Source organism: Nyctereutes procyonoides, unplaced genomic scaffold (assembly GCF_905146905.1).
Source record: "Nyctereutes procyonoides isolate TBG_1078 unplaced genomic scaffold, NYPRO_anot_genome, whole genome shotgun sequence".
Taxonomy (NCBI): Eukaryota; Metazoa; Chordata; class Mammalia; order Carnivora; family Canidae; genus Nyctereutes; species Nyctereutes procyonoides.
Genome location: NW_026575051.1, coordinates 26,306,260 through 26,450,438, shown reverse-complemented (window position 1 = coordinate 26,450,438; position 144,179 = coordinate 26,306,260). Strand labels below are relative to the sequence as shown.

The 144,179-nt window shown below is 35.8% G+C and overlaps 1 pseudogene; it reads right to left on the bottom strand.

Annotated features, from left to right (window-relative positions):
- Nucleotides 1-46,524: 46,524 nt before the first annotated feature.
- Nucleotides 46,525-47,048, bottom strand: LOC129513015 (translationally-controlled tumor protein-like; annotated as a pseudogene).
- Nucleotides 47,049-144,179: the final 97,131 nt, after the last annotated feature.

Genomic DNA, 144,179 nt, shown 5'->3' with positions numbered 1-144,179 from the left:
AAAAAATGATAAAAATGTTAAAATATTGCCAACAATGACACAGGCAGTGTCCAGACTGCACCAGATGGTTTCTGAAAAGTCCAGAAATGGTATTATTATGTTTGCAAACAAAAGTAATTACTAATAGAATCCCATAATTGTAGGTTTTATGTGAGGAAATCATTAACAATGGACACTTGAGTACTGAAACCAGAGAAATCACCTAAAAATCTGAGTACTAATGAATAAAATGTTATTTGTCCAAATCTGAGACTATCCAACATAACTAAATATGAACTGGTACTTATTAGGCCTGAGAATCACTGCAATAAGGCAAAGTCTTCAAAGTATGTTACATCATTAAATGCTTATTTTCATTAGTTGGTTTGTGTTGAGCATTAGTCGCTGAGGTGTCATTAGTAAATTTATAAGAATGTTCCTCTGAGGTAATTTTTTAGTGGTAAACTATAAAGCATAGTGAAGACATAAAGAATCATTCTTAAAATTAAATCTGTCAGAGAATGATCTACTTTGTAGACTCCAAATAGGAAAAAATTAGCATCCATGGAACTATCTGTATGGAGAAACATGATCAGGGTGTAATGGCGAAGAAATGCTAATTGGATCCAAAAGGATGGCTTAGAGGGCCAAAATGGGAAGGTTACCCTAAGGAGAGGCAAATTTGAAAATGGAAATAATTGGGATGCCTGGGTCGCTCAGCGGTTGAGGGTCTGTCTTCAGCTTAGGGTATGATCCCATGGTCCTCGGATTGAGTCTCACATCAGGTTCCCTGTAGGGAGCCTGCTTCTCCATCTGCCTGTGTCTCTGTCTCTCTTTCTGTGTCCCTCATGAATAAATAAATAAAATCTTTTTAAAAAGGGAATAATTACCGATAGCTGAATAATGCAATTTACATCCAAAATACTTTCAGAAGTAATATCTCACTTAATCCTAATGAATACCCTGTCAAAAAAAAGGATTTATTTTTATTACCTTGCTGCATATAAAGCTCAGAAATGTTATTGAACTTGTTCGAAGACACAGGGCTAAAAAGAGCTAGAATTGAAATTTGATCAGCAATACTCAAAGGCCACATTCTCGATTTCTGATGACATGAGGCAGTTTTTGTTTATTTTTTTTTAAAGATTTTATTTATTTATTCGAGAGAAAGAGAGTGTGCGAAAGAGAGAGCGTGAGCACGGGGGAGGGGTAGAGGGAGAGGAAGAAGAAGACTCCCTGCTGAACCAGGAGCCCTGCATGGGGCTCAATTATTGGGCTCCAGGATCATGACCTGAGCCGAAGGCAGATGCTTAACCGATGGAGCCACCCAGGCACCCCACCAGGAGATAGTTTTTTAAAGAGAATTCTTCCAGCTAAAACTGAGATGAATCACTTCATTATGGGAGTGGGCACAGTGGAATGTACCTCTGATTGTCTGAGCAATTGTCTTGTATAGCATGGGGATGGTGGTAGTGGGGTATTCTGACTCATTCAGAGTCTATCCTAGGACACTAGGACAGAATACAGGGCCCCTTGTTGATATCCAATCACAAATTCCATTCCTCTCTTTTGAAATACAAAGAGAAATCTGATAAATTTTCTTCCTAAAATTTTTGCGGGGAAGTAAAAGGCAAGTAGGTTTCTACAGCAAAAATCTTTAAGCACGTAATTTTATAGATGCTAAACTTCCTTCTTTTATAGTACTGGTATGGTGGACAATTTGTAAGTATAGAGGAGGAAATCTTTCTGTGACAAAGAAAATGTACTACCTGGTAATGACTGGGAAATTTCCTTGAGGATATTTAAGAATATCAATCTTATATAATGTAATTACTTTGTTTCCTGGTAGTTTTGAGTGAGGTCTGGCTTTTGAAAAATATATGCTAAACTGCAGGAAGTACGAGACTTAATTTCATTTAATTTACTGAGGACTGTTTATGTCTAAAGTGTTAGAATAGACAGAAGAGAACACAACCAGGTATCTACAGTGAGAGACCAGGAGAAAGAAAGAATGTTTTCACTGGGAAAGATATATGGAAGAGGTAGTATAGAAGTAAGATAAGAAATGGACAATTGGCAAAAATAGTGGTAGAGGTAACCTAAAGAAAGACATGCCTTGAGAGAGGTTTGGGATGGATTGATGAGACCAGCATAGAAGGATCCTGCCAAGAAGACTGAAACATGGAAATCTAAAAGACACGATGTTAATATAGAAGCCAAGACAAACAAGAGAGAAACTGTCTCTAAAGGAATTCAGATCTTTAAAGTGGCCATTGGTTTTGGCACATCAAAATCATATGTTCATATCCACAATAGTTCTGCAGTGAAAAGTGGTGGAAAAAGGTAATCTCAATGGATTGAAGAATGAATGGAAGTTATAGTGATGATGGGAGGTGGGGTGAGTAGGTAATATTTCTTTTTTTTAAAGATTTTTTTTATTTATTCGTGAGAGACACACAGAGAGAGGCAGACACATAGGCAGAGGGAGAAGCAGGTTCCCAGCCAGGAGCCTGATGTGGGACTCGATTCCAGGACCCTGGGATCACAACCTGAGCCAAAGGCAGCAGCTCAACAACTGAGCCACCCAGGATCCCCAAGTAGGCAATATTTCTTAATGAAAATCTGCTGTTATAGGATGGAGATGCTTAGGTGAGTAGCAAAGAATCTTGAAAGAGCAAGTTTATAGGCTGAAGGGAAGGAGCCAAAAGAGAGGGCTGGAAGAAAAGAAGAAATATGTAGGGGCATTGCCCCGGAGGAGACTGAATTCATCACTGTATCCTGGTGAAAATGGAGAAACTAGTCCTGAATAGGAGGGACTTCTTTAGCTGAGACTAGAAAAAAGAAGGAAAATATGGATAAGGGTATGTTAATAAGTAAAAGAGATGGGGAATTGATAAAGTACTGTCTTAATTACTTTGGTTTTCTACTTGAAGTCCAGTTACCAAAAGATTATGTGGCAAGATAAAGCTTGAAAAATGGAACCCTCAGTGAGGGTCCATGGAAGATAGAACTAAGAACAAATAGACATATTATTAGATAGATTTGAGGGTCCTGCTCTGTCTGAAAAACATTATTATTATTTTTTTTGTATCATTAATTGACATGGTTGCTTAGAGCTTAAGCAGAGTTTAGGAAACTGCCTAGGTTAAAAAAAAAAAAACTGTCTAGGTGAGAAAGGACGATGGGATTGAGTGACAATTGCAGTGTTGCCTGCCTTACAGTTGCAGTGAAAAGACAGGACTGCATTAATGGAAAGCATTAGTGAGCAGTATTTCAGAGCAGTAGGCAGAGCACACACAAAACAGGTAAGATCAGAACCATTTTACATATTAGGTGAAATGGAGGGATGGAGAGACTAGAGTTATGAAATGGAAAGGAGCCACAAGGGAAGTGATGTCAGAGAGACACAGGTGTGCACATTAGTTTGACTTTTCAAAGTTTTTCCCAGTTCTGAATCTTACCTTTTGTGTAATAATTCTAATTATTTTCAAAATACATATTGTATGATTTCATGTTTAACTTATAGATTCAAAGTTTTTCCTCTTAAAATAAAAATAAAAAAATCATATCATAGTATCAGTGTCCCTACCACGGTACTGATCTGCGGGGACGTGTTTGGCAAGCAGCAGTTGCCTCGGATAGCTGATTCAGCTCGGGTGATAAGGGTCGGTTCTCCTACACAATGTAGCTATAGGAAGACAAAGTGAGCTTATCAGCCAAACTGTAGACAATTGGACATTCTCAGCAGGTGAGCTTTCCAAGTTTGGCCCCACAGATTTCTAACTACTGGAGGCTGCTTGATAGTCACTAATGTACTAATTGGAGTTGATTTATTATTGGACCAGCTACTGTACATGCATTAAGTCATAGATTTTTCTAACTGCTAAATTGAGGTCACTGTGTACGATGTAAGGGCTTTTGTTAGGTAATACTGCTTCTAAGTGGAAGAAAATATTTAACAAAAACAAAATGTAAGTTTGTATACAATTAAAGTATAACACCCATAGGGTCTGAAACTGGTAAAAGGATATTTTAATATTAACATTGATTTAATATTGCATGAAATTATTTTAATTCTGGATGGAATACTGACATAAGATTTTGTTAGTGTAGAAAGCTCCCTTTAGCACTTCCTTAGTTTTCTGTTGGCCAGGTCACCTTTGTCTTCCTTGCATTTTAAGATATCTGGAATTATCCATGTCTAGTGTTTAAATACAGATAGAATATTACTGAGGGGAGATGGTAGTAAATGAAACCTGGTTTTTAATTCTTCATTTTAATAAGAAAAACATTTTCCAGAAACTCTCATAACCAAACAGTGAGCTTGCTCTCTTTTTGGTAAATTCATAGTCTCTTTCACTTCTATTCTTTTTCACTTCTAAGACTTTAATAATATATCAAAATCTGTATATATATTGAATTCTTTCCATATTGCTTAGCACTGTTCTAGATATTTTGGAGCACAAAGAGATAAAATCCAGGCCACGACCTTAAATTCTGACAGTCTAATTGGGGCAGATTAGTATCGTGCAGGGAATAATAAGGATCAGGAAAACAAGATGAAATATGAAGTGTTAAATCATGCTCCTGATACTCATTTATTCAGCAAACAGCAATGGAGCACCTCATTTGCTGTATTCCTCTAGATATTTAGCATACAGTATTGACCAAAACTGATTAAAAAAAAAAACTGTTCTCGAGTGGCTTACAGTGCAGTAGAGCAGACGATAAGCAAGATAAATAAGTAAATATACTGGGATCCCTGGGTGGCGCAGTGGTTTGGCGCCTGCCTTTGGCCCAGGGGATGATCCTGGAGTCCCGGGATCAAATCCCACGTCGGGCTCCCGGTGCATGGAGCCTGCTTCTCCCTCTGCCTGTGTCTCTGCCTCTCTCTCTCTCTCTCTCTCTCTCTCTCTGTGACTATCATAAATAAATTAAAAAAATAATAAATAAAATAAAAGTAACTTTTAAATAAAAAATAAGTAAATATACTAAAGAGTAAATCATGCTAAAGTGGAAATAATGAGGAGGAAAGGGGTATGTGAAATGTCAACAGGATGGGGTGAGGAGTTTTGATAATGTATCCAGTGAAGGGTTCACTGGATTGAAATCTAAAGGAAGTGAAGGAGCTGAACTGACTGGCCATGCAGATGACTGGAAAAGCATATGTCAGGCAGAGGGGAGGTCAGTCAAGTACAAAGATCCATGGCAGGAGTGTGTGTGATGGAGGGGGCAGAGGAGTGGGAGTAGTGTGATGGAGAGAGAACATTGGATAATAAAGTAAGTGAGATAATGGGGAACAGATCATTAAACATACGTAGATTTTTAAAATATTTTTATTTGTTTATTAATGAGACAGAGAGAGAGGCAGAGACATAGGCAGAGGGAGAAGCAGGCTCCCTGTGGAGAGCTCAGTGTGGGACTTGATCCCAGGACCCCAAGATCACACCCAAAGGCAGATGCTCAACCAGTGAGCCACCCAGATGCCCCAAACATATGTAGATTCATTGTAAGAATGTTGGCTTTACCTTGGAGTAAAAGAATTTTGGGATGAGAACAAAGAAAAATCAAGAAGCAGGTAGAGAGAAAGGATGACTCCAGGATTTCAGATTTGAACTGGGTTTCAATGGGTAGATAGAATTTGAATTATTGTACCATTACTGATAAATAGTTCCATATTAGCAAAGATACAGTAAAAATTACTTTAGAGGATACGATGCCTAGTGTGCCTTGAGTAGAGAAAACATTCTGGGACTCGCTAATTGTGGTGGAACTAAATCATTAATGGCCTTGAAAGACATGAAAGGAATTTTGTACATGATAAAATAGAAAATACATAATCTTGGAAGTTTTTGACTATCAGAGTTCGAGTACATTGAAGAAAGACCAGAAAAGGATAAAAGGAAAACAGAAAGAGAAAAAGAAAATTGACTTCTCTAGCAGTTTAAACAATCAAACTCCCATTCCTAACTGCCAGCAGACTTTGAATTTCCTCCCATGGTTTGTAAGCATGGATCATTTTGAATGCACTTGTGAACAGAACCACTGATAATGTAAGAAATGTAATTTGAGATTGTAGAAGAGACTAAGAAGTAAAAAAGTTAAAGGAAGATAGGAGAGGTATGAATAGGAAAAAAGCGAAAACATATATGAGTAAGCCAGACAAGCTGGAGTTTAATTAATAATTTTTATTGATTTGACATTATGAATGTGTTAATGTATTAACATTTATTGAAGTATAGTAACCTACTCTTTAGGTTACCTCTCCCTGGTCCTCCAGCTGTCAACATTCTGAGATAGATAGTGCTTTGAAGCCTATTTTTCTGAGAGTAAAATAAAAAGGTACTTTAATGTTTGCCTCCTACTGCCTCTCTGACATGGAAAAATTTTCGCACAGGTTGATACAGGAAGTAAAAATAAAAATTGCTTTTACTGAGCCACTGAACTGTGAAATGCAGTAAATTTCTAAATAGCACTAGAATGGTGTTTATGACTGTGGGGGATTTGCTTACTACAGGGTATGCTTTTAGGTGGGTTGGGAATTTGTGAAATTCTATTTTCTATATGTGACCTTTTGCAAGTACAGAAGATGGGAGAAAAATTCTTTTCGATCTTCACTGGCTCACAAAGTAATCTCCAATAATTGGGTTGTTGCTGCCTATGCATGTTTAAACTAACTGAAAACCAAATCAGCCTAAATATGTGAACTGAAGGTTCATGTTTCTGAACTAAAATCAAAAAGGGATATGGGAGAGTTTTGTGAACACTGATAAAGAGCAACAGCATCTCTAGTATGTTTAATGAATTTTCAGTGATCTATTCATAGCAACACTTTGTTGTTCTTATTGTCTTACACAGACAACCCTGGTATGGAAACATAAAATGGTCTAATTACCTAACATGTTTTATTAGTGCTGGCAAAGGAACAGGAAACAATGTTCTAAGACAGGGGTTCTCATATGAGCCTGTGGACTAAATCAATGCACTCAAGCCTCTCTTTCTAAATAAAGTTTTATTGAAACATAGTCGTATGCTTGATTTAGGCATGGCATATGGCTGTTTTTTGGATACAGTGACAGAGTTTAGTTGCTATAGAGATTGCTTGACCCCGAAAGTCAAATATATTTACTCTGTGGCCTTTTATAGAACAATATTGGGTCGCCTGGGTTGCTCAGTCGATTAAGAGTCTGCCTTAGGCTCAGGTCATGATCCCAGGGTCCTGAGATCAAGCCCCACAGGGGCTCCCTGCTCAGTGGGGAGTCTGCTCCTCCCTTTTCCCATACCCCATCCCATTTGTGCTCTCATTCTCTCAAATAAATAAATACAGTATTTAAAAAAACAACAACAACTAAAAGATTGTCATTCCTATTCTTGAGAATCACTGCTTATGAGAATCACAACTTAGTGGAAGGTAATATAAATATTCCCTTAATGGAAGGCAAAGGAAACTGCAGAGGAAGTGAGTGATAAAGAACTCACAGCAGTAAAAGAACTCATGGGCCTCATGAAACACCTTTCGAGTGCTACTGTCTATGTGCAGCTTATTTAAACCCCCCACATCATCCAACCTTTTTATTTTTTTTTTAAATAGGAAGTTTTTTCCTCCAAATTCTGTAACACTATATTTTTCATTGCCTTAAGAGGGGGTGTTTGTTTTCCTTGTACCAAACTATTACAAACACAGCTAGGATGCAACATAACAAACAATCGTTAACAATTACGCTCCTTTACCAATAGGCCATAATAGGCTGTTGTCATTTTGTCATTCTCTGGCCCTTTCGGGGTAGAAGCAGTCAGCAGTCGTGTTGTGTTGAGGCTGCATGGATGAAAATTGCAACTTGCTGAGATAAAAATGTAAAGGCAACACAGATGAGAAATGCAGATCTACTACATGCCACATGGACTGCTATTTATTTAAAGACTAAAATTTGTTTTGTTTATTGAGGGGAATATCCATATTCTCTTTCTGAGAAGAGCTTGATAGCACATCTACCCTATCCACAGAAACTCAAGGGGCCGTGCACTTTATGAACATATGAGAAAAATGTTCCCTGTACAACCGGATGATGGAAACCGATTTCAGGGGCTCTGTGAGCCAGCTACTTTTTGCTCCTGCTGTCATGGCTGATGAGGCCTGCGTTGAAAACAGTGAATTGATAAATAATATTTTTATTTGTTTCAAGACAATTATCGTCAAATTTTTCTGAAGGAACTACGCCACTTTTCATTTTTATTATTACTTTTTAAAGATTTTATTTATTTATTCATGAGAGATGCACAGAGAGAGGCAGAGACACAGGCAGAGGGAGAAGCAGGCTCCATGCAGGGAGCCCAATACAGAACTCAATTCCAGGACCCCAGAATCACATGCTGAGCCAAAGGCAGACTCTCAACCGCTGAGCCACCCAGGTGTCCCTCTTTTGATTTTTACAATAGACTTTAAAGATTTTATTTATTTATTTATTGTTTATTTATTTATGAGCACTAGTCAGGGGAGGACCAGGAGGAGAGGGAGAGAGAGAATCCTAAGTCAACCCACCACTGAGTGTGGAGCCAGCCTAGGGCCGTATCTCATGACCCTGAGATCGTGACCTGAACTGAAATCAAAAGTTGGAAGCTAAAACAACTAAGCCACACAAATGTCCCTTATGATAGATTTTAATTCTAACTTAATAATAGGCTAACATAGCAAGGATGTTTAAAACAGCATTTCTCAGAACACTTTCCTACTCAAAAATTTGTGAGGATTTTAAGAAGTTTTTTGTTTATGCAGGTTATATTTCTTATTGAAATGTATACTATCAGAAATTAAAACTGAATACTGTCAAAAATATTTATTAATTCATTTTTAATTTTGAATCATGGTAAAATACACTTAACATAAAATTATCATTTTAACCATTTTTAAGTGTACAGTTTAGTATTGCTAAGTATATTCACCTTATTTGTATCATTATTTTTACATGACAGTAATAAACACTATATTCATGGTCACATAAATAATATATTTTTAATTCAAAATAGCTACTTATTTTTAACAAGAAAATTTGATTTTCCCCAAATTCTGTAAAAGTAAAAGTGGCATAGTTTTACATTTTTATAAACCTCTTTAATATCTGGCTTAATAGAAGATGTCAGATTCCTAGATCTACTTCTGCATTCATGTTAGGATGTATGTTGTTTGGTGGAAGTATATGAAGAAATTCTGGCCTTGTATAGATATGTGGATGAAAAAATAATATTTTAATAGCCTTTACATATAATTGTGGATTCATCATGTAGCCTGCACTGTGCATGTGAAACAGAATAGCTATTAAGAAGGCAAATGACATTTTTGTATACTTGAAAATCATTTTGACCTTACACAGACCTCTGGAAAAGGACTCTGGCAAGTCCCCAGGCAGGACTTTTAGAATTGCAAGTCTAGATACAGTACCATGCAAATCATGATATGACTTCTTAGATTTCAAACACTGTAATTATCACAAAATCACATTTAAGTTTTTTTTAGTTGTGGTAAAAAACGCATAACATAAAATTTACCATCCTAACCATTTTTAAGTGTATAAATCAGGAGCATTAACTATATTCACATTGTTGTGCAACAAACCTCTAGAACTTTTATTATTTTGCAAAACTGAACCTCTATACTCACTGAACAATAATCCCTATTTCCTCCTCCTCTAGCCCCTAGCAACCACCATTCTACTTTCTATTTCTATGAGCAAGACTACTTTAGATACCTTATTTGAATGAAATCATACAGTATTTTTCTATTGGTGACTGCCTTATTTTACTTAACACAATGTACCTAGGATTCATCAATGTAGGAGCATATGGCAGGATTTCTTTTTTTTTAAGGCTGAATAATACTATATTTTATGTATATCCCACATTTTGTCTATGCATTCATCCTTTGATGGACATTTGCATTGTTTCTACTTCTTGGCTATTGTGAATAATGCTGCAATGAACACAAGCATGCAGATATCTCTTATAGACTCAGCTTTCAATTATTTTGGAAACATATCTAGAGGTGAGATTGTTGGATCATAAGGTTATTCTATTTTTAGTTTCTTGAGGAACCTCAGTACTGTTTTCCCAAGTAGCTATACCATTTTACATTTGCAACTGGAGTACACAAAGGTTCTAATTTCCCCCATTCTCCCAACACTTGCTATTTTGTGTATTTTTGATAGTAGCCATCCTAATAGGTGTGAAGCAATATCTCACTGTTGTTTTAATTTGCATTTCTCTAATAATTAGTGATTTTGAGCATCTTTTCAAATTTTGAGGGGAAATTGTACATCTTCTTTGTTGAAATATCTATTCAAGTCTCTGTTTTTTTTTTTAACTAGGTTGTTTTTGATTGTTGAGTTATTGGAGTTATTTATACATTCTGGATATTATCATCAGACATACGATTTGTAAATATTTTCTCCTACTCTATAGGTTGCCTTTTCATTTTCACTTTGCTGATTGTTTTCTTTAATGCAAAGAAGTTTTTTTGTTTCATGTAATCCTGTTTGTTCAATTTTGCTTCCTTGCCTGTGTTTTTGGTGTCAGAGTAGTTCTGGTTTCATAAAATAAGTTCTGGTTTTTTTTAATGTTTGGTAGAATTCTCCAGTGAAGCCATTTAGTTCTGGGTTTTTGTTTTTGTTGTTGTTGTTGTTGAAAGGTTTTTGATTACTGCTTCAATATCCTTAGTAGTTACAGGTCTGTTCAAGACTTTTTATTCCTTCATGATATTGATATTAGGTACATAAATATTAGGTACATAAATATTTGTAAAAGCTGTATTTTTCTGTTAAACTGACTTTTTATCATTATGTAAAGTCTTTCTTAATATTGTGACAGTTTTTGACTTACAGTCTATTTCATCTAAGTATGGCCACCTCTCCTCTCTTGATTACCTTTTGCATGGCATATCTTTACCCTTCATTTCATTTTCAGCCTATGTGTATCTTTAGATTTAAAGTGAGTCTCTTTTAGATAGCGTATAATTGGATCTTTTGGTTGTTTATTTAGTCAATCTATGTTTTTGATTAGGAGGTTTAATCCATTCACATGTAAAGTAATTACTGACTGAGAAGGACTTATCATTGCTATTTTCTTTTTGCTTTTTGTCTAGTAGCTATTTTGTCCTTCCTCTCTTACTGCACTTTTTTTGTGCTTCATTGATATTTTGTAGTCATATGCTTTCTTTCTCATTTCCTTTTGTATGTTCTATAAGTATTTTCTTGCAGTTACCATGAGGATTATAAAATTTTAATTATATAATCTATTTTAAATTGATAACAACTTCAATTGCATAAAAACTCTATTCCATTCCATTTCTACCTTTCCCACTTTATGTTTCTGATTCACAAATTACATCTTTTTATGCTGTATATCGTTGTCATAAATTTAAGTTATTTTTGTACTTTTATCTGTTAAATTCTACATCAGAATTAAAAGTGATTTAACCATCAGTGGCATAATACTAAAGGATTATTATTTCTCAGGTTATCTGGCTGGCTCAGTGGTTGAGCGTCTGCCTTTGGCTCAGGCCCTGATCCCAGGGTCCTGGGATTGAGTCCCACATCAGACTCCCTTTGGGGAACTTGCTTCTCCTTCTGCCTATGTCTTTGCTCCTCTCTCTGTGTCTCTCATGAATAAATAAATTAAATATTTTTAAAAATTAAAAAATTAATGGATTATTTCTCTGTCTATATATTTACCTTTACCAGAGAGCTTTATATTTTTATATGCTTCTATGTTGCTGTCTAGCATTCTTTTGTTATCTGGGGAACTTTCGATGTCTCCATGTCTCCATTTTTACCCTCAGCCTTATTTCAGTTTTCCTCAGTTTATTTCATAACTGACCCAAAAAAAGGTATATATTAAAGGTGTACAAATTGATGTTTAATATGAATATACATTGTGAGATAGCGAGCACATTCAAGTTTATGAACATATCCATCTCCTCACATTATTAACATTGTGCATGTATGTGTGTGTGTATGTGTGCATGTGGTGATAATACTTAAGATTTGCCCTCTTAGCAAATTTCCAACATACAATGAAGTATTATTAACTATAATCAAATTGTTATACATTAGATCCCCAGAATAAATATCCTACATAACTGAAACTCTGTGTCTTTTGATCAACATCTGCCTATTGCTCTATCCCTCTAGCCTTTGGCAACCATCATTCTGCTCTCTGCTTCTGAGTTTGACTATTTTAAATTCCATATATGGGAGAGATCCTGCAGTATTTGTTTGTCTGGCTTATTTCACTTTGCATTATGTCCTACAGGTTCATCATTCTGTTGCAAATGACAAGATTCCCTCCTACTCCTTATTTTTTAGAGACTCAATAACATTCATTTATATGTAAACATTAACACTTGTTATCCTTTGTCTTTTTGATAATAGCCATCAACAAAGTTGCCCAAAGTATAATGGGGAAAGGACAGTCTTTTCAGCAAATGGTATTGACAAAACTGGACATTCACAAGCACAAGAATTAAATTGAACCCTTACCTTTCATCATTACAAAAATCAACTTAAAACAGTTTAAAAATTTAAATGTAAAAAAATGTGAAGCCACAAAATTAAGGGGGGGGGGAACACTATGTAAAATCTTCTTGACATTGGTCTGAGAAATGATTTTTTAAAATACGTCCCCAAAACCACAGGCAACAAAAGCAAAAATAAACAACTCGGGCTTCATCAAATTAAAAGCCTTCTACACAGCAAAAGGGATAATTAACAACATGAAAAGTCAACTTATCGAATAAGAGAATATATTTGCCTAAAACTGTTCTAAAAAATAAAGTCTTAAAAAATTAAAGCAACACCATCAACAAAATCCATACCTCTCAGTATTTACTAACTGTCTTCATACCGAGGAAAATCTTGGCTAATAAGCCTGGCCAGAGATTTTTGGGGGTATCTAAAACCTTTTCTGGCTTAAACACCGAATTTTCCAGTTAGAGGTTTGCCCCTTCTCTGTATCCTATAATCTCCTACGCCCCCTGGTGACTACCGGCAGTAAAACAGTCTCTCTAGTGCCTCAAGAAAGGGTGCGCATTGCCTTTGCTCAGAGGCCCTTGGTCTGGCACTAAACTGCCAATTATGTCAGTACTCTGCATCAGTCAAGATACAAACTTGAGTAGGCTTTGAAAAAGCAGATCATTAGATTCGCAGTCCACGCTTCTCTTTCTTTCCTGAATGGAGAGTTTGTGGTGTTTTCTGTAGATCATGCTGTGCCAGGGAGTGGGGTAAACTATGGTGGGTAAATGCAAGGAACCTTCTTACTGGCTTCTATCCAGCTCTTTCTGGCTTTGTACTTACCTGAGGTGCTGCATCTTCTTAATTGGTTTCTGGAGTTCTCAGAGAGGTAATTTGGGCCATATGTTATTGCTAAGTCAGGGTTTCTACAAGGGAACGTGAACCTGGAGCTTCCTATTTCACCAGGGCTAGAATCACTTCGGTAGGTCACTTTTGAAATAGAAATTTTTATAAAATTAAACCTAATGTTATAATTGGGAACAAAGTTTTTAGGAGACGTTTTGTTAATTTAAACTTTCTAAAATACCCTTTCCTTGGAAAATATTTTGGCTCATTTTATCTCTTTTTTAAACCCTTAGTACACTTGACTAAATTTAAAAATCAGCAGACATTCTTTTATAAAATTTCACATGAGTTAATATGAGCATAACATAATAAATATCTCTTTTCAGTGGCTATGATTGGCTTTTTATTCTTTCTTTGCCTATTTTACTGGTTAATATATCATCATGAAAGGAGGCAGTTTTCAGAAGCTAATAAATTGTGTTAAGCTTCAAGTGGCTAAAGTTTAAAAAGTAAAACTATTTCCTAATATGACTTTGTTTCAGGTATGCAGGTAAAAAAGAAGACAGCATACCGAAAACTCAGTCAATATTAATTCTCAATAGAATTGCACTCAATAGAATTTGTCCTGCTTTATGCATAAAAAGGTAATGTAAACAAAATTAAGAAATGATGTATTTTTAAAAGAATTACAAACAAGAATTAAATAACTGCTTTTCTTCAAAAGAAGCATATCCTATTGGGAAATTCAGGGCTTTGATAATAGTTGATGAACATTGTGTTTCTTTGCCCAATTATAAAAATATCAACAGTAACGTATTTATTTATTTATGGACAAGGTGTTTGTGCCTGCTGGACACTGTTTTCCTATTTCTCCATTGCAATGACCAGAGAATAGCAAAACTGCTAAAAACTTAAAAATTTCTTGATAAATAAGGCATATGAAGCTATTATTTCTAAGCATGACAAAGCACACAAATATTTTTGTACTTAGAGTAAAATATTTCAAGAAGAAAACATCTATTTTTCAATAGTAATATTTATTTTTGAGCCAAAGAATGAGTCTCTCAAATGCATTTGCATTAGATACACTCAGAGCGCCACTTACCGCCTGTAGGGCTGAATCCATTGATTAAGTGTCTAGTAGGATAAAGATAACAGATCAATATCTACTCTTGATTAATTACATATAAGGAAAAGTATATTTAGAAACCTAACAGGTTTTGCACATTTTTAGAAATTTTCTAATTCAAGATGGTTTCTCCAGAAGTATCAGCAATAATGGGCATAGATTTCTTTTCTCTGGACTCTTCCAAGGTATTATATCCTTTATGCTTCCTCACTTTACCTATCTATGTGTGTATCTATATGTCTGTGTGTTTATGTGTCTTTCAGTGGTCTATTCACTTCCAAAATATTTTTCAGAAAATTGAGAGCAAACATTTCAGTCAAGACACATAACTGCAACAGTAAGCAGTGTGAGATATTTACCAGGTTGGAAGCCCTGATGGAAATAACATTTTAAATTCTCATGAACAGAATCCCTGCAATCTCCATATTCATTTTCCAAAAGCTAGAGCAAGTCTGACATACACTAGATGAAAACGTTATTTGGAGAACTTAACTTGGGGTAAAGAATAAGAGATTTGAGGTGCCTGTTTGGCTGGCTGTTAAGTGTCTGCCTTCGGCTCAGGTCATAATCCCCGGGTCCTGAGATGGAGCCCCAAATTGGGCTCTCTGCTCAGTGGGGAGTCTGCTTCTCCCTCTGCCTCTGTCCTTCCTTCTGCTTATTCTCTCTCTTTCTCTCACTTGTTCTCCCTCAAATTAATAAAATCTTTAAAAAAATGAGAGATTTATTTATATCTAACTATTTCCTATGATTTTTGTCAAAGATCAAAGAAGAATGACAGATAGTTGAACTCTTCCTTCTAATGTTTTAAGGCACTCTGGATATCAAATATTATGTAAATTAATCACAGATTAAAATGAAATAATATAGGTAGAACACAGGAAGACTTTGAAAACAGTCCATTTCTCCAAACTGTTCCTCCTCCTGGCTTATGAACTAATGTAAATGATATCTAAAACAGGATCAGCCTGATAACCATCCCCCTAAAGTGTCGGCTTAGCTCTTAGAATTTGCTCTGCTTGATTTTCCTTCTTCCTGCCCAGATGTTATTTCATTGATCTTCACCAATCCCTTTCACCTCATGTCCTCTTGACTCATCTTAGGCTAAGTGAAGTATCACAAGACCCATCAGGATGAAATGTCATAATAACATTTACACTGTGAAATGGCATTACAAGACAACCTTCAACAATTGAAATGAATATCAAAGCAGTGATCTTACTGAACATCTTGATGGCTCATACTCTTCTAGTTTATTGTGGAATATCACCTAACTCTTCCTGTTATAGCAATTTTGTCAGGCCGCCTGATAAGCCGTGTACTATTGCATATCTATACACCTCTTATGGGTGTACTTGTTTAAACATTTAAAAAACACACAGAAATAACTTCCATAGCAGTCAAGAGTTTATGCTAATTTATTAAAAAATACAGCTAGTCAGTGCTGTGAAAATTGGTAACTCTTTGAACTGCTTTATGATAAAGTAAAACAAAAACAAACCTGTCATTTTAAAGAAATATGGCTTGTCAAATGTATACGAGTTTGCTTTAATGATGGAATAATCAACATTGCCTGTCCAAAGTAATGACACATTTTAGGTTAAATCTTTAGTCTTTTGGCGATCTGCTTCTGAAGAAAGACTAAGCTTTTTCAAAAACTGTCTGAGTCATAAATAGTGAGGTAGATGCAGTGGGAAGGTAACTTGCAAGAAGTTACTGTAACTGAAAAAATAGATCACTAGCCCCTGTCCTTTAGGCTATAGCATATAGTTATTTCTAGTCCTTAGTTTACAAAGATTTTGTTATGTAGTTGAGATTAATAGATCAATACTGCAAAGAAAACAAAACCAAAACCAAGACAATTAAAATCACATTATTTTCTTGAATACTAGTAAAAGTCCTACATATACAAAAGCCATGTAAAATAGACATACTTGCATATATAACTAAAAACACACTATAGACTTAGAAAGGACAATTATTTTTCTAGACAAGTTTATTGACTGACTACTGATGTTTCTTTTCTTTATAGTTCCTTTTTGAGCAAAGGAATATTATATTGGAAAATCCTAATTAATAAATAAGGCATTAAAATATTTGCAGTTGGAGTCATGAGCAAATTAAAATGCAGTGTTTTATACTCTGAACTTAAAAGATTATCACTTTTATCACATTATCAAATTAATTATCCTCAAAATTAAAATGACACTTTTATCCATCTATTACAGCATTACTCAAAATTGATAAAGACCTTTCAACTAAATTTGAAATATTTGGGATAGTTTGGTTTAATTAAAAAAAAAAAAAACTATATGGTACCTATGAAACTCACCTGAATGGTCATTAGGGGACATTTAAAAATATAGTCATTCTGTAGAAAAGAAAAAAACTAAACATGAATTGTTTCATTTCCGAAGATATGATTATGTAGTCTAATGATATATAGGCTATATGGCATTAAAACTCATCCATTTATATGCTAAATAACACACTACATGTTACATTCATATGTTTGAATGCCTAGAATAAAACAAGTTATACATTAAAAAAATAGGTTTTATATACATGTATATAAATAGGTGATATATATATTTACATATACACACTACTATTCTTTTTATGGCCATTTAAATTATTATTATTTCAAATATGTTTTCTCACATGTAGTTTACATATTATATACTATTGTACATATATTATGCATATATATGTAATGTATATATATATATATAATATGATATCTTCTATCTTTCAAATTATATCAACATCCAGATCTCTCTGATGAGGCCCAACTTGAGCTTAAACTAACCAAAGAACTCAGAACTCTTCAGTTAAAAAGGGTCAGTTGGAGGATCAGTTTCACTGTATTTGCCTCTGCCAACGTTTTCTTGGAGAACTGCTGAAAACTCTCCCTTCAATCATTTTTCACAGATTTCAGCGTCTTTCACACATTTTAGTTCCCTGGGTTATAGCTTTTTAATCAAGACCCCTGCAGCCATTGTTCTTTGATCACAGCACTATAACAACGTTGATCCAAAAAATGGCACATTTTTTACCCTTTCCTAATCCAACCCCATTTGTTATGTGGATTTGCAACTCCTTCCATCAAAAATGAGGTTATTCTATCCTTTGAATCTGGGATGGTCTTGTCTCTTGCTTTGACCAATGGAATATGCTGGAAGTGATGCTACACCAGTTCCAAACCAAGGCCTCAGAAAGCCTTGTACCCTTCTTCTCATCCTAGAACCCTGTTGCTGCCCTTTGAACAAGCTCAGGCTTGCCAACTGAATGAAGAGTGACATGTCATCCTCCTTCACCAGATCCTATCGTGAGTGAGGACTCCATGATGAAATGGTCCCCACTCTACCTATCAGAGAAACTTGAGCAAGCCTAGGTTAAGATTAGCCAGGCTTGCCCCATATAAGCAGAATCACCTAGATGAACCACATATTTATGAGCAATAAAATGATTGTTGTCTTAAGCCTCTTAGTTTTAAGATGGTTTGTTATTTGGGAAGCTAATCAATGTACTACTTATCACCTCAAAACTTTAGAACTCTTCTATAGTATTCAGGGCACAAGGCCAAACTAACACTAGTTTTCTACATTTTGAGTTTTCCTTTCTTTTCTTGCCAGTGGACAGTAATCTATCAAAAAAGTTTTGCTAATATTGAACTACAAAAGTGAAAAGGTTGAAGTCTGGACTCACTCCTCCCAGTAGACTCTTTTTTTCCCTCTGCAAATTTACTGACTTCCTCAATAGGAACTATTATTCCATGACAACAGGTATGACACAAAAGAACACAGGAAAACTTTTGGAGTTAATGGATATTAGTGCCTTGATTATGGCAATGGTATTATTTCAGGATACTCAATAGCTTCTAAGTCCTTCACCTGCATAATCTCATTTTAGAAATATCATTTCCCACATTTTCAGTAAAGAGAAAACTAAGTTGTAAAAATGAAATAATTTGCCAAATAAATTGAGTAAATGTCAGATTCAGGATTTAATCCATGGTCCTTAGACCCAAGGCTCCACATTCTTTTCACACTATAATATTTCCCTTCATAATCAGCAAAATTAACATTTTGAAAGCATGTTGATATTTCAAATTCTGCATTCACTGGCAATTTAACAGCCTAAAAATGTCATTAAAAGTAATATGAGAAATTATACTTGTAACAAGTAGAATGCACTAATTAGTCCAGTTGAAATCTAGTGCAATATGCTAGTTATTAATGAATAAGAGTTGACTAGTATCACAACAATTTAAATTTTATTTATGCGTAAAAGAGATGACACTTTTTCTTTTTGCTGACTACTTTTTCTTTCCTACTTTCTCAGCAGGTGAGTTGAAATGGTTTGCATATTAATATGTTGGTATAACCAGAGTGGTAAGGTACAGTTTTTTTTTAAATATTTTATTTATTTACTCATGAGAGACAGAGAGAGAGAGAGAGAGGCAGAGACACAGGCAGAGGGAGAAACAGGCTCCATGAAGGGAGCCCAATGTGAGACTCGATCTTGGGTCTCCAGGATCACCCCCAGGACCCAAGGCGGCACTATACCGCTGAGCCACCCAGGCTGCCTGGCATAGTTTTTAATATGACTAAGGATTCTCTGCCTGTGTTTGTATCTCTGCCTCTCTCTCTCTCTGTGTGTGTGTCTCTCATGAATAAATAAATGAAATCTTTAAAAAAAAATATGACCAAGGACCAAGAACTGGAAGTATCTATTCATTCATCCAACCTCTTGTTCATCTATTAATGTGTGACTTAATATAAAATTACCAGTGGGCCATTGTATGAATGTGGCACACACTTGTATCTAGAGAATGCTACATCTTTTTATGGATTTCCCCGCTTAGAAACTAAGTCATGACTTCAAAATATTTGAGCTCTCAGGTGTAGATTGGAAAAGTTAGCACAATATAGTGGAAAAAGATTTTAGCATCAGACAAACTTAAATGTGAAAACTAGATCTGCCACCAACAAGATGGTCTTGGATAAATCATTTAACTTTTCTTAGCTCAATTTGACCATGCGTAAAATGAGAGTATTAGTTTATACATTCCACAATTGCAGATATGTGTAGCAAAGGTATATGCATAGAATCTGATACATAATTTCGGCACTTTATGCATGTCATTATGATCATCATCTGTTGTGTCTAGATCTCTCCTGGGGTGCCTGTGTGGCTCAGTCAGTTAAGAGTGCCTTTAGCTCAGGTCATGACCCCAGTGTCCTGGGATCAAACCCTGAGTCAGGCTCCCTCAAGCTTCCTGCTTAGAGTCTGCTTCTCTTCTTCCCCTTCCCCCATTCATGCTCTCTCTCTCTCTCTCTCTCTCTCTCTCTCTTTCTCTCTTTCTAATAAGTATAATCTTTTTTTAAAAAAAGACTAGATATCTCCCTTTCATTGTTATGGAAGTAAGAATTGAGTTGCATTTTTAATTTAATTAAATCATTTTCTTAACTGAACTCAGAACGTTTCAAATTTAGGTACTAAAAATATTTTCTTATGAGTAGGTATATAAACCAATATTTTTGAGTACTTATTATGTGTCAGGCATTACATCAAGAGCTCCATGCTTACTGTGCTATTTAGAAGTGATGTTGCAAAAAATAAATAAATAAAAGCAATGTTGCTAAAAATTATATAGTAGCTGTTGCAATCTTTTATATTACTTTTTCAATATAATAGAATTTAGGTTAATTTGTTGAGGGTTTTGTACCCAGTAAAAGAAAAATCCAGTACTCACATTCAAGACTGATTGACTCATCATTTTCTGACCATATTTTATATTTAAGTATCTATGAGGTTGTATCTATATGAAATTAAAACACAGAAAGTAAAACACATAATAAAGTCTCGACACATTTGAATTAATTTGCTGATAATTTTAAAGCATATAAGAAATAAAGAAAAGCATTACTTTGAAATTCAATTTTACTAATAATGAAAATATGTGTTTATAGAAATAATGGTTACCCACAGAAAAAAGAATACTGTCTTAATATTTGCAAAATCAAGGTAAAGGAATATTGGGCTATAATCCCATAGAGCCAAAGACTTTAAGAAAGAGCGTTTAAGGGATCCCTGGGTGGCGCAGCGGTTTGGCTCTTGCCTTTGGCCCAGGGCGCGATCCTGGAGACTCGGGATCGAGTCCCGCATGGGCTCCTGGTGCATGGAGCCTGCTTCTCCCTCTGCCTGTGTCTCTTCCTCTCTCTCTCTCTCTCTCTCTCTCTCTCCCTCTCTCTCTCTCTCTCCGTGACTATCACAAATAAGTAAATTAAAAAAATATATTAAAAAAAGAGTGTTTAAATATTTCAGGAGAAGGGAGCCATGACCTAATAGCATATGTATATATAAATTTTGCTTTTCCATAGTTTGTATTTATTCTACAATAAAAATATATTACTCTTACTATTGACAGCAAAAACAGCATATAACATCCAAATTGAAGTGGTTCATATAGAAACAGAATTAGTTAGCCAGCATTACAAAGATTTTAAGACATGATTGTGACCTGGTTATAGTTGGATTCAAAAGTTAGCCCAAATTTTCAGTTCCCTTTTCCCTCTGACTTCCTATATCCATGAGTTGGTTTTATGCTATCCTAATCCCAACAGATTTCCATCTTCATACTAAATAAAAAGGTCACATTTTCCCAGTTTTTGTGATGTGACCTCAATGGCAAGTAAGTGTGTTCTACATTTGACTTAGTGTAAAACTCTTGCAGAGCATTCTGACTGGCCCAGGATGGGTAATGGGCTCATCCACACACCAAACACTGCAGCCTTGAAATAGAGTATTCAGATTGACCAGTATAGAACATGTTTTCTCCAGTGCAGGAGAAGTGTTTTGCTAAACTTCCCAGTTCTACAGAAGAGATGATTCCTTAAAGAAAGGTACATTGGGAAGTAAATAATATATGTCTACTGTAATAGTGACAAGAAGGTGCAAGGTAAATTGGTAGAGAGGGGAATACAAGGCCTAAGGAATTCACATGAAATAAAATGTTACCTATGATATTTGTAAATTACCTAAAGCTAACAGGAACTATAAATAGAGTAGATAGGAAGACTGGCTTCAAAATGATCTGAATTGACAGAAATGAGAAACATAAGACAAGATGTAATTTCAAAGGAACAAATATAAATTCCTACATTTAGGTTCAAACAGTTGGCTTTATATAAATAAAAAGTAGAAAAACAGGATTTATAGCAGTTCTACTGAAAAGAAAAACATGAAGTTTTATTTAGCTTCAAGTTCAATAGGAACTGACAGCATGACACTGTTGCTAAAAACAGTAATCCAATCTTAGGTTGTAGTATGGTTCAGGACAAAGAAGATTATAGTCTCCTAGGGCTCTGTCCTGATCTTATTAAATCCAAATTACTGCTTCCAGTTTTGGATTCCATACTTTAAGAGTGACACTAACAAACTCAAGGGACTCCTGAGTGAGATGAATAGGGTCAAATAATATCTTAAAACAACAGAATAAACTGGGTATATTTTTATCATGGAAGGGACAGCTTCAGAAGTATACAACAGAGCCTCCTTCAACTATTTTCAGATATATCTATGGGAAAGGAAGATCATTAATTCTGAGGCCTAGAAGGACAGAACTACACTGATAGAATTCAAAATAAAATGAATTCTGGTTTACTACGGGGTTGACATTTCTGACTGTGAAATGACTGCATCTCAAAGAAGTGTGTCTCTTTTACTGGAGGTGCTAAGCTATAAATTAGCATGGTGGAGTGAGAGAGGAGAAATCACTAAAGAAATGAATAAGAGCAAGAAATTCTGGACACTAGTCCCTGCTAAAACACTATACACAAGTTTTTAAATATATATATAGCATTTGTATTCTAAATTTTATTTGCCTTCTGCAATTTTACTTCATGCTACCTTTATAGGTTTTTTAAATTTTATTCTTAACAGCTTTATTGAGGCGTACATGACATACAACAAAATGCACATAAAGTGTATAATTTGCTGTTTTGACATATGTATGGATCTGGGAAACCATCATCACAATCAATAAAGAGAACATGTCAGTCAGTTCTAAAAGTTTTCTCATGCCCGTTTGGAATTCCTCTCTCCTAAAGCTTTCCTCACTCCAGCTGCTAGCATTCCTAGGCAAACACTGATCTGTTTGTTTGCAATTTTTAGAATTTTATATCTGCCACTCTTTTTTTTTCTGTCTTGTGTTATGCAGAATAATTTTTTGTGTTTATCCATGTTAATGTGTATATCAATAGTTTAATCACTTTATTGCTCAGGAGTATTCCACTGTATAGATAGTCCATAATTTGTTCATATATTCACCTATGCATGGACATTTGGACTGCTTTCAGTGAGGCTATTACAAATTTTGACATAGACATACTTTCACATCTATTGTGTAAATATCTAGAAGTCAAAAGGCTGAACTGTATGGTAGGTATATGTTTAACATTTTCAGACTTTTTTGCCAAACTTCTTTTTTTCCCCAAAGGATTGCAGCATTTTACATTTCTATAAGAACTGCATGAGAGTTCCATTATTTCCATATCCTGGTAAATCTATTCAACTGTAGACGTTTTAATGGGTGTATAGTGGTATCATATTGTGGTTTTAGCTTGCATTTTCCTAATCACTAATATCGTTTAGCATTTTTTCATGGGTCTATTTGCCATCCATTTGTCTTCTTTGAAGTGTCTAAGTCTGCCTATTTAAACAAATTTGTTTTATTTCCTACTATTTCACATGATAAACACGTTTATATCAGCTATATGAGTGCAAATATTTCCTCTCCCATCTGTAGCTTTCCTTTCATTCTCTTAATATTTTCAAAGAGCAGAATTTTTAATTTTAATGAACTCAATTTATCAATTTGTCTTATGAATTATACAATGTGCTAAAAATAAATATAAAGATTTTCTAAAAAATTTTATTTTAGAAACTATTGTTTTCAGATCTTACATTAGGTCTGTTATCTCTTTTTATATGATATTTTATATAATTATTTTATATAATACACAGGATGGAACCAAATCCATTGTTTTCACATATGGATAAGTGATTATTTTAGCATCATTTACTGAAAGGACAATTCCTTCTCTCATGAAATAACTTTACATATGCCTTATAGGAAATTACTTTTCCTTACATTCCTTTACAGTAAAGAAATATATTGCATGTTGTCTGAGAATAGCCTATGGAAATGTCATCGCTTTAATGGATAATATCCCTCGATCCACTCAGTGTTTGGGAGTTCTATCTCAAGAAAATGTCACAAATGCCAAATTTTGAAAAGAATAACTAAAACGAAAATTATAGCTCTTCCTCTGTGCTGCCTGAAGTTGTGGCAGCCATCTTCTACTTAGCATCACAGCCACCCTCAGACCTCTGGTGAAGCCTAAGATGGTTAAAAAGAGGACCAAGAGGTTCATCCAGTATCAGTCAGACCCATATGTCAAAATTAAGTGCACCTGGTGGAAATCCAGAGGTGTTGACAATAGGTGTGTAGAAGATTCAAGGGCCAGATGCCGATGCCCAACGTTGGTTACCAGAGCAACAAGAAAGCAAAGCACTTGCTGCCCAGTGGCTTCTAGAAGTTCCTAGTTCATAATGTCAAGGAACTTGAAGTTCTGCTGATGTGCAACACATCTTACTGTGCAGAGATTGCCCACAAGGTCTTTCCCCAGAACCACAAAGCCATTGGAAAAAGCAGGCCCGCTGGCCATCAGGATCACCAATCCCAAAGCCAGGCTGCACAGTGAAGAAAATGAAAAGATAGCTTACGTGCATGTAGTATTTGTGTTAATAAAATAATAAAACTACAAAAATAACATGAAATACAAGAAAAATAAAAATTCTAAATTGAATGACTTTTAAATTCAAAACAACTGATTCATAAGAAAATAATAGACAAAAAAGAAAATAAAAGAAGATGCAAACTACTCAACAACCATTAAAATGAGGATTTAGACATCCTACATTTTGATGTTCTACTGTAAATACAATTTTACTTTCCACTGAATGTGCAAACCCCCAATTCTAAAGTTTACACAAAATTTATGGAGAAAGGGATAAAAGATAATTTCCAACAAGAAAAATGTTAGAATAAAAGTATTATATTAAGTTTCTTAGTAGGATAAAATGTGCAAATATATAACAAAGATATTATTCTATAAGCAAATGATGATCCATTCTGCATCAAAAAATCCATGACCTGATTAAGAGAAAACCCCTTTGAATAAATAAAAAGGTGGTTTTAGAAGAATGAACAAAAGCAAATGAATTTTGTTATTCTTACTCTCTCTTTAGTATGTAGCCCAAATAATTATTTTCTAACAAGGTTAAATAATATTGCTTCCAAATTTTATGTATTCCTACTTTTTTCTATTTTTAAAATCTTTATGGAACCCTGTTACCTCTTTTGCATTTAAAACTCTTAACCATTTATTTGTATTTATCAACTCACCTCTTGATCTTTTATTCTTCCTTGTAAACTTCCCCAGTTGGATGTACTGGGATCATTAGTGTATATATTGATAACTATACAGTTAAAAATGAAACAGACATGAACTCATATAGATATTTGATAGTGCAAAGAGTTACCTCTTACATTTACTTACATGGTCTATAAAAAAAATCACATTTGTCTTTCAGTCCTAAGAAGGGCATATAATTTAATTTTACATACTATAGGTACAGAAATCCAAGTTGTAACTCGCAACCCTTTTTCTTAAGTAAATGCAACTAATCTCAACATTTTCTTTGAATAGCTTTAGCTGTGATATTCTCCAGCACTGATCATATGGTCTTTGCGGCCAAAGAACATATCTTACAGTTGGTTGGATCCTACTCCAATGCTTAACACCTTCATGGGAGGTGCTGGGTCTGTATTTGTTAATTGATAATGTTGGATTGTATGGTACAATCACATGAACTGAGTAAATAGTGCAGATGAGTGTGAAACTATGGGGCTCACTTAGTTCATTAAGTCTTTGTATGTAAAGTGATTTAAAAAAGAGAAATCAAATAGTCTGATGTTCTTTGGATATCAAGTAAAAAATGGCAAAGTCTGACTTCAAAAGAAATGACTATACATCAACTACTTTTCTGTCTGACTTATCTGGAAAGTTAGTTTTACTATCTAATAGCTGTAACAATTGTATGGGCTATGCTTCCTTACTTTAAAAAATGTCTCCATTTATAACATACGTTAGGTTGTAAACCTAAATCTTGAACATGCCACAAGGCCATCTAACAAAAAAAAAATTATTATCTCAAGGTTTGATATCATAAAAGTTAATATTTACATAATAATCTATCAATATGCCAATTGATTTATTAACTTGAATTAACCTTCATCTCAGAAAATTTGCTTGACACTCTGGTTATACAGCTCATTGAGTTACAGTTGGAAATATAATAACAAACATTCTATTTTATTGCTCAAAAATATAAAAATATTTCTTCTTGGTGAAGTTCTTCAAAGATAAATTACAAAAAAGGGCTACATGTGAGCTAAAGAATTGAAAATATATATATTTAGCTTAATTCTTTACATAGTTTTGTAGCTGTTTTCGTGCTAGTTTAATTATTTGGTCAACTTCTTTTCTACATAAAAGTCTAAGTGTATTTTCTATAGGTAGAGAATTAGGAGAAAAGGTGCAGAAAAAAAAAACTAATCCTGCCAACAAAGAAACAAAGGAAGAGTTAATTAAATGGGCAGAAAGGCATTCTCACAGTACTAAAAAAAAACTTAGGCAAGGAATTAAGTGACCCGGATTATATCCTGGCCTTTGTTCAGAAAAAGACAGTGTTTAAAAATTAGATTCTAAGCCAATGTGTACACTTTTTATATACATTTTATGTACCTTGCTGTGTTTACAAAATTAACTCTAGGGTACACTTTTTATACATTTTTAGCAGTACTTGTTTGGTTACAAAATTATCTTCAAAGTAAATATTATTTTCTTCTTTAAATATGAAAAAATCGGATTAGGGAGGGTAAGTAATTTGGGAAAGGTCACACAGCAAGTAAGTTCTGGGCTGACATCAGAGTTAGAGGATCCAATTCCAAATCCAAGTTCTTTCCATTTGTCATTAACTTATTTCAGACTCAGTAGCCTCAAATGTTAAAGGAAGGACCAGATAATCCTTTAAACTATGTCACTTTGTAGACACTACAAAAAAAAATAAAAGTTTAGTTTTAAAAAGTATGTGCATGTGACACAGAACAATGACTAAAATAGGAAAACAGACTGTCCACCTGTCTCTATGGAAGCATCCAACTTCCTAGAATCTCCAACACCAAAATATTTTATCTGCACAGGTTTCACTGATTTGAGTAAAAAAAATGAAAACAGTTATTATAGCCTGAAAAATTACAGCATTCATTTCTAATTCTAAAAAAATGATGCTGGTACACTCTTTCACTAAACCAGAAAATATACCTTCCTCTCTCATGAGTCTGATTCATATTTATTAATTCAATATGAGGTTTATAGAACAATGCATTTTATGACTATTAATTCACAACCCGTCTTCTCAATTTTCAAGTGGAACTCCCCTAACTGTGAAAAGAGTTTCGTATTAAATCTATAGTAGGATTCGACCCATGGTTTTGTGCCTCGAGATTTCATCAGTGGAATTATAACTCCATAATTCATGGTTAACTGTTTGTAACTTCCATACTTGAATAGTGTATATTTAAAGTATGTTTACAAAGCGTGGAGATGCAAACATTTCTGAATTAATTTTTGTGTTGGTATTATAGGCTGTTCCCTTGATCTGATGCTGTTTTACTACAATTTAATAAATTAAAAGTGAAGCAAACTGGAAAATGAAAATGATGGAAAATACAAGTATAATGTCTTTGGGTACTTTTACGGATAAGTTTAGAGGGAATGACTTATATTTTTTTATATTTCAGTGTGAATACACTCTTGATACTTTTGAGAGGTTTCATCAAATAAACTTTATTGCATCAATCAATCAATCAATCAATGTTTAATGAATAATAACTAGATGCCAGACACCATCTTAAGCAATGAGCTACACAGACAGGTGTCTTCATTTATGGGGGATGTAGAATGAAACTGTGGTTAGCAAAGGTAGATCAGGCCAAGATTCTTTGGGATGGGGGAAATCAGACTGAAATAGAATGTGAGAAGTTCCAGGAGGAAGGAACAATAAGTACAAAGGTACAGAGATAGCGATAAGCTTGAGATGATTAAGGAACAGAAAGAAATCCAGTGTGGCTTGAAGATGGAAAGAAGAGGAGGTTTGAAAGAAAATATAAATAGATAGGCAAGAACTAGGTGTGTAGAATATTGTGGGCCATGGTAGGGAGTCTAGATTTGATTCTGAGTATAAGACAATGTCTTAAAAAAAAAAGACAATGTCTTGAAGAAAAAGAATAATTTGATTCAACTTATCTTTAAAAATTATTTTGTCTTTTCTTTGAAGAATGGATTATCAAAGGTGGCAATTTTCAGATTTATTTACTTTTTATTTGTTTATTTATTAATGAATGATGGAACATGAGATTGACAATGGGGATAGAGAGAAACTTAAGGTTATTTTGGAAATCAAGTCAACAGGAATCACCAATTAATTAATTGGATTCAGGGAAGAAGGAAGAGTTAAATCAAGGGAACACTCTTGGATTTTTAACCTAATCTTACGGTTACTTCCATTTAACATGATGGAGAAGACCAGGAATAGGGTACAGTTATGGGTTTGGGATACCTAATGGGATGAAGTAAGAGTCCTATGTTCAATATGGTAAATGAAGTCACTATTATTTGCATAATGTTATGTGTAGAAGGCAGCTGGATATTTGAGTCTGGAACTAAAGGGAGGCATAGAGATGGATGCAGAAAATTATGAGTCAGGTAAATACAGATGATATTAAAGCCATAATTACAAGAAAATGACATAAGAAAAGGTTAAAAACCAAACTGTGGCTTAATCTAACATCTAAAGTCACCCATAAGAGGAGGATTCAAGAAAGGCAACTGTTGAGGAAGTAACAACAATTCAAGGAAAATCAGGGACATGTTTTGTGAAATCCAAAATGGAAAATGTTTCAGGGAAACAGTGGCATCTGTGCTGAGAGATGGAATAATATGAGGGCAACCAAGTGACCATTGACTTTGGCAAAATGAAGGCTAATGATGGGGTTGAAAACACATTTTCAAAGAATATATTTGATAGAAAGAGAGGGAGTGTAATGTTATAAAAAACTGAATATTCAAAGGCACAGAGTGGCTGTGAGGCTAAGTTTGCCAGAGACGAATTCCTGGTACTTCACACGTTAGTGACAATAGAACAGGTAAAAAGCATGTCCTATTCTACATGGCTGGCTTACTTTGACATTTTCTTTTCATTATATTCCAATGATGTTTATGACTCACTAATTAATTTGGCAGCATAGTTGGTTTTTTTTTAAGATTTATTTATTTGAGAGAGAGAGAGAGAGAGTGCACGAGTGTGCAAGTGGTGGGGAGGGGCAGAGGAAGAGAATCTTCAAGCAGACTTCCCACTGAGTGCGGAGCCCAAAACAGGGCTCTATCTCATCACCCATGAGATCATGACAGGAGCCAGACCAAGACTGGCTGCATAACGAAACCACCCAGGTACCCCGAAATGATTACTTTTTCTTCATTGTCTTGGTACCCTGGTCAAAACCCAGTTGACCATAAGTGTAAGGTTTATTTCTGGACTCTCAATTCTATTCCATCTATCTATATGTCTATTCTTATGCTGATACTATCCTCTTTTGATTACTGAACTTTGTAGTAAGTTTTGAAATTAGAAAATGTGAGTCTTCCAAATTTGATTTCTTTTAAAGATTGTTTTGGTTATTCTGGTTCTTTTATATTTCAAAGCGATGCAAAGAAAGTCATTTGGGATGTTGATAGGAATTGCCTTGAATCTGTAGATCAAATTTTGGGAAGCAGTGTATTTCTGTGCACTAGCGATGAAGAAATAGAAAATGAAAATAAGAAAACAATTTAATTTATAAAAGCATTTAAAAAGATAAAATACTCAGGGATAAATTTAAGAAGCAAAATGTAAAACATTCTGAAAACTGCAAATAATTTTAAAAAGAAATTAAAGAAAACTTTAACAAGAGAGAGAGAGTAACAGCAAGTAGGAGGAGGGACAGAGGGAGAGAATCTTCAAGCAGACTCCCTGCTGAGTGCGGAACCTGATGTGAGGCTCAATCCCATGACCCATGAAATCATGATCTGAGCTGAAACCAGGAGTCCAGCAGTCAACTGATTGAGCTACCCAAGTATGCCTTGGCAACCTAATTCTTAAAAAAGAATAAAAGTTTTCCAGTACTGTTTACCTACTGAGTGCTTGCTACCTTAGTTACAAAGGCTTCTTTTCTAATTTTGTCTTTAGATGAACTAATTTTGATTCTCCTTTGTTTTTATTTTTTACTTTAAGAAAACATAAAAGGTAAGGAACAAATGACAGAATAATATTAAAATTTTAAAAATTAATCAGCAGTTACGCTATTATTACGTTATACTCCTTGATGGGGGAGTTATGTCAAATATTGGAAAGAATTCCTAATTACCACTTAATATCTACTCATGCCAAAACTGAGCACAAAAGAACACATTACATATAATAAGGTATTAGTGTGTAATTCAAGTTATGCATATTATAACTTAAAATTTTTCTCTTGTGGGAAAACAAGTAATCAATTAGCTTCCTAATTGTCATTCTTAAAAATTCATAGGTAAAACGGAATACAAAGAATATCCTTTTGGTTTTTAGTAGAAAGAAAGTTAAATTTCTTCAAATTCTTTATAAATTTTAAATGTTTATACCGCATCTTAATATAGAACAAGTGACAAAAAAGATCACCTATTTCGTGGATATACATGTAAGCATATATGTACATAGTAAAGGCAAACTATAAGAACTTTATATAGACTGATAAGGTAAGATAAAGTTATCTTGCAATCTTATCAAATATCACAGTTGTATTATTTTCAATTTTAAAAGTTATATATAATAAAGTTATCCATTCACAGCTGTGAATATTTTATAATTAAATCTATGTGAAAAGATAAAATTGAGCTAGGGATTCTAAAAAATAATCCTCATTTAAAAAGTTAGCAAAAACTATACAATAGGTCACTTTAATTTCTTCAGACTGACCTAATATGGATGAAAAATATTTCATTTATAGGCAAAAGAATATAACTCAAGAAGTACAACTTGAGCAATTGTATGTGTTTAATGTAATGACAGTATTTTAAGAATTTAATTCATTTAGTAGTTTGAAAATAGTATTGAAAGGGAAAATTATCAATTAACATAATGCTCACCTAAGATGAATAGTATCAATGTACTATTTGCAAAAGAAATGACTAAAAAAACAAAGTTTAATAATTAATGTAAAAATACAAGTTTTCATGCTATTATATTTTTTGGACAATTTTATGCTTATTTTCTGGTATTCAGTCTTTATTCTGCATATTCATGAACATTCTATACGATTTCATAATGAAAAATCTGTACTTCTAGTGCAGTCTGCTCTGCTCACCTTTCTGATAGGTTCTTCTTAAAAAAAAAAAGATTTCATTTATTTATTCTTGAGAGAGACAGAGAGAGAAAGAGAGAAAGAGAGGCAGAGACACAGGCAGAGACACAAGCAGAGGGAGAAGCAGACTCCATGCTGGGAGCCTGACGTGAGACTTGATCCCGGGTCTCCAGGATCATGCCCCAGGACGAAGGTGGCACTAAACTGCTGAGCCACCCGGGCTGCCCTCTGATAGGTCCTTTTAATACAAAAATTTAAATCCTTGTGAAAAGTATTTAATACTTTTATTTTTTGAAGTACTAAAAAATTTTAACATTTTTATTACAAATGGCTATTATAGATGGCTGTCTGAAAAGAATAAGAAAAAAATTAAAAATGTAAATATCACCATTAATATAATATAGTCTACACAGTAAATAAAATTATGCTAATGAAGAAAAATCTGACTAAATGATCAAAAGTACATCTTGAGAATTAATGTTTAAAACTTGAAATTTGTGTGTCTTGAGGCACCTGGATGGCTCAGTCAGTTCAGTGTCAGACTCTTGGTTTCAGGTCAGGTCATTCATGATCTCAGGGTTGTGGGATTGAGCCCAATGAGATCAGCATGGAGTCTACCTGAGAGTCTCTCTCTCTTTCCTTTTCCCTCCCCCACCTCAAATGAATAAATATAATCTTTAGGAAAAAGTAAAATAAAATTCATATGTCTAACTTAATTCATAAATATTTTAAAAAATATATCTTAAATGATTGCTAGCATGATAATTCTTTTTAACAAAATTATGAGCTTCTAAAAATATGTATCAAGAGATTTTAGTCTATTTTTATCAAAGGAAATATCTGTTGCTTTTAACTTCAATTAAATACATTTATTAAATAGATATCACATCCTGATTTGAAAGGATGAAGAACTAAATGTGATTTGTGAGTTAAATGATGCAACATTTGTTATTTATTCTGAAAAGATTACCTAGTAAGTCCATTACTTCTTGTCTGCTTTCTTAAATTGTTTCAAGACGTTACTATCATTTGCTTACATACTACCTACCTAAATAGTTTCAGACTCTACAAAAATGGTAGTGGGCACATATCTGTGCTGAAAATGTTATGCCAGAAGCTCTTATCTCCTACACTTGGAAGTCACATAGTGGGTTAGTGATTTTATTAGCTATCTAGCTAGTATCAACCATTTTTGGCCCATTTTCCCAGGTTACTTATAAGGACACTGACTTTATTTGGTAAGCACTTTCATTTGAGATAGAAAATATTTTTTCAATCTTTAGGCATCTATATGTGGAGTGCATTAAATTAATGCCTTCCGTGTTGAATATCTACGGTATTATTGACTCAGGAAACCTAATTTTCCTAAATTAGGAAATACCAGCCCCTAAATTACAATACCAGCGTGGTAATTACTCTATCTTCACAGAAAAAAAAAAAGAAAAGAAAAGAAAACTAGAAAACTAGGAAACAAGACCGGATTGTTTTGGTGGTTCAGTTGGTTAAGCATCTCTTTCAGCTCAGGTTATGATCCCAGGGTCCTGGGATCGAGCCACGCATGGGGTTCCTGCTCATCGGGGAGCCTGCTTCTTCTTCTCTCTCTGCCATACCACCTGCTTGTGCTCTCTCTTTCAAATAAATAAATAAATAAATAAATAAATAAATAAATAAATAAATAAAATCTCTTTTAAAAAGATAGGACTGTTCTACTAGAGTTAGAAATAACAAACTTGTTCAGGAAGTCTTTCTAGAAAGTCATAGTTTTCTTTTAGAGAAAATGTTTTGTTCATCTTTTTTGAAAAAAAAATCATTGCATATTGATGTATTTAATTTCACCCTAAAAATTAGAACACATTATCAGCAGAATTTCCAATTTTTACTAGAAGAGGTTATTTCTAAGTCATGTGTTAAGCTAGTAACCTAGCTCCAATTAGAACTAAAGCTTGCTGATCATTTTCCCACAGCCCATCATGCCATACTCTGCAATTGTTCCTGAAGTGTCTCCTTTATATAATCACAACAGGAAAAACAAATCCTACCAAAGATATTTGTCTTTTGGCCAGAAATACCTACAATTATAAAAGCCCCTTACTCTCCAACCACAATGGCTGTGAGATTTATGAGATTCATTGGGAAAGGGGTTGCATTTTAGAATATTGCAATACTCTGTCAGCACTAAAAAATTAATGATACAAAAAACCGTCTGTAAGACAAAAAGTAATGGAAACACTCTATCGTTCAGTAATCACTCCAGTATTTAGTATTTCAAGATGGGTAAGATGGTCTCCAATGTATCATTCTGCTGAAATGAGGTGTTTCTTAACAAGAAATTGAAAAAAAGACCTTAATACTGTTTAAGCAGATGAAGCAACAGTAACCAGTTTTCCCTTAAACTGATATACTGTGAGATGTATTATAAGCAACAGCTTTCTATAATAGTATTCAAAAAGGCTAATTATTTAATATGTGTCACCCTTTTAAGAGACTTGGAAAAATAGAATTCAAATTAATACCTCATTTCCTTAAATTATAGGGTTTTCTACTAATGTTACAAATAATGTTACATAAATTTTAAAAAATGCTACTATGCTATTAAATGTTTCATTTTTGTTTCATACACTTTAGAAATAGGGGACTAATTTACTATTGAGTATTTATGAGTTAAGGAGCCTTAGGAAAATAAAAGAACTCTCGAAAGCTTAGGAAATATAAAATATTTTTCTCATTATCAAAGAGAAAGATATATGTTCTGTGGGCAAGAGATCTAAAAGAAAGTAAAGAAAATAAATATCTTGCCTGGACTCTGAGATACAACTAATTACAAGATACGCATTCACCGTGAAAGATAAGATGTGGACAATGTACTTTCTGTAATGACCAATGAATGGCTCTTGTAAAAAAAAATTGAAAAATAGTCCATGTATAATCAAGCTTCATAGATGATTGTGTAATTAATAAAAAAAACTCATATGCCTTCAATAATTTGAAAGGGCATGATTTCATAAGAATTCTTAGCATAAATGTCATTTTATTTCATTTTTTCTGCAAATATTTTATTCATCACCTACTATATTCTAGTTACTAGGCAATAGCTATCCAGATAAACAGGACAGATGAGGTCCTTTGTGGAGCACATACTTAGTGGGAGTGTAGAGAAGAGACGATGTCTAAGTAAAATGTATATAGATAATTTCAGACAGTGCTATAAAGACCATTGGTATCTGGCTGAGGTAAAGAGTGATGCATGGTGAGAGGGGGGCTTTTTTACTCAGGCATATCAGTGAAGAGCTCTCTAAGTGACAGTATTGGAGCTGAGTTCTGAATGCTGTATTAGAACCAAATATGCAAGGCTATGAAAGAACAGTGTTACTGGCTGGAGATCAAGTCTAAAGATCCTGGGATCCTGGGGTAGAAAATAGTTAAGGTTCTCTAAGTGTTATCTGATATTTTGTTTGCAAACTGTGACTGTCATAGGTGCTCACACTGAAGAAAAGGCAAGGTTAATATTGTAAGTGTGAAAATTCACAGATTCTTTCAGCTACTGTACTCTTAAGTCATTAACTTCTCTATTCTTATTTCAGTAATTTCTATTAAAAATATGATCCAAATGTATTTTCGATTACAAATATTTTCACTTCAAGGACAAAATTAAGTGATGCTGTTGTCTTCAGAAGATCTTTAGTAATAAAGCACAGACTATACTTGTATCATTTTTGCTTAAATTCATCTAATCTAACCTAACTTCCTAATTCCAATAGTGGAATAGAAACACCATGGCTCTAGTTAGCTTTAAACTTGAATTTAAAATATTTTTTTCCACTTTAAAGAAAGTTTCATAAACATGTTTTATGAAAAAAGGAACTTTTGTACATCAGAAGACACTACCAACAGAGTGAAAAGGCAGCCTATATGTATTCATGAGAGACACACAGAGAGAGGCAGAGATGTAGGCAGAGGGAGAAGCAGGCTCCCTGCAGGGAGGCTGAGGTGGGACTCAATCCCAGGACCCTGGATCACACCCTGAGTCAAAGGCAGATGCTCAGACACTGAGCCACCCAGGTGTCCCAAAGGCAGCTATAAAAATGTGAGAAAAAAATGTTTGCAAATGAGTTAATATCCAGGTTATATAAAGAACTCCAATTCAACAACAAATTCCTATTTTTGGAATAGTAAAAATTCCTATTTTTGGTTTAGAAATAGGCAAAGAGGGTGACTCAGCGGTTTAGCGCCTGCCTTTGGCCCAGGGCGTGACCCTGGAGTCCCGGGATCGAGTCCCGCATCGGGCTCCCGGCGTTAAGCCTGCTTCTCCTTCTGCCTGTGTCTCTGCCGCTCTTTCTATGTCTATCATGAATAAATAAATAAAATCTTTAAAAAAAATAGGCAAAGAACTTGGCTAGCCAAAAAAATATACAAATGACCAATAAGCACATGAGAGATACTTAACATCACTAATCATTAAGAGAAAAGCAATTAGAAACCACAATAAGGTCCTACTAACACGGACTATTATGAAACATGAACATACACCCAGAATAACAAGTGTTGCTGAGGATGTGGAGAAATTGGAACCCTAGGCAGTGGTGGTCAGAATATGAACTGGTCCAGTTGCTATAGAGCGTTTTGCCAGTTCCTCAAGAAATTAAACATAGAATTACCATACGATCCAGCAATTCTCCTTGTGGGTATATACCCCAAAGAATTTAAAGCAGGGACTTGAACAGACATTTGTGCTCCCATGTTCATAACAATAGTATTTACAATAACCCAGGAGTGGATGCAATCCAAGTGCCTGTCGAGAGATGAATGGACAAATAATATATGTATATACGTAGTGGAATGTTGTTCAGCCTTAAAAAGGAAGGAATTCTGACACGTGCTACGATGTCGATGGGACTTGAAGACATCATGCTAAATGAAATAAGCCAACCACAAAATGTTAGATACTATGTAATCTCATTTATATGAGGTACCTAGAGTAGTCAGATTCATAGAGACAAAAAACAGAATGGTAGTTGCCAGGGGTTGGGAGGAGTGGAGAAAATGAGGAGTGGTACAGAATTTCAGTTTCAGAAGATGAAAAAGGTTTTGGAGACAGATGGTGGTGATGATTGCACAAGTGGATGTATTTAATACCATTGAACTGTATACTTAAAATGGTTAAAATGCGAAATTTCATTATATTATATATATATTATATATATTATATATATTATATATATAGATAGATAGATATCTATATCTATTATATATCTATATATATATCTATATATCTATATCTATCTATTATATATCTATATATATATATTATCTATCTATCTATCCATCTATCATCTATCTATTTCTACCAAAATTTTTAAAACAGAAAGAAAAGAGATGTAGTTTTATTATATGTTGTGGTGATGTGTTTTCCCTTTGTGATGGAGACTCCTTGCTTAATATAGAATTCTCAAATAAAGAAGCTACTTTTTTGTTGCTTTGATTATGTTACATATTTCAAAACCTCTGGCATTGTCTCTTGTTAGAACAAAGTAACTTGAAACTTATTTAACAAAAAAATTCTACATATAAAGTTTTCCTCAAATTTTCTTGATTGTAAATGATAATGAGTGGCGTGATGAAATGTGAGAAATCCAAAAAATTTTAATGTTATGTGCTGGCTGAAACTTATTTGCTATATATACTATATATAGTACACTATATGAAGAGACAAAAGTAGAAGCTACTATAACATATACTTCAAGTAAGTCTGTCGGCTGTAACATGTAATACATTTCATCACAATTTAAAGTGAATGCAAACTTCGACCAATTGTGCTGGAACCTTATCCTACTGGGTTATTAAGAAAGTGATTTTTCTCTGGAGTCAAGCAATTTATAAGAAAGACTGCACATTGTACACGATGCCATTTTATATAATAAACATTTGTTTCTATTAATGCCATGGTGAATTCCCAAAGCATTGCTTTAATTAAATGTTTTATTAATTAACGTAAACCTCATGTAGTGAGGATAAAATAAACTGCTTTCTTCCATCTCACTGAGCTACAAAAGCATAAAGACAAAAGGTACCTTTACAATAGGGATATATAGAGAGATGAAAACCACAGTGCAGTTCTTATATTATGAAGTTGTCTTCCAGACGGAAGTTAGCCTCAAAATCATTTATATTTAGTCAAAAACTGCAAAAGAGCATAACACAACCCCCAGCCTCTTAGAAGGCATTCCTGAACAAAAGGAACTCACAGACACTTGGCAGCTGTTACTCTAGGGAGTGGCACCTCTCATCATTTCCGCTACGTATGTAATATAATAGAAGGTAGGGGGAACTAACAATAAAAAGACAATAGAGGGATCCCTGGGTGGCGCAGCGGTTTGGCGCCTGCCTTTGGCCCAGGGCGCGATCCTGGAGACCCGGGATCGAATCCCACATCGGGCTACCGGTGTATGGAGCCTGCTTCTCCCTCTGCCTCTGTCTCTGCACCTCCCCCCCTCTGTGACTATCATAAATAAATTAAAAAAAATAAAAAATAAATTTAAAAAAAGTTTAAAAAAAATAAAAAGACAATAGAAATGTGGTTGCTGAACTCTGTAATTGAGTACAAAAGCCTATATTTTAGCACATTCTCTGGTGTATTTGCATAACCTATTCCAACCTCTTTGTCTAGACCCACTCAGATGACTATGGCTAGAAACACAAACTCATCTTGATTCTAGACTCATGCTAAAACATAATCAGAAGTCTTCACGTTGAACACTGCTCAGCAATCCTTTCTTGTTCCCACAACTTACTCTCTCTCTCTCTTCCAGATTCTGTATTTCCTTCTACCCCCTCAAAATTCCATCTCCCTTTTCACTTTCCTAACTCTTGAATGATGGCCTTTCTATTTCACTGAGAAAACAGAATACAGTTGACCCTTGACCCGCACGGCTTTGAACTACATGGTCCACTTACATGAGGATTTTTTTGGTAAATACAGTACAGTACTATAAATGTATTTTCTCTCCTTGATTTTATTAATAACATTTTATTTTCTCTAGCTTACTTTATTGTAAGAATGTAGTATATAATACATAGAACATGCAAAATATGTGTTAATTGACTGTTTATGTTACAAGTAAGGCTTCCCGTCAACATTCGGCTACTAGTAGTTAAATTTTAGGGGAATCAAAGGCTGTACATGGATTTTCGACTGCATGGAAATTTAGCATCCCTAACTCTCATGTTGTTTAGGGAGCAACTGCCAATCATACCAATGCATGTGCCTCTGTGCCTCCACTCTCTTCCTTCTCTCCTGGCTATGCTCTTGTCAAGGCCAGCACCTGTTTTTCTAGATCCCGTACCCTGACTTCCTGAAAGAATTTCCTTTGTACTTCTCATCCCCTATCATTTCATCAATATTCCACCTCATCAAGATCATCCTTATGAGAATATAAAATAATTTATCATTTTAATAATTTAATAATGCTCTTCTTTAAATCCATCTCCCTCTAATTGCATTACATTTCAACTGTATAGAAAAATTACTCAAAAGAGTAGACTATGCTTATTGTTTTCAATTTCTTACCTCTCATTTTCTTTTCAGATCACTCTAATCATGCCTTTGTACCCATCTGAAACACTCCTTCAAATGACAGTCTTGTAAAATTCCATGATAGAGGCTTAGTTTTTATTGTATAAAAATTATCAGCAGCATGGTGAAATTATTTTTATTTTTTTAAAATTCTGTTTCTTTTTCTTCTTTCTTTCTTTCTAAGATTTTGTTTATTTATTCATGGGAGACACGGGGGGGGAGAGAGAGAGAGAGAAAAGAAAGAAGAAAGAAAGAAAAGAAAGAAAGAAAGAAAGAAAGGAAAGAAGAAAGAAAGAAAGAAGAAAGAAAGAAAGAAAGAAAGAAAGAAAGAAAGAAAGAAAGAAAGAAAGAAAGAAAGAAAGAAATAGAGAGGCAAATGGAGAAGCAGGCTCATGCAGGGAGCCCGATGCAGGACTCGATCCCGGGTCTCCAGGATCACACCCTGGGCTGAAGGCGGCGCTAAACCGCTGAGCCACCCAGGGCTACCCTCTTTTTCTTTTTTCTTTTTTCTTTTTTCTTTTCTCTTTTCTCTTTTCTCTTTCTTTCTTTCTTTCTTTCTTTTTTTCTTCTTTTTTCTTCTTTCTCTCTTCCTTCTTTCCTCCCTTCCTTCCTCCCTCCCTCTCTCTTTCTTTCTTCACCAGAGAAATAAATTCAAAGATTAATACTGGGTGTTATTCTGTAAGTTGGTAAATTGAACACCAATAAAAAATAAATTTATTATTTAAAAAAAAGAGTTACTTGTGGGATGCCTGGGTAGCTCAACGGTTGGGTGTCTGTCTTCAGTTCAGGGTGTGATCTGGGAGTCCTAGGATCAAGTCCCACATCTGGCTCCCTGAATGGAGCCTGCTTCTCCCCCTGCCTATGTCTCTGCTTCTCTCTGTGTCTTTCATGAATAAATAAATAAAATCTTTAAAAAATTAGTTACTGGTCTCCCTCATTATATCTCGAGATAACTAATGTTAAAAACCTATAGTCTAATCTTCTTCATGGTTCTCCATTACCATACAATCTTACATAATTTTTATACAATTCCATTTTCTAAATGGAATCATACTATATATGTTTATCCATATATAGAGTTTATATAGTATACTCTTTATATATGATTTCATATATATAGTATGGAATCATACTATATAGGTTTCTCCATAGTTTATATATACTTTTTGATTTATGTAGATTTAACTTAGTCTTTTTAATAGTTGAATAACATTTCATAGTAAGGATATCCAAAATTTTATTCAATTATTCCTCTTTTGCTAATTGTTTCAATTTCTCATACAAATAAGAATGCTGATACAATTTATATCTTTGTTCATATATGTCTGTGTCTGGGTTCACCAGAAATCAGAGCATTAATTAAATGGTTAAGTGCAAGCACTTTCCTAAGGTCTATCATTTAATGAGCAGGAGTGAGAGAGGAGAGCAAAGCAGGAAAGACTGAGAGTTAATACAAATAGAAATGGTATTCTAAATATTACCTCTTCACCTCTTATTCTAAGTTACCCTCATCTTCAGCCAGTACTTCAACTGGTTTGAGCCATTAGTTGCCTTGATCTTACTGGACTGTGGTTATGCCACCATTATCACTGGACACAGATGCACCCAGTAAATCCTATGTGTTCCTTGCATACTCATTCCTAACCCCAATTTATAAAAGCAATGCTAGTTCTTCATGATAATCTAAACAGATTACCCCTCTCCCCTTCCCCCACTCATGTAGCAATTCCTTTCTTTTGGTCCATGAGCATGAGTAACCCAAAGTGAGTAAGTAATCCCAGCTTCAAGTTCAGGAGAAAATTATCTGTTTATCCTTATAAGAACCACGAATGAGGACTTCAAATGTGGGAGATCCTAATTTTGGGGAGATAAGAGTACTATTATTAGTGGGTCTATGAGAGTAACCAGTTCTGTGTTCCTCCAATTCTGCATTCTATCCATTAGGAACACAGCAACCATCATATATTGGTTGTGTATTCAGCACCTCTGCTACATATAACTGTTCATTGTATCATTTTATTAGGATTTATTTGGCTGTTCTGGATAATAGTATGCATGATAAGATATGGGGCCTTGTGACTTTGTTTCCCTCTTTTAACTTATCCCCCCTAAAATGGGCCTGTTATCTCAGGCAATATTGTAGGGGATGTCATGGCTGAAATTCACCACAGAAGTCATACTGTCCACCTAGTTGGTGGATATCTTCTGAAGGAGTACAACAACCTACTGCTTCTGTGGACAGTCTCACAGGCCCATCTACATATCTCTTCCCCATGTTGCCTTATCCTAGATCTTTGAATCCCACCAGGAGCTCTTTATCAAAATATAGAGCATGAAATATCTATAGAATTCTAAGGACCAATATTTCTATTATCCTATTGAGGTTTTCCAGAAATCTATGGTATTTTACTGTTATTCACAGATAACTCTAATTCCATTAAACCTTCTGCATCATATAGTCAGAAGGTTAAGGCAGCTTGTCCTATAGACTTGACTTACTCTCTTGCTCTGTGTTGACTGAAAACTGGACATCTCCTCAGTCCCCTAATGAATGAGGAAAGGAGTAGTATTCCCAACTGTGGTATATGCTGCCTTAAAATTCAAAGACTCTCATGAAGCTCTGTGCCTCTTTCTTAATGGGAGACAGTGGCAGAGTTAATAACCACCAGAATGCTCTACAAATTCAATCCCAAAGTACTTTGGAAGTGGCAAGTCCTTAATTTTCCTAAGTGTAATTTCTAACCTTTAACATTCACGTATTTAACTAGAAAGTTCAACATTCTTGCCACTTATTACCAGCTCAACTTTGCATACTACCTGCAATATAAAGAAAAAGCATGATGTTCTAAGGAATGTTAAGTGATCAAGATTTTTTTGGGCTATAAGAAAAATTAAGAGGCATTATAGCTCTGAGACATTGCTGTGAATATATGCCACTGTACTTTCCATGCAATTCAAAACTGCACTTGATTCTTCCTATGGATGGATATTAAAACACATTTGCTAGCTCCATAACCTGAGCTCCTTTACCTCTTGGTTGGTGATTTGGCAATAATTTTAGTAAAACAGGGATTTTTTTTAATTATTTATTTATGATAGTCATACAGAGAGAGAGAGAGAGAGGCAGAGACAAGGCAGAGACTTAGGCAGAGGGAGAAGCAGGCTCCATGCACCGGGAGCCTGACGTGGGATTCGATCCCAGGTCTCCAGGATCGCGCCCTGGGCCAAAGGCAGGCGCCAAACCGCTGCGCCACCCAGGGATCCCCTAAAACAGGGATTTTATATTCAGCCAAAGACTTTATATTTAGCCAAGCAGTCCATCAAGTAAAAAATTAAAAGCAAATAATATTGAATATGTAAGAACATAAATATTAGAGCTGTGTTGTACAAAGTACCATGGCCGCTAGCTGCATGTAGCTATAAACATTAAAATTAAATAAAATTTAAAATTCAATCCCTCAGTCACAGTAGCCAGACTTCAAGGCACATTCACTTGTGCTACTTACTGAACAGCATACATATAGAATATATCTATCATGGCAGAAAGTTCTGTTGAACAGCACTCTACTAGAAGATAAGCTTGATGGAACAGAAGTGGTTAGGAAACCCCTGCAATGCTGGAGAAAATTGAATATATTTAATAAGTAGAATACATTGTATTCAACATTGAAATTATTATTCATATTTGGAAATAAAACTAAACAAAGGAAAGAATCAAGATGAAATGTTGCTCTGTAAATGGCATGCACTTTATAAGGATTACATAATATCTTTTTCAATAGAAAGAATACAGAGAACAATAATAGAAAATAGAATAGAAATAATTGACTTCTATAGCTTAGGAGCAATAGGTGGGAGATAATATATGTCATTTAAATCTGATAACTCAAAAAAATAAATCTGATAACTCAAATAGTGGAATATCTAGTATATAAAAGGTAAACATTAAGGTAATCTCACTGAATCAAGTTGGGTGAGAAGGAGAAGTAGAGATAAAGAGTTAACGAGTTTAGTTTGTTTTGGGATCCCTGGGTGGCTCAGCAGTTTGGTACCTGCCTTCAGCCCCAGGCCTGATCCTGGAGTCCTGGGATCGAGTCCCACGTTGGGCTCCCTGCATGGAACCTGCTTCTCCCTCTGCCTGTGTCTCTGCCTCTCTCTCTATCTGTGTCTCTCATGAATAAATAAATAAAATCTTTAAAAAAAAACAAATTTAGGGGAGGGGCAAGATGGCGGAAGAGCAGGGTCCCCAGGTCACCTGTCCCCACCAAATTACCTAGATAACCTTCAAACCATCCTGAAAATCTACGAATTCGGCCTGAGATGTAAAGAGAGACCAGCTGGAACGCCACAGTGAGAAGAGTCCGCGCTTCCATCGAGGTAGGAAGACGGGGAAAAAGAAATAAAGGAACAAAAGGCCTCCGAGGGGGAGGGGCCCCGCGAGGAGCCGGGCTGAGGCCGGGGCGAGTGTCCCCAGGACAGGAGAGCCCCGTCCCGGAGGAGCAGGAGCTGCACCAACCTTCCCGGGCGGAAAGGGGCCCGCAGGGAGGTGGAGCAGGACCCAGGAGGGCGGGGATGCCCTCGGGCTCCCGGGGACACTAACAGACACCTGCGCCCCGGGAGAGCCCCACACCCCGCGGCCGAGCTCCCTAAGGGCTGCAGCGCGCACGGAGGGACTGACCGGAGCAGCTCGGAGGGGCTCGGGAGCGGCTCCAGGGAGGGGGCTGCGGGGCGGGAGCGCGAATCCCACAGCGCAGGCCCCGGAGCACAGGGCGCCGGGACACAGCCCAGGATCCGGCCTCCCCCGGGACACGCAGAGGCCGGGAGGGCCCAGGACAGCGAGGACGCTCCTGCCCCGAGCTGAGCACATCAGCGGCCCCGCCCCGGAGCCTCCAGGCCCCGCAGACGGAGAGCCGAGAGCCCCGAGCCCCGTAGTTCCTGCGGAGGCTGAATCCAGGCTTCCAGAGTTGCCATAGCAACTGCGACTGTTCCTCCTGGGGCCCCACGGGGTAAACAACCCCCGCTGAGCCCTGCAGCAGGCAGGGGCAGAGCAGCTCCCCCAAGTGCTAACACCTGAAAATTAGCGCAACAGGCCCCTCCCCCAGAAGACCAGCCAGAGGGACCAGTGATACTCCCCCGTGTTCCAATACAACTTGTTTTTGGCCACTCTGCACTGAGCAAAATGACTAGAAGGAAAACCTCACTTCAAAAGAAAGAATCAGACACAGCCCTCTCTCCCACAGAGTTACAAAATCTGGATTACACTTCAATGTCAGAAAGCCAATTCAGAAGCACCATTATACAGCTACTGGTGGCTCTAGAATAAAGCATTAAGGCCTCACGAGACTTCATGACTGCAGAATTTAGATCCAATCAGGCAGAAATTAAAAATCAATTGAATGAGATGCAATCCAAACTAGAAGTCCTAACGACGAGGGTTAACGAGGTGGAAGAACGAGTGAGTGACATAGAAGACAAGTTAATGGCAAAGAGGGAAACTGAGGAAAAAAGAGACGATCAATTAAGGGACCATGAAGACAGATTAAGGCAAATAAATGACACTCTAAGGAAGAAAAACCTACGTTTAATTGGGGTTCCCGAGGGCGCCGAAAGGGCCAGAGGGCCAGAATATGTATTTGAACAAATCCTAGCTGAAAACTTTCCCAATCTAGGAAGGGAAACAGGCATTCAGATCCAGGAAATAGAGAGATCCCCCCCTAAAATCAATACAAACCGTTCAACACCTCGACATCTAATAGTGAAGCTTGCAAATTCCAAAGATAAAGAGAAGATCCTTAAAGCAGCAAGAGACAAGAAGTCCCTGACTTTCATGGGGAGGAATATTAGGGTAACAGCAGACCTCTCCACAGAGACGTGGCAGGCCAGAAAGGGCTGGCAGGATATATTCAGGGTCCTAAATGAGAAGAACATGCAACCAAGAATACTTTATCCAGCAAGGCTCTCATTCAAAATGGAAGGAGAGATAAAGAGCTTCCAAGACAGGCAGGAACTGAAAGAATATGTGACCTCCAAACCAGCTCTGCAAGAAATTTTAAGGGGGACTCTTAAAACTCCCCTTTAAGAAGAAGTTCAAGTAACTCTGAACGTGAATGGGCTTAATGACCCCATCAAAAGGCGCAGAGTTTCAGACTGGATAAAAAAACAGGACCCATCTATTTGCTGTCTACAAGAGACTCATTTTAGACAGAAGGACACCTACAACCTGAAAATAAAAGGTTGGAGAACCATTTACCATTCAAATGGTTCTCAAAATATACCCTAAAAACTACAGAACACTTCTGAAAGAAATTGAGGAAGACACAAAGAGATGGAAAAATATTCCATGCTCATGGATTGGCAGAATTAATATTGTGAAAATGTCAATGTTACCCAGGGCAATTTACACGTTTAATGCAATCCCTATCAAAATACCATGGACTTTCTTCAGAGACTTAGAACAAATTATTTTAAGATTTGTGTGGAATCAGAAAAGACCCCAAACAGCCAGGGGCATTTTAAAAAAAAGAAAACCATATCTGGGGGCATCACAATGCCAGATTTCAGGTTGTACTACAAAGCTGTGTTCATCAAGACAGTGTGGTACTGGCACAAAAACAGACATATAGATCAATGGAACAGAACAGAGAACCCAGAAGTGGACCCTGAACTTTATGCTCAACTAATATACGATAAAGGAGGAAAGACGATCCACTAGAAGAAAGACAGTCTCTTCAATAAATGGTGCTGGGAAAATTGGACATCCACATGCAGAAGAATGAAACTGGACCACTCTCTTGCACCATACACAAAGATAAACTCAAAATAGATGAAAGATCTAAATGTGAGACAAGATTCCATCAAAATCCCAGAGAAGAACTCAGGCAACACCCTTTTTGAACTTGGCCACAGTAACCGGAGAAGGACAAACAGTGTATGTTCTCATTCATTTGGGGAATATGAATAATAGCGAAAGGGAATATAAGGGAAGGGAGAAGAAATGTGTGAGAAATATCAGAAAGGGAGACAGAACATAAAGACTTCTAACTCTGGGAAATGAACTAGGGGTGGTGGAGGGGGAGGAGGGTGGGGGGTGGGGGTGAATGGGTGACGGGCACTGAGGGGTACACTTGACGGGATGAGCACTGGGTGTTATTCTGTATGTTGGTAAATTGAACACAAATAAAAATTAATTTATAAAAAAAAAACAAACAAATTTAGTTTGTTTTGCTTATACTATGGAATTAATAGACAGTATCTTAAAAAGAGGCAAAATAAATTACATTACAGTATAAATGTAATCTCTGGAATAAAAATGGGAAATTTAGTTAGTTAGTTAGTTAGTTAGTTAGTTAGTTAGTTAGTTATTAGTCTCATTTTATTCTTTTGGTAATCTCTTCCAGAGTTAACTACTTCCATCTGTAGGTGATGAAACATAAGGAATCCACTTCATGTTGGTCCCACTATGAGCATGGTCTTTCCCTTTACTTGAACTTAGAATTAAGACTTCTGGTTCTTGTTTTTTATATTCTAGTCCCATAAATAGCTTTCACTGTACAAGTTATCTGCAGGCGGTCTTATGCTTTCTAGCAGTAGTCTACAATAAGGCTCTAGCTTCTTCAGGACACTACACAAGATGGATTTAAAAATGTATAAAACTAAAAATAAATAAATAAATAAATTTAATTTAAAAATAAAAAAATAAAAATGTGTAAAACTAACAGGCATTCTCTCAAATGAGTTTAAATGCATTTCATTTTTAGACAACCTATGTGACATGGTTTTTTTTTCCCTTAAAAACAATGCCTCCACTCCAAATAAATCAAGGTCAAAATAAATAAAGAGCTCATGATGACATCAGTCCCAAGTCCTGGTGTTGTGTGGATGAAGAGCAGCAGCCATAGGACATCAGGTGATACATCCAAAGTAACAGTCAAGTTCATTAACATTTTTTCATTTCTAAACCATCCTTAAAGAAAACCATATATGGGGTCACACCATCCTCACAGTAGTCCAGTAGTGCAACCATGACGTCTGGATTCATGTTTTCACCAATAAAGAACTCGTAGTTTTTGAAATTAGCAAGGATGTGCTTGATTTGTTCTGCAGCCCCTCTCATAAAGGGCTTTACTCTTTCTGGCCTCTGTTCTTCAAGTTTGCCTTTGATTGATTTCATATCATCTTTGATGCACTTCTTGTTGGCTTCTTTTGTGAAGCTGGTTTCCTGCAAGTGATGGTTCCTGACAATATCAACACCAGTGATTACTGTGCTTTTGGTACCTTCGCCCTCCCGGCCTTCAGCAGAGGCATTTCCACCAATGAACAAGTCATCAATGTTACCCCCTGTCCTACTGACCATCTTCTCCTCCACCTCCAAGGAGAGCCTGTCCGCGATCTCTCGGATCTTGTAGATGTCGGAGAACACCTCATCTCATCATGGCTGATGAGGCCCGGGTAGATGATCATGACCATGGCTAGAGGGAGACGAGGGCGGCGCTGGCTTAGGAGCCAGGAGCTCTGAGCTAGCGCGCAGCAGCAGAGCGGCACTTGGGGGGGGGGGGGCGGGTAGGAAGCTCGGAAACTTATTAAAGATTAGAACTCACATCATCATAACGAAAAACAAACACATAAAATTTAAAAATTTAGAGAAAGTGAGAGTAATATTTACATATATGCTGATTATATCAATGATGTAAATAAGAATGGCTCACCTATTAGAATTATTTCCAGGTTGTCTTCCAAAGCAAAAACCAATTCTATGCTATAGTCATAGCTGATTAGGAAATATTGAGTATAAACAAGTGACCAAAAGTACATAGGTGACTCCAAACAAAAGGAAAGTGGAGTTTTCTCTTATCAGGCTAGATTTCAGGGCAAAACACTGAATGGAACAAGCTACCATTCACAAAAATGTTATAACACGCGTGCACGTGTTTGTATACCAAATAGAATGTAATCTTTAAAGAGTGAATGATCTCAGTGCTAATTAAAATGTTCAAAATACATAAAAAAGTAAGAAAACTTCAAAGTGATTTCTATGAAATGAGTATAATTGATACCAAGACTTTTTAATTATTGGAAGCAATTGTTACTTTGGTGATTACATTGCAAGGATGGCAAAGAGATTTCTCTCATTGGAGCACCTTCAATATATTGGCAATGGTGATGGAAATTTTGTGTTGAGAAGGATTCTGAGAGTATATCTAGGCATAGTGAATATCTTCATCAAGTGATATTTTCATCAGGAAAAAAGTAAGCTATCTTTGGTCAGATAATTATAATTCCCTACTTATAAAAAAACAAAAAACAAAAAACAAAAACAAAAACAAAAACCTGGAGCAGCGCGGGTGGCTCAGTGGTTTAGCGCTGTCTTCAGCCCAGGGCCTGATCCTGGGGACTGGGGATTGAGTCCCACGTCTGGCTTCCTGCATGGAGCCTGCTTCTCCCTCTCCCTGTGTCTCTGCCTCTCTGTGTCTCTCATGAGTAAATAAATAAAATCTTAAAAAAAAAAGATTTACCTACTTTAATTTTACTGAATTCTAGTCCTGAATTAGGAATTGATACAGTTTAATGAATAAGCAAGTCATGTATAGCACATTTAGCAAAACTACCAAATTTGGATTTCAGTGTGGGTTTATATACATACTGGACTAACTGCTTTTAAAAGTTCTATTCCGTTATAATCACTTGGACATACTACCAGAGTTTAAAAAGATGAAACATTTGATACTGGTTAAGAATACAAAATCTGAAATACAAGCCCTGCTATTTAAGCCTCCCTTTACTGGCTATGGAACCTTGGACACGTTACCACTCTGCCTCAGTTTCCTCACTGCACAGTAGGGATTATAATAATATTTATATCACAGAGTTGTAGGAAGATTAAAATGAGTTAATATTTATTATGTTCCTAAAATAATGCCTGATATACTAAATACTATATAAATGTCTGTGAATAAGATGTGGGGCACAAAACTGAATCCTTACCCTCACAAAGATAGCTATTTTGTCTCACACTTCATTACATCAACATTTTCTGTGTCAAACAATCACAGGTAACTATCATAGAGAAAGGTAAAGGTATTTATAAATTAAACAATTTGAGAAAAGTATTATTTTTGTTATTGATTACACATAGAAACATAATGCAGGTTCATTTGTTCAATAACAAAGTTATTTGATGAAATACTTCTACAAAACATAATTTATCAATGAGGGTTACTGAAGTCCTGGAAGCCTTTCACAATACATTTTAGCCTACGCATATTATATCTGTTAAAATTTTAATCCTGGCATAAAATTAGCCCTATATGTGGACAAATGCCTTTAGCAAGATTGAATAAATTAATTTTAGAATAATATTATTTTCCCAGCTGTTTAAGAGCCACACATATTGCCTATGGAATATCATTTTCCAATGCATTTTACAAGACTGTAGATACACACATAATTTTAGTTGAAATTTAGTTTTACTAATTTTCCTTACTGTTCAATGACAAAGTATGAGGTGTTATTAATATATTCTAATACTCTATCACAGTGATCAAAATATAAGGAAGTAATTTATAAAACTTATCCCTATTGTCTGAGATAAAGGAAATTATCAGGAAAAAGTACACATAATAACAACCTAGAGATGTTGACTTAAGTTGTCCTTTCAATAAAAGGATCTCTTAATTTTTTTGTATTTTATTATAGTTCATGAAAAATATCTGTATTACTGCTTTTAAAAAAGTGTGAATGAATACCTAGCATTATTTCATCCCCTTCTCATGACTAGAAATTAATTCAAAATTATTTTTGTATGACCATCCCTCATTTCCCAGTGAAGTTACTGAACCTAGATTCCTTGGTTCATCCTTAGCTATACAGCTTTCACTTAAACTTCTTTTATTATTATCCAATTGACAACCAGAATCTCTCGTTTCCTATAGGGTTTCTCCTGTTTAATTAAGTGATTTAATAGTCCACACTGAAAAGCTTCTGCCTCACTCTGTTTTCATTAAAGAAACATTTCCTGATTGTCAATTGTATCAAGGAATATGAGGAAGGCATTTTTAAAAAGCCCCATAGTGATATCGGGAAGAGAAATACACATCAGTGAAACACTAGAGACCAATTAAAAGGCAACAAATCAGTAAGCCCATGATTATGTGGTATAATCAATATGCATGAGTATCAGGAGAATGAAAAATTAGGGAAAATAAGTCTGGGATGTAATTAGGCCTAATTACATTCTCTGATAATAAGCCTGATTGTCCGGTGGTGATTTTACATTTATTGTTTGAGGTCGTGAGGATATGGTTTACCCATTATTCATTCCATGCAGTAAAGACATTGCTGCAAAGGATTGCCTTAGTCACCTAGAGAGTGCTCTTGATATTATTTCTCTCCCTGTGGCTAGTAATTGATATATTTTTGAGTTTTGAGTAAATGCTTTTGTATGTCCCTGTTATACATTTTTTAATTACAAATAGAGATCATGTACACATAAGATCATTATGAGCATTATAGATTTAAATAGTTAGCCATTTTTATCTTTTCATTTTAACTTTGAACTAGAACAACACAGATTAAAATGTATTTTTCTCATTAAATACAAACAGTAATGGAGGACCAAGAACTGATTCTCATACATAAAGAAGAAAATCAATAAAATCTCATTACCTTTAGTACCTTTTAATTTTTGTCAAATAAGTAATATACTTAGATTATAATAAACAAAAAAAAGTTTAAAGTAAGCCAAAATTTCCAGTCTTGTCTTCCCCTTCAAAAAATAGGATTCCATGTGAATCTAACTTTCCAGAGTAAGGGCATTATTAACATGTAGTAACAATCCACAGGTGAAAACATGCACAAATCATAGATGTACTTTCATATTACATGTATTGCACATACAGATTTGCAACTTTTGAAAAACTGCATATGAATATGTATAAGATGATCTGATTTTAAAAGCTCTGTCCCATTTTATTTAATGAAACTACCACCATTAATTGAACAAATTGAATAAATTTGCTATTTACGAACACTGGTTGTTCCATGGTCTTTTTGATTATGACAAAGAGCTACTTGTTAACATTTTTATCCTATATCCTTCAATATTTATTTAGGTGTATTTATTAACAAAATATATGTAAATATATCTGTATCTCTATCTGCCCTGAAGTAAACGTGTTTGGTTAATGAGAAAGCAAAGTTAGGTGTTCTTTTGTTTGTATTTTCCCAAATATTTCTTTGAAAAAAGAATATAATTTTGTACTTCTGCCAATAATGTCTAGTGGCTTGTTTTGTCTTATTATATATTTTAAGTTATTTTAACATTTTATTTAGGTGAAGAATAATACCTCTTTGTTATTTTATTTTGCATTATTTAATTACGATGAGATTCAAAACCTTTCAAATTCATTGTCCATTTATATTTTGCTTTTTCTTAACCCATTTATATATTGAGTTTCAGTCCTTATTGATTTATAAGCACTTTTTGTATGTTAAACAAATTTAGCCACTTAGCTTTCATATTTTTCTCAGGTTCTTATTTGTCTTAAACTTTTCTGTTAATTATTTTATTTGAAAAAATTTAACTTGTATAATCAAATTTGGAAGCAGTTCATTTTTAGAAATAACATTTTCCCTTACAAGCTATACTATAGCTTCATTATAGCCTTAAGCTGTACCATAAACAATTCCTTTACTAATTCATGACAAAAATAACAAAAGACTACTCAATAGATATACAATTGCTTATAGTTACATTTTGTATATTGGAAACACACACAAAATTGTAGGCTTGTTAGTGTTTTAAAGTTACAAAAGTCCAGGGCAAATTGACACACATGACAGAAAACTGCCAATTACTGAATTTTGTAAATTAGTGAACAAGCCAGCAAAACAGGATTAAAAATGAAGGAGACCATATCATAAAATGTACTTTAAATGTACTTTGTTCCTTTATCCTGGCAAATGTATTTCAGTACCAATTCTTTGATAATGCTTCAGGGTAGACTAGTAAATTTCTTCTAACACATTTTGTGAAAATAGTTTAGTGTGAGTGATAATGAGGTCTCACTCCAGTTCTTAGCTAATGATTTGTTGCTGAGAAATGGAGGAAGATGGCTGGATATGCAACGAGAATGATGGGGTTTGCAAGCTATGGAAATGATATTTAACAAGTTTCCCTTAATGGGGGAACTATTTTATCTTTTTGGAGTAGGATGCAATTTCAAGGCTGTCTGTAATTTTAAAAGCCTATAGTGAAACTGGAGTGTCACTATAACTGAAAATGAAATATTAATGAATGAAACATACTTAGTTGCAATAACTAAATATATCTATGACTGCAGAGAAAAAAAGTAACACAGCAGATGAAGGAAGTATATTTACAAGGGCTAGCTCACAACTTGATATTCAACACCTTTTCTTGGTTTTTCTATAAATTGAACTTTGTCTCTCTAGTTCCATTTATATGATTTACATAAGAGTACCTGCGTGAGGTTTGATACAATATGTTAGAAGTTCATAAGGAAAATAACTAAACAAACTTAATTTTGATCCAAGTTAGAGTTTTAGGGAAAACAGTTTATAAGGTGCTCTAGGGTATGTATCACCACATGATTTTGTATATGATTTTGCAAAACCATAGTTCGGTCATAAAAAATTTCTGATGAGGGCAGAGTTAGGAGGGATGCTAACAAAAACCAGACTGACTAATAGTATGCTACACCGGCAAATTATGTGATGTGGGAGCCGTGGTTTCCATCCATTCCCTGTTTCCTGTTACACTCATATTTAGAATATATCAATCAGTTCCTTAATGGAAACAGGGTTATATGGGAATATCAATTTCCTTAAATTTCTAGTCCTTCTCCAAATACCAGTATCTCAGACTTCATCTTTTGAATAAGTAGTACATGGATTCTTAAACTTTCCCCTTCCCCTCCTTTTTCCTCTCTTTTTTCTTCCTTTTCTTTGCTCTGCTTCCCCCCCCCCCATTTTCTTTATATTTTACTGTATTTTAATGCAGTAAATACTTGAAAGGTGTTAGGAGTCAAAAATTCAAAGATCTATGAATCCAAGATGGATGAATGCATGATCCCTTGTGAGCATATCATTTAGAGGAGGGATTTACATTCAGGTGTGCCAGGACAAGGACATTCATAGTTCATTCTTACTTAGTCAATGTAATTATAATAGAACTTTCTTTGGCTCTCAAAAATTTCCCAATAGGAAAGATAAGTTATATGTTCACTCTGGGTGTTGAAAATACCAGAGTCTGAATCTTTCTCTACTTGGTATCCTTTCAACCAGTGCTTTTACTTCTTTCCCCTCCATTACTACAACCTCAAGAGACTTATCCACAATTTAGTTCAAGCAAGAGAATTCATAGATATTAAATTTTCAGCAATAAATGGGAAATTTCCAACTCAATAAGAATTCACTTAAAATTTTAAGAATTCAGCAATCCCTAAATATAAAAGTAATTGTTCCATTAGAAATGTTGAGATTTACTTATATTTAACTCAGAAAAAAATCAATAAATTATATAAAGAAAAACATTTATTTCATGGTTAGAGTTCTAAAGGTTGTCTTCTAATTCTCTTTAATATGTTAATTGCCTGTGGAAGCATAACATCTTTTTGTTTGTTTTATATTTTGTTTTGGTTTCTTTTCACAATTTGATGGAAACCAGATGAGAGAAAACCAGAAGGGACCACTGAACCAATTTTCACTAGTTTTTTGTCTAACAAGTTCAGATTGATAAATATAAAAAGTAAGGATAAATATCGAGTTCTTATTTTTGTAAAAGATTTTATTTATTTGATAGAAAGAGAGCACAAGCAGGGAGAGCAGCAGGGAGAGGGAGAAGCTGGGCAGAGAGCCCATCAAGGGGCTTGATTCCAGGGCCCTGGGATCATGACCTGAGCCTAAGGCAGACACTTAACTGATAAGACACCGAGGTGCCCAAATATAGAGTTTTTAAGGAAGATTCTGTTAGGCTTACACAAGGATTAATTCCTTTTATTTGAGCAATACTAGATATTTGAATTGAAAAAATATTTTGGATACATTTCTGATTAGTTAGACATGTGCTTCAAAAATATATATAGTTAACTCTTGAACAATAGGGGTTCAAACTGTGTGGGTCCACTTCTATATGGATTTTTTTACAGTACAATACTTTAAATGTATTTTCTTTTCCTTATGATTTCCTTAATAACACTTCCTTTTCTTTAGCTTACTTTATTATAAGAATACAATATATAATACATATAACGTACAAAATGTGTGTCAATCAAATGTTTATATTATTAGTAAGGCTTCAAGTCAACAGTAGGTTATTAGTTAATTTGGGGAGAAGTCAAAGTTATACACAGATTTTCAATTGTGCAGGGGTCAATGTTCACAACCTCCATGTTATTCAAGGGTCATCCATATACTTCAAGGAAGTTATGATGAATAAAATATCAAGTGATGTTAGGTAGTGCCCAGGGCACAGTACTCACTTTCAAAAGTATGACTGCCTGCTAATTATCCATAAACACTGAAGACAGATTTTTTTTAATTTAATTGCTTATGAGATACACAGAGGGAGAGAGAGAGGCAGAGACACAGGCAGAGAGAGAAGCAGGCTCCAGCAGGGAGCCCACCATGGGACTCGATCCTAGGTCTCCAGGATCAGCCCTGGGCTGAAGGCGGCACTAAACAGCTGAGCCACCCAGGCTGCCCTGAAGATAGATTTTACTTTACTGATGTAGAATGCTTCAGACTGCATCTTATTTAACATGAAATGCTGTCTCTATACACCTGTCTATTATACACAAAATCAAGTATTATTTACATTCCTCTTAGGAGAAAGATTTCATTTACCATAGTGTTGTGGTTTCTTGGATTTATGTTTCATTACTTTTCATTTGTCTGATTTTGCTGGTTAGATATTGTCATTTATAATTTTCAAAGTGGGGTGCATAAGGACAATAAAATCTCAGCCTCAGTTTCTTATCTTTAGAGAAGCAAGAAATGCATATTAATCACTAAGCCAAAAGTGTTGTAGTGTGAGAATAAACACATCTAGACCACTATTGATTTATACAATGGATTAGACAGGAGAATCATAAAACTTAACTGAGCTTGGAGAAAGCAAAAGTGGAGTCAAAGACACAAATGGATTCTCTCAGACCTAGGTGGCATTTATTTCCTAGAAAAACTCAGAAGGAAAAAATACAGAAAGAAGAGCTGTTCAACCTACATCCCAAGGAGTAAAGAAGGCACATAAACCTGATCTTTGTTTTCTTCCCTGGGAAATATATAAAGGAAAAAAATTAGTTTCACTGTGTCTATTGTGGTTCTATCAAATCTTGTTAGTTTCATAACATGAATGTAATGATAGACTTTATGAGTCTATAATTTTATATAAAGATGAAAGATTGCATTTCCTAATTTTAGTAAATCAAATGCATTTTTATTGGATATGTTATATATATTCATTCATTCATTCATTCTTAAGTGCATTTATTCATAATAAGAATCTACCACACATGTACAATTAGGTTCTGGTGAGAATTGCCGAGTGACTTATGGTTACTGACTTCAAGGAATTCACTGTTTGTTCATTACTTAGCAAACTATTTGTCATTCCAGGTCCTTTGGCTTGGAAAAAGTCAAACCATACTTGTTTCAATTATATTATCTGGAAAATTGTCTTCAATACTTAGTGAAGTTATTTAACTTTAGCAACAACATGACAGTTTTCACTTTGGATGGTTCAATAAGCAACCCCAACAACACAATTCAAATTTCAATTACTACAGTATATTAATTGTAATTACAGAAAGTATTAGCTTTACTTCTAGCTTTTCAGTCTATAAACTATTGCATAAATAACAAATGTGCATTACAATCAGGGACCAATCACATGATTTCTTTCAAAGACTATCAGGAATAGATCATTGCACAACTGTTATCAGCTCATACACAGACAACAAAGTGTGTAGTTGTGTTGCTTCATTTCCTACAGGTGGAGAAATACTACAGGGAAATTAAAATTATAATTATAAAACTTTTCAAGCACCACTTTTGTTGAGTACTGCTCCAGGTCATCCTGATTCTCTGGGTTTTGAATAAAAATATGAAAATTTGATTTTTACCATCAAATGCAACTTCATCAATTCAGCTAGTGAACCAAGGAGTTAATTCAACATTTGAAGCCTATTGTCATGGACAGGTTAATGATGCTACACTACAATGAAAGATCATAAAATCTCTTTAGATGAATTGTGGAAAAAATATAGCTTAAAGCATACAGTGGAAAACATTCAAGCATGATGGCAGGAAGTAACAAAATAAAATACATGCAGTATGGCAGAAACTTGCTACACTGTGCCAATACTTTCACAGAATTCAAATAAAACATAAATGGGGGTGTGGAAGAAATAGCTGATCATGGGAATGTCAACATTGCAGCTGTTTGAGAGACACTAGGTATGCATCCAGAGGAACTTAGTGAAGGCACATTTATTGAAATAAATGATGACTGGAAATGTGATGAAAAAGATGAAGATATCTCAGAAGTGATGTGGGCAAAAACTTAATATTAAAGCAATTCTCAGAGGCATTTCATGACTTTGAAAGAACAAAGGATAAAATGTTAGAAGTGGATCCAGACTTAGAAAGTAGTATGTCAACTTCATAAGACATTGAAAGGATGCTCACTCCATACTGTAAGTTCTAATGACAAGGAGTCACTTTTCAAACTATCACTGACATATTTTTTACCAAGATATAAAACATCTCAATCCTCAATGTTCTTAATGTTTTAAATTACAAAATATAAAATAAAATGTGATTTTACTATTTTAAAAACTTCTATATATATTTATAACTGACATTTTAAATTTTTGCCAAAAATTGCTGAAGGTTATGGGAAAATCATAAATTTCCCGTTTGCTATTAATATTAAGATCACTTTGCACTCTTTCAGCTTGTACAGTAATTTATAACATGATAACACTACTGAGCAAGGCAAGGACTACACACATTTACATTATTTAAAGTAAAATAGAAAAGTAGATGTAATCAATACATTTTAATTTTTATTATATTTATTTATAATATGTAATATATTTATATTTACCTTTTATTCTTTCTTTTTTCTTTCTTTCTTTCCTTTCTTCTTTCTTCTTTCTTTTTGGAGAACAGGGCAGAGTGGGGGAAGCGGCAGCAGATGAGGAAAAGGGAGGGAGGGAATCTCAAGCAGGCTCGATGTCCAGCATGGAGCCCATCGCCAGGCTCCATTTCAAGACCTTAAGATCATGACATGAACTGAAATCAAGAGTCAGATGCTTAACCAACTAAGCCACCCAGACTACCCAACTTATATTTAATTGTAAAGATCTTTTCTCCTCATTCTTCTTTAAGATTCTGTTTTTGACAGAGAATAGGCTACATATGTTAATTACATAAAGCAAATAATAATATAAATTGAAATTGCATTTTTAAAATTCTAATCTAAAACAGTTTTTGAGAAACAAATAGCCAGTGACCTAATGTGTTTTTTGAGATTCCAGAGAAATAAAAGAAATAGGCAAGCTGTTGTTCTAATATTTTATTACAGTGGAGTCTGGCATAGATTTTTACATTTTGGTAAAGATTAGCCACCTCAAATGAAGGGGAAATCTAGACTAAGTACTATAAAAATGTGCCAAAATGAAGCTACCTAGGGATACAATTCAAATATTTAAAATATATTTTAAAGAAGGTAATATGCATGTTAAATTGCTGCTTTTCACTTGTTAGATGTAAATTTTTTTTTAATTTTATCTTATCTTTTTTTTAAATTTTTATTTATTTACGATAGTCACAGAGAGAGAGAGAGAGAGAGAGAGAGAGAGAGAGAGAGGCAGAGACACAGGCAGAGGGAGAAGCAGGCTCCATGCCGGGAGCCGGACGTGGGATTCGATCCCGGGTCTCCAGGATCGCGCCCTGGGCCAAAGGCAGGCGCTAAACCGCTGCGCCACCCAGGGATCCCATAGATGTAAAATTTCATTGAATTTGTGTATGTATTTAATGTACACACCTCAATTTATATCTATATATGTAAATATTAAGCCAAAATGTAAATTTTTTATTTCTAAGCTCCTCAGACCAAGTACATCTAATTTTACCAATGATTAGATTTTATTCCAAAACTTGCACAATGGAAATATTAGTTTGAAGAAGAATATTTGACAACCATATGCCTCCTAATTGTCTAAGTAGTGTAAGCTCCAGTGCTTGCAATTCCTGTAATTATAGATTCCAAACAAATATTTAGGCCTACCTAATGATACTGCAACATTTATACATTTCCTGGACCATTACTATAGCTATAAGTCATGAAAAGAATATCCTTATCCTTCAGGTAAAAGAACTAATTTCAGTAAATATCACAACTGAAGATTAATTAGGTATAGGGTCATGCTGTTCATTCATCAATTCACTGTATTAGGTGCCAGAGATTATTTCCCATAATTTTCTACACATAGTCTTTCCATTTATTCCCTCAGATTTTTCTGAACTTCCTCTGATATTTTTCTTCCTTTCTTCTCTTCTAACTCTTCAATTTTCCTCTTATTCATTCACTCCCCTTATGAGTACATCATTAGAGTAAGATAATAGCTCTATGTGTCTCCAATGTCAGTTTGAATTGCATTCCTTAAAATAGCACAACTTTTTTTTTTAGATTTATATTTTTAGAGAGAGAGAGAGCAAAAACAGGAGAGATAGAAGGAGAGGGATTCTCCAGTAGATTTTTTTAAAGATTTTATTTATTTATTCATGAGACACACACAGAGAGAGAGAGAGAGAGAGGCAGAGACACAGGCAGAGGGAGAAGCAGGCTTCATGCAGGGAGCCTGACGTGGGACTCGATTCCGGGTCTCCAGGATCACACACTGGGCCAAAGGTGGCACTAAACCGCTGAGCAACCCGGGCTGCCGTCTCCAGCAGATTTTGCACTGAGTGCAGAACCTAACTCGGAATTCAATCTCATGACTCTGAGATAATGACCTGAGCAGAAACCAAAAGTGGGACACTTTGTGCCACCTAGGTGTCCCAAAATAGCATAACCTCTTAAAATATAGAATACTGCAGAGACAATGATTTATAGTATTTTTCAACTTCTAGTATGATAATCATCACATAATATAAAGTGTTGCTGTAGATGAGATCCTGAGAGCCATTCAAAGAAACCAGAAATCCAAAGTGACCAGAAGTTAGCACAATAAAGGAGAGTTTAGAGGCTCCTGGGTAGCTCAATTGGTTGAGTATCTGACTCTTGATTTCGGCTCAGGCATGATCTCAGGGTTGCGAGACAAGCCTGCGTTGAGCTCTGTGCTCAGTGTGGAGTCTGCTTGTCCCTTTCCAGCTCCTCCCCTGCTCTCGCTCTCTCAAATAAATAAATAAAATCCTTTTTAAAATTTAAAAATAAAGGATAGTTTACTCTACAAATGGTAATTGGCTTATATCTTTTTACCCGTGTTCCACAACTCTGTTCTCTTTGGTCTCCCTCTTCTCATAAACACACAAAACATACTGTAAAGATTGGTTTCTGATTGTTAATTCACAAAATTGTTTACATGATTTAGAATCTCTGGGGACAAGGGTTAAATTCTGCAGTGGCTTTGGGACTTAAAAGTTGGAAATCCTAAAGGCTGGTTTTGAAAGAGCTAGCAGGGCTCCTGGTGTTCATAAAAGATTGTTAATTTATTATTCTGTCAAGTGCTTATGCCCATGGACATTTATAAAGCCCCATGTAGATATTTTGAAATATGAAATTTTGGTTGATATGTTTCTATATTTGTTTTATTTTTGTACAAGTATTTGAATCCTTTGTTATCCTAAAGAACAATGAGTTACAAATTTCAGGTAGCTCAAAGAAAATTTATTTCCTTTGGGTGAAAATATATAAGAAAACCCCTATCCCCCAAAAAGATAGATTGAATAGCAGTTAGAGGCTGCATTCAAGATGTTTTTCTTTTGTGTCAGTTACTGGGAAAACATAAAGAAACATATGCAGCCAAGTTACACTGGAGACACATTGCAAAGGAAATGCCACAGCTGATAAAAATGCCAGGGAATAGGTGACTCCCAAAGGAAAGAAGGGAATTGGTACTTAAATGCAAGTTGACAAAGATCTGCAGGCTAAACCTTTAACTGATCATGATCAAGTGGAATCCTGACTTCAATTATGGGAATCTTGACTTTAATTATGAAGTAGGAAAAAATAATGGTGGATTTAAACCATCTAAGTATAACATAGTGAGTGAAGCATAGAAAATACAACCATGAAATTCTGTTTTACCAGCTTATACTAGATATAGATGTTTGAGAAATCTCTATGACAATTCTAAGTACAGTATAATGAAATAGATCAGAAATACATGTGTGTTTCCCCTAAAGAAATCATAATGTCGGGATCCCTGGGTGGCGCAGCGGTTTAGCGCCTGCCTTTGGCCCAGGGCGCGATCCTGGAGACCCCGGATCGAATCCCACATTGGGCTCCCGGTGCATGGAGCCTGCTTCTCCCTCTGCCTGTGTCTCTGCCTCTCTCTCTCTGTGTGTGTGACTATCATAAATAAATAAAAATTAAAAATAAAATAAAATAAATTTATATAAAAAAAGAAATCATAATGTGGAAATTGTTCATTGCCTATTTAAATCCACCTATTTCCATTACCCTTATGTTTTGTGGTACTTAGCACTCAAATATTAGTGTGGAAAGGTGAAAACATTGAGGATTAGGTGGAGTATGTGTACATTCATTCAAAAAACAGACATTGAATTCTTACTATGTTTTATCTGGTTTTCTGTAATTCATTATAATAGTAGAAAAACAATAGTACCATGGATCTTACATGGAAAAAGGGGATATGTGAATATAATAGAGGAAATACCAGACTTTTGATCAGTATCCTAGATGTCTGCATTTTAACCACACCAGGATGAAGCCAGCTTTACAGTGCTACTGCCTAGCACAGGAGAGTCGTCGTGTCTGAGCCTGAACAGAGTTTACCATCTCATTAGCACTTTTAACGACATCATAAATCCCCTTTCTTTGGTGTTTCTCTTCACACTAATATGGTAAATGCTCATTGTTGGCTAACCCAACTATCTAATTTCCCTGTACCCGCACCCCCAGCAATCAAACACTGCTAGAGAAAGTAAATGAGTTCAATGATAAACCTAAGATCAATAATGTTAAATGGAATCAAATTGGCAATTCTACTCTATTCTTTTCCTTTACCTTGTCCTCCTAATTGGCACATATGTACACACACATACACACACACACACAATTCTGCAGTTCTCTTAAATCTCAAGTCTTTCTTCTATCATATCCTCAAGTCTTTATAGAAGATATATAATAAATAGCATAGGAATTTTGCAATGCAACCATACAAAATTATCTATATTTGTGAACGCTCTGTCCTTTCTCCTTCCTATTATAAGAGAAGAAAGACCCTTACTACTGAATGTACTCTAAATCCAATGTACTTTTCCCATTTTATATTCAACCTCTACCTGGATTCTTCTCATTGGATTTTAGTCTTATTCAGGATTTTCATATTCATATCATTGGAAACAAAAACACCTCACCATGGTTGCTCTTTCCTTATTCTTTTCCAGCTACTTTGGTAGCTTTCCCTCTTCTTCCTTTTTGTTAAGAAAAAAAGTTTTCTATATAAGCTGTCTCCACTTTTGCATCTTCTCATTTCATATTTGCTGTGTGCTAGTATGGGTATAAGCCCAGCATCTACAACAAAGATCCAAAATTAGCAAAAGACTAAGCAAAAGTGAATAATCTTCCTCTTATAAAAGTTGGAGCAGTTGTGGCATCACCCTTCTGATAAGTTTCAAAATCCATTTTCCTTCTCTCTCATTGCTCTGATATATATAAGTGTTGCTTTTATCTGCATGGACAAAGCTTGCCATCATATCCACATTTCAGTAACTGAGTGAAAGAAAAGGAGAAAGAAAGAGCATTATTAGTTAGTTGTGTTATGTTATCTATAAATAAAAAAATATGACCATATTTAGCCATGATAGTAATTGAGAAATGTTGGCTTAATTTTAGAGGTCAGGTGCACAGATAAATTGGACGTTCTATTACTCTGCAGGAGAAGAGAAGAAGGGATATTGGGGAACATACAGAAGAATCTACCAAATACTCAAATTTTATATTTCCTCCTCCAAAAAACTTCCACCAAGATTGATGATCATGTCCATGATTTTAAATCCAATAGGTCTGAGAAGCTAATATGGCAAAATAGTAGTAAGACTCCAGGCTTGACTCATCCCTCAAACAGAGCTAAATATGAAATCATTCTGAATACCCAAGAAATCAACTGAAGACTGACAGAACAAACTGGACCACAAGAGAGAGAGAGGAGACCACATCATGGAAGGTAGGAGGTGTGGAGATGTGGTTTGGGGGAGAAATGGATCAGGGATGCGGAAAGGGAGGAAAAGGAGCTCAGGTCATGGAGACAGGGGAGGAGGGAAAAGAAGAGGGAGAAGGAGAGAGAGAGAGAGAGAGAGAGAGAGAGAGAGAAAAGAGCACACAGGGGATCACACAAAGAAAACACTTCTCCAAAGCCATTGTCTAGGAAAATGAGGGGGGGCTGATTTTCATAAGTTTTTGCAACCAATGGGACTCAAAGACTCAAAGGGCATGGCTGGTATGGAGCTGTGAAGACACTGAAGTGCTTCTGTGGAGAAGGAAGGCAAAGAGTAAGGGAACAAGTGGCCTGATCTGAGGATCCCCTGGGACACACTGGGAGAGGTGGCATTTGCTTCTCCAAGGACAGAAGAGCCGGTGGGCTCCATTTCCCCCCCTGCCCCTCAGCATAGGTGCAAAAACACCTGCTGTGTTGGTTAAATTGGACTTTGGCTCCTTTCTGTGCTTTACTCAACTCCAAACTTCTGTACTTTGGTGCAAATGCCCTACTGGGATAAACCTGCATGAGTCTCAGCACAGCAAGATCCTCCCCCAGATTAGAGTCTGTGCCACCTGTAGTCTCTAAATTTTGGAGTTTTAAAACTCAGCTGGCCTACCTGGGATAGACCTGAAGGTGCTCTGTGTTGCTAGGTGGACAGACTGCCCTGTCACAGATAAGACTGATTTATATGCTACCTACAAGAGACTCATTCTAGACCTAAAGGCACCTGCAGACTGAAAATGAAGGGATAGAGGACAATTTGTCATGCAAATAGACATCAAAAGAAAGCTGGAATAGCAAAACTTGTATCAGACAAACTAGGTTTTAAACTAAAGACTGTAATAAGAGGTAAAGGAAGGCATTATATCATAATTAAGAGGTCTATTCAACAATAAGATCTAACAATGGTAAATATTTACGCCCCCAACTTGGCATCACCCAAATATATAAAATAATGAATAACAAACATAAAGGAACTCATTGATAATAATACTATAATAGTAGGGACTTTAATACCCCACTCACAGATAGACAGGTCATCTAAGCAGAAAATCAACAAGGACACAATGGCTTTGAATGACACACTGGACCAGATGAACTTAACAGATATATTTAGAACATTTCATCCTAACACAGGATGAACACATTCTTTTTCAGAGCATGTGGGATATTCTCCAGAATAGATCAAATCAGGCTTCAACAAGGATAAAAAGATTGAGATCATACTATATATATCTTCTGATTACAAAGCTATGAAATAAAGTCAACAAGAAAATATTTGGAAAGACCACAAATACATGGAGGTTAAAGAACATCCTACTAAAGAATGAATGGGTCAATCAGGAAATTAAAGAAGGAATAAAAACATAAATGGAAGCAAATAAAAATAAAAACATGACAGTCCAAAACCTTTGGGTTGCAGCAAAGGTGGTCCTAAGAGGGAAGTGTATAGCAATAGAGGTATACCTCAAGAAGCAAGAAAAATCTCAAATATGCAACCTAACATACCTAAAGAAGATAGAAAAAAACAACAATTGAAGGCTAAAGACAGGAGACAAAGGAAAATAATAAATAAATAAATAAGTAAAAACCCCAAGAGAACAGATTGATGAAACCAGGAGCTGTTTTGTTGAAAAAAAAAATGATAAAATTGATAAACCCCTAGCCAAGACTTAGCAAAAAGAAATAGAAAGGACCCAAATAAATAAAATCGTGAACAGAGGAGAGATCACAACCAATACCACAGAAATACAAACATTTCTGAGAATATTATGAAAACGTATATGCCAATAAATTGGGCAATCTAGAAGAAATGGATAAGTTCCTAGAAACATATAAACTGTCAAAACTGAAAAAGGAAGAAATAGAAAACTTAGACTAATAACCAGCAAAGAAATTGAATCAGTAATCAAATCTCCCAACAAACAAAAGTCCAGGACCAGTTGGCTCCCGGGGCAATTTTACCAAACATTTAAAGAAGAGTTAATTCCTATTCTCAAAATATTCCAAAAAATAGAAAAGGAAGGAAAACTTCCAAACTCATTCTACAATGCCAGCATTGCCTTGACTCCAAAAGCAGACAAAGACACCACTAAAAAAGAGATCTACAGTCCAATATCCCTAATGAACATGGATACAAAAATTGTCAACAAAATATTAGCAAATTAAACCCAACGGTACATTAAAAGAATCATTCAGCACAATCAAGTGAGATTTTTCCTGAGTTGCAAGAGTGGTTCAATATTTGCAAATCAATCAATGTAATATGCTACATTAATAAAAGAAAGGATAAAAACCATATGACACTCTCAATAGATGCAGAAAAAGCGTTTGGCAAAGTACAGCATCTATTCTTGATAAAAAAAAAAAAACCTTAACAAAGTAGGTATAGAGGGAGTATACCTCAACATCATAAGGGGCATATACAAAAGACCTACATCTAATATCATCCTCAATGTAGAAAAACTGAAAGCTTTTCCTCTATGGCCATGAATAAGACAGGGGTGTCCACACTCACCACTGTTATTTAACAGTACAGGAAATCCTAGTCTCTGCAATCAGACAACAAAAATAAATAAAAGGCATCCAAATCATCTAAGAAGATGTCAAACTTTCACTATTTATAGATGACATACACTCCATGTAGAAAATCTAAAAGATTCCACCAAAAAATTACTAGAACTGATACATGAATTCAGTAAAGTCACAGGATACAAAATTAACATATAGTTCTGTTGTATTTCTATACACCAATAACTAAGAAGCAGAAAGACAAATCAAGGAATTGATCCCATTTATAATTGCACCAAAAACTATAAGATACCCAGGAATAAACCTAACCAAAGAGGTAAAAGATCTGTAGTCTGTAAACTACAGAACATTTATGAGATTGAAGATGACACAAAGAAATGGAAACCATTCCATGCCCATGGATTGGAAGAACAACTATTGTTAAAATGTTCTTATTTCCCAAAGCAATTTGCACATTTAATGCAATTCCTATAAAAATACCACCAGCATTTTTCATAGAGCTAGAACAAACAATCCTAAAATTTTTATGGAACTACAAAAGATCCTGAATAGCCAAAGAAATCTTGAAAATGAAAAGAAAAACTGGAAGCATCACAATTCTGGGCTTCAGGTTATATTATAAAGCTATGGTGATCAAGCTAGTATGGCACAGGGACATAGATCAATGGAACAAGATACAAAACTCAGAAATGGACTCTCAACTCTATGGTGTACTAATCTTTGACAAAGCAGGAAAGAATATCCAATGGAAAAAAGACAGTCTCGGGCAGCCTGGGTAGCTCAGCAGTTTAGCGCTGCCTTCAGCCCAAGGCATGATCCTGGAGACCCGGGATCGAGTCCCACATTGGGCTCCCTGCAAGGAGCCTACTTCTCCTTCTGCCTGTGTCTCTGCCTCTCTCATGAATAAATAAATAAAATCTTTAAAAAAAAGAAAAGAAAAGAAAAAAGACAGTCTCTTCAGCAAATGGTGTTGGGAAAACCAGAGAGCCACATGCAAAAGAAAGAAACTGGAACACTTTCTTACACCATACACAAAAATAAATTCAAAATGGATGGAAGACCTAAATGTGAGGCTGGAAACCATCAAAATCCTAGAGGAGAACATGGCAGCAACCTCTTTGACCTTGGCTGCAGTAACTTCTTACTAGATACGTCTCTGGAGACAAAGTAAACAAAAGCAAAAATGAACTGTTGGCATTTCACCTAGATAAAAAGTTTCTGCATGTCTAAGGAAACAATCCACAAAACTAAAAGGCAGCATATGGAATGGGAGAAGATATTTGCAAATGACATATCTGATAAAGTTCTAGTCATCCAAAATCTAAAAGAACCTATCAAACTCAACAACCAAAAACAAAACAAAACTAAAAACAAAAAAAATACAAATACAAATAACCCAGTTAAAAAATGGGCAGAAGACATTAACTGTCATTTTTTCCAGAGAAGATATCCAGATGGCTAATAAACACATGAAAAGGTGGTCAATATCACTCATCATTAGGGAAATACAAATCAAAACTACAATGAGATTTCATCTCACACCTGTCAGAATGGCTAAAATCAACAACACAGAAAACAACAGGTGTTGGTGAGCATGTATAGAAAAAGGAATCCAAAAAAAAAAAAAAAAGAAAAAAGAAAAAGGAATCCTCTTGCACTGTTGGTGGTATTGCAAACTAGTGTAGCCACTCTAGAAAACAGTATGGAGTTTCCTCAAAAATTTAGCCAAACTATGGAAAGGGTCCAAATGTCCATGGACTGAGGAATGGATAAAGAAGAGGTGGTATATTGTTGCCATCCTCAATGATATGGATGGACCACTATGTATTATCCTAAGCTAAATAAGTCAGAGAAAGAGAAATTGCATATAATTTCATTCATATGTGGAATTTAAGAAATGAAACAGATGAACAAAGGGGAAAAAGAGAGAAAACAGACTATTAACTATAGAGAACAAATTGAAGGTTGCTGGAAGGGAAGTGGGTGGGGGATGGGTTAAAGGGGTGATGGGGATTAATGAGGGCACTTGTGATGAGCCCTGGGTGCTCTATGTAAGTGATGAATCACTGAATTCTACTCCTGAAACCAATGTTACACTCTATGTTCAGTAACTGGAATTTAAACAAAAACAGAAACAACAACAATCCAATACACCTTTTTTTTCATATTACTCTTATGCCACCTCTTAGCATCAATTGACACAATTTATTTATTTCCTTCTTGAAATATTCTCTTAGCTTGATTTTTATGACACAATAATCTCCTTTTTCCTTGATTTTCCTGCCATCTACTTTGTGGATTCAATTTCTCTACCTATGAAATTCGGGGATTCATATAATTAACAGTACACCATTCTCTTTCTCTTTCTCTCTCTCTCTCTCTTTCTGAATTTGACCTCTTGTAGGCAAATATCTTATAAGTTGATTTCTTCTCTGTGCTTCCTTGATTTATGCCAGCACCAATCTAGGTTATCTTCTAATGCTCCCCATTCCAGTTAATGAAACCAATATGTTCCCAGGTGGAACACTTCCAGTGCATAACATAATTTCTGGTTTATAGTAGGCACTTGATATTTTTGAAAAATAAATAAAAAATAAATGAACCCATAGACTGATGAGATGATAGCACATCTATCCAGGAGAATCATTTTTAATATTATGCTATACTTTGTACTTATTAAAGATGATAAAATTGAGGCCTAGAAAGAAGATATTATTTTATTAGAATCATATAACAGAGAGAGGGAAATGGGCTCCAAAGAAGGTTTTTCTGTCTGCAATGTATGGTCTTCCTACAATATTATGTTGCTTATTCTTGACAAAATCTGGGGGGAAAAACATTGCAGGAGGAACAGAAAGAAAAAAAGAATATTAAAATTAATTTTGCCAGATATTATATATAGGAAACAAAGGAGAAGAATGTGGAATTGTGAATTTGAGTCATTGAGAAGACTGGCACCATGAAAAGAAAGGAGACACAATGAATTGAGCTTTTAATAGAATAAATTTTAAACTGCTGAGAATCTATGTAGGATTTCCAAAAAGTTATTTGGAAGTGTAAATGTACGTTCTAAAAGTGAGTACTGAAACCTAAATATAGGGTAAGAATACCAGCAAAGGAAGTATTAAGATGGAAAACACAATAACTGTCTGAGAATTTTTCTTTGTGATGCTTCTAGCTTCTTTGAGTATGCTGGCTAAAAGTCACACTGCTCAGTTTGTCATGAAGTTACTACCAGCCATTTTATGGAAAACTTTGATCAATTCTGACCTCAATAGCCTTATGAATCTCTTTTGACTGGTTTTTCCCAATGTTAATTATCCTGTTCTCCTCATTATCTATAGAGGTAGAGAATTCCTTCTCTGTAGTATCAGATCATTTTATCTTTACATGTTCAGCTATGATAGATACATTCATTTTATATGGTTCTTCTGAGTTTTTGAAGTAAATATTCAGTTTAATAAAGCAGGATAACTAAAATGCATGTTATCCTCACTTGACGTATACACTGGTCATTCTCATACTTTTTTCCACTTTGATCTATATTCAGATCTAAAAATTGTCCTTGAATACCATTAAGTCTTGACAGTCCTACTGCAAAACTATAACACAGACTGTTAGAATAGAGAGTAGATAATGTCTGAATTCATTCATAAGCGTTGCTGTCAAAAGATTAAGAAAACCATGTGATCATATTGAATTCACTTTCTAGATTTGAAATTCCTTGAGAACTGGGAATATGTCATGTTTACTTTTGTTTCTTCAACATTTAGGCCATTTTCTGGCACACAGAAGGCACTAAACATTTTTGGTGATTGGGAATGAACTTAGATAGTCAACCATTTTATGTATGACTAAGAAGTAAATATAATTCAAAGTTCAATTTTTACCAAAATAGGGAACTAGTTATCTATTGCCTTACCTGATCCATGGTTTAAAACTCAAAATGTTTTGGCTACAATTTTTAAAGGCCACAGAATAAAATGTTTGTTATCTGCATTTGCAAAGTTAAATCCTGGTGTCAGTATTTTCTTTGGATAACATAATTAAAAAGCTAAACAAAGCACACAAAAAACCAGCATGGATAACCCGCCTCAAATGGTTGCAAAATTGGGGGGAAATCTCTTGCTGTTGAACAGAGCACCACACAATTTGTCACGATTGTTGTAGTAATTGTGTCTGCCTTCAGGAAAAATCCAAAGCAGAACTGGGTATTATACTACCTCAGCGTGATCTCTGCAGGCAAATATATCACCATGTGGCAGAGTGCCATACTGAAACAAACTGCCCTGTGCAAGTCTGAAAAATGATAACTTTTAATCCCTGTATGATATATGGTGGTATAACACTTAAACTGTTTTCCATTCCCTGGTTTTTAAAGCAATTATACTGTAGGCTGCAGGGCACATTGTTAGATGCATTTTTTTCTGTCCTCAAAACTTTCATTTCCCTATTGAATATTTTTCCAACATGAACATTTCCTAAATTGCTATGGAAACTGAGTATGAAACACAGAAGTTGTAAAAGCAAATAGAAAGTCCAGGTTTTGAACCAAAGCAAGAAAGAATAGCTCAATCTGGGATTTGGTTGTGAAGAAATCATCCTCTCTCTTATTGACCTAAGTACTCCCCTAATGATGTTTCCTTGCATGTTATTTTAATGTATCTTTAAAAACTTGAATTTTGAAATCATTCAGATCATTGGCATTTATGAAGGATAGGTATTAATTAGGAATTCTCAAATTGCTTAATACCACTGTAGCAAAAATTTTTTTCTCACAAAGTAAAATTAATTGAGAGGTATTTGTGGATTTACATTAAAATTTTTAATTATTAGAAAGTCACTTATAAATATATTTCAATGCATTCCACTTGAATCATCTTTTATAGAGTTCTGTTTTCCTTATACTTCTCTTATAAAATGGACACAAATAGTATGAAAGTTAGAGTGTTCACACTAATGAGTAAGGAAAACCAACCTGCATTGTAGTTTAGACAGGAGGTGCCTGGTCTATGGTGAAAGTTAAAAGAAAATCTTGTTCCCTCTCTTCAGCTCCTCCAAATCTGTTACTCAGCAGAAGTGAAATTTAAGTACATGCCATGGGCCTTTAAGTCTATTATAAGTTGACATGGAAAAATTCCTGCTCCAGAGGAAAGCTTGAATTAAATGAGGCCATCAATTTGAAAGTAGATAAATATGTTAACCCTTAATCTCCCCTGGTAGGTCCATTTGTAAACTCATCCATGCCTCCTTCAGGCTCATTAAATTTCTATGGCTGTGCTCATAGGCACTCTTCATTATTCACTCACTCATTCGCTCAAAACAAACTGTTGAGAACTTCTAAATGTTCTGTACCAGGTGAACCACAGTGGTGTACAGATGTATTCAATACCTAAGTCCCAAAACTACATTCTTTTTTAAAAAATATTTTATTTATTTACTCATGAGAGACAGAGAGAGAGGAAGAGACATAGGCAGAGGGAGAGGCAGGCTTTCTGCAGGGATCCCGATGTGGGACTCAATCCCAGGACCTCGGGATCACGACCTGAGCCAAAGGCAGATGCTCAACCACTGAGCCATCCAAGTGCCCCCCTCAAAACTACATTCTAAAGATTGTGATATGTCCTTTGAATGAAACCTCAGGGTAAGAGCAGAAAGAATGATGAAAGGGGGAAATATTTAGATTGGGTGGTTTTGAAAAACTTCTATCTGACACAAGTGTTGAAATGTTCCTGTTAATAGCTTATAAGTTGTTATTTTCGTCAGAATACAAGCATGTTTTCTCTAATTGCCAAGTCAGGATATTTTACTTTCAAAGATTGTCCAATTTGTTACTTTAGTCACACTAGCTATTTTCCTTTTTTTAGTTCTTAGATTGCACCAGGATCAAGTTCCTTTTTTTTTTTTTAAGATTTCATTTATTCATGAGAGAGAGAGAGGCAGATGCACAGGCAGAGGGAGAAGCAGGCTCCATGGAGGGAGCCTGAGGTGGGACTTGATCCCAGGTCTCCAGGATCAGGCCCTGGACTGAAGGCAGAGCTAAACCTCTGGGCCACCAGGGCTGCCCCCAGGACCAAGTTCTTAAACCACATCAGGGCCAATCCTAAATTTGGGGGATTATCAATTATATACAGATAGCTATTCTGTTCAACAGAATAAAGCCTTTACTATATTATACGTGCTACAACCACATTCCTCCCCTTCTCCCTCGACAGATGCCTAAAATCCAAGATCGACATTGCTGGCATTATTGCCTGTAAGATTTCAGAGATAAGATTTATTTGAGATATTACATGCCCAAGTCAGTAAGTTTTCAAACCATGAAGAATAGTCAGACAGAACTATCACTCCTGTCACTTTTCACCTGATTAAAAACTGACTACTGATCTCTTGTAAGATTTTGTTGGAAAAAAAAAAATTTCTGGGTTCTATAGAAGCATAAAATCACTAATTTACCTCACTATTTCACTATAAGTTTAAATAATTTAAGGAACTGAAATGAAGACTCTGAGGCCTATATAGCATGAGTGGCTCCTCTTACCACATACCTACTAATTTTCACTTTGCCAACATAAGTTATTATTTATAGTCAGTACATTTAAAAAAATGACCCACACGAAAATGATAGAAGCAGGAAATAAAAAATGTTGTGTCTACAATTGGATTCCTGGGACACCTGGGTGAGACTCCGTGGGTTAAGCGTCTGCCTTCAACTCGGGTCATGATCTCAGGATCCTGGAACAAGCCCTGCATCAGGCTCCCTGCTCAGCGGGGAGCCTGCTTCTCTCTCTCCCTCTGCGTCCCGCCCCCACTCGTCTCTAGCTCTCTATGTCTCTCCCTCCCTCTCTCTCTCTCTTTCAAATAAATAAATAAAATCTTCAAAGAAATAAAATTGGATTTCTTTTCCTTGGAGGCTAACATTTTTTACTTTGTGCTGCCTCTCAGAATTGTCCCTGAATAAAATGCTTACAATGAGGCACAATCTCATTGGATATTTAAGGAAAAAACATCTATAGAAAAGCATTATGAAGTCAAATATACTTCTACTACCAGCCCAAAGACAGAACTATGGAGAACAAAAAAGACAGTGGAGCTCGATGCAGCCATCAACTTACTTCACTGTGCTTTTACTCTTCCCAAGGACTCAAACTAATTAAGAGTGCTCAGCACGTGTCAGAGACTTAAAAAAAGAGTAAAAGGTCTAGTTAGAATGTTGGAGCCTAGAAATCTTAGGCGAATGCCTTAGACTGACACCAGAAATACTGCTGGGCAATTCAAGAGAAGACAGCCTATTGACCAAAGTCGATAAAATCGCCAAACTTGTGACAGTTTAGCAAAGGTAAAGAATTTACCTTTGATAACCTCTAACAGCTATTTGTTCTGTTACAATCAGGGAATGATAATAGATGGAGACATGGTCACTGCTATTTAGACCTGAGAGCATAGGAGACTTCGAATCTGTTTCTGGTCAGTGGTTTGTCAGAGGATTGGGGAAATCAAATATCAAGAAATGAATTTTTAATAAGCTTATGAGAATTTTTTTATATTGAATTGAACATAGAATTCAAAACAATTTGAATACACACTTTTTCTAATGATGCCTTTATTTTTAAAGATATTTCCAATTCATGTTATGTTTATTTTCATTGCTCATATTATAAAAATTGGTAATTGCTATCTTAATTGCAGGGCAAAATTTCCTTTATTTTTCATTTTTGCTATGTTCTACCTATATAGTCTTGCTGCTTTTCTCAGTGCAATTATTAATCTACACCAAAGTCAATTTCCAAAATCCCAAATCTTCTTCAACAGGTCTTCATTGCAGTGTAACTTTCCTCCCCAATGTAAATATTTAAAATCTCATAGCCTTGTCTTCAGTTTTATTCAAAGCATTTTGTCACTTTTTCTGTCTTGAAGTTGTTTGCCCTTTGCCTCCTATTCCATAGCTCTAGAATGTTCTTTTTACCTCTCTGGTATATTTCACTAGTTCCTTAGCACCTTCCAGTCCTCATATAGGTACTCCAAAATGATCAATTCCACTCACTGCTGGAATTTGAAAATCAAATAAATTCCATCACCAAGGATATCCATCATCTTTTTAAGCCTCGCTTTTTCTCAACAGTGGAATAAGTAAAATAATAACAGCTGGCTATAGTCAAAGAATTGTTGGAATCAAATAGGATAATGGGTGTAAAATTAAATAATAAATTTTAATAATTTATAAAGCTGTGTTGATCAGTGGCTAACCAATTAGAATCACATTGACAAAGGCGTGCCTGTGATGCAAATGGCCAATCAGAGACTTTGGTGGGACTTTTTTCCTGAGTCATCAGGGAAGACAATCTTTTTTCTGTGATTGATAAACTGGAAGATATGGTCTAATTAAGTCCACCATACAATGAAAGATTGTCTGAGAAACAGGGAATGACAGAGCCCAATGATACTGCCTGAGTTTCTCGATCCAAACACACCTCTGGAGGAACCAATCAATTATTTTTTCCTTATACCTGTTATTTTAATCTGTCAAATGACCATATTTTTTCCTTTTGTCCAAATCATAGTGGACATGAGAATTCACTCTTATCAGGGTAGAGTGATAACCTATTTGCATAAATACATTTATATGATTCATTAAAAAGCTATCAAGGACAGTACAGTCATAAAGCCTTCTTGAATTAAATTGAACTTGAGACCTCAAACATCCCCAATTCCCTACCTTCTTGTTTGCTTACACTTACATATCCATCTTAAATGCCATCCCTCTTCCTAACACTTTGCCCTCTGTTGAAATAGTACTAAACACACTATGCACACAGCAAATGTCATTTCACTTTTAAAAATCCTGTCTTACCACTGTAAAGCTGTGTATCCTCTCTTCCTTCTCTCTTTTATGGTAGCCCTCTACTTTGGTTAACCAGATGCCTTTTAAATATGTCTTACTAAAGTATACACTCTTTGAAGGCAGGGACTTTGTGTTCACCTTCGTAGTTCCTACAGTACCCACAAAGTATAGATAGTTGATTCTGTTATTATTGGTTTGATGGAGTTAAATCAAGTTCTTAAAGAAATGGAAAGAAAATTTCGAGTTTTAAAACATTTAAAATTCCCTTTAGTTACCCACATGAAAACAATGGGGATGATCATAAGATTAGTGTGTCATTTAGAAGGTATCAGAGCACTTTCTGCCTTTCAGATTGTTAATTGAATTACATATACAATAAATTGAGAGAGTCTCTTGGGAAGAAACTGCCCGCTCTTCCTAAATAGTTTACTTTTTAGATATTCTCCCCTTAGTATGATCACCTAAACCTAATATACCTTCTGCAATAACCTTTAGTTATTCCCAAATCTTGTGTTGACATCAGGAGAACCTAAGTACTTCAAACTTTTTTTTTTTATAAATTAATTTTTATTGGTGTTCAATTTACCAACATACAGAATAACACCCAGTGCTCATCCCGTCAAGTGTCCCCCTCCGTGCCCGTCACCCATTCACCCCCACCCCCCGCCCTCCTCCCCTTCCACCACCCCTAGTTCATTTCCCAGAGTTAGAAGTCTTTATGTTCTGTGTCCCTTTCTGATATCTCCCACACATTTCTTCTCCCTTCCCTTATATTCCCCTTCACTATTATTCATATTCCCCAAATGAGTGAGAACATACACTGTTTGTCCTTCTCCGATTGACTTACTTCACTCAGCATAATACCCTCCAGTTCCATCCACGTTGAAGCAAATGGTGGGTATTTGTCGTTTCTAATGGCTGAGTAATATTCCATTGTATACATAAACCACATCTTCTTTATCCATTCATCTTTCGATGGGCACCGAGGCTCCTTCCACAGTTTGGCTATTGTGGACATGGCTGCTAGAAACATCGGGGTGCAGGTGCCCCGGCGTTTCATTGCATCTGAATCTTCGGGGTAAATCCCTAACAGTGCAATTGCTGGGTCGTAGGGCAGGTCTATTTTTAATTCTTTGAGGAACCTCCACACAGTTTTCCAGAGTGGCTGCACCAGTTCACATTCCCACCAGCAAGAGAAAAACCAAGAACCATATGATCCTCTCTTTAGATGCAGAGAAAGCATTTGACAAAATACAGCATCCATTCCTGATCAAAACTCTTCAGAGTGTAGGGATAGAGGGAACTTTCCTCGATATCTTAAAAGCCATCTACGAAAAGCCCACAGCAAATATCATTCTCAATGGGGAAGCACTGGGAGCCTTTCCCCTAAGATCAGGAACCAGACAGGGATGTCCACTCTCACCACTGCTATTCAACATAGTATTGGAAGTCCTAGCCTCAGCAATCAGACAACAAAAAGACATTAAAGGCATTCAAATTGGCAAAGAAGAAGTCAAACTCTCCCTCTTCGCCGATGACATGATACTCTACATAGAAAACCCAAAAGCCTCCACCCCAAGATTGCTAGAACTCATACAGCAATTTGGTAGCGTGGCAGGATACAAAATCAATGCCCAGAAATCAATGGCATTCCTATACACTAACAATGAGACTGAAGAAAGAGAAATTAAGGAGTCAATCCCATTTACAATTGCACCCCAAAGCATAACATACCTAGGAATAAACCTAACCAAAGAGGTAAAGGATCTATACCCTAAACACTATAGAACACTTCTGAAAGAAATTGAGGAAGACACAAAGAGATGGAAAAATATTCCATGCTCATGGATTGGCAGAATTAATATTGTGAAAATGTCAATGCTACCCAGGGCAATTTACACGTTCAATGCAATCCCTATCAAAATACCATGGACTTTTTTCAGAGACTTAGAACAAATTATTTTAAGATTTGTGTGGAATCAGAAAAGACCCCGAATAGCCAGGGGCATTTTAAAAAAGAAAACCATAGCTGGGGGCATCACAATGCCAGATTTCAGGTTGTACTACAAAGCTGTGGTCATCAAGACAGTGTGGTACTGGCACAAAAACAGACACATAGACCAATGGAACAGAATAGAGAATCCAGAAATGGACCCTGAACTTTATGGTCAACTTATATTCGACAAAGGAGGAAAGACGATCCACTGGAAGAAAGACAGTCTCTTCAATAAATGGTGCTGGGAAAATTGGTCATCCACATGCAGAAGAATGAAACTAGACCACTCTCTTGCACCATACACAAAGATAAACTCAAAATGGATGAAAGATTTAAATGTGAGACAAGACTCCATCAAAATCCTAGAGGAGAACACAGGCAACACCCTTTTTGAACTTCAAACTTTTTCAATGTATTTATGACATCCCTGAAATTATTAGATGGATATGAGGGTTCTCTTTAAAGTTAAAGCATTATGTAATTCTTTTAATACTTGATTCATAGCTTGGCACAATTTAATTTAAAAAACTCCAGTTGAACCAGGCTAGAAGCATTTAGCTTTCTATCCAAGCATGGGCTTTCTAGAGAGCTCCTCTTCTACCCAAAATAACTTCCTGCTACACTAGAGTAAAGCCTAGCATGATTCTTTACATTCCTCTCTCATACCATGTACTTTTTACTTTTTATTGGTCCCAGGACTACGATGCAGAAGCATTATTTATGGTTGTTTTCCTAGGCATTTTAAGTATCATCACCATTTATTCTATTACTAATGTATTATAGTCATTAAGAGAACTAACTTTAAGATTCATATAAACTTGGAATCAAATGGAGACTAGTACCCACTAGTTTTCTGATATACTGTCCATTAGTTTACTTCACCACTCTGAGTTTGATTTCTTACCTGTAAAATGGATTAATATGATGATACCTAGCACAAAGTACATATTACATATAAGTTTAAAATTATGTTGTTAATAACAAGATAAAAAATCTGGCAATGAATTTGCCATGAAGCTATGTATAAATATTCAATTTTAAAATGTTGGAGCTGGGGCACTGGGCTGATTCAGTTGGTAGAGCATGAGACTCAATCCTAGGTTGTGAGTTCAAGCCCCACATTGGGCATAGAGCCTACAAAAATAATAATAAAAAAGTAAATAAAATGTTGGAGCAAACCTAAAAAACATAAGCAACTTTGTTGAAAACTCCTGCCTTGTCATTTATAACAGAAGTAAAAGGACCCTCATAAGAAAAAAATCTCTGTGGCTTGAATTTACATGCTGTTCATTTTTTTAGGCTTTACTGATGAATAATTGATAAAATTGCACTTGAAGTGTCAAAATGATGTTTTGATGTGCATATACGTTGTGAAAGGATTCTCACAATCAAATAATTAATATACCCATCATTCTACATATTTATCTTTTTTTTTAGATGAGAACGCTTAAATTCTATTCTGTTAGCATAATTCAACTATATAATACAGTGTTTTCCATAGTGGTTGTACCAGTTTACATTCCCACCATGAGTGAAAAAGTGGTTCCATTTTCTTTACATCCTCACCAGCATTTGTTATCTCTCTCTCTCTCTCTCTCTCTCTCTCTCTCTTTTGATAATAGACATCCTAACACGTATGAGGTGATATCTGACTGTGGTTTTGATTCACATTTTCCTGATCATTAGTGATGGTGAACATGAATTCATATATCTTTTGATTAGTCATATGATTTCCTTGGAAAAATGTTTATTCGGGTCCTTTGCCCATTTTTATTTTTTAAGATTTATTCATTAATTTATAGAGGGAAGAGGAGCAGAGAGACAGAGGGAGAGAGAGAATCTCAAAGAGACTCCCCACTGAGCACAGAGTCCATCGTGGGGCTTATTCTCAGGACACTGAGATCACAACCAGAGTGGAAATCAACTGTTGATTAAACAGCTGAGTCACCCAGGAGCACCTCCTTTGCCCATTTTTAAATTGGGTTTTTGTTTTGTTTTGTTATTGAGTTGTATGAGTTTTGCACAAGCTCTTTCCAGGAAGATATTGGTGATTTGCAGAAAGCTCCTTTGAGAAGCCCAGGTATATTCTTCAGTTTCCAAATCTCTGGGGCAAAATTGCAGTCATTTAGGCAGCCCGGGTGGCTCAACGGTTTAGCGCTGCCTTCAGCCCAGGGTGTGATCCTGGAGACCTGGGATCGAGTCCCACATTGGGCTCCCTGCATGGAGCCTGCTTCTCCCTCTGCCTGTGTCTCTGCCAATCTCTCTCTCTCTCTCTCTCTCTCTCTCTGTGTGTGTGTGTCTCTCATGAATAAATAAAATCTTTTTAAAAAATTGCAGTCATTTCCTAAATGTGTGCTAAATTAGAAGCCTGATCATTAGGCAGCAGCTTTTAAAGTATGCAGATGGCCTCTTCAGAGCAAGATTGGAAGATGAGCATGTTTTTTTCTTTTTTGCACCCTCTGCATTGAACCCTGGAGGAATAGCCATAGCGAGTTCTTATAAGTCCATTAAGAATCCTTTCAGGGTGCCTGGGTCAGTTAGTTGAGCAATGGGCTTTGGTTCCAGCTCAAGTCATGATCCTGGGGTCTTGGGATGGAGCCCAGGATGTTTATTTAGGTCCTTTGCATGTGGGCTCTGTGCTCAGGATGGAGTTTGCTTGTTCCTCCCTTCTGCTCCTCCTCTCATTCTCTGTCAAATAAATAAAATCTTTAAAATAATTATTTGTTAACAATATTTTGTAGCCCCATTGGCTTTCAAAACTAGGTGTTTTGGGCACCTTTCCCTCAGGTGGGAGTCTTAAAAGTTGGGGTGCTAGGTGTAGGGTTCCAACTCTTTACTCCTCAGGGAGAAGCTGAGAGTTAAATGTTCCCTCCAGATTGCATGGCACAATGCTGGTGGTGGAGTTTATGCTGTGAGGGTGTCTCAGCCTTTCCTACCCATTTTAATGTGGGTGATGTGGGTATTTTCTTATTTGCCTGATGTATAAGAGCTGCTTAGCTAGTTTCTGAATTTCTTGCAGAGGGAATTGCTTTGAATGTCAGTGTAGATTCATTGTGTTCATGGGAGGAGGAGTTCAAAAGGCTCCTACATTCCAAACTTGGGTTAGACAAGTAGGCAGTTTTTTTATGGGATTAATTCTCCCTAACGTAGTAAGAGTGACATCTGAAGATACGAAATATTCAATAACTGGGACCCTAAGAGTTCATCCCAGAGAAGCTTGTTGGGAATTAGAACTATCTCTTTGTAGTCAGTAGCTTAAACTATGATCATTAGTCATAGGTCATCTCAAAAAAATATTTCTAAGCTTATCTTAAAGAGTATCACTGGGCCATCCTCAACTGAGTGCCAACAATTTTGTTTCTAAGTTGCAGAAAAAGGGTGAGTAATAACGGAGGTGAACCCAATATTCAAAGATGAGGAACAAAATAAATCCAAGATTGAGAGCACTGAAATTATCCTTGACATTTAGGTCACACTTACACATTTGGGAAAGAGCAAGTTGATAGGACTCTGAAAGCTTAACTGAAAGATAAAGATACAAATAAAACTGCTTACCAGATTCATGGGATAAAGGGCAGTAGCGGCTCTGGGTGGGGATTAGCTGGACTTGCTATAATAAGCAGAATTTGTATACGTGTGTCAAGAGGGCTTATATATGCATTATTAGTAATAAAAAAGTTGGTAAGAACAACTGATATTTGGTTTATAGCAAAATACATTTTTAAGAAAGACAGTTTACTATTTTCAGAAGGTAATGAAAAAGGATATACCACAGCAATAAAATATCATTACCTATAGCTAATGTCCTGGGGTCTTTACCCTACAATATGCAGAACAAGGGAAGATAAAGTTTTAGAAGTCCAACAATGTATTATGTGATAACTGTTTGCATTAATCTACATATATTATTAATACAAAAAAATCACATGCTGATATATAAAGTTTTATGCAGTTTTTAGTCTTGAATACAGAAAAACAAAATGTTCAAGCATGTTGTATAGAGAGGCCTGACTGAATTAGGCCACTGGGAATGGAAACAGAAGGAAAGGAAAGAGGAGAAAAGAGAGGAAGCTGGCAGTAATATAGCCACTTACAGCAAGAATAGGTACTATTCATTACCAGACCATTAGTATCACCGCCTATGGCATATAAAACTATTGGCCTCCTAATGAATGCTGAAAGCTCCCCTCATATATCTTACATATATATAATATTTTTGAAGTTAATTTACATTGACATCTTTTAACTCCATTTTTTTGCAAATGATTTCATGGGAAATTAAATAGGAAAGCCATAATTAATGCTTGAGCAAACTGAATAGTAAATATCTCCCAGCTGCAATGCTTCCACAGGGGAATGGCTCAATTTCATTGTTTTCATGGGAATTATAGTGGTTCAATGTTTAAATCAAACAAGGTATGCATTTTTCCTCAACTATAATTGGTGTCAGTTATTGTTGTTGAAAGGACTAGATTTGAGAATGTATTTTACACACCCTTAGAAGCACAAATTCTTACATTATGCTATGCAGATTGAGTGTTCATATTTGCCTCATATTTAAGAAGGGGAAATTATTCTTAAACTGAGTTGTTTTGAAACATTCTTTGATGTTGGCAAAAATCAAAAGTTCAATTAAACGCGGAGAAACTCAGCTAAGAAAACTAAGATAGTTCTAATATAGTTCTTGGGTTCTTGAAGAATCTTGGATTTGTGCCATTAGATTAGCCATTATTAGCTCACCTAACTTTATTCTGTCTGAATGTATATTATCCAGGTGCCTTCTAGTTCTGATCTGTGTAGGCTTATATTAGAATATATATGAATGTGGCCAGATCTCCCTCCTGTTTCTTTTGTCTTATCATAGACACAGGGACCCTTCCTCCATGGCTTCACATATATTCTCTGTTCCTTCCTCTCTCTCTCTCTCTCTCTCTGATGATAAGACCTGTACTTGTGCCTAGTCATGAATTTATTCTCTCTTCTTAAATTCTAATACATACTTTTTCATTCTGGCCAACAAACTATTTTTTCTCTAATCTTTGATCACTTTCTGTCCAGTTCTTGTGCACATGTAATTTAGACACATTTTAAATTATCTTTAATTATTAATAATTTTTAAAAGTTTAGGGCAATTTTTAATTCATGGCAAAATAGAGAGGAAGGCACAGACATTTCCCAAGTACTCCCTGCCCTCATATATTCATACCCTCCCCAATTATCAGTATCCCCCACCAGAATGATACATTTGTTACAACTGATGAACTTACACTGATGTATGCAACTGATGAACTTACATAGACGTATTATTTTTATTATTTGAAGTCAAGAGTTTACATTAGGTTTCACTGTTAGTGTTATATTTGGACAAACATATAACATATGTATTCTTAAGGTATCATACAGAATGTTTTCACTAACCCGAAAATCCTAATCATGCTTCTCCCTGCTCTCCCAGTTCCTGGAAACCACTGATTCATTCACTGTCTCCGTATTTTTGCCTTCTCAATAATATCATGTTGTCTGAATGTATAGTATTCAGACTTTTCAAATTGGTTTCTTCTACTTAGTAACATGCACTTAAGGTTCCTTCATGTCTTTTCATGGCTTATAGCTCATTTATTTTTAGTAATAAATAATCTTCAATTTTCTGAAGGTACCTTGGTTTACTTGTCTATTCATCTACTGACAGATATTTGGATTTCTTCCAAGTTTGGGAAATTATGAACAAAGTAGCTACAAACATCATGTGCAGGTTTTTGTGTGAACGTAAGTTTTCAATTCCTTTGGGTAAATACCAAGAAGTACAATTTCTGAATTATATGGTAAGAACATATTCAGTTTTTTTTTTTTTTAAGAAATGCCAAACTGTCACCATAAGTGGCTGTAGCATTTTGCAATCTCATCAGTAGTGATTGAGAGCTCCTGTTCCACATCTTTGGCAGCTTTGCTGTTGTCAGTATTCCAGATTTTGGCCATTCTAATAGGTGTGCCGTGCTAACTTGCCATCTGTCCATCCTTTGGTGAAGTGTCTATTAAGATAGCCACTATTTTTTAATTGAACTATTTATATTCCTATTGTTGAGTTTCTGTATATTTTGGACAACAATCTTTTATCAGACGTGTCTTCTGCAAATATTTTCTTCCAGTCTGTGGCTTCCTTCTCACTCTCTTCATATTGTCTTTCACAGAGCAAAAGTTTTTAATTTTAATGAAGTCCAGCTTATCAATTATTTCTTCTATGAATCAGGATTTGGTGTTGTATCTGAAGAGCCATCATCATACTCAAGGTCACCTAAGTTTTCTCCTACGTTATCCTTTAGGAGTTTTATAGTTTTGCATCTTACATGTAGTTCTGTGATGCATCCTGAGTTACATTTTGTGAATAATGTAGGATCTATGTGCAAATTCATTTTTTTGAATGTGGATGTCCAGTTTTTCCAACACAATTTATGGAAAAGACTATCTTATCTCCATTTATTGACTTGGCTCCTTTGTCAAAGATCAGTTGACTATATTTATGGCAATCTATTTCTGGGCTCTTTATTCTATTCCACTGATTACTTTTTTTTATTGTCTCACCAACACCACACTATCTTAATTATTGTAACTTTATAATAAGGCTTAATGTTTGGTAGTTGTCAGTCCTCCAACTTGCTTCTTCTCCTTCAATATTATTTTGGCTATTCTGAGTCTTCCGCCTCTCTGTACAAAATTTAGAATCAATTTGTCAATCTCTACAAAATAATTTACTAGGATTTTATTGGGATTGCATTGAATCTATAAACCAAGTTGAAAAGAACTTACATTTTGACAAAATTGAGTCTTCTTACTCTTATCCACAAACATGGAATATCTCTCCATTTATTAAGTTCTTTTTTGATTTCTTTCTTTAGCATTTAAAATTTTCTGCAAATAGATCTTGTGCATATTTTAGATTTATAATTAAATATTTCAATTTTGGGGTGCTAATGTAAATAATATTGTTTTTAATTTCAAATTCTACTTGCTCATTGATGATATATAGTAAAGTAATTGACTTTTTTATATGAATGTTGCATACCACAACTCAGCTAAAACCCCTTTTAGTTCCTATTTTTATATTATTCCATACATATTTATATATGTTTATAAAAAGGTATATATAATAGTTTTACCTCTTCTTGGATATCATCTGAATGTAATCACTTAATACGCACTTTTAGGGGCTTTGATTAGCAAAATGTTTGTGAGATTAGTCATATTGTTTCACGTTTCATACTTAATCCATTTTTTACTACTGAGTAATATTCAGTTGTATGAATATATCCAATGTATTTATTCACTTATTAATGGACATTTGAGTTTTTACCAGTTTGGGGTAATTAGGAAAGCAACTATAAATATTTCTTTACACATCTTTTTGTGGACATATGTTTTCACTTATTTTGAGTAAATATCTACAAGCAGAATTGCTTTGTCTTCACTCTAAAGCAAAGTCAAAGAATTATCCAAAATGCATCTACCCTTATTCTTCTCCTTCCAGTAATGTATGAGAATTCCAGTGGTTCCATATCCTTGCCAGAATTTGATGCTGTCAGTCATTTTTATTTTACTCATTTTAGAGGGTATCTGACATTCTCTGTAGCTCTTCCTTGTCTTTTTGTACATCATCCTCCTAGTGACTAATTTCCATTCATTCTACTTCTGAAATATATCTCTAACACTCTACAGTTATTCCAAGTGTATCTTTGCTAACTTTAACTTTTTAAAGGCAATAACATTATTATTTCTTTGGTAGTGTGATTTCTGAACCTCCACACAAAAATTAGCACAATGTTAGACATCATCAGAGATCAAATGTACATTAAATTCTTAAATCACAGGATACTTGAGATAAAGGAGACATTTTCTTGGTGACTGCTTTACTTTACAGGTACCATAAAGTATTCAGACTGTACCTTTATAATGCAATGCTCAAACTACACAATAGCTGAGTTCAGATGAGAAAACAAATCTAAAAAGAGTTTTAAAAGAGATTCTTTACTATTTTATTATTGTATCTCTTATTGTAACAGGTCTTAAAAAAAAGTACATCTCATTCCTTGGAAATTGTGGCAACCACTACATGTTGTGAAGCTCATCTTGTAATGCAAAGGTAAAACAAAGGTAATACCAAGTTTTATAAATACTCAAAAAATCTAGACAAATCAGATGTGGACCAACTCAATGTGAATTTCAGAGTCTTAAATTACCAGATCAACATACACTGCTATTCATATTTTTTCTAACTGCTTATTCATATCTTTTCACATATGATAAATGGCACATAAATAATGCACTAAAGAAAATTTCGGATATCTACATTTTAAAATTGGGAATTAGGAGCATTTTCTTATATTTCTATGAATTCTCTTCCTTTATAATTATTATGAGGAATTCAGAGCATGTCAGAAATTATGGCAGTGATTATCAGAAGCCTGGAATATGGGTAAAAGTTGCTTATTGCCATGCCTTGTTTTTTGAAAATCTATTAACTATTGCCTTGATTTATCTGTCCCATAAATCTTAGAGAAGATATTTTATAAATATATTTTTTATAATTAGTGTATAAATACATGTCTTAAAATTTGGCAGAATATTTCATGACAACTAACCTCAGACATGTAACTCTTTTCCCCCCTAAATTATAAAGTAGGATCTGGCTATTCTTAAATACTGACAGTAGTTTCATTGCCTTACCTGTTGATGCCTCTGATGTAGTGAACATAAGATCTTGCAGTATTGTCATTGATTCTTACAAGTGTTGATCCTCTCGCAACAAAACAAAGGTGTTACAGACTATTGTGTTGATAAAATTTTCTACATTTAGAGCCCTTGAAATTTTACTGAAGTCCTTTCTAGGAGATTCTAGAAGGCTGAAATATACTTAGCAGCACATTATGCTGAAAGTTCCATGGTAAAGGTAACATTTTTACCCATTATATAAAATATTTTCTCATTGTGTCAAATGACCTATACGAAAGCATATGGCAAGATATTGCTTGGTTTCCACTTAATCACCTGCTGTGGCACTGGACTCCTTGGGAATTACAATACTGTCCTGGAGTCATAAAGGCAAGATATGTTTTGTGGTTGGGAATCAAAGGCCAAATGCTTATAATATCCTTTATGTACAATTGTAGAATAATAGCAAACCCTCAAGGTGAATTTTTCTGCTGATGTTGAAGAACAGAATTTTTGTAAAGCAAAATAAACACGGAGAAAGAAACCAGTAAATTCATTTCATTACCAATGGCTTGACAGTTAAGGTTATAACAGGATGTTGGTGTGTTCATAGCACTGTGATTGCATATTGTGGATTCTCTTTTGATTCTTACTGTATTTTTCACAATATTTGAGAGTAAAAAAATTACAGGATTTAATGTTCAGTTTTTATTCATACTGTGGTATCCCAGAGGAATCATGGATAATCTTTCTCCTGTAACCACTAGTTTCTGTTACTTCTCTGCATTAGTGAAAAAGATAGACATTATAAAACAGTAATTTATTATCTTAAATGCTACAAACAACTATAAAGTTATTCTATATGATATAACTATATTATTAAAAATGACTACATGCTCAATTAATTACAAAATAGTACTTAGTCTGAAGTATAGTTTTATTTTAAGGCTTCAGGGACTTAGGATAGATATGGGCCATTTATTTCTTGCGTTTTACAACTAATTACTGATGTGGATTTTAACCAGTCTATAGGTGGAAAATAATTACACTTGTAACCTGTGAGAAGTATTTATCAATATATCTTTTAAAAAAGAAACAACAAAACCTTTAAATTTCCAATGTCATATAGGTATGTACTGAAAAACTATTTTTAAATAAAAGCCATTTAGAGATTTCACTGATGCATTTTTGAAATATTTTACTGAGATTTAGCATACATAAAATATACAAACACTGAGTGTACAACTCAATGAAGTTTTATGCATAGACACCTATAGAGGTGTATTTAATACCAAAATTTTAGCCCTTTGTTAAATAACACCATCAACAAAAATCTGGCTCTTTTCTAGCAGGAGAAATGGGTTAGCTAAGCAAATTTATTACTCATGTTATTATTATTTATTATGTTATTGCTTTGGGGGGTAGCTAGAGACCAGGTATGATGGTCAGTTTTATGTTCATCTTGGCTAGGCAACAGTACCCAGTTATTCACTCAAACACTAATCTATATGTTGCCCGTGAAGGTATTTTTTAAAGATTTTATTTATTTATTAATGAGTGACATACAGAAAGAGGAAGAGACATAGGCAGAGGGAGAAGCAGGGCCTCTGTGGGGCTCCCCAGGACCCCGGGATCACGCCCTCAATAAAAGGAAGATACTCAACTACTGAGCCACCCAGGCATCTCCCCATGAAGGTATTTTAGATATGATTAACATCTATAGTCAGTTGACTTTTAAAAAAGGAGATTACTTGATAATCTGGGTGGGCCTCATCCAATCAGTTGTTAGGCTTGGAGAGAAGAATTGAGGTTACCCTCAGGAAAAAGATTCAGCCTATGAACTGCAGTACCATGGAATGAAATGAAGCACTTTTCAGGAGCTACATTTTATCAAATTATAAAAGGTGATGCCTCAGCTCCACAATAACTTTATTCTCTGTTGTTCTTGATACTGCGGTGGAGTTTCCTTTGACCCTGAGTTCTCCCGATTTCCTTCATTTTTTGGTTTCTCTCTCTCAGTGCAGATTCCACCACAGGCCCACTCTCCTCTATTTGCCCCCTAAGTGGTGGATTTGACAAGAGTAAATCTTAAACCCTCTTTTCACTCTGTACTCTTTTTAGACAACTTATCCTTGATTGTGTGTGCAATTGTAACTATATGTTAATGATTTCGAAATTTACCTCATCAACCCAAATCCCTTCTTTGAAATGTAACATACACATATATAAATCTCTCTCTGACATCTTGGTTTTAATGTCTTCAAGTTGCCTGACAGTCGACAAAGTCAAAACCAGTTCTCAATCTTTTTCATTAATGCTCCTTTAAAGCACAGCTGTTGGGTCCTTCATCACCTAGGAGCCTTTGGAAATCACAGCAAATGCATATGTGCCAATGAAAGAGTAGTATTGAGGAATAAATTTAGTCAGGAGAGTTAGCAATAACCACCTTTAGCCACTCCTTCCTCAGCACATATGAGTTGTGAGACCAGTCTTTCTACTCTAAAAACCAGTCAGCTTTGTCGCAAGCACTGAAATGCTTTTATTTCTGAGTCCTTGAATATGGCCTCAAAACCACAAATAATTTTGTGCATAGTTATACGCAATACTGGTGGCAACAGAGATCTGAATAATGAACATTTTTAAACATTATTTTAATTAATTCTCCTAACAGTTCTTGAAATAGGTAATGTTATCCCTATTTTGTAGATAACACAATATAGGCACAGGGAGATCAAGTGTTTTCTCCAAGATCATAGAAGCTAGAAGTAAAGATTTAGATATAGATGTATCTGGTTCAAAAGTCCATGAGCTTTCAACTTCATGGATCTAGGAGTAGATACCCCCTTTGCTAAGCTTAAGACCTACATAATCAAGAATGGCTTAGCTAATAGCAATTTTCAAAAAACTCAGTGTAGTGTTCATTTTATATATTCCTAGAGAGTGTAATTTTATATAACTTCTTATGTAACATAAAATGAGATTGAGATGTAGATTTATTTTAACTAAAATATTGTATTCTAGTACAACAACTCTCTCAGGCCTTTTAACTTAGAGTAATATGTGTGTCAACACACATGACTGTGTGTGTGTTTTCAGTATGTCACAATTTCTGTTTGACTATTTTTTTGTTATTTTGTGTCCTTAAGCTTCCACAACTGAGTTTTACTTTCATCCATACTACTTTAAATAAGGTTCTAAATTAGCTCATGTGAAAATGTTATTAACTGACTATTAACTTGTTCTTCCAGGTCATGATTCAATAAAATATCCTGTGGAGAAGAAATGTGAATAATACTTTTTATTTTTTCTTGCATAACAATTGAAACTTTTTCAATAAGATTTTTTAATAAAAAGGAGACACTTTCCTCTCAGTTTGAAAATTACAAACACCTCAATTCTTATTATAAAATAAAAAGTGTCATTATGTTTCTCAGTACAATGCCATTTGCAATGAGCAAGATTTGAATACTTTTGAATTTGAAAATGAGGGGTTTTTTTTCCCCTCAGTCCTTACGGTTTCAGTGTTTCCTGACACCTATTTACATCTTCTTTATAGAATTGCATAATTATCAATCGCTTTATAGACTCTACTTTCAGTTGCCAATTGTCCTGGACTGTTCTTTCACTTCTGGATAGCTCTAAGTAGGAGACCCTTGCATAAGTATGGCAGAGCCAAATTTGTCCCCTACCCCAAACCCTATCACCTAGTACCTGCTCTCAATTCTATTTTTTCTTAGTGTCCTACTCCCACATTATCTCTGATTCTTCAAAAAGAGTTTTTAAATGAAGAAAAGAAAACACAGGTAAATGGGCCCATATATACCAGAAAACCCAAACAGATCCCAGGTATATGTATAAGAGAATGAAAAAATAATCTGTGGTCAAAACATTTATGTCTTTTATGGCACCTGGTGGCTCAGTCAGTTTAACATTAGATTCAGGTCATGATCTCAGGGTTATAAGAGCCAGCGTCAAGTGGAGCTCCACGCTCAAGCAGGAAGTCTGCTCCAGATTCTCTCTCCCTCTCTCCCTGACTCTCCCACCATGTACTGGCATGCAAGCACTTTCAAAATAAATAGAATATTTTTTAAATGTTTATGTCTCTTTATGAAGCGAATTTAAGTTTTGCTAGCTTTTTAATATGTTACATTGGCTTAAAGAGGAAATTATTTTTCTTTTTTTTTCATTTTTAAGCTGCTAAAATTTCAAAAAGAAATAGTAAAATGTAGTAGAACTATACTCATTTTAATGATTGAATTAGATTATGACCAAAACAGGACATGAAAAAAAATATTTAATTTTTTAAATTAGATAATAAGAATGATTAGTATTAGAAAGCCTATACACAGCTTTCTCAACTAAAATTAACATATATTCTTTCTTTGTACTTCTCTATTTTTTTCTTTCTTAATGCTTTTATTTTCCTTTACTTTGGGACATCTGGGTGGCTCAGTGGTTGAGTGTCTGCCTTTGGCTCAGGGCATAATCCCGGGGTTCAAGATCGAGTCCCACATTGGGCTTCTTGCATGGAGCCTGCTTCTCCCTCTGCCTATATCTCTGCCTCTCTCTCTCTTTGTCTCTCATGAATAAATAAATAAAATCTTAAAACAAACCCTTAATTTTTTGTACATCTCTTATTCTGTTAACTCTGATACTGAAAATATATTTCTATTTATTATATTTAAAATTTTCTGATTAAAAGTAGCAATATTTCTACATAGATTGCATTAATGACTGAAAGGTTCTTTAGATGTTGATGCCTTTTTTCTAATATATATAGTCAGAGTCATAATATTTTTCTATTGAACTCTCTTTCTATAAACATTGCTAAAATGCCCTTCTAGAAAATGGCATACTCAGCAAATCACATCAGTTATCTCCACTAAAACTAATAATTTTCCACAGGTGATATAAAAAATGAACAAATGTTGCAATTAGTATAATATGTGATTCTTGGAATATTCTATATGTAGTAGGTCTTCTGGTTTTCTCACTTCAGAAAGAATTGAGTTAGCTTGAATTATTTAGATTCTACGTCTCTTTGGTGTGGATAATTTGGAAAGTTTTACCATTTTAATAATTGAGCGTCTGTCAATTCAATTAGCCATGTGGGACTCTGGATCACCCATTTAGACCACACTCCAATTGAACACGCTAAAATCCTTTTGTATGTGTTCAATTCTTTAAGCTCTCTGAGTCCCATCCCAGTGCTATGCTTTATAGCCTGAATAATAGCAAAACTGCTTACTTCCTTCGGGGAAGGTGTTTTAATGGCTATAAAACGCTGCCTTGTTTTTAAATGCATAATTATAGGTTTTGCATTTGCCTGAAGATTTTAATAATTTAAAAGATGCTTTTCTAGTAATCAAAATGAAATAATTTTTCCTGATAATTACCTCAGTCAACTTTTAAAGAGTCAATGATGAACATATTCATGCTGTGAGATATAAAAAGGTGATTAAACAGAATTTAGCATTGAATATATTTTCTCTCTGCCATCTATTGAAATTGCTATTTAAATTTAGTACTGTTGAGAAATTGGTATTTCCTTAATAGAGCATAATTAATAGCATCTTTTTCATTTCAGGAAAAATAAATTTTATGGAAGTTTTTTATTTTCATCATTATTGATTGTAATGTGAGGGAGCACCAAGCAGGCATATGCAGAGGTATTCCCTGAGTCTAGAGACTGAACTCATTTCAAAGACTACCTTAGGATAGCTTCATAGACTGGACACCATCTCTTTAAGAGACAGAAGTACCTCAGGGTTAATTTGAGGATAGTCTAAGATAAGGAAAATTTAAAATTATGAACAGAGCAGAGGACTAGGGAGTTCCCATGATAGCTAATACATAGGAATTCATTAAATGGAACTTGATTTTAATCTCAGCCTTCACACTTGGGTTAAGGCACAGAGCTAGTTTCCATTCCCTTAAAGAAAAGATAAAAGCAAGGCTTGGGGAAATATCTTCAACCTACAGATTGGCATTGGGATATTTTTAGGTAAGAAGTAGGGGAATATAGAATAGAATTTAGAAGAGTAAGAAAGTATCTAGTCCTCTGGTTCTTTAAACTAAGTTGATGAGAAGGAGTGTATTTAGAAATAGGATTAGGTAAAGAATGGTGGTGGTGGTGGTGGTGGTGGGTAAATATGACTATGAAATCATGTAAAGACTAAGATGTGTTCCTTGAGTAACTGAGTACAGGGTTTTGTAAAAATACACAGGATATCATTTTGAAGCATAGTGGTCATAACTAAACAGACCTCAAACATATAAATCCAGATTTTTAAATTCTGAGTTTGATTTGGAAACACCAGATGTTGTTATAAAATTACAGAGAAGAAAATATTAGGGGAGCAAGACAGGATCAGAGTCATTTCCACAATGTCGTAACAATGTCTAATGATTCCCAGGCCTACTCTATCTCTTAAAAAACTTAAAATTAAATAGTATTCCAAGATTTTCTTTTTCATATACTGAAGTTTCTCAAATATATCCTTTTTCTGGGCATAATTCTGCTCACCCACAGAACTTCTTAATTCTGATTTATAAAATACAATGTTAATGAATGCTGATTCCCTCCTCTAATGGTCATGTTTCTAGAACCTAAGACTTCAACTGAAAATCAACTAACTGGCAATGATTAGGAAGAATTGAGTAGAGAAATCGAGGAAAATTATTGCAACTTTGGAAAAAAATAATCTAAATGTACATTCCTTTCATGGTGGACAGTGGCAATGTCTCATAACTCAAAGAATCCAGGAGTGGAAATATTTTGTAAAACAGTCTTATACTCTCATAGGTGAGGAAATTTAGATTAAAATATGATTTTTTCAGATTCTCATCCAATCAATATTCATTTAAAATATTTATATAAAGCTAATTATATATCAATACTATAATAAGAGGTAATTTACAATGATAATAAAAAAATAGTCACTCTGCATTTAAGTTTATACTATGGCACCTATGCTAATTTCCTACTTTGACAATGATTGAGATGTTACTATTGAGGGAAACTGCATGAAGAATACAGAGGAACTCTGTACCACTTTTGCAACCACTTGTGAGACAAACTATTTCAAAATTAAAGAGCAACTTAAACAAACAAAAACAGACAAAGTGGTTGTCCTCACAAGTGTCATGGCATGTAGTATGAGACAGGAATTAAATAAACAATCTCAACAATCTCAGCTGTCATAAGTGCTATGAGGCAAGACACTAAAACATAGCCTTGGAGATTTATACCAGTTATGTAACCAGGGAATATCTCTTTCTGGGAGTCTAGATGCTAAGTGAAAATTAACAAAGTGAAAGGTTTGGGGGGAACATATCAGGCAGGTGGGACAGTCATATCAAGACTCTGATGTGAGAGATCTTGGCAAATACTTAGAGCTTAAAGAAGTCCTCCTGTTCATCCCGAGGACACAGCAAAGTGGGGAAGGATGCTCAGTGTGACTAAGGTATTAGATAATGCAGTACTTGTAGGGTATGATACAGAGCATTATTTTGTCCTAATTGCAATGAGATTCTTATGAAAGTCTTTGAAATGGTCTACATATTTTAAGACAATTGATTAGACTTAAGAAAATACATGTGCTTTTTTATCTTAAGGAAGTGGACGTGTCTGCATGGCACAACAGTCTTTTGTCAGTTCAGATATACGACTTATTATAGCATACAGGGATAGTTCACTATCTCAATGCTAACCTTTATTTGAACATTCATTTTTTAAAAACTTTTTATCCTACATGCCAACAAATATATCACAAATCATAAAAGTATATCCCCAATTTTCGCAGTGACCAGTCCCATATAGCCACCACCCCGGTGAAGAATTAGAGCATCAAGAATACTCAAAAAGCTTCTCTCAAGGCAGACACCTGCCCTTCTCCCAAAGATGGCTGCTGTGCTGACTTCTATTCTGAGGTTAACTTCTGCTTGTTTGAATTTATGTAAGTGGAATTGTCATATATTCTTTTGTATTTGCCTTCTTTCTTTCATTATTGTGTTTGTGATTCATCTATGTTATTGCATGTTAACAGTAGTTTGTTCATTTCCATTATTGTTATTCCATTGTGGGAATATTTGCTGATTTATCAGTTCTATACTTGATGGAAATTTGTGTTGTCTCTATCTACTTATTTTTAAGCATAGAGTATGATAGTTTGGGTCATTATTTTAGTGTAGCAAGTTCATTTGTGAATTTTTTATATACATAATTTAAGCCAAAATACATAAATGCAATGAATTATTAATAACATAATTTAACAACAGAGTCAAAATATGCTAAGAATACTAGAGAAAAATAGAAATTTATGGAATTTCTTATTGATGAAAGAGGTTGAAATGAGTGGAAACAAAATTTATAGTTTGAGGGACAGGCATTGAATTAACAATGTTCAAATCAAACATTTAATTTTACATTTTGGCATATATAGTTATACCAGACATGTCTTAATTGTATTTCTTGCAGAAATAGGAGGAACAAAACCTAGAATTATATAGTTTACAACTAAAGTTAGGTTTCAAGAAATTTCTAAAAGCTTCGTTAACTTTTTTAAGAAACCCTGCTGTGTTTACCTATTTGCTCTACTCTCATTCCCATACTTCATCTTTGATATGTATTTTAGAGAAAAAAAATGTCTTTAAGAACAGCTCCCTTGTGTGTTTGTTTGTTTGTTTGTTTGTTTGTTTTTGTGGGCTTATCTTCCAAAGGACAGACTTAGTTGTCATTTATAATTGGAATTGCCATATTTGGGTCCACGAATGTAATCTGGATATGGAAATAGGTTCAACCCTGGGAAATGAAAGAAATTATCACAATATTCTTACCAAGGAGATCTTCCTAGGCCTTCTACTCCTCCTCCTTCTAGCTATAAATACTAAACAGCAGTCTTTTATCTAGCCTGTCCACTTTACCCCTAGGTATACCATGGTCTCAACCATCTGCACAAATCCATGCTAGTTGAGCCCCTTGGCTGCCACTTTAATATTGCCAGTTGTGGTAGTACTTCTACATCCTTTGTGTCCAGTGGTAAGGTCAATCATCATCACTTGTACTCTATTAATAGGAGTTTGGAGGAGGAGGGAGTATTGTTTCCTGGGGTATTATGAGCCCAACTGCGTGATCATCTCTCCTATTATCATCCATCGCCTGACCCATCCCAGAACTACTTAGTGATACCCATGCTGTTTTCACTGGCACATTCCTGATAGCCTTGGTGAAAAAAAAATGCACTCTGGGCCCTCCAATGGAGTATAATCCATTGTGGCCTTACATAATATGTTCATTCTGGCATGCCCATTTCCCTCTACCTCTTTATTCTCTCCTCTGCTGTCTACCAGAGAAAATTCAGGCACTTCTACTGCAGAATTGGCTCTTGATTTCTTTAGGCTTCTAAGAGCCTATTTGACCTCATCCCCTGGGGTATTTTCCAAGTTGTTAAGTCCTATGTCCTGAGGATTTGCCCTCAAATTAATGAATTCTCACTTATCTAGTCTAATGTCCTTGCTCCCTTGATGAAGCACCCTTAGTACTACTCTGGTTCCTGTCAATATATGCTGGGTAGTTCTTACAGCTCTTTTGGTATATACTCTCTTTTCTTCCTTATTAGGCATAGCAACCTCTTGGCTAGGTTATGTAGGGATTTTAGTGTAGTTATAGGTCTGTCAGCAAGGAGAAGAGGTAGAGAGATTCCTAAATAGGGATACCTGTTAGCTTGCAGGGAAAAGGCCTCTGCAGTCTTCCAGCATGGGGGAAGTACTAGCTTTGGTAGGGAAGGGTGAGCCAACTGTGCAAGCTAAGGGCATCAAGGAGATCTGCAGAACCAACAAGCTCAGAGGCACATCAATGTCTCCATTTTACATTTACAGTCCCAGGAGTTCTCAACCAGGACCCTGACTATAATACAGGACATCTGCCTTGAATGAACTTTTAAATATCACTGGAGCTCTGTGACTAATTATCAGAACCTCAGTTCTACTTAGTTGCATCAGCCACTCTACTGCAGGAGATAAAGACCTTTAATAAGCTACCAAAGACACATGAAAGAGGTTTATTAGGGGAGGCCTATGAAGGAAAAAAAGGGAGAAAGCAAGAGAAGGTGGAAAAGTGCCTTCAGATGTTAATGCATGTCCAACTCCTTTTTAAGAAGAAAATATAAAACTATAGTGCAGTACTAAGTTTGTTTAAGTCCATAAGGAGATCCTTGAACTGCAGCCATGGTTTTTGGTTTTTGTTTTTTGTTTTTTTAAGTCCCACATCTTGCCCAAAAGTGCCTGTATTTGTACCTCTGCTGTGTTAATTGGCTTGGTACTGCCCTCCAGAAATATGGCACAAATACAGGGATAGATCCAGAAGAGAACCAGCTGAGGGCCTCTACACAATTGTGTAGGCCTCTACACAAGATCTAACAACACATTTGCAAAGCCACCACAAACATTTTTCAGGCTCCCTATCAACTGACCACCTATTAAGAAAATAGAAAGCATTGATAGTATATTGATAGAAGACAGAAAGATGCCAGGGACTGCATCCAGCAGCAACTCCACCTCTTTTGTGGTTTCATCTGAGAGGGGTTACAGTTACAGCCCCTCTGTCCATGGTCCCCGCAATTTCTTGGTAGCCTCTGCTACAGTTCCAGGTTGTCCTTAGGACTCTGGCTTCTGTGCCTTTTTTTTTTTTTTAAGATTTTATTTATTTACTCATGAGAGACACAGAGAGAGAGAGAGAGAGAGAGAGAGAGAGAGAGGCAGAGACACACACAGAGGGAGAAGCAGGCTCCATGCAAGAAGCCTGATGTGGGACTAGATCCCAGGTCTCCAGGATCATGTACAGGGTTGAAGGTGGCACTAAACCGCTGAGCCACCCAAGCTGCCCTCCTGTACTCTCAATGGGCTTCTCTAATTGTCTCTTTAGCCCTGGGGAAGTTCAGTTGCCTGCTGTATTCATCTCTGGATTCAGTCACTGCTCTCTCTGGCTTCACAATTTTTCCCTCATCTGAATAATCAATTTCTTTTTATTTAGTTTCTTATGATTCAAAGAGTTAAAGTGGTTTTTATTTGCCTGCCTGGACCTTAACTGGTAGAATTAGGATAAATTATGTAGAAACTCATGTCACTTTCATAAAAGACTATCTTTTTTCTTAATATCTAACTTTCAGAAAATATGAATATTATAATTTTCTTAGAACATCTTCCCAAATTAATATATTAGAATTATTATCAATTTTAGGGATAGTATTTTCCTATAACTTACATTTCTAATTAACATGTTCTTAAAACCACAGCAAAAGTGAATTAAGAAAGAACAAGAAATTACCTTCTATAAAACACATTTAATTGTTAAACATATACGGTATTTATACTTAAAGACATATAATTCTAATGCTATACTGCTGAACTTGACATTTTAAAAAATTTATTAATTAGTTTAAAACTAAATCAATACACTTACATTGCAAAATAGATATGTGTATTAATTTGGATATTTTTCTTCCCTACTTATTGAGTTTTCAAGCCAATAGGTAAGGGTAATAAAATGCTCAATGATGCATTTAAAATTGTTAATGCCTTTTTTAATGGACTGTCCAAATACAGATTTATCTACCAGATAGATTCATGTTCACCATTTAGGTTGAACTATAATGAACACATTTATCTGTATCTTGATCTCTACTGATACGTTTCACTAGACAAGTAACCTTTCTCAGTGTTTCTGATCAGTCTGCGTTTCAAGCATTATCAGTTAGCAAGACTTGCACGGTCTAACATCGTCTATGATAAAGAGTTCTTCCTTCAACATACACACACACAAAGGAGGGAAGGGAGGGAGAAAAAAGAAAGTAGAGGTCAGTGGAAATAAAGATTTTCTTTGCACTTTTACTTTATAAACTAACTATTTGATACATAAGGAAAAAATATGTAAATTGTGAACTTAGAGAATTATCTTGACTCTGTGGTCTTGTCTTCTGGACACTGGCATCCACCTTAAGGACTACCTCACCAGTCCTTTTTGGTCACGCCTGAATCCGTACCAAGGCCTCATCATTGAAGCTCCCCCAGAGAAGTTTAGAGAGTATAGGGTTAAATGGCAATCTAATTAGGATGTTTTTCCCCACTCATCTCCTAAATAAATTCTCTACTATAATTGGCACAACACAGAAATGCTCTATACGTTAAGTGAACTGATTGGCTGTGGTCTGATGCTGGAGTAAGAGGATAAGCGTGAAAATCAAGAGGTCTTTGTACATCTCAGAGAATTTCCACCTCTATGATAAAATTAGCAAAATTTTCCTGAAATATGACACATTTGAAACCGCTTCAATTTTTTCAAGTCAAAAAATCTAATCAGAACACCAACTATTTTTTAGTTGGTCGAACTATAGGAAATTGCTGATATTTGGCTATTTCCGGTCTAAAAGTTCACAAAAATCAGCTTCTAAAAGCTGAAATAAGATCACCCAAAAACACCTGTTGAGCATGTGAGACTTCACGTACATGTGAAACAACCTAATGCCATGTAAAAAATGAAGACATTTAGCAAATGTCTATAATCTGTGTGAATTCTCCAGACTGTGCAAAATGCCAAAACCAGATTTTTCAAAGCATCAACCTTTTCTCTCTACTGAACTAGTGATCCTGCAAGGTTTCAAGGTCAATGTGCCTGTAAAAGAATTAGTATAGCAAATCCATAAAGGTTCAGACTCTTTCATCCTGACCATCCCACTTACAGCAAAATGCTGTTATTGAGAGAGAAATCTGGGTGCTTTTTCCAAGTCTGTCACGAACTAGTCTTGTAAATTTTAGGAAATCACTGTCAGAACTATCCTTTCCATTTGGAAAGAAAGAGTATTAACCTGATGATTTCTGAGGTAATTTTCATTCTGAAAATGATTCATTATATGAATCAGTTCTTAAGAAGTGGCTTTACTGGCAAATTGCAGCCTGCTTTTGTCTCTTGAAGCATTCTTCTGAATTAAATTCTCAACTTAATTAGGGCAGAGTAGTGTTTAACTTTACTGTATCCCTACAATTATAAGACCTGTTAATCTGACTTTATGTTACTGTGCCATTACTGGTAGGTTTCTTTCTTTTTTTTTTTTTTTTTTTTTTTTAATTTTTAAATTTTTTTTTTTTCGGTTTTGTTGAACCAGTTTTGTTTTATTTTATTTTTTTTTTATAAATTAATTTTTATTGGTGTTCAATTTACCAACATACAGAATAACACCCAGTGCTCATCCCGTCAAGTGTCCCCCTCCGTGCCCGTCACCCATTCACCCCCACCCCCCGCCCTCCTCCCCTTCCACCACCCCTAGTTCATTTCCCAGAGTTAGAAGTCTTTATGTTCTGTGTCCCTTTCTGATATCTCCCATACATTTCTTCTCCCTTCCCTTATATTCCCCTTCACTATTATTCATATTCCCCAAATGAGTGAGAACATACACTGTTTGTCCTTCTCCGATTGACTTACTTCACTCAGCATAATACCCTCCAGTTCCATCCATGTTGAAGCAAATGGTGGGTATTTGTTGTTTCTAATGGCTGAGTAATATTCCATTGTATACATAAACCACATCTTCTTTATCCATTCATCTTTCGATGGGCACCGAGGCTCCTTCCACAGTTTGGCTATTGTGGACATGGCTGCTAGAAACATCGGGGTGCAGGTGCCCCGGCGTTTCATTGCATCTGAATCTTCGGGGTAAATCCCTAACAGTGCAATTGCTGGGTCATAGGGCAGGTCTATTTTTAATTCTTTGAGGAACCTCCACACAGTTTTCCAGAGTGGCTGCACCAGTTCACATTCCCACCAACAGTGTAAGAGGGTTCCCTTTTCTCCGCATCCTCTCCAACATTTGTCGTTTCCTGCCTTATTAATTTTCCCCATTCTCACTGGTGTGAGGTGGTATCTCATTGTGGTTTTGATTTGTATTTCCCTGATGGCAAGTGATGCAGAGCATTTTCTCATGTGCATGTTGGCCATGTCTATGTCTTCCTCTGTGAGATTTCTCTTCATGTCTTTTGCCCATTTCATGATTGGATTGTTTGTTTCTTTGGTGTTGAGTTTAATAAGTTCTTTATAGATTTTGGAAACTAGCCCTTTATCTGATATGTTATTTGCAAATATCTTCTCCCATTCTGTAGGTTGTCTTTGAGTTTTGTTGACTGTATCCTTTGCTGTGCAAAAGCTTCTTATCTTGATGAAGTCCCAATAGTTCATTTTTGCTTTTGTTTCTTTTGTTTTCGTGGATGTATCTTGCAAGAAGTTACTGTGGCCAAGTTCAAGGTTTCTTTTGTAAATTTATAACCCTGCAATGTTCGTTAAAATATTTTTTGCTACTTTTTGTGTTTAAATCATATATAAAAACTAGCAAAATGATTTTAACCAACATTAAAGGGTTGTACATTTAAGTGTAAGCTGCCTGTTATTGCTAGGTTTTTCTATCACTCTTATTTTCACAGTTCTGTGGCGGACATGTTCCCACCTGCAGCCTACATAAAAGCCATTAATGCACCCACACACTTATGGCAGAAGCCTGAAGATCTGATTATCATCCACAATTAGCACTGCCTTGGCCACAACCAGAGCCCATGAACACCATGCCGCCACGGTTGCTCTAGCACTCCTACCACTGTTGTGAATAGAACTCTACTGTTTGAGAAAGACTGTGAAATCCAGGTTTTCTCATTGCTGCTGCTGCTGCCACTGCTGGAGCTGCTGCTGCTGGCCCTCTAGAAGCAGAAAAAGAATCACTTTTCTTTCCCATCTTTCATAGTCAGACCAAGATTTCCCATCAGCAGAAAGTAGCTAGGAGTCCATTGGCAAGGTAATCTGGGATACGTAGTTTTCTAGCTTCTAGCTCAGCAGAAAGCATGGAAGGACAAGAATGAATCTGAGAGCCAACAAATAGCTAATGGTTTGCCTCTATGGCTCTTCATCATCTATTCTTACCTTTGTACCCTATTAATCTTCCATACATCATATACAAAACCATTTTATATATTCACCTAAAAAGGGAAGTATTCTTTGTACAAATTAAGTTGCTCTCTGAAAAAGGGAAAGTACAAGGACCCAGAAGTCTCTATATCCATCTCTGTGTGGTGTTAATTTCTTTTCTAGTTCATTCAATATCCATCCTCCATATACAGCAATCTAAATACTAAATCACACTGTCAGAAATACTATCAGTACTCCCTACACAAAAGAGTAGGTGAAAGGGAGAAAGTGAAATGAGAAATAAAATAACTAATGAATATACATAAATGCTCACAAATAATATACATTACAATTATAAATAATATACAAACAAGAAAATGTGCATAGATGCTACTATTTTCTTTTCTACACATGGTTGCCTAGACACACTTGATATTAATAACTATATAGATAAGTAGATGTAGATAGTGAGGGAGACAGAAATGGAAATGGATACAAAGATGAAAACCATAAAGCATAAATACTTAAACATTAAGCGATATTTACTAATCAGTGGCTTGAGCATCAGTGAATCCTTTTTCCTTCCACAAACCAGTTGGGAAATCTATAAACATATAGACCCAACTCCCCCCCCCCAAAAAAAAAATAAATGAGCAGGTACATGCAGTACTTCTCACACTGTTTCAGAGTGTTCACTAACTTCTAAAGTCCATCAACCCACTCTCCATTTTCTTTTTCTTTTTTTTTTAAGATTCTATTTATTTATTCATGAGAGACACACACAGAGAGAGGCAAACACATAGGCAGAGAGAGAAGCAGGCGCCATGGAGAAAGCCCCAGGCAGGACTCGATCCCGGGATTCTGGGATCATGACTTGAGCCAAAGGCAGACGCTCAACCGCTGAGCCACCCACACGTCCCACGCACTATCCATTTTCTACATTGATCATTTCTAAGAGAACACTATATAATGTAAAACTAAATTCAAATTATTCACTCAAAATTGCTATAATAACTCAAAAATCTTCCATAAAACATTGTATTTTATTTAGTTTATTTACAAACTGACTCATTTGGGAAACCTTTTTGTATTACAAACTAGCAAATACAAGAAACCTCTGGTGTCAGAGAATAAGAAATATTTTATTGAATATAATAATACTTTAGTGATTAATATCTGATATATGTAGAGGCTTAGTTTTGATTTTCTTTGAAAATACAGATCAAACATTTTTTCCTTAGTTTTTACCCAGTATTTTCCCTTTTTTTCAGATCATGTTAAAAGCTTCAGAAATAGGTATCCACTCAGTGTTTCTTCCACTATGTTCTTCTAATCATAAAATAAGGATTGAATTTGTTCAAACTCATAAACATTGAATGTAATACAATTGATTGGTGATGATATTAATGCTACTTAAGAATAGTTTGTTACTTAATTAACAGTAGGAAACATCCACCTGAAAGCAAATACCCAAGAAAAAATAATTGCACATTATTATTTTATTTAATATATAACCTTGAATAGTTGTTAATTGCATTTATTTTTTTCTCAGTATTATTTTCAAGTTATTTTAGGAGGATTATGGAGTGAAGAAAAATAAAACTAAAATTTAGTTTATGTAGATTTATAGTAATTGTAACTTTAATCAAACATCTAAAATTTAAATAATAAAAATATCTAATTCAGATAGTGAAATTAATTTCTTACAAACCCAGTTTGATAATTTCATCGTTATTAATGTTCATCCGTCTTCCACAATGGGTCCTACTTCACCCATTACTTGCTTTTAAGGTATCTGCTTTTTCCCAGGGACTACTGTTTCTCAGGTGTCAGGATAGGAGTTGTGTTGGTAATAACCTTAGTACTCCTCTGGATATTTCTCAGGCACAATACACAATTCATGGGGCAGGGCTTCACTACAACAAACACAGCACCAGTGTTTCAGAGACCCTACATTTCCAACTGTATTTCCTACTTTTATCCTTGAGAATTCTAGAAAGTTATCTCCCATAAGTTGAGAACCATTGGTATTTGGTATTTGTTATGGAACCAAAAGGACACCTTCCCCAGTGGGTGTCCAACAAATATTTTTACCAAGGTAAAAATCTGAGAAATCTCTAACCAGATCAGTCACAACAGCTTGACCTCTCCATGCAGGAATACTTTCATTGTTCCCCTGCACACATATCCATTACCATCTCTCCTTCCTGTGAATTATCATGGTTGTTCTATTGAAGCTCTGAACTATCATGTAGATTAGATGGTACACCATTGATAGTATTTTATATATATTTCTTTTGGTTTATTAGCTTTTTTTCTCCAATACAATTATAGACATAAATGTTAGCTGTGTTCTTCAGCAACCTCCTAAATCACCTACAATATATTTTCTTATTGAAAGAAACATCAGGGGGTGAATTGAATAAGTAAGTCAAAGGCATAAGCAATTGTAGATATTTATTTAACCCATGTTTATAGAGCACATGCTTGATGTGAGACACTACGCTTTTGATGCTGAGGATTCAAAGCGGAATAAAATAAAAAACATTGATCTCGTGGAGCACACTATATTGATGTAGAAAGGAAATCACACCAAAAGTTAAAATTTAAGGCAATTAGTACTATTGTAGGGGAACACAAGATGCAATAGCAAAAAAGGGGGGATGGTGTGTAGGTCAGAGTCTGGGAGAACTTGACAGAGGGTAAAGGTTAGAGTCTGAACTTCAGTTTAACAGAGATTTAATATGATTACTTTTATTTGTGTATCATAATCCCCGGTTCCCTGGTACTAAATCTCATTTAGTACATTGTTTTACCAGTGTGAGAGAGCAATTTATTCATTGCTCAAGCTCCGTCTCTACTAAACGCAACAACACAGTTGAGGACAATTAGAGAGCTTTTAGGTATTAGTTTTCTCATGAAAAGAAAAACTAATAACATAGCCGCAACAGGAGTACATTTTGATTTCAAGAGCAGATTTATTTATCAATTTATTTTTCATCCTACCCACAAAGCAGCACAATCTGTGAGCTCATGCTTGCAGTTACCGATGTGATTGATTCAAGCAATACCAATGAGCTCGACCTCAGCTAGCTCTATCTTGTGTGTTCATTCACTCCAAGTACTCAACTTAAAAGGTAATCCAATGTTGCCTAATTAAAAATTGCACGTTTCATCTTCTCATAAGTTAGCAAAATTGTGCCTTTTACTTTCAATACTGGCTTGACATAGCAATTTCTTTATATAAAACCACTAAAAACTTTTATAGTCCTCATAATAAACATATGTAATTTCCTTAATATTTAAAAACAACTTTTAAAATACTTCTGAGCTTTCATTTTACGGCCTTGTTTTGGCCAGGCCTTAGAGTCCTAGAATATATTGTATTACAGCCCTATCTGGGAGATGTTGAAGTTTGGGCTCAAAGTTTGCTTTTTGGATTTTTTCTTAAGTATAGAAACTGTACTCTAACCTGTACATGCCTGGCCTCACCAATCTGTAACCACACAAAGTCAAATTGTATTTTCTTCATAAAAACAGATTATTAGAGCGGGAGCCTTACATTAGCTTAATTGACGAAAGGGATCCCAGATAGGTTGTCCAACTCTGTGTAAGAGCTGTGCTCTGTCCTTCCACTCTCCAGAATTTGCATTTGACCATGGGCTGCCAGTTCTACAACTGCCTGGCCCTGTGAGGAGCACGGACTTGGTGGGAAGAATGCTAGTAGCCACAGGACAGCCTTGGAGAGAGGACAGTGTCCTTCTTCCTCACAAAGTACCACCGCGGCTGCTCTTAATGTTCAGGGCCTCTTGTGGTGGATCAGGGGAAGTGGCAATCATTAGCCATTTCAACCTCCTTCTTAATTGCCTTCCTTAACTGCAAGAGGCTGGAGAGCTGGAAACTACTTTGCACAAACTACCTTATATCCAGAGTTATGGATGCAAATTAGTGTCAGCCAATTAAATGCACTCTCAATATTAGACATGCAGAAGTGAAGCTGCAGACAAGCTGCTGTTGCTGTAAGCAAAAGGAGCATGGAGATATGCAGCATGCCTGCAGTAGTGTGCAGTCATGAGCTTTTGGGGTTGCTGAGATGTAAGCATGCAGATCACTGCTACATAAGTAGGTACCAAGCTCCAAAGTGTGAGGGGCAGCCTCCAGGTGCCCCTCCATCCTACCGTGGCAGAGGTAGCAGCTCTTCTGGGAGTCCAGGTCAGTAGTGTGTTTTGGGGGTTCATTCCTGAACACTCAGCCTGTAATTCTTATGACAACGTCCTATTTTAAATCCCTTTCTCTTTAAAATAACTAGAATGGTTGCTATTTTCTGCAACTGGACTATGACAGATATTCATTATGAATCGCACTCATGGATGCCCAAACTTGCTTCAGAGACTTTTTCTGCCTCATTTCACTACATTTGCAGCTGTTGCCATAGTTGATGAATGGTACACTCATTTTAGTAACCCGATTCCCAAACTATTTTCACATGGTGAAGGATAGTTGGATATCATTCCTGAAATAGTTCTGGGACACATAATGTCTTATAATCAGGGACCTATGAGCTCAGATTACAGAGAAAGAAAGAAGTCCCCTACTTTACCCTAACACTGATCCAAAAATCTACCTCATCAATTGTCCTAGAAATAACCTTCTCCTGCATAGTTGTCACTAGAAGCCTCAATTCCTCTCAGCTAAAACCCAACCCACCACTCACAAGTTTTCCTATATCCTCAAGATAATCATGATAGTGACATGTACATACTACCTAAAGAAAAAATACCTCTCTACTTTGTCTCTGTTTTCTTTATAATACTTACAATGATGATATCAGAACAAGCTGTAATTGTAACCTTATACCTGTTGGCAAAATCCTAAGCCAGAAAAAGTGTAGTTCTTACTAATATGACAAAAGTGAACATTTTTTATATATACACTTATTCTTATGTTTTCTACAATTGAAAAAACTACTCATTTCCTAAAGACCTACACACATAAGCTAATGTTAAAATCAATTTTTGTTTTTATGAATATTTTCACATTGGTCTTTTATTGAGTTTAGCTGATATACAACAATGTACTCTCTTTGTACACTGAATGGGAGAGACTATGATTCACTTACATACTTAATCCACTTTCAGATTCTGACTCCCCAAACCCATAGATAATTTGTTTGCCCAAATTAATATAGTATCTGGTACACTTGAGTGTATAACATTTTAACTTTATAAGGTAATTGTTCGGGATTTTATTTTTAATTATATATATATATTCACTACTCAGATCGTGACACTTTAGAGTATGCTCAGTATATCCATTTATTTATTGTACTATATTAAAGATGCTATTCTTCCCATTGACAGATGAACTCTTACCCTTGACATCAGGCTTGCCTTATGACTTACATATCTAATAAAATGCAGAGGAAGTGATGTCCTGGGAATATGGGGCAATATCATAACCAATTTTGCAGGTTCTACCAAGAATTTTTGGAACATTTGGTTTAGTGCACATCCTTATGGAAGTCAGCTGCCTTGAGGAAGTGTAACACTGAAGCTACCATGGTGTGAGAAGTACAAACCACATGGAGATTCTCTGGAAAATGAGATATCATGTGGAGAGAGGAGAGATAAAAGAGATTAGATAGATGATAGATAGATAGATAGATAGATAGATAGATAGATGATAGATAGATAGATAGATGAAGAGATAGAGATGTAGAGAGAGCCCACAGCACTCTGAGGCCCAGAAACGTGAATGAAGCAGCTATCACAGAAGAGATCCTGAAGCAACCCATTGCCCCAGATTATTCTTCAAGGATCAAAGGTATAAACACTGCAACCAATCCCTTCACAAACTTATGATCTCTGAAATTGTAAACAAAATAAAATGGTTATTTGAAGCCCCTGAATGTTGGGATAGTTTATTATGACATGAGAAAAGCACATTCAATAAATATCTTCCCAGAAAAATGACTGCATATTGAGTAATACAAAAATGGCCATATTAAGAGAGAAAAATCCCTAGTCTTAAATAAAAAATAACCTAGTATTGACAATAAACACCAGTAAGCAAATAGTTACACAGCATCTTCATATGAGAAATATTAGAGAAATGTACGGAGTGTTGAGAAGAAGAGATGAAAACATGCCTCATTCCAAGTGGGAGCTGGGGATGAGGTGAAGAATCAAAGAGAGGTACTTAAAAATTGAGTTCTTGTGTACTAATAGGAATCCATTTTGTAGATAAAGAAGTCAGATATTTAAGGTACACAGATATTTAACCTATAAAGGGAAAGTGAAACATGTTCCATCAATGGTATCAGTGAGCAGTTGTAGTATAGACCCATAATGATATGCACAGGGAGGAAGGTGAAAACAGATCTGAATGAAGAGAAAATCTTGTAATTATGAAGTGTAATTTATGAAGGTCATAAATAGGATCTTACAGGTAACAGAATTTTTAAAAGGACTTTATTTTATTTATTTATTTTTAATTTTATTTATTTATTCATGAGAGACATACACAGAGAGAGAGAAAGGCACAGACACAGGCAGAGGGAGAAGCAGGCTCCATTCCATGCAAGGAGCCTGACATGGGACTTGAACCCGGGACTCCAGGACCACACCAGGGACTGAAGGTGGCGCTAAGCCACTGAGCCACCCAGGCTGCTCAAGGATTTTAAAAGTAGTCAAATCACTATAACAAATAGATGCCCAAATATTCAGCAGTTCAAATGCAAGTATATTTCTTGCTCAGCTGAAAAGTCCAAAAACTCCACAGCAAGTCCTACATTAACTGTGAATGGAAAGGTGGCAGTGGGACAGTGATCTGCTCCACGCAGTCATTCACAGACCCAGAGCAAAGTAAGCTCCATGTCTTCAACAAGTAACGTTCAAGGTCACCCTGAATGCAAACACAGCAGGCAGAAGGGAAAGGGTAAGGTGAATCAAACCTGCAATTTTTTATGAGCCATCCCTGGAAGTGTTACATATCACTTCCACCTATATTTCCCTGATTAGAGATCAGTCTTAGGATTACACCTAACTATAATGTCATCTAGTTCTTTCTAGATGACCAGAAAGAAGAGGAATCAATTTTCCTGAGCAGCCAGCAGTCTCTGTCACAGGGTAAAATTAATAGATCTTGACAACTAATTAGTGTGACAGAGAAGGTGTTTAGGCTGACAGTCATATTTCTCACATGGGCAATTTAGTGGGTACTCGTGTATTTTAACTAGAATAAGAAATGCAGAAAGAAAATGTCACCTACTGGTTTTATTATGATTAAGCGATGTTAACAACAGGTTAATACGTTCTATCACATCTTAATTTTGGGGGTGATGAGGAGCCAGAAGCTGCGATGGGTTGAGTAAATTCCCTAAAGTCATACAACTATTAGATGAGAGGTCAGGGATCCAAGATCGATTTGATTTCATAGCTCACATTTTTAACTACAAACATGACATCTAAGTTAAAACATTCAGAAAACAGCTCTAAGTTATATTATAATGCACAGAGAATACTTGAAGCTGGACCTATTTCTGAGCTTGCCAAGGAGAAATGAGAGGACCAAAGAAAGTTTGCTGAAATGAGTCTTAGTCCTGGATGTTAGATGACAGCTCCACTGTGGCATGGCTGATGAAGCTGACAGGTCATCAAGAACCACTTGTCTTTGAAAACTAAGAAAGGAGTCATAAGGGCACTCTAAATTTGAGGAACCCAATACTTATGTCTAAACCAAGGGGCCATGTGAGGTGGGAGGCTAACAGTCTTCATAAATGTAGCTCTCAAATCCCCAATTCATAGTATAAATTGATGACCTACTAGGCAATACTGAAAACAAAGATCAGATCCTAGCAAAGTTTTCCCTGAGCACTAAAACATGCTCATAAAATTTATGTCTTATTGCTTCCTCTTATATCAGGTTAACTCCCAAGTGCTGTCATGTTTGCCTTGTAGACTTTCACCATGCTTCCATTTAGGTATGACAGAGACTACCGTCTTCACAAAGCCTGTGTCCTCTTCAGAACCCACAACTAGACTATATTTCTCAGACTTCTTTGAACTGAGTTTGGCTATGTGACTGAGTGCAACTGGTCAGTGCCATAAAAGCAGACATGATGCAAGACACTTAAGGGATGCCCTTGTGTATAGTAGCTCCCTTCATGCTCTTTCTCCATCCACTAACTGTACATAAATGATTCCAAACCCAGAGGATGTCAGATCCCGGATATGAACAAAGCTGAATCAATAGGTAGACTGCAACATGAGCAAGAAACACACTCTTAATGCAGTTAAGTTAGGGTAATGTTCAGGATTGTTTGTTACCACTAATGTTACTTTAATTAATGCATAAAAGGATAATGAAAATTTCCTACAGCTCAGACATGAAGGCAGATAGGATTTTTTTTAACAAAGGTGAACATGTCACACTGCGAGTTTTGGGGGCTTCTGGCCATTTATTATATTTCCAAATTTAGGCATTTGCCCTTATGATCTGCCATGCTAGCCCAATAGAATTCTGTAGAAAACATTTAAGTGGAGATCAGGTCAAGTCAAAGGCATGAAAAAGAGAAAGGAGTAGGAGAGGTAAGAAGAAAAGAAGGCAGATGGTGGCACAAAAGTCAAGTATGAGTAGAAATTAATGAAGCTAGAAGTGATCCAAAATTAAATGTCATATCATGTATTAGTTTAAAAAGAGAAAAGGAAAAAAGAAAGAAAAGAAAAAAAAAAACCTTGAATTTACCGGTTGAAGTCATGAGTGCCAAACACTCATTTTCAAATATGAAAATACTTATTCAGTACTTAGAATGTGCCAGGCAACGTATTAGTCAGAGATGGAAAAAGAACTGAGAGAGACAACAATAGGCTTTCTTAAAGTTTGCATTTTATAAGAGTGGCTCCTAATTTGAGTTTATCTGAGGTAGATTAAGTGTGATTAAATAAAAAAGAAGTAAACACAATAGGGTAAAGAGATAGAGGGTAAAGGGGCAGGCAGTGGAACAAGCTGCAAGAAGGTAGGTATTAGGTGAGCTCAGAAATAATAGAGGCCAGATCACATATAGCTCTATAAATAATGATAAATATTTGGAGGCATTTCTAAGTGTGATAAGAAATCAGAATTTACTCTAGCTTTAGAAATTCCAGCGTTAGAAATTACTTTGTTTTCTTTAAATATCTTTATTTGAGTTATACACTTTTGGGGAATTTCTTTCTTGAGTTATACACTTTTGGGGAATTTAGGCAAACTTCAAAGATATTGCAGATTCAGTTTGCCAAGTGAGTATTAGAATAAAATGTGCCTAATGATTTTTTTTGGTTTCCCAATGCATATAAAAGTTATGCTTACATTATAGTCTATCAAGTGTGCAATATGTGTTTAAAAATATACATACCTCAATTTAAAGACATTTTACTGCTCCAAATTGCTAATCATCATCTGAGCTTTCAGTGAGTGATCTTTTTGCTGGTGGAGGATCTTGCCTCCATGCTGATGTCTACTGACCGATCAGAATGGTGGTTGTTGAAGTTGCAGATGGCTATGGCAATTTCTAAAAATAAGACAACAATGAAGTCTGCGACACTGATTGACTCTTCCTCTCACAGTTTCTCTGTAGCATGTTTGAGATAACATTATACCTACAGAACTTCTTTCAAAATTGGAGTCAATCCTCTTGAAGCCTGCCACTGCTTTATCAACTAATTTATGTTTTATTCTAAACTCTTTGTTGTCATCTCGAGGAGTAGATTCCATCTCAGCATCTCAGGAAATCACTTTGTTCATCCATATGAAGCAGCTCCTCAGCTATAAACTTTTGAAATGAATTTCTTACGTAAGAATACTTGAAAGTTGAAATTACTTCTTGATCCATGGGCTACAGAATGTTGTGTTAGGAGGCATGAAAACAACATTAATCTTGTAATGCATCTCCATCAGAGCTCTTGGGTGACCAGATGCATTGTCAATGAGCAGTCATATTCTGAAATATAGGAATCTTTTTTTTTTCTGAGTAGTAGTTCTCAACAGTGGGCTTAACATATTCAGTAAACTATGTTGTAAACAGATGTGCTGTCATCCAGGCTTTGTCAATCCATTTAAAATCACAGGCAAAGTAGATTTAGAGTAATTCCTAAGGGCCCTAGGAATTTTCAGATTAGTAAGTGAGCATTGTTCCAACTTAGAGTAACCAGTTGCATTAGTCCTTAATGCACCCTGTCAATCTTTCCTTTGAACTTGAAAGCAAGCATTTACTTTTCTTCTCTAGCTATGAAAATCCTAGTTGTCATCTCCTTGCAGTAGATGGCTATTTCATCCACATTGAAAATCTGTGGTTCAGTGTGGACACCTTCATGAATTATCTTGGCTAGGTCTGAAGGTAACCTATAGCAGTTTCAAAAACTGCACTTGCTACTACTTCATCTTGTACTATAATATTATGGAGATTTTTTCCCCCTCAAACCTCATGAACCAACCTCTAGTAGCTTCAAACATTTCTTCTGTAGCTTCTTCACCATTCTTAGCCTTCATAGATTTAAAGAAAGTTAGGGTCTTGGTCTGGATTAGCTTTGGCATAAGGGAAAATTTTCTTTGCCACATACCATAGTTTATTATATTAAATGATCTCTTAATATTCAACCAAATTTTCATCACTAGAATAAATTACACCTAATGACTTCTATTATTTTCTTAGTATGAACTTAGATTTCTAACATTTTATCTAGTATTTTTTCATTAATATTCACAAATATGTTTCTGTATCTACCAGGTTTATTCATATAGAATTCATAAAAATAATTAGGGAACTTAATGCATTACAATTCCCTGAAACAATTTATAGAGCATTAGGACTATTTGGTCTTTAGGGTTTAATAGACTTTGTAAAAAATATCTGGGTAAGTTGCTCTTAGAAGGAAAAGGGTAAATTATTTAATTATTATCTCTATTTCATATATGAAAGTTGGTCTGTTTAGACTTTATATAATGGGATGAATTTTGATAATCTGTATTTCCATTGAAAGTTATCTACTTCAATTAAGTTTTAAATGTATTCACATAGAAGTAAATATGAGCAGTCTCATGATTCTTACAATTTCTTGTTTCAATAATTCTTTTTAATCTATTTCATTCTCTTACTCGATTTTCTGCCTTTCTCAATGATCCTTATTAAATGATCATTTGAGTTAAGCCTCGTACATACACTTTGTAATTTGTTTTGGACATAATTTTTGGTTTTTTTACACCTATTCCCTGACTTTCAACAATTATTTCATTCCTTACTTTTTGTCTATTTGTCTAGTTTTGTTAGTTTCTCTTTAAGCATTGTTTTTCTTATTGACTAATGCTTGTTGAAACCTATTTATTCAGTTAGGAAAATCTTTCAAAAGTTGAAGTTTGTTGGATTTCATTTCCAGTTTTGTGTGTGTGTGTGTGATAACTCAGAATAAGATTTGTCTCTATGTATGTTTTAATTTCCTCTCTGATTTCTTTATTGACCCATTATTTGTTTAGTAGCACACTGTTTAGCCTCCACATATTTGTTTTTTCCAGTTTTTTTCTCATAATTGACTTTTAGTTTCTTTTTCTTTAGATTTTATTTTTATTTTACTTATTTATTCATGAGACACAGAGAGAGAGAGAAAGACAGAGAGACAGAGATACAGGCAGAGGGAGAAGCAGGCTCCATGCAGGAAACTGGATGCAGGACTCCATCCTGCGACTCCAGGATCACACCCTGAGCCAAAGCCCGATGCTCAATTATTGAGCCACCCAGGCATCCCGATTTTTAGTTTCATACCATTTGGCTGGAAAAGATGCTTGATATGATTTCAATCCTAAATTTACTGAGGCTTGTTTTGTGGCCTAACATATATGATCCTCCTGAAGGAAACTCCATGTGCTGTTGAAAAGAATATGTATTCTGCTGTTTAGGGATGGAATGTTCTGTATATATCCGTTCAAACCATCTATTCTAAAAAGTAGATCAAAGCCACTGTTTCCTTATTGATTTTCTGTCTACATAAGAGTTGCTGATGAATTGGTTGTGAGGGATGATGGAAAGAAGGAATAAGTATATTTTTGGCTTGAGTAAATATGTGGTTGGTGATGACCTTTATTATAATTAGGAAGACTGAAAGGCAAACATATTTAGGATTAAAAAATTCTGTTTTGATCTGGTTAATCCTGAAATGTTTAATATGCATCCATTTGGAGTTTCAAGTTTGACAACTGGCTTTGTGAATCTGAACTTCTGGGAAGAAATTAAATGTAGAATTACCTTGTTATGTTGTTTTATCAATCATCTTTGAGCTTTTATTTCATTGAGTTTTCTAAAAAATAAAGTATTCCAGAGAAATTTTCATCTTTAAGTTTCTTCCTCTAGATGAGTACTTCATCTTTCATTTCTGTGTCATGTTCTTTTACTTTAATTTGCTTTCTTCTTACAGTAGCAGGTTTTGCAATGGCCACTGTGCCTCTTCTTTACATCGTATTCATGTTGAATTTAGGCAGCTTTGTCCAGATACGGAGAAAATTCAGCTGGAATTACTTCTGTACTCTTATCTGAGATTTTTTTTTAATTGTTCTATGCCAGATTATTCTTGACCTGGTGGGGAATGTATTCACTTATCATGAGGAGATAAATAAATTCTGATGGCTCCCCTAATTTACCAACAGATCCTAGAGGCTCTATTTCTGTCAGTGAGAGTCAGATAACATATTTCATTTCTACCATTTAGCCAGACTCTCTATGGCAACTATTTCTATTTTCACTCAATCATCCTGTGGCTTTCCACTTTTTCTAATCCTCATTCCTGAGTCAAGAAGGAGAAAAAAATAATATTCATAAGCCTAATTACTTGCAAACATGAAGATCTATGTAAGAACTATGACCATTTTGTTTATTTAGAGTACAGCTTCTGAGGTTGGATTAGGGATACTTAGGAATAGTGTTACTCCACAATTTATCAGTTCTTTTCTTTGCTGTCACCTTTGAGGTTTACACCCTAAAGTCAAAATTCTTTTCTCTTTTTGTTTGATACTGGTGAATTTTTGCCTTAAATTTAAAAATTTTGCATGTTATCAAGCATTGGGGAAGGAAGATTTTATAACTGATATCACCCTACCATCTGTATACAGAAGTCCTAAATTGATAATCTACATAATGTAGTAGTTAAAGGTCGGCTGCAAGAGTCTAAAGGACTCAATAGTAAAGAAGTGGAGGCAACAGGTTAGGCTATTTTTTTCATTTTCCTAAAAAAATAATTTTGAAATTATAAAGAGGAAATAAAACTGAAGCAAGAAAAGTAGCAAGTTCAAATACTTTTTGTTAGTTCTAGCACTGGAAAGATACATGCATGATGCAAGTTTGAACACAGAAATGAAGGTGATTTTTATCATGCCTGTAAAAGTCACTTATATTATGAGCAGTGATTTTTAGCTTTTCACAATGAGTATACTCTTATTTTTAAAGTGTTTCATGAGAATCAATATACCAATATCTCCGAAGCACCATAAAACTGAGAATTTTTTTATTGTTTACTGTGGCTTTTTATTTTTTCTATGCATTCTCAAATATTTGGCCTTTCCCGGGAGGTTTCCAGAGGTAAAACCTATGCAACCTGGGCTTAACTATCTAGAAGGAAAGCCAAATTATTCATAAGGAGTCAAAGAAAGCAGGTTCTAAGGAACTTACGGAACTTGTGGAAGGAATTCAAAACACTCTCTATGAGCAGACATTGCTTGTTGTTTTGAAAACCTGTATGCAGGAAAAAAAATAACCCATGAACCAAACAATAAAAACAAACAAAAACAGAAAGCTTAATACAGGGATGGCAAATATGTGGTAGCATGTCCTCACTCAGTCTCATCTGCCAGTGATGGCCTTCTCTGGCACACCACAGCTCTTCTTTGTGCTGAACAGAATGATGTCAGAATCATTCTTGATAAAGCTACCGCTATTATCTTTTCCCACTAACCACTGGATTGAGTAAATAATTAAAATGAAAGTGAATTTGCCAACGGTGTGTGAGATCACTGGTTATCACCTGACAGGCACCTAAAAACCACTTCTGCTTGCGTGCCATCCTGAGAGACTGATTTCCTGGTTCTAGAGTGTGGCCTGGCCACCACTGTCCTTTAGAACTCCCTGGGTGATTATAATATGTAGCCTGACAAAGCCTCAGATGCACTCGTCTAGGAAGCACACACTGCATATTCAGCCTGTGCTGGCTTTCATTTGGGGAACTAGATTCTTTTTCCTTGGGGCCACCACAGCTGCTTCTGTAAAGCAATGATTTTACTCTCCTCACAGGAGACATTTCCTGCGGCAACCATAATCCTGCCTCAGCTGGCATGAAGCCCATCCACGTCTGAAGACCTCCTTCCCACCTGGCCTTTGTGCACACTGTTTCTAGAGATTTTTAAAATGTATATAATTAGTCTAAAAAAGTCTATGTCTTTATATACATACAAATCCAGCTCCTTATTTAAGAAAATTAGAGATACCACCTAATCTGTTTCCTTCATTTTAAAGAAAAATATATTGAAGATTAGAGTAATCAATTTATTTACAAAAAGTAACAAACTTGGTAGAGGCAAGGCTTAGTTGAGAATTCAGTCCCCTGTTCTGATGCCAGGATGGTAGTTTTCTAGGTTGAGTATTTCTTAAAAGTAATGTTTACTTCCTTCCCTGTTTACTTTCTTCCCTGTTTACTTCCAAATGGTAAAAATGAAAGCATTGGCCACTTTTATTATAATTTGATGAAACACTCAGAAAAATAGTAACAAACCCCACTCTCTAATTTGACAGAAAGATCCTAAGGAAAAAGTGCTCTAGTCAGTAGGTCTTATTTTCTTCCCTCTAAATTCTTACTGACTTGCAGTACTAAAGAGAATAGCAAGGTTTACTGGAGCCCTCCTTGCTAATTTCCTATGTCTCAATGAGATTTTTTCCTTCTGAACTTTGACAAATTACTCTGAACTTCTGAGTTTATTGAGACTCAGTCCTCATTTCCAGAATACATTAAGTCTCACACTGCTAAATAATTTACCCTGGAAAATAATGATACTCTAGGTAATAATTGTCTAGATGAATTCAGCAAAGACTAGAGAGATGTGATAGGTCTGAAAACCAAAGAAAACAAAACAAGAACAAACCCAAACTTAGAGAACTAATAGGGATGGCACAACTTAACTTCATATTTAACTAGTATGCAAATTAGAAATCTCTTTTCATGTAAAACCCAAAACCAATACATACTAAAAAATAATGAATTGATTTTTAAAAAGCTATTGTTGGAAAAAATTTATTATGGTAAGACTTTCATTATAACATAACTTACTACCCTAGAGAAGCACATCACCAAGTTTAAGTTATATTCATAGATTAATATCAACATACAATAAAAGCTTGACATAAAACAATTAGTGCATGAGGCATTCATGAATGTTAGTCTTCTCTAAGGTAATCATATTAAAAGTATTGTGGTCGTAAATAAATATTCTTTAACTAAGTATGCTTTCTGGGAAAGGTTAGAATTCTTGTTTAAAACAATTAACAATTTTATAGTAAAAATATTAACTCTGAAATGAAAATCTTTATTATTCCTCATATATTTGAAACCTAGGTTTAGCACTATCCATTCAGCAGTGTAATAGGCAGACAAAATAAGAAAACATACATAAATGATTAACAAACAATTTATAATAACAAAAATACATATGATGTCAAAGCACTTGGCTTGGATATTTATTTTTAATGAAGATCTGTAGATAAATAGTTAGAAAGGAATAACAAAATGATTACAATTAGATATAAAAGAGTAATGATTTCAATAAAATTTCATGTTCAGAAAGTAGTATGGTCTAATCAAAGGAAAAAATCAGGCCTCTCATTAGCTAGCTCTGTAATCTTAAGTAAATCTAATATTTGGGAAATGTGTGTGCTTTAACAAAGATGTAGCCTTCAAAATAAATTCGAGTAATTGGTATGGATTTGTAGGTTAAATAGAAGGACTTCCTATCACCAAATATTAATATGTCCAGGCATCCCAGTGCCTGCTATTTTAAAATGATTTTCTCTCTTTTGGGTTCAACTTTATCTTATCAATGGCAGCCTTTCTTGAAAAAAGGAAAGATCTCTGCATAAACAAGGAATTCAATGAATGCATTTCCAGACTGGTAGTGATTCCTGGGTGGAAAATTTCCTCAGGACAGGATGAGAATAACATGTCTCTAAAGAAGAAAAGAATGTCAAAGAGGGAAAAATAAGTTTAAAAGAAGACATGTATCATAAATCTAAGACATATATCACAAAGTTTCCCAGGACACCTTTATTCATCCAAGAGCAATTTTACTTGAGGTAGAGAAAGCTTTCTTCATTGTCATTGAGCCTTTGGGTTGTTCTAGAACTGAATCAAGCAGAAGCCAGACTACATTCTAAACATAGTATTTAAATATGTTATTCAGATATATTAATTTCATTAAAACATACTGGCTTTCAAATGAAAACAACGTATTTCATCCAAAGGAAAGATGTATATATTTTAAAGACGTTATTTATTTATGAGAGAGAGAGAGAAAGAGAGAGTGTGGTTTGGCTGAGTTGGGAATTGGAGAGGAGTACAGAGAGAGAGGGAGAAGCAGGCTCTCCTGCCAAGCAGGAAGCCTGACTGGGGGCTTGGTCCCAGGACCCTGAGATCATAACCTGAGCTGAAAGGAGATGCTTAACTGACTGAGCCACCCAAGCGCCCCAGAGAGACTTGGTTTAAGAAGAAATATAGATGGACAGATAAAAATTAACAAAAACAGGAAAAGGAAAAATGTCTACACTTTAAGCATTTTCCTCACCATTTAAAAATTTCCTGCTACTACAATGTTTCTGAGATAGCAGATCTCATCAGAACAGGATTTCAAAGAGATAAAAGGTCAATCCCACTTTTGCCATAACACTGCCAGCCTTATTGAAACGCATCTCATTTTAAATGAAGTCACTATCCCTTTTTAATCTGTAAAAGTTGTATAGCAACACGTAGAAGTAATGCAGTAGCCTCTAAAAAGAAACTGAACCTGTACTAGCCAAGTTGGTAAGGCAAGAATCTCACTGACACCAACAGAAGAATTCGGGGTAGAGATGTGGAATGTAGTGCTTCTAAAATTCTGAAAAGCACCTTAAATTGCACATTATTCCAGAAAGAGGACCTTATGAATCAATAAGTTTAGATTGAAGTATCTGTTCTATAAGGTCACTGTGAGATCTGCAGAAGTAAATATAGGTGAATGACATAAGTCATTCATTTTGGGATAAGTACATGGGAAGAAGCAAATATTAATTATAGGTATGCACTTTTAAATTACTTATCAGAAAGAACTTTTCCTGGAAAATTTTTTATTACTAGTCTTGATAATCAATGAGGATGATGCCAAATCACCTGCTTTGAATATTTATTTTTAATAAAGACTAGTAGAGTCAAAAAGCAAGAGAAAGAGGATACACGAGCAGTTACTTCAACAAAAGTTCATATTTCAGAGATAGGATAGCCCAACTGAAAAATGTATATATGAGCTCTGTTCTTGTTCAGCTGTGCAATGTAAAGCAGAGCTTCTCATTTGGGAAAACACTATTGTGCTTTAACCACAATATGAACACTCAAAATTTTTTAGTCCCTCTTTGTGATCCCCTCACCTTGACAACCTGGTCAAATGCAAACCTTTGATCTTTGGGTCAAATGCAACCCTGCTGATTAGAGAAGCCTACTATATTACAGGGATTAGTTTCAATTCTTCTGAGTTGTTCAGGTGTCCAAAATACCTGTTGACTTTTCTCTCTCCCTGAGCATTCCTAGTGGTGCAGCATATTGCTCTATTCCCTTACCACCTTTTAAATCTATTCATCCTCTCTGATGATGGGGTGCAGTAAGAATACATCGTTCCATTATTTGATGCTGTGTATGTCCTTTCCAATTGCAAATTTCTGCATGAAGAGGCACTCAAGCTACTATTCTAAATCAGAGGTTGGCACTTGCATAAATTGGATTTGTAAGCAGGAACCATTTACAGGTTTCTTTGCTTTTAGATTTTATCTAATGATGAGGAACAAACACATATTCAAAGTTACTTTATTGTTTCTACCAGAAGGGCACAACATGAGGGTACAGTTAACTATGGAAAGACATGAAGTGAACCCTGACAGCCAGAGGGTCCCCGGGAGTGTGATCTTCCTCCTCTGGTCTCTTAAGTCATCAGATGCCAAAGGATGTTTGGTATCAGCAAAGCTAACGCATCTGTCCATGCTACATCAGCTCTTTGAGGAGAGGGCTAAAGAGATCTCTTCTTTGGAAAAATGGTCCAGGCTCTTCTTAAAACAGCCCAAGTACTTGAGCATACTATCTCAACCCCCAATTACCCTATGACTTTCTAATTTAATCCAACTCTTATTATTGGATCAAAATTAGTTTTTAGCCACAGTTTTACTAATCAGACAGGAATCTGGTAAGCATGTGAAAGGAACAGCATTGCCTGCTATTTTCAAGCCCAAGAAAAGCCAAAGAAGGATTTTCCCCCCCTAGGATTTTATTCAAGCTGCAGAACAATGGCATCAAATACTGTTTTGTGCATGGCTTAAATAACCATGATGTTGATAAGCCCAATTTTTATTGTGTCCTGGAAAAGAGGCAGCTGGGGTCTTATGATGTTGCATGAAGGAACAGAAGTGAAGTAGATCTCAGCTTATGCACATCAGATGAGCCCCCAGAGGTGACCAAAGCTGTGGAGAAGAGGTGGATGGATTGGATTGTGAGGATGGGTGGTAGCATGCAGAAAATACAAAATACTGAATGGAAGAAATGATTGCCACATGTGTTTTCTCTTTACTCTTAATGTTTATCTTTTTTATTTTATCTAACATAGCCATTTTCTTCAGAAAAAAAATGAAAACTACCCTGAAATTCTAATATTAGAAGAAAATACAGGATATGAAAGAGTAAATACAATGTAATATTTTAGAAATTATTTTTGTGTACATATAATCTGTAATTGTGTAAGAGATAAAAAGAATGTGCAGGAAAAAATAGCAGTGATTTTTTTTCATTGTGGGATTATACCTGTTTTTGTGTCTTTTTTTTTTTCTTTCTTTAGACTCAACTAACTTTTGGTTTAAAGAAGCAAACACTTTAGGGCTTGTTTTCGTTTTGAGAGAGATATATCAGTTTTCTTCTAGGGGCTCAGAAAATTATAGGGAAGCCTGACAAATAATGCAATCAATATAAATTATAAAAATAGAGCAAGGGCAATGACAGAGTCAAGATATGCTGTTATAGAGGAGAATATAGACTCACCTAGGAAGTGACATCTAGAGTGAAATAGATGTAGGGGTACTTTGCAAAAGGTAATGTGTTTATATTAAAAAAGTTTTAAGATATCAAATTCTGAAGAAAGATATTTCTGATGGCCCCTTTCTGAACAAGACACAAATAATTAATAGTTGATTAAAATAACTATTTCTCAAGTTTGGTGTTATAATTCATTAAAGTAATACATTTACCACATTAATATTATATTTATAGCAAGCCTGAATTCTTAAGCAATAAAGATATGCTATTTGGAACAAAAAATGTAATATTACTTCATAAAATAAATGGAGAAATTTATCAGTATGATTTTAAGAATATGTTCATCTAAGTGTAAACGGACAAATAAACAGGCTGATAATAATTTCATTAAGTAATAAAACCAGGATTAAGAAAGACCTGAAAAACTAATGTGATTCAGAAAGAGCTGCTTTCAAATTGTTCCTTCCTAGGGGTTGCTCAGTTGGTTTAGCCTCTCCTCTGCCTTCAGCTCAGGTGATGATCCTAGGGTCCTGGGATCAAGTTTATGCTAGGCTCCCTGCTCAGTAGGGAGTCTGCTTCTCCCTCTCCTTTTGCCCCTCCCTCTCTTTTGTGCTCTCTCTCTCAAATAAATAAAATATTTTTTAAAAAAATAAAATTGTTCCTTCCTAGTTCCATTATTCACTTCTTATATATATTTTGTTTATTCTTTGAAATTGCTATTAAAAATAAGACTTATGATGAAAATGTCTATGAAATGTATGGCTATAAGATGAAACTTAAAAGCCCCCTGATATCCAAGTCCTACTCCTTTGAAGTACATTCACTGTTTATGGGGGAGGGGGGTTGTATATTTTAAAAATTTTCAATGAATAGACATGTGTATGTATACACATTCCACAGAAACACAAATACACTTGCACAAATTCATCTAAATAAACAGGATTTTATAATACATATAATTCTGTAACATTTATTAATTATTAACAATTTCTTAAACAGAAAGCTAATATAATCCATTTGTTAAGTCCACTAAGATTTATCTCCTTACTTTTTAATGGCAGCTTTGTATATGTGAATGTGCCACCACGCTCTCCCCCTTGTTATCGTTATGACTTGTGCACTGCTTCAAATGTCGTCACCTCCTCAGAGTTCTTTCTTGACCCCCTTACCTACTATGACAACACGGATGGATCTAGAAGTATTATGCTAAGTGAAATAAGTCAGACTGAAAAAGACAAATGCTATATTATTTCATTTATATGTGAAATCTTAAAATAAATGAAAAAAAACAAACAATAAAGCAGAAGCAGACCCATAAATACAGAGAACAAACTGGTGATTGCCAGTGAGGTTGAGGGTAAGGGGAAAGACAAAATGGGTGTAGGGAAGTGGGAGGTACAGGCTACCAGTTATAGAATGAATAAGTCATGGGAATGAATGGTACCATATAGGGAGCATAGTCAATGGTACTGTCATAGCATTGTATGGTGACAGATGGAAGATACATTTGTGGTGAGCATAGCATAATATATAGTCTAATTACTATGTTTTACACCTGAAACTTATGTACATTGTATATCAACTATATTTCAATTTAAAAAATAAAGTTAATTTTTTTTGTTACACATCTTTCTACATTTAAATTTATTTTTTGGTGAGCTCGATGTTATGTATTTTAACCATTTGTCTTGTGAGTTATTAGTCTTTTTCTCGGTAATTTGCAAGAACTGTTTGTACATTAAAGAAATTCTTCTTTAGGGCAGCCCCGGTGGCGCAGCGGTTTAGCGCCGCCTGCAGCCTGGGGTGCTATCCTCCAGACCCAAGATCCAGTCCCACGTCAGGCTTCCTTTATGGAGCCTGCTTCTCTCTCTTCCTGTGTCTCTGCCTGTGTTTCTGCCTCTGTGTGTGTGTGTGTGTGTGTCTCTATGAATAAATAAACAAAATCTTTTTAAAAAATTCTTCTTTAGTTAACTATGTGAACTAATTTTTCTACAACTTCCTTTGTGTTTAAAAATTCTTTAATTATATTTTCCCATACAAGTGTTTAAAATTTATGTAGACAAACTTATCAATAGCTTCTAGGCCATTATTCATTTTCTATAAGTGTTTTTAAAATATTTTATTTATTTATTCATAAGAGACACACAGAGAGAGGCAGAGACACAGGCAGAGGGTGGAGCAGGCTCCCTGCAGGGAGTCCAATGCAGGACTCAATCCCAGGACCTGGGATCACGACCTGAGCTGAAGGCAGACGTTCAACCACTGAGCCACCCAGTATCCCTCTGTAAGTGTTTCGTTTTAAATGATTTCATTAGGGCCAAACCATTTCCTGAAGTTATTGGGTAAGAATGATATACATAGATGATGAGCAAATCCACAGTCATATATCCAGAAATAAAAGTCATAAATGTGAAGCTGAAAATTAAAATGAAAATGAGATGAAAGTAGCAGAACTTTGAAAGAAAGATTCATACTAACATTTAAAACTGCTTTGATTTTTTAAAAAATATTTTATTTATTGTTTTCACACAAAGAGAGAGTGTGAGAGAGAAAGAGTGCACAAGTGAGGGTAGGGGAAGGGAGGGGCAGAGAGAGAAGCTGACTCCCCATTGAACTTGCCATAGGTCTTGATCCCAGGACGCTTAACCAACTGAGCCACTGAGTATCCCTAAAATAGCCTTGATTATTAAAAATTATTTACAAATAAGAGAATGAAATTTAGTAATGTCTAAAATTCAAGTGCATTTTTCATAAATGAAATTACATACAAATGTTCTTGAAACAAGCTTACTATTTTTTGGAGAGACATTTAAGAGAAAAAATAGAACTTTAAAAGCTGAGAGAAAAAAGTTTATTTTTTTCTGAGAATCCATGCAGTGTAGAGATGGTACAGGTAATGCACTCAGAACAGTATTAAGTAAGTAGCTTACTTATATCCTGAGTTAATCCACAAAGGATTTAGAATGGCTTATAAATACAGAACCAACAAAATAGTGAAACATAAATAAAATATCAGGATTGAGAAAATATAAATTAGAATAGAAGGAACAGACCAAGGGGAAAAGAGAACACAGATAAGCAGACATAAGGTCCAAAATGGTTGTTATAATTGAGACATAGATTTGTGTTTAATATCCCAAAATGTCAAAGCAAAAAGAGCAGTGTTGTTAGCTACATAGTTTTCATTATCTATGAGAAGGAAAAAAAATCCAGATCTTTGGGAAAAGCAAACCTATTCCTAGATTAAATTTTAAAACATATTTCTTAGGTAGATAAGCAACATGTATTTTTTTGAGTTGCAACTTAAATCTTTAACTGGAAGTAAAAGTCATTTGTCCCACATGCAGTTACTTTCAGCACTATTCCACCTATAGTAACATGGGAGGCATATTACCTCCCAGAGTCACTGATTTGTGTTTTCATTTATCCTTGGCAGACTGCTATCTTGGAGCTCATAGTCTAGTCAGGCAAAAGGAATCGAGGAAGCTTGAGGTTTAAATGGAACTGGAAGAACAGGAAAGATGTTCCTGGCAAGATCGGATTTGAACTGAATCTGGAAAAAATCTGTATAAATCTTCAAGGTTAAATAAAAAGGAAAGGTCAGTATCAGCTCCTAAGATTATAAAATGAAGGCAATTTCACCGTACATTAAAAGCATACAAATTCGGGACACCTGGGTGGCTCAGTGGTTAAGTGTCTGCTTTTGGCTCAGGGTGTGATCCTGGAGTTCCAGGATGGAGTCCCAGCATCGGGCTCCCCGGAGGGAGCCTGCTTCTCCCTCTGCCTATGTCTCTGCCTCTCTCTCTCTCATGAATAAGTAAATAAAATCTTTAAAAAATGAAAATAAATAAAAATAAAATAAAAGCATACAAATTTAAATAGCTTTATTTTTTTTCTTGTTTTAGATTTTATTTATTCATGCAGGACACAGGACTCCATCTCAGGACCAGGGATCACGACCTGAGCCAAAGGCAGAAGCTCAACCACTGAGCCACCTAGATATCCCTAACTTTATATTTTGATCCAATAGATAGAATTAATTTTTCCCATAAGATTCCTAACTCTGGGAAATGAACTAGGGGTGGTGGAAGGGGAGGAGGGCAGAGGGTGGGGGTGACCGGGTGGCGGGCACTGAAGGGGGCACTTGACGGGATGAGCACTGGGTGTTATTCTGTATGTTGGCAAATTGAACACCAATAAAAAATAAATTTATAATAAATAAATAAATAAATAAATAAATAAATAAATAAATAGATAGATAGATAGATAGATAGATTTTTTTATATTTAATAGACCTACAATATTTCCTAAAGTGAATCTTGGATAAATTGAATTAATAACTTTAAATATAAAATTGAATTGTATAAAAGTATCTTCATCTTTGTTGATCTTTCCCATGAAGATATTCAGTTACTGATATTCTACTGATGTTGAAAAACTGGCTCCACACACAGAAAACCTCTATGGAAACTCTCCATTCATTCTCTGTCACATCACCTATTTCATTTTCTTCATTACAGTTCTGACTCTTTAAAATTATCCCTATTAGTTGTTGATTGTCTCCTACATAATGCACATTTCGCAAAGGTAGAAATTTACAATGTGCTCAATAAATATATGTTGACTAAATAGATGGATTCAGAGGTTCATGATATAAATTTAAGTAGACAATTGTAAGAAAAGAGAAGAGGCAAAATCAGCCCTCAAAGTAGGAAAAAAAGATACCATGTCCCCTGGCAAATACTTATCACTAAAATGTTATTTTGATGGCTGCTTTCCATAGCTGCAATATCATAGATTTTAAAGATGTCCATTTCTTTACCTATTTTGATTCCCTAATATTGCTCAGGACTTAATTTTTGAAGGTCGCAGAACTGAATTATATTTCCATACTGGAGGAAGGTATCAAACTTGGAAAAGTCTTTTCTCTAACCACCAACATTTGTAAGAATTAACACTAAGAAAGTGAAAGTGTGTCTTAGTTGTTGAGAACAAACTTGTAGAAAAGGTAGCATAGTTATCTCATGTTTGCCAGTAGGGCAAAAACAAAAAGAAAAACAAAAAATGAGCTTTAAAATTAAAGGTAAGTTGAAAGTTGTAGGGTTGGTCACAAACTAAGGGGAAAATCATTCTTGACCATGAAAATTGTTTAGCAATATAAGGAAGTCTTCTATGAGGTCATGATTTGTAAGTATTCAAGCAGAGATCAGATGTCTGGTATGTAAACAAGAACTTTTATATAGTCTGAGAGGCTGGGCTACACCTAAGGGAGGTATAGTGTGTTCACTAGTAGGAGATGTGTGACAAAAAACAGATTAGCCTATTAATTGATTTGCAAATTAATTGTGGGTAGGGCCAATGGAGCCTGGTTAATACATCACAGCTCAGAGCCTACATTAATTTGATTAAAAAACATATGTTGTTTTTTGCAAATTAATTTTGTCCATGTGTTGCTTTCTGGTATGTCAAGACATACCAGCATCATGATTAAAAACTCCCGAGTTTAGTGCATGCTCATATCTTTGATGTTAAAAACAAACAAACAAACAAGGTTCTTACGGCTATTTGTAGTTGTACTTTCAGTACCTAATATCCCAGGAATCATTCTATGTAGCGGAATAGTTCCACGTTGGTGTACTGGTAACTTTCACAAGTCCACATAGATTATGTAGGCAAGGATTGACTAAAGTCTACTCCCAAGTCTGTGAAATGACCTGTGATTTTTCTGGAATAGGGAAAGAAAAGGTGTTTGGTGAGGAGATGCCATGAGGCCATTTCTTATTTACCTCCCTATCGTGAGGGAACTGCCACAAGTTGTTTCTATTCCATCTCCGTAGTTTCAGTTGAACACAGACAGGAATTTCTACCTTATCTTCCTCTACAGCATAACTACAGATTTTTAAAACCTCTTGGCTTAGTGTTTAGAGTTGACTCTTCAATGTCAGAGCAAACTACCACCCATGCTGCCTTCTTCCGTGTTAGTATCTTCCTGTGGGTCTTGGGATGCAGAAGCTGGCAACACATGGACTGTGCTGTTGCTTTTTGAAAGTAATAAATTGTCTGAAATCATTTGGGACATTGTTTCCTTACTAGTCAGATTCATTGAAGTGTGGCAAGGCAAGCTAACAGCTCCAATAGTAGGTAGTGGCCCTGGTAGTTGCCAAATAGCTGTCTAGTGACTGTCTCATTGCTTAATATTTTATACTCAGTGAGAGTTATCTTGTTTCTTCTGCCTGCCTGAAGAACTATATAGTTCTTCATAACCAGGCTATATAGACTTTTGGAATGTCATGGAACTTTAACTGGAGATTCCAACAATATCCGCTTCTGATGTACCCTCTTCCCACTTGTGCATTATAACATGGTCAATTGATCTTGAACTACATCTTGGAAGACAGGTAGGACAAGGTTTTGTGGAATTATACTCTTCCTCTGACATCTGTGTTACTGCCTGAGATACTCATGCATACATGCATGGAGATGAGTTATCTCAATTTTCCAATGTGAGCTCCACTTCGAATTAAACAAACTTTGCTTTTGGGTTTTGTGTAAATATAATCCACTGATTCCCTAGTCTTTCTTATTTTAGTATTATAATGAAATGTAATATACATTTCAAAAATCTGCCTCTTCTAACAGCATAGTGATTCTTCTATGTCTTTACAATTTTTGCAGCATGAGAAATTTACAAATAGATCACAGTTTGATTTTCTAAAAGTATATCGTATATGCAAATATTAGAGCTATCAGATCCAAATTTTGATAAGGTTCAAAGACTAATCTTCCTAATGATTCATTATTTCAAAATCCACTGAGTAGGAAAAAAGTATTAAAGATGACCATTTTGCTGCAATCATTACTTTTGTTGTTCATAGCAAAAGAAGAGAAAGTGCAGCATATCATGCCAGACAGGCTGTCCTGGCAGCATCTTAACAGGTGTGAAGAAGAAATATAACAAGAATCTAAAACTCTGTTTAAAACTGACACAAAGATCACCATGGCAACTTTTCTCCAAGAATCCTGTAATGCCTTTTAAGAAATATTTATATCTCTTTCTGATTAAAATAGCTTTACACATATATGCATATTTATTGTATATACATAAATACACAGATCATATTTAATCACCATATTACTAAGTATATAAAAACAGTTAACTAAATTAAGTGACAGATGTTTAGTTATTCCACAATGTGCATATAAAATATATAATTATATAGAAAAATGCTTATCTTATAAATTATAAAGCAAAATGCAGTATAATCCAAATATGTATTTCACCTATAAAGATACACAAATATAGAGTAAAGGCTTTTTAATATTTATCTAGCTGTTACTAGCTATTCATGCTATCTTGAGCAGGCAGTACTAAGAAGTAAGTGGTTTTTAAATATTTTTTCAAAATTTTTAATATTAGATGCATTATGCATTAATGCATAACAGATACATTAACATTTATGCATTAACATGTATATTATGCATGTTAGTGACAATGCTTTTTAAAATATACACACAGTAAACTCATTCTTCTCCTCCCCCTGTCCCTCCTCCACCTTCTCCTCTCCTTCTTCCTTTCTGTCCTCCTTTTACTTCTTGTGATATATGGTTCTATGAGTTTTAACACATCCATGGATTTTGGTAACTACCATCACCAAAAGAACAGAACAATTCCAACACCCCCAAAGAATTCCCTCTTCCTACTCTTCTGTGCTCAGACTCTCTTTCTACCCCTCATCCTTGGCAGCCATTAATCTGTTCTTTAAGCCTATAGCTTTGTCTTTTCCAGAATATCAAGTAAATGCGTAACACAATTTTTATTTCCATCTTAAATGTTTTCATATTGTTTCAAATTAAGAGACAAAGTTTTTACAGAATTATTTATCTACAAAATGATTATTTTCTAAGAAATGATTTCTGAACTCAGAATTGCCTATTCAATGGGCATACATTTTAATTGTTTCATATATATTTCAAACTGCTTTCCAGGAGTTCAGCATCAATCTTTGCCTCTACCATTAGTGTACAAGGCTGCTCATCTAAGAAAATGCTTTGCTATCATATAAGATTGAAAATATGATAGGTAAAAATTACATCTTATTCACCTGATTTTGGGGGCTTTTTTACTACCAATTTGTTGGATTTTTTTTTCTAAGCACATTATTAGTGATATATATTCTCTTCCATGATTCATTGGTTCATGTCTTTTGCTTACATTTTCTAGGTTATTAGTGATATTTTTAATTATTAACTTGTAGAGAGGCACCTAGGTGGCTCAATTGGTTAAGATCCTGCTTTTGCCTCAGGTCATGATCCCAGGGTCCTGGGATCAGCCCCAGGTCATGTCAGGCTCCCCGCATAGCGGGGAATCTGCTTTTCCATCTCCCTCTGCCCCTCCCTTCTGCTTGTGCTTGCTCTCTCTCTCTCTCTCTCTCTCTCTCTCTCATTCTGTCTCAAATAAAGTCTTTAAAAAAATTATTAACTTATAGAAATTCTTTTATAATAGGCATATTAACCTTTTCCCTGTTTTATTTGTTGAGAATGTTTCCCAGTTTATCTTTCTATTTTCATTATTGTTTTGCTTTGTTTTATTTTGTTTTATTTTTTTATTGGAGTTCAATTTGCCAACATATAGCATATCACCCAGCGCTCATCCTGTCAAGTGCCCCCCTCAGTGCCCGTCACCCAGTCACCCCCACCCCCCGCCTACCTCCCTTTCGACTATCCCCTGTTCGCTTCCCAGTTAGGTGTCTCTCATGTTCTGACACCCTCTCTGATATTTCCCACTCATTTTCTCTCCTTTCCCCTTTAATCCCTTTCACTATTTTTTATATTCCCCAAATGAATGAGACCATATAATGTTTGTCCTTTTGATTGACTTATTTCACTCAGGATAATATCCTCCAGGTCCATCCACGTCGAAGCAAAAGGTGGGTATTTGTCATTTCTAATAGCTGAGTAATATTCCTTTGTATACATAGACCACATCTTCTTTATCCATTCATCTTATGATGGACCCCAAGGCTCCTTCCACAGTTTGGCTATTGTGGACATTGCTGCTGTAGACATTGGAGTGCAGGTGTTTTTTAATCTATTAAAGTTTCATATGCTTTTTGTTAAACCTATTGCTCTGGGACCTCGTAACTTTTTCTATTGATTTAATTTGGAGGAAAATATTACCTTCTTCAACATCAGTTAAATATTTATTTATATTTTTATTTTGAAAAAAAAAAACAAAATGAAACAAAACACATAATTCTGTATTTTCTTTCATAGACCAAAATGTAGGTTATTGGATTTCTTTATTTTTATTTTAAGTATAGTCCACTTGGCTGTATGTTGATCTGTATTTGGATAGCAGATTAAAATATCTGATTCCCAGTCCTCTGCAAATCACCCTCTATACTATTTCAATTCTTAGAACTGGTGAGGAATACATTTCAGCAGCTTATATCAGCTACATTTAATTGCTTTCCCTTTCTCTTTTTTTTCTTGTAAAAATAAAGAATCTGCTTTTTTTTTTCTCTGACAGGCAATGTGCTCAGGCCTAAATGATAAATTATAATTGGTTAAAGATAGTCATGATTGTATTCTTTGATTTCCCAACTTCCCTTGTAGTAGGGTAGGTGTGTAATGCAGTTAGGACTGCCAGATGGACTGCAGGATATCCAGTTAAATATTACTCTCAGATGAACAATGATTAATTTTTATGTCCCAAATACTGCACTGGACATACTTAGAGTAAAAATTAGTCATAGTTTACCTGAAATTCAAATGTAACTCTATGCCTTATATTTATTATCTATAAAATCTGATGCTCACCTATACCCAGTTCTGGCCAATGAAATTTTTTTTTAAGATTTTATTTATTTATTTATTTATTTATTTATGAGAGACACACAGAGAGATAATGGCAGAGACATAGGCAGAGGGAGAAGCAGACTCCCTGCAAGGAGCCGGATGCAGGACTCGATCCCAGATCCAGGGATCAAGACCCGATCGGAAGGCAGACGCTCAACCCTTGAGCCATCCAGGCATCCCTGGCCAATGAAATTTAATGGCAAGTCTGTTGCAAGGATTTCTGGGAAAGTTTCTGTCTCCCAAATAAAAGGGTCACATGGGACTAATCCCGTCTTTTGTCCATTCTTGAATGAAGATGCAATGTATGGAGGTCTAATAGCCATGTCAGGATGAGTGTTACCCCAAAGCATTAGAAATGAAAGTCACAAACTGAGATGGCAGATTGAAAAGCTACTGGAAGCCTGGTCTCTGGCATAAGGGGTACTGGAAAATGACTCCTGAATTTTTTCCTTTATAAGAAAACTCCTATTTAACAAAACCACTATAAGTTAGATTTTCTTATATTTTAAGCTGAATGAAATTCTAATGGTTACATACTGCTTGGGGGATATTTCTTCCTATTTTTACACTAAGAGTGCTTCACTTATAATGATAATAAATACAATCATTCATTTATTTGGCACTTACCTTTTGAGCACTGACTTTATGTTTGGGAAGCACTGATTTACTATACCACTCTCCTAACTGTCTGCCAATTATTTTCTGGAGTAGAAATTAGTGGTGCAAAAGTATAGAAAGTTGTTGGAGTGACTAACATACTTCAAGTTCTCAAAAAAATGTTATCTGCATGCCAGATACAATATTTAGGTCAGAATCAGAGAAAAGAAATTTATAGTGTATCCTCATACTTTTTTTTATTGGAGTTTGATTTGCCAACATATAGCATAACACCCAGTGCTCATCCTGTCAAGTCCCCCCTCAATTCCTGTCATCCAGTCACCTCAACCCCCTGCCCACCTCCCCTTCCACCACCCCTTGTTCATTTCCCAGAGTTAGGAGTCTCTCATGTCCTGTCACCCTCTCTGATATTTCCCACTCATTTTCTCTCCTTTCCCCTTCATTCCCTTTCACTATTTTTTTTATATTTCCCAACTGAAGGAGAACATATATGTTTGTCCTTCAATTAACTTTCTTCACTCAGCATAATACCCTCCAGTTCTATCCATGTCGAAGCAAATGGTGGGTATTTGTCGTTTCTAATGGCTGAGTAATATTCCATTGTATACATAGACCACATCTTCTTTATCCATTGGTCTTTTGATGGACACCGAGGCTCCTTCCACAGTTTGGCTATTGTGGACATTGCAGCTAGAAACATCGGGGTGCAGGTGTCCTGCCGTTTCACAGCATCTGTATCTTTGGGGTAAATCCCCAGCAGTGCAATTGCTGGGTCATAGGGCAGATCTATTTTTAACTCTTTGAGGAATTTCCATACAGTTTTCCAGAGTGGCTGCCCCAGTTCACATTCCCACCAACAGTGCAAGAAGGTTCCCCTTTCTCCACATCCTCTCCAACATTTGTGGTTTCCTGCCTTGTTAATTTTCCCCATTCTCACTGGTGTGAGGTGGGATCTCATTGTGGTTTTGATTTGTATTTCCCTGATGGCAAGTGATGCAGAGCATTTTCTCATGTGCATGTTGGCCATGTCTTTGTCTTCCTCTGTGAAATTTCTCTTCATGTCTTTTGCCCATTTCATGATTGGATTGTTTGTTTCTTTGGTGTTGAGTTTAATAAGCTCTTTATAGATCTTGGATACTAGCCCTTTATCTGATATGTCATTTGCAAATATCTTCTCCCATTCTATAGGTGGTCTTTTAGTTTTCTTGACTGTTTCTTTTGATGTGCAGAAGCTTTTTATCTTGATTAGGTCCCAATAATTCACTTTTGCTCTTATTTCCCTTGTCTTCATAGATGTATCTTGCAAGAAGTTGCTGTGGCCAAGTTCAAAAAGGGTGTTGTCTGTGTTCTCCTCTAGGATTTTGATGGATTCTTGCCTCACATTTAGATCTTTCATCCATTTTGAGTTTATCTTTGTGTCTGGTATAAGAGAATGGTCTAGTTTCATTCTTCTGCATGTGGATGTCCAATTTTCCCAGCACCATTTATTGAAGAGACTGTCCTTTTTCCAGTGGATAGTCTTTCCTCCTTTGTCGAATATTAGTTGACCATAGAGTTAAGGACCCATTTCTGGATTCTCTATTCTGTTCCATTGATCTATGTGTCTGTTTTTGTGCCAGTACCACACTGTCTTGATGATCACAGCTTTGTAGTACAACTTGAAATCTGGCATTGTGATGCTCCCCCCCCCACCCCCACTCTAGTTTTCTTTTCCAATATTCCCCTGGCTATTTAGGGTCTTTTCTGAATACACACAAATCTTAAGATGATTTGTTCCAATTCTGTGAAGAAAGTCCATGGTATTTTGATAGGGATTGCATTGAACATGTAAATTGCCCTGGGTAGCATTGACATTTTCACAGTATTAATTCCTCCAATCCATGAGCATGGAATATTTTTCCATCTCTTTGTGTCATCCTCAATTTCTTTCAGAAGTGTCCTGTAGTTTTTAGGGTATAGATCCTTTACCTCTTTGGTTAGGTTTATTCCTAGGTATCTTATGATTTTGGGTATAATTATAAATGGGATTGACTCCTTAATTTCTCTTTCTTCAGTCTCATTGTTAGTGTATAGAAATGCCACTGATTTCTGGGCATTAATTTTGTATCCTGCCACATTGCTGAATTGCTGTATGAGTTCTAGCAATCTTGGGGTGGAGGCTTTTGGGTTTTCTATGTAGAGTATCATGTCATCTGCAAAGAGGGAGAGTTTGACGTCTTCTTTGCCAATTTGAATGCCTTTTATTTCTTTTTGTTGCCTGATTGCTGAGGCTAGGACTTCTAGTACTATGTTGAATAGCAGTGGTGAGAGTGGACATCCCTGTCCTGTTCCTGATCTTAGGGGAAAGGCTCCCAGTGTTTCCCCACTGAGATTGATATTCTCTGTGGGCTTTTCATAAATGGCTTAAGATATTGATGAATGTTCCCTCTATCCCTACACTTTGAAAAGTTTTAATCAGGAATGGATGCTGTATTTTGTGAAATGCTTTCTCTGCATCTATTGAGAGGATAATATAGTTCTTGTTTTCTCTCTTGTTGACGTGATCTATCACATTGATTGCTATTGTGGTCTGAAAATATGCAGGGGACAATCCCAATCTTTTGGTATCAGTTGAGGCCTGATTCGTGACCCAGTATGTGGTGTATTCTGGAGAAAGTTCCATGTGCACTTGAGAAGAATGTGTATTCATTTGCGTTTGGATGTAAAATTCTGTAAATATCTGTGAAATCCATCTGGTCCAGTGTATCATTTAAAGCTCTTGTTTCTTTGGAGATGTTATGCTTAGAATATCTATCATTTTCAGAAAGCGCCATGTTGAGGTCTCCCAGTATTAGTGTATTATTATCTAAGTATGTTTTTACTTTGGTTATTAATTGATTGATATACTTGGCAGCTCCCACATTAAGGGCGTAAATATTCACGATTGTTAAGTCCTCTTGTTGGATAGATTTTAAGTATGACATAGTGTCCCTCTTCATCTCTTACTACAGTCTTTGGGATAAACTTTAATTTATCTGATATGAGGATTGCTATTCCTGCTTTCTTTTGAGGACCATTTGAATGGTAAATGGTTCTCAAGCTTTCATTTTCAGACCTGTAGGTGTCCTTAGGTCTCAAATGAGTCTCTTGTAGACAGCAAGTAGTTGGGCCTTGCTTTTTATCCAGTTGAAACCCTGAGTCTTTTGATGGGATCATTAAACCCATTCACATTCAGAGTTACTATTGAAAGATATGAATTTAGTGTCATCATAATACCTACTCGGTCCCTGTTTTTGTGGATTATTTCTTTGGGTGTCCTCTTTCTTTTACAGAGTCCTCCTTAATATTTCTTGCAGAGCTGGTTTGGTGGTCACCTATTCTTTCAGTTTCTGTGTATCTTGGAAACTCTTATTTTTTTCTCATTAAACTTCTGTTTTAATGGGTCTCAAAATTCTGTGACAGATTTTTGGTCAAGTTTCCATTAAAAAGTACTGATTTTAAAAACTAATAACTTAAAACTGCCACACATGCACACACACACAAAAAAAAGGACCACAAAACATTCTTTTCCTTCTGAAGTTTTGTCTTTTATTATTAAATTTAAATGGCCAATTGACACACACAGTTCTGGGACCATTCTTCCACCACTGACTAAGACTAGGGTGGCAGGTATCGGGGATAATACTCATTTAGCCTTCTGAGCTTTCTAGGCAGACTTGAGACTTTGCCAGCTCCAACTGCCTTCTTGTCCACTGCTTTGATGACGCCCACAGCAACCTTCTGTCTCATGCCACGAACAGCAAAACAGCCCAGAGGAGGATAGTCAGAGAAGCTCTCAACACACATAGGTTTACCAGGAACCATATCAACTATGGTAACATCCCCAGATTTTAAGAACTTGGGACCATCTTCCAGCTTTTTTCCAGAATGACGATCTATCTTCTCCTTCAGCTCAGTAAACTTGCAAGCAAAGTGAGCTGTGTGACAATCCAGCACAGGGTCATATCCAGCACTGATTTGGCCTTGATGGTTCAGGATAATCACCTGAGCCGTGAAGCCAGCTGCTTCCATTGGTGGGTCGTTTTGCTGTCACCAGTCACATTGCTATGACCAACATCTTTGACAGAAACGTTCTTGACATTGAAGCCCACATTGTCCCCAGGAAGAGCCTCACTCAAAGCTTCATGGTGCATTTCAACAGACTTTACTTCAGTTGTAACATTGACCAGAGCAAAGGTGACCCCCATACCAGGCTTAAGAACACCAGTCTCCCCTCGGCCCACGGGGCCAGTACCAATACCACCAATTTTGTAGACGTCTTGGAGAGGCAGACACAAGGGCTTATCAGTTGGACGAGTTGGTGGCAGAATGCAATCCAGGGCTTCAAGCAGTGTGTTTCCACTGGTATCCCCATCTTTACAGGTGACTTTCCATCCCTTGAACCAAGGCATGTTAGCACTTGCCTCCAGCATGTTGTCACCATTCCAACCAGAAATCGGCACAAATGCTACTGTGTTGGGGTCATAGCCAATTTTCTTAATTAGGCGCTGACTTCCTTAACGATTTCCTCGTATCTCTTCTGGCTGTAGGGTGGTTCAGTGGAATCCATTTTGTTAACACCAACAATTAGTTGTTTTACACCCAGTGTGTAAGCCAGAAGGGCATGCTCACGGGTCTGCCCATTCTTGGAGACCCTGCTTCAGATTCACCAACACCAGCAGCAACACTCAGGACAGCACAGTCAGCCTGAGATGTGCCTGTAATCATGTTTTTGATAAAGTCTCTGTGTCCTGGGGCATCAGTGATGGTCACATAATACGTGCTGGTCTCGAATTTCCACAGGGAGATCAGTGGTGATACCACGTTCACATTCAGCTTTCAGTTTATTCAAGACCCAAGCATACTTGAAGGAGCCTTTTTCCATCTCAGCAGCCTCCTTCTCAAATTTTTCGATAGTTCTTTTGTCGATCCCACCACAATTGTAGGTCAGATGGCCAGTAGTGGTAGACTTGCCCGAATCTACGTGTCCAATGATGACGATGTTGATGTGGGTCTTTTCCTTTCCCATTTTGGTTTAGGTTTAGCGGTGGTTTTCACGACACCTGTGTTCTGGCGGCAAACTCATTGTGAAAAAGCTCTCCTATTCTGAATGAGAGCCTTGCTGGATAAAGTATTCTTGGCTGCATGTTCTTCTCATATAGGAGCCTGAATATATCCTGCCAGCCCAGAAAGGGCTGGCAGGTCTCTGTGGAGAGGTCTGCTGCTAATCTAATATTTCTCCCCATATAAGTTAGGGATCTCTTGTATTTTGCTGCTTTAAGGATTTTCTCTTTATCTTTGGAATTTGCAAGTTTCACTATTAAATGTGGAGGTGTTGAACAGTTTTTATTGATTTGGGGGGGGGGGACTTCTCTATCTCCTGGATATGAATGCATGTTTCCCTCCCCAAATTAGGGAAGTTCCCAGCTATGATTTGTTCAAATATGCTTTCTGGTCCTCTGTCCCTCTCGGCACCCTCTGGAACCCCAATTAAACATAGATGTTTCCTTCTGAGGCTGTCATTTATTTCCCTTAACCTTCCTCATGGTCTTTTAATTGTTTTTTCTTTTTTTTCCTCAGCTTCTTTCCTTGCTATCAACTTGTCTTCTATGTCACTCACTCTTTTTTTTTTTAAAGGTTTTATTTATTTAATCAAGAGAGAGAGAGACAGAGACAGGCAGAGACACAGGCAGAGGGAGAAGCAGGCTCCATGCAGGGAGCCTGACGTGGGACTCCATCCCAGGTCTCCAGAATCAGGCCCTGGGCTGTAGGCAGTGCTAAACCGCTGAGCCACCGGGGCTGCCCTGTCACTTACTCTTTCTTCTAACTCATTAACCCTCATCGTTAGGACCCCCAGTTTGGATTGCATCTCATTTAATTGATTTTTAATTCCGGCCTGATTAGATCTAAATTCTGCAGTCATGAAGTCTCTTGAATCCTTTATGCTTTTTTCCAGAGCCACCAGTAGCTTTATCATTGTGCTTCTTAATTGGCTTTCTGACATTGAATTGTAATCCAAATTCTGTAACTCTGTGGCAGAGAGTACTGTTTCGATTTTTTCTTTTGTGGTGAGTTCTTCTTTCTAGTCATTTTCTCAGAGCAGAGTGGCTAAAAACGAGTTGTACTGGAAAAAGGAGGAAAAAAAAGAAAAAAAAAAGGAAGGGTATCCTCTGGTTCTATACACTGTAAATCCCTTGACTTCCCCTGGGGCTTTCCAGCGCTGCTCGGTCCAGAACTTGCTCTTCCCCTGTCCTTCCAGCTGGTCTTCTGGGGGAGCTGCCCTGCCAGGTGCACGGCTCAGTGGGAGCTGTTTACCCCTTGAGGTCTCTTCCCCTGGCTCCCCGCCTCTCCCAGGCACAGGGTAACACCAGGAGGAACAACCCCATGGCAGCGGCCAGCCCTCCAGCCCTGGAGTCAGCTCCCGCAGTAACCGCCGCAGCTCCCAGTCCGCAGGGGCCTGGATGCTCTGGGGCGGGGGGCGCTGACCTGCACAGCTCCGGGGCTCCCGGGGGCAGGAGCCTCCCCGCCATCCTGGGCCCTCCCCACCTCCGCCTGTCCCGGGGGGAGCCCACGATCTCCGCTGTGTCCCCAGCGCCCTGGGTCCGAGGCCTGCCCCGCTGGCATCGCTCCCGGGGCCGCGCGGCTCCCAAAGGCAGCAGGGCGCAGCCCCCTCCGCCCGGAGCCCCCCCCCCCCGGCTTCTCCCCGAGGCCCCTGTGGGCGCTCCAGCCCTGTACCGCGCTCGGCCACGGGGTGTGGGGCGCTGTCCCCGGGCCACCTCCTCTGTTAGTGACCCCGGGAGGCTGGGGGCCCCACCGCCCTGCGGTCCTGCCCGGGTTCCCCGCTGAGCACCTTTCCCTCCGGGAAGAGTCCGGTGCAGATTGTTAAAGTTCCCCCTTCCCTGGGCGGCTTTCCTGCCCCGGGGCCCCTCCCCCACTGGATTCTTTTTTATTTTATTTTTCCTCCTTCCTATCTTGTTAGAGCACAAACTCTTCTCTCTGTAGCATTCCGGCTGTTCTCTCTTTATTTTTTTTTTTAAGATTTTATTTATTTATTCATGAAAGACACAGAGATAGAGAGAGGCAGAGACATAGGAGGAGGGAGAAGCAGGCTTCATGCAGGGAGCCCGACGTGGGACTCGATCCCGGGACTCCAGGATCACGCCCTGGGCTGAAGGGGGCGCTGAACCGCTGAGCCACCAGGGCAGCCCCCTGCTCTCTCTTGAAATCTCAGGTCGAATCCATAGGTTTTCAGGATGATTTGAAAGTTATCCAGATAAGTTGGTGGGGTCAGGTAACTTGGGGACCCAACTCCCCCGCCATCTTGCCCTGCCCCCATCCTCATACTTTTGTTCAGAAAACTAGCATAGCTTTTTGACATGAAGTAAAAATATATGGTCACTTTTCTCAATTTAGTATTTTTGGTTTTATAAGCTGTGAAAATTAGTCCTAAATTCTGGGGATAGGTCATCAGGCATGGGTTTGGTAGTGTGGCTTTTTGTCACGTGCTCTTTTGAGCATCATTTCATAATTGGGTTGCCTCAGGAGATACTAGAAAATGCTTTTACAATCTGACATTCCTATTCTTGAAAAACTTGGCATAGTTGTAGTGTAGTTATGACTTAGATGCTGATAAATTTTACATCCATGTTGCAGCAAATGGTAATTCCTTCTAGGAAATGGCATATTTTTCCAACGTTACAGGTTTTGCATCCTATTGTATAATGATGGAAGAAGTGAAGGAAATCATGAATTAAGCACAGCCAATCAACTTCAATCCCAAACAGGTAATTTTCCAAAAATAAATCTAAGTTCTAGTTTGCCTAATATTTTAAGTACCATATTTAAAATAAATTTTATATTAAAAGAATATTGCAATGCCAACTACTCTATAATACAGTCAATAAACTCTTTACTAATTGAGAAACATTAATGGCAAATTAATATGTTGATTTACATCATGTTTATATTTGAACAATTGGTTTCTGAGGAACTCTAATTATCATATGTCATATATTTGGTGATTGTAAAGCTGTATTAAGCTTTTCAGTGCCTTCTAATTAAAAAAATACATCTTTTTCAAGTAAGGTTACTCAAACTTTACTCAGTCAATAGTAGTGTACATGGCCTAAAAGCATAAACTTTGTATGGTAGGCTGAATAATGGCTTCCCAAAATGTCCATATCCTAATTACTAGAACCTGTGAATGCTACCTTATATGGCAAAGGAACTTGTCAAGTATGGTTAAGATAAAGATCTTGAGTGGGTAGGTTATTCTGGATTATCCATGTAGAACTGATGTAATCACAAGGATTATTTAGGAGGGGCAAGGGATCTGAGAGATAGAAGGTGATGTAAAGACAGCAGAGATTTGAAATGCTGTATTTCTGGCTTTGAAGGTGAAGGAAGGGGCCATGAGCCAAACAATGCAAGGAATGCATCTCTGAAACCTAGAAAAGGCAATGAAGATGGCAACATGTGTCATTCCTGAATTGCTACCCTTAATAAGGAAAACTAACCATTATACAATAATAGGACACCACTGAGAGGTCCTAGAGTCCTAGAACACAGGGATGAGGCTAAACCACCACCCTATAATACAGATAACAAGACAGACTGCATTAGGAAGGTGAGAGAAGGGGCTACCTGTTGACCATATTGTTCCTCCCCAGGCCAGCACAGCACCACAAGGAGTGGTCTTCCCTAAGCATTTGGCTTCTTCAGTGGGGAAATAAAACCCACATGGGACAATTAATGTCATCCAGCACTTCTGGTCTCTGTGGGAGTCACCAGTCTGATCTCATTCCACTGGGACTGTAGAGCAATCTGTGGAACCCCACCACTGGGAATATGACTATAATGGAGAAGGAAGGAGGGGCTTACAACAACCAGCACTCATATTTTAGCAGTCTGAGTTCATGCCTGCAGTGCCCAAATGGTAATCCCAACCAGAGCTTTGCTCATCTGTAGGCCCAAGCCAGTGGTACCTTCTGACCAGGGAACTCAGCAGGGTGAAGATCTGCTGGATATGGATCTTCAAATGATGAGTTTTGTCAGCCCCAGAACCTGCTTTGCACACACCCGAGCATGGAGCTGAGTCACAGTCCTATCAGTTGCAGAGTGTCTCACAGCCACATCTGACAGAGGGGAGGGTAGAACACCTGGAGGCTATATATCTCAGCATCACTCAAACTCAAAGAAGGGCTAGCAGAGCTGATAATTTGCAGAGCAAAGCCAATGGGCCTGTTCAACCAAGGAACCTGAGGTGCAGGTTGGTTTGAGTTAAGACAACAAAGAGCTCTACTAGCCTTAGAACTGCTTCTCCCACTACACTGGGGCAGAGAAACTAAATTTATAACCCTTCCTGAATACAGCCTCCAGAGCACACAGGTAAACTGATTAGATGGCTTTTGCCATCTGAGGTAAAATCAGTGGCTTCACCTGACCAGGGAATTCACTGCAATCTTCTTGGTTGATTTAGGCCCCCAAACAATGAGCCGTACAGGCCCTGGGTCCCATCCTGCTACCCTGCCAGGACACGGAAGCTAATTCATAGTCCCATTAATAACTGAATATAGTACCTTTTCTTCTTCCTTTGGTGACTGATGCTTACACTTTATCCTCAGGGGAAGGTATCTGAACCAAGGACAAAATTCTTGCCTAAGCAGAGGACCTTTTGTTGACTCTGAGGCCAGCTTCATTCTTGACCTTCTTGTGTTTTAAGTCCAAGAGACAATACATTCTCCTTTAAGAGTAACCTATTCTAAATTGAATTTCTGTCATTGGCATCTAAAATGCCTGACATATAAATCCGCCTACACATATATCTTGTTATCCACCCATTTTTCCATTGTGTTTAAGCCTACTTAGATCACTTCATATTTTCAATATTTTGTGAGACTTAAAGCATTTCATTCCCTCGGCCTGAAATTCACTTCCTTTAAATATGTCTTAAAACATCTAAACATCTTAAGATACAACTTAATATCAAAATACTATGTCTTAGATGAAGCTTTTCTTTATTCCCGTAGTTGCAAACTAACTTCTCCATGTTCTTATAGCTGGTGATTTCCTTCAAATTTGAACGTGCAGACTATACATCAGTCTGCACCTTAAACCTCCTGTTCCCCAGGATATATCCTTTTATTCAATTCCTTCTCAAAACACTTCTCAACATTTTTATTAATACTAAGGTGAGGGATCCCTGGGTGGCTCAGCAGTTAAGCGTCTGCCTTCAGCCCAGGGCCTGATCCTGGAGACCAGGGATCGAGTCCCACATCGGGCTCCCTGCATGGAGCCTGCTTCTCCCTCTGCTTGTGTCTCTGCCTCTCTCTCTCTCTCTGTCTCTCATGAATAAATAAATAAAATATATTTAAAAAACTACTAAGGTGAGATTAAATGACTGTTGGTTACAGTATTATTAGTAGCTAATATTTTTAGATTAAAAATGACCCAAATAAAATATCAGAAAGGGAGACAGAACATAAAGACTCCTAACTCTGGGAAACGAACTAGGGGTGGTGGAAGGGGAGAAGGGCGGGAGGTGGGGGTGAATGGGGGACAGGCACTGAGGGGACACTTGACGGGATGAGCACTGGGTGTTATTCTGTATGTTGGTAAATTGAACACCAATAAAAATTAATTTATTAAAAAAAAAAAAGAAAGAAACCCATGCCCTCGGGCAGCCCGGGTGGCTCAGTGGTTTAGCTGCGCCTTCAGCCCAAGGCATGATCCCAGGGTCCTGGAATCGAGTCCCATGTCAAGCTTCCTGCATGGAGCCACTTCTCCCTCTGACTGTGTCTCTGCCTCTTTCTTTCTCTGTCTTGCATGAATAAATAAATTAAATCTTTAAAAAAAATGACCCAAATAATAAGCATAAGTTGTTAATTTCTAAAGGTAGAAGTTCAGATATTAACAAAAAATAAAAGTGATTCCATGAGTTTTTAGGCTATCACATTACTCTTGGATTTCTTGGGTCAATTATTGTGTGAAATACACAATTTAATTAGTATCATTAGGTGTCTTATAACAGAAGGGTCTTTGGATAAACCCAGATATCTGAAGAAACTGTAGATGTTTAAAAAAAATCAGAACTGAATCAATCTGTGTGACAATGATTTTATGTTCTTGTGGTTATCTTTTTAAAATGCAATCATATGTATAACAACCCTCAACCTTAAATCTTTAAATGGACTGTTGGCTTTAAGACAGAATAAAGATACCACCTCTTTTCCTGTCTGACTCTACTAGATAACAAGAGGAATGAGGAAGAAAAATGGAAATCTGCCTTGATGATAAGAAAAAAAAAGAGATATAGAAAAAATACATATGCATATATACACATGCTTGTAGAAAAAATAACCCAGGAATGAGGATGAATACGTAAAATATGCCTGCTGGTACAGGTTTCATGCAAAGGTGTTGGGATACTGGCTTTTCAAGGGTAGAGGGCTACTGGATGTGGCAAGGTCAGTGATCCCTCTCTTGGAAAAAGCAGATTTGTTTCAAGGATGAGAACTCCTGCAGAAACTTCCCTCACATTTAGTTCATAGTAGGATCTTGCAAGGAAAAGTGAGAAAATCTACCATCTTTGCAACTGCATGGCTGAGTGAAAGAAAATCTGTGGGTGGGAAGCAGTTTTCAGCTAAAGAGAACCATGTGCCAGGGAAAAGATGTATTATGTAAAGCATAATATATATAAAGTAAGCAATATAAGTGTGTTTAAATATATGAAGGTAACCTCTAGAAAAGCCAGGAATTATACAAGCTACAGAATAGTGTGGGACAATGGAGATTACAGAGGTGGAAGAAAATAGATATATAGGATTTTGAATATCACTTGCAGTAGAAAACCAATAGGCACTGGGAAAGAAATAGATTAATTCCACTAAATAAATCACAATTATAAAGGACCACAATAACTTTAAGAGAGCATAAACTTTTAAAATTATCAAAGGTAAATATACACAGTGAAAGAAACACAGACCTTATTAAGAAAGAAAATAGATAAAATATATATTCTAGGGAAAAAACACAAATTTTAACTAAATAACTTTATTGCTTACATTGATCTAATTGACTTAACTGAGCAAAGAAGATGGCAAAACTAAACCAAGAATTAATTTCATCTCCATATATATAAATGAGGTTTGCTTATCTATTAAAATAAAAAAATATGCTCTCTTTGGATAATCAAGCAAAACCCAACTACATATTATATATAGGAGATATAAAATAAAATAACTTGGAAAGGCTTGAAAACAAAAGAGCAGAAAAACATAGCAGGAAACTGAAGATTTAAAAATATCAGCACATTATTAGATAATACATAATTCTAGTAAGAAAAGACTATAAAATAAACACTGATTCACAGTGAAAATTTTATGATATCTATATACAAAATAATTGCATCAAAAATCAAGAAGAAAAATTCATTAGTATGAGCCACTCTCAAACTATAATAGATTGAATTAGAAAAAAAGATCTAAATAACTTTATTGCTTATATTGATCTAATTGATATAACTCAACTGAGCAAAGAAAGAAGTTAAGTTTTCCATATAACCATAAAAAGTAACAGTATTCGACAAAAAATGCTTAATAAGTCAAACAGTAAAAATACTAGAAACACTACACTTTCTCTATAATGTGACAAAACAACAAAGTAGTCAGAAAATAGGTAAGACAAGCAAAAATGAATAATTTATATACTAATATTACTTCTCAATTACTCTCTACCTTTACTTCAAAGCATGTTTTAAGATTTAATATTTTTCAAAATTAACTGTTACATGAAACAGCAAGGTATAGTATAGTGTTTCATTTTGCATGTTTATGCTATCGTGTTTTAAAATTATGTTTATATATTTAAATCATAACATATACATATTCTTGTATATGCAGAGCCATTTATGAAATTATGTATCAGAATCTGTAATTTTTAGGTAGTGAACTTGAAGAAATCAGAAAATAGTAGGATGAGACTTACCTTTCTCTTGAATTTTTTATCATTTGCCTATAAAACCCATTACATATTTAACAAGTACTCAAAGGGTTTGCAAAACCATTTTATATAGATACTCTAAGTGCAAACATACATAGAAAGCATACAGAAAAGTGTTAACTATTGTTACCTCTACCTAGTGGGATTTTAGATAACATCTATTTCTTGTTTATATTTCACCATATCTTATGTTCTTCCCTAAAGTATGTCACCCTTACAATTGGAAAAAGCAACTATAAGCCTTTTTCCACTTCGGAAAACAACAGCAAGTCTACACTGAGATGGTCTCCCATGCTTCTGAGAAAAATTGTTAACTCCTTTAGTGTAGCATTCAAGGCTCTTCATAACACTATCCCATTTTGTATTCCCAGCATTCGTTCCTGCCTTATCTGCCTCACACACCTGTACTGGGCAAAGAATGGACTCCAAATTTTCATAGTTCATTGATAACTCCATGCAATTGTTTATGCTGCTCCTTCTACATAGGATAAATGTCCTTTCCATTACTATCAAACCCTTTATTTTATTTTATTTTTTTAGATTCATTTATTTACTTTGAGGGGGGCAGATGGAGAGAGAGAGAATCTTAAGTGGACTTCACACTGAAGCCCAATGTCAGGCTGGATCTTGGGACCTGAGCCAAAATCAAGAGTCGAACACTTAACCAGTTGAGCCACCCAGGTGCCCCTCAACCTCTTCATTTTAAAACGTTCATTTAAATGTTACTTTAGTGATATTGACAGGTAAGATTAATCACTACCTCATCTGATTTCTTTTTTTATAGTAGAATTAAATACATATATCTTATATGATGTGCTATGTGTGTGGATGCATGAGCATGTATGTATACACACTTTGGGAAAATACTGATGGTATGGAGAAAAAAGGAAGGTGTGGGGGAGGGATCAAGCATCCAGGGTGATGGAAGAGTACTAAAGGAAGAGAGGGAGAGAAGGGTGTGGAGGGAAGAGAGAGAAAAATAAATGAAAGAGAAAAAGAAAATAAAATTGGTTAATTATCATTCCATTGAGCCCTCATCTCCAATATAACAAGAGATTTGAGTTGCTGCTGGAGACACTCAATTTAAACTTTTCCAACTATGAACAATTTTGTTTGCTCAAATAGAAAAGATAGGTGATGACCTGATCTTCTGACAGCATGTCATCGAGTTTGTGACTGTGGTGATGACTATAATGAAAATTTTCCTGTGCTAAGCAGGTGTGGAAATCTGGAGATTGTTGTTAACCAGATCCCATATTTACTGATAAAGCGGGGAATCGGTCCAAATTTCAACAGAACTTTTTCAAGTAATTCACAATTAATTCTGAGAACTTTGATAAGAACTAACCTAAGAACTATTTGGTAATGAGTCATTTCATTTATTTGTCCATTTTGACACAAATATTATAAGCATCAAAAAAGATGACTTAAACTGTGAGCTGCTTTGGACTGAATTTAGAAGAATAAAAACTTTATCCTGAATTAAGAATAACATTTTTGATCATTGATTTTGATGCCAAAGGATATTTCATATGGCTTCCACAGTGTTCTAATTAAAAACAAACAAACAAAAGCCCAGCTGTAGGACTTCTTTATTTATTGTTTATTCAGAACAACTTTTTATTGGAATTTCTAAAGGATTTCAGTTTTGAGATATAGTTACATTAAAATGAACAAAGCTGTATTTCTAAAAACTATTTTTTTAAATATAAATTTTAGCATATTTAGGTTATTCTGGAATTCTGAATTATTTTTTTGGTTGAATCTAGCAACCTTCTGACCCTGTACAACATATCCAATTCCTGAGCTTCAATTACTCAATTAATAGTACTCCCCTCATATGATTCTTGTTAATAATTTCAAAGTAGGTAGTACAATAATGATTCCTATGTTAAGTTTCTATTATACTTTACTACTTTTTTGGGGTAAAAGAATTTAAAGACTATTTACATTTTAAATATTTTGAGATAAAATCTTTTGCATAATATTTACAGAATAAGTATTCAGTGCCTCAAATGGCAATGCAATGTACAACTGAAAATAAATGTGATTAATTAATAACAAAGCATTTCTACTTTTGATAACACTGCAGTAGTTTGTAAGAGTCTCATCCTCTTATATATGGCTATTAAAAATTGTGTGAAAAAGTTGAAAAAATAATTATTTATGATACTGGAAAACAACCTAAGTCAGGCAGAACTGGAGGGTAGATGATCTCAGTAATGGAAATTTTCACTGGGTGATATTTGAATTTAGATGCTTTTCTCTCCACACTATTTTAGGTAGTT